Consider the following 141,581-nt stretch of genomic DNA (forward strand, 5'->3'; position numbering starts at 1 on the left):
GGCTCTACGTCGGGACGTGCGTTGGGCTCTACGTCGGGATTTAGCTTACTTTCATCTCTACGTCGGGACGTGCGTTGGCCTCTACGTCGGGACGTGCGTTGGCCTCTACGTCGGGACGTGCGTTGGCCTCTACGTCGGGACGTGCGTTGGCCTCTACGTCGGGACGTGCGTTGGCCTCTACGTCGGGACGTGCGTTGGCCTCTACGTCGGGATTTAGCTTACTTTCAGCTCTACGTCGGGACGTGCGTTGGCCTCTACGTCGGGACGTGCGTTGGCCTCTACGTCGGGACGTGCGTTGGCCTCTACGTCGGGACGTGCGTTGGCCTCTACGTCGGGATTTAGCTTACTTTCAGCTCTACGTCGGGACGTGCGTTGGGCTCTACGTCGGGATTTAGCTTACTTTTAGCTCTACGTCGGGACGTGCGTTGGGCTCTACGTCGGGACGTGCGTTGGGCTCTACGTCGGGACGTGCGTTGGGCTCTACGTCGGGACGTGCGTTGGGCTCTACGTCGGGACGTGCGTTGGGCTCTACGTCGGGACGTGCGTTGGGCTCTACGTCGGGACGTGCGTTGGGCTCTACGTCGGGACGTGCGTTGGGCTCTACGTCGGGACGTGCGTTGGGCTCTACGTCGGGACGTGCGTTGGGCTCTACGTCGGGACGTGCGTTGGGCTCTACGTCGGGACGTGCGTTGGGCTCTACGTCGGGACGTGCGTTGGGCTCTACGTCGGGACGTGCGTTGGGCTCTACGTCGGGACGTGCGTTGGGCTCTACGTCGGGACGTGCGTTGGGCTCTACGTCGGGACGTGCGTTGGGCTCTACGTCGGGACGTGCGTTGGGCTCTACGTCGGGACGTGCGTTGGGCTCTACGTCGGGACGTGCGTTGGGCTCTACGTCGGGACGTGCGTTGGGCTCTACGTCGGGACGTGCGTTGGGCTCTACGTCGGGACGTGCGTTGGGCTCTACGTCGGGACGTGCGTTGGGCTCTACGTCGGGACGTGCGTTGGGCTCTACGTCGGGACGTGCGTTGGGCTCTACGTCGGGACGTGCGTTGGGCTCTACGTCGGGACGTGCGTTGGGCTCTACGTCGGGACGTGCGTTGGGCTCTACGTCGGGACGTGCGTTGGGCTCTACGTCGGGACGTGCGTTGGGCTCTACGTCGGGACGTGCGTTGGGCTCTACGTCGGGACGTGCGTTGGGCTCTACGTCGGGACGTGCGTTGGGCTCTACGTCGGGACGTGCGTTGGGCTCTACGTCGGGACGTGCGTTGGGCTCTACGTCGGGACGTGCGTTGGGCTCTAAGTCGGGACGTGCGTTGGCCTCTACGTCGGGATTTAACTTACTTTCAGCTCTACGTCGGGACGTGCGTTGGGCTCTACGTCGGGACGTGCGTTGGGCTCTACGTCGGGACGTGCGTTGGGCTCTACGTCGGGACGTGCGTTGGGCTCTACGTCGGGACGTGCGTTGGGCTCTACGTCGGGACGTGCGTTGGGCTCTACGTCGGGACGTGCGTTGGGCTCTACGTCGGGACGTGCGTTGGGCTCTACGTCGGGACGTGCGTTGGGCTCTACGTCGGGACGTGCGTTGGCCTCTACGTCGGGACGTGCGTTGGCCTCTACGTCGGGATTTAGCTTACTTTCAGCTCTACGTCGGGACGTGCGTTGGCCTCTACTTCGTTATTTAGCTTACTTTCAGCTCTACGTCGGGACGTGCGTTGGCCTCTACGTCGGGACGTGCGTTGGCCTCTACGTCGGGACGTGCGTTGGCCTCTACGTCGGGACGTGCGTTGGCCTCTACGTCGGGACGTGCGTTGGCCTCTACGTCGGGACGTGCGTTGGCCTCTACGTCGGGATTTAGCTTACTTTCAGCTCTACGTCGGGACGTGCGTTGGGCTCTGCGTCGGGACGTGCGTTGGGCTCTACGTCGGGACGTGCGTTGGCCTCTACGTCGGGACGTGCGTTGGGCTCTACGTCTGTAGTTAGCTAACTTTCAGCTCTACGTCGGGACGTGCGTTGGGCTCTACGTCTGTAGTTAGCTAACTTTCAGCTCTACGTCGGGACGTGCGTTGGGCGCTACGTCGGGACGTGCGTTGGGCTCTACGTCGGGACGTGCGTTGGGCTCTACGTCGGGACGTGCGTTGGGCTCTACGTCGGGACGTGCGTTGGGCTCTACGTCGGGATTTAACTTACTTTCAGCTCTACGTCGGGACGTGCGTTGGCCTCTACGTCGGGACGTGCGTTGGCCTCTACGTCGGGACGTGCGTTGGCCTCTACGTCGGGATTTAGCTTACTTTCAGCTCTACGTCGGGACGTGCGTTGGGCTCTACGTCGGGACGTGCGTTGGGCTCTACGTCGGGACGTGCGTTGGGCTCTACGTCGGGACGTGCGTTGGGCTCTACGTCGGGATTTAGCTTACTTTCAGCTCTACGTCGGGACGTGCGTTGGCCTATAGGTCGGGACGTGCGTTGGCCTATAGGTCGGGACGTGCGTTGGCCTCTACGTCGGGACGTGCGTTGGCCTCTACGTCGGGATTTAGCTTACTTTCAGCTCTACTTCGGGACGTGCGTTGGGCGCTACGTCGGGACGTGCGTTGGGCGCTACGTCGGGACGTGCGTTGGGCGCTACGTCGGGATTTAGCTTACTTTCAGCTCTACGTCGGGACGTGCGTTGGGCTCTACGTCGGGACTTGCGTTGGGCTCTACGTCGGGACGTGCGTTGGGCTCTACGTCGGGACGTGCGTTGGGCTCTACGTCGGGATTTAGCTTACTTTCATCTCTACGTCGGGACGTGCGTTGGCCTCTACGTCGGGACGTGCGTTGGCCTCTACGTCGGGATTTAGCTTACTTTCAGCTCTACGTCGGGACGTGCGTTGGCCTCTACGTCGGGACGTGCGTTGGCCTCTACGTTGGGACGTGCGTTGGCCTCTACGTCGGGACGTGCGTTGGCCTCTACGTCGGGATTTAGCTTACTTTCAGCTCTACGTCGGGACGTGTGTTGGGCTCTACGTCGGGATTTAGCTTACTTTTAGCTCTACGTCGGGACGTGCGTTGGGCTCTACGTCGGGACGTGCGTTGGGCTCTACGTCGGGACGTGCGTTGGGCTCTACGTCGGGACGTGCGTTGGGCTCTACGTCGGGACGTGCGTTGGGCTCTACGTCGGGACGTGCGTTGGGCTCTACGTCTGTAGTTAGCTAACTTTCAGCTCTACGTCGGGACGTGCGTTGGGCTCTACGTCGGGACGTGCGTTGGGCTCTACGTCGGGACGTGCGTTGGGCTCTACGTCTGTAGTTAGCTAACTTTCAGCTCTATGTCGGGACGTGCGTTGGCCTCTAAGTCGGGACGTGCGTTGGCCTCTAAGTCGGGACGTGCGTTGGCCTCTAAGTCGGGACGTGCGTTGGCCTCTAAGTCGGGACGTGCGTTGGCCTCTAAGTCGGGACGTGCGTTGGCCTCTAAGTCGGGACGTGCGTTGGCCTCTAAGTCGGGACGTGCGTTGGCCTCTACGTCGGGACGTGCGTTGGCCTCTACGTCGGGATTTAACTTACTTTCAGCTCTACGTCGGGACGTGCGTTGGGCGCTAAGTCGGGACCTGCGTTGGGCTCTACGTCGGGACGTGCGTTGGGCTCTACGTCGGGATTTAACTTACTTTCAGCTCTACGTCGGGACGTGCGTTGGCCTCTACGTCGGGACGTGCGTTGGCCTCTACATCGGGATTTAGCTTACTTTCAGCTCTACGTCGGGACGTGCGTTGGCCTCTAAGTCGGGACGTGCGTTGGCCTCTAAGTCGGGACGTGCGTTGGCCTCTAAGTCGGGACGTGCGTTGGCCTCTAAGTCGGGACGTGCGTTGGCCTCTAAGTCGGGACGTGCGTTGGCCTCTAAGTCGGGACGTGCGTTGGCCTCTAAGTCGGGACGTGCGTTGGCCTCTAAGTCGGGACGTGCGTTGGCCTCTAAGTCGGGACGTGCGTTGGCCTCTAAGTCGGGACGTGCGTTGGCCTCTAAGTCGGGACGTGCGTTGGCCTCTAAGTCGGGACGTGCGTTGGCCTCTAAGTCGGGACGTGCGTTGGCCTCTAAGTCGGGACGTGCGTTGGCCTCTAAGTCGGGACGTGCGTTGGCCTCTAAGTCGGGACGTGCGTTGGCCTCTAAGTCGGGACGTGCGTTGGCCTCTAAGTCGGGACGTGCGTTGGCCTCTACGTCGGGACGTGCGTTGGCCTCTAAGTCGGGACGTGCGTTGGCCTCTACGTCGGGACGTGCGTTGGCCTCTACGTCGGGACGTGCGTTGGCCTCTACGTCGGGATTTAGCTTACTTTCAGCACTACGTCGGGACGTGCGTTGGGCTCTACGTCGGGACGTGCGTTGGGCTCTACGTCGGGACGTGCGTTGGGCTCTACGTCGGGATTTAGCTTACTTTCAGCTCTACGTCGGGACGTGCGTTGGCCTCTACTTCGGGATTTAGCTTACTTTCAGCTCTACGTCGGGACGTGCGTTGGCCTCTACGTCGGGACGTGCGTTGGCCTCTACGTCGGGACGTGCGTTGGCCTCTACGTCGGGACGTGCGTTGGCCTCTACGTCGGGACGTGCGTTGGCCTCTACGTCGGGACGTGCGTTGGCCTCTACGTCGGGACGTGCGTTGGCCTCTACGTCGGGACGTGCGTTGGCCTCTACGTCGGGACGTGCGTTGGCCTCTACGTCGGGACGTGCGTTGGCCTCTACGTCGGGACGTGCGTTGGCCTCTACGTCGGGACGTGCGTTGGCCTCTACGTCGGGATTTAGCTTACTTTCAGCTCTACGTCGGGACGTGCGTTGGGCTCTGCGTCGGGACGTGCGTTGGCCTCTACGTCGGGACGTGCGTTGGCCTCTACGTCGGGACGTGCGTTGGCCTCTACGTCGGGACGTGCGTTGGCCTCTACGTCGGGACGTGCGTTGGCCTCTACGTCGGGACGTGCGTTGGCCTCTACGTCGGGACGTGCGTTGGCCTCTACGTCGGGATTTAGCTTACTTTCAGCTCTACGTCGGGACGTGCGTTGGGCTCTACGTCGGGACGTGCGTTGGGCTCTACGTCGGGATTTAGCTTACTTTCAGCTCTACGTCGGGACGTGCGTTGGGCTCTACGTCGGGACGTGCGTTGGCCTCTACGTCTGGATTTAGCTTACTTTCAGCTCTACGTCGGGACGTGCGTTGGGCTCTACGTCGGGACGTGCGTTGGGCTCTACGTCGGGACGTGCGTTGGGCTCTACGTCGGGACGTGCGTTGGGCTCTATGTCTGTAGTTAGCTAACTTTCTGCTCTACGTCGGGACGTGCGTTGGGCTCTATGTCTGTAGTTAGCTAACTTTCTGCTCTACGTCGGGACGTGCGTTGGGCGCTACGTCGGGACGTGCGTTGGGCGCTACGTCGGGACGTGCGTTGGGCTCTACGTCGGGATTTAGCTTACTTTCAGCTCTAGGTCGGGACGTGCGTTGGCCTCTAGGTCGGGACGTGCGTTGGCCTCTAGGTCGGGACGTGCGTTGGCCTCTAGGTCGGGACGTGCGTTGGCCTCTAGGTCGGGACGTGCGTTGGCCTCTAGGTCGGGACGTGCGTTGGCCTCTGCGTCGGGACGTGCGTTGGCCTCTGCGTCGGGATTTAGCTTACTTTCAGCTCTACGTCGGGACGTGCGTTGGCCTCTAAGTCGGGACGTGCGTTGGCCTCTAAGTCGGGACGTGCGTTGGCCTCTAAGTCGGGACGTGCGTTGGCCTCTAAGTCGGGACGTGCGTTGGCCTCTAAGTCGGGACGTGCGTTGGCCTCTACGTCGGGACGTGCGTTGGCCTCTACGTCGGGACGTGCGTTGGCCTCTAAGTCGGGACGTGCGTTGGCCTCTACGTCGGGACGTGCGTTGGCCTCTACGTCGGGACGTGCGTTGGCCTCTACGTCGGGACGTGCGTTGGCCTCTACGTCGGGACGTGCGTTGGCCTCTACGTCGGGACGTGCGTTGGCCTCTACGTCGGGACGTGCGTTGGCCTCTACGTCGGGACGTGCGTTGGCCTCTACGTCGGGACGTGCGTTGGCCTCTACGTCGGGACGTGCGTTGGCCTCTACGTCGGGATTTAGCTTACTTTCAGCACTACGTCGGGACGTGCGTTGGGCTCTACGTCGGGACGTGCGTTGGGCTCTACGTCGGGACGTGCGTTGGGCTCTACGTCGGGATTTAGCTTACTTTCAGCTCTACGTCGGGACGTGCGTTGGCCTCTACTTCGTTATTTAGCTTACTTTCAGCTCTACTTCGGGACGTGCGTTGGCCTCTACGTCGGGACGTGCGTTGGCCTCTACGTCGGGACGTGCGTTGGCCTCTACGTCGGGACGTGCGTTGGCCTCTACGTCGGGACGTGCGTTGGCCTCTACGTCGGGACGTGCGTTGGCCTCTACGTCGGGACGTGCGTTGGCCTCTACGTCGGGACGTGCGTTGGCCTCTACGTCGGGACGTGCGTTGGCCTCTACGTCGGGACGTGCGTTGGCCTCTACGTCGGGACGTGCGTTGGCCTCTACGTCGGGACGTGCGTTGGCCTCTACGTCGGGATTTAGCTTACTTTCAGCTCTACGTCGGGACGTGCGTTGGGCTCTGCGTCGGGACGTGCGTTGGGCTCTGCGTCGGGACGTGCGTTGGCCTCTGCGTCGGGACGTGCGTTGGCCTCTGCGTCGGGACGTGCGTTGGCCTCTACGTCGGGACGTGCGTTGGCCTCTACGTCGGGACGTGCGTTGGCCTCTACGTCGGGATTTAGCTTACTTTCAGCTCTACGTCGGGAAGTGCGTTGGGCTCTACGTCGGGAAGTGCGTTGGGCTCTATGTCTGTAGTTAGCTAACTTTCTACGTCGGGACGTGCGTTGGGCTCTATGTCTGTAGTTAGCTAACTTTCTGCTCTACGTCGGGACGTGCGTTGGGCTCTATGTCTGTAGTTAGCTAACTTTCTGCTCTACGTCGGGACGTGCGTTGGGCTCTATGTCTGTAGTTAGCTAACTTTCTGCTCTACGTCGGGACGTGCGTTGGGCGCTACGTCGGGACGTGCGTTGGGCGCTACGTCGGGACGTGCGTTGGGCTCTACGTCGGGATTTAGCTTACTTTCAGCTCTACGTCGGGACGTGCGTTGGCCTCTAGGTCGGGACGTGCGTTGGCCTCTAGGTCGGGACGTGCGTTGGCCTCTAGGTCGGGACGTGCGTTGGCCTCTAGGTCGGGACGTGCGTTGGCCTCTAGGTCGGGACGTGCGTTGGCCTCTAGGTCGGGACGTGCGTTGGCCTCTGCGTCGGGACGTGCGTTGGCCTCTGCGTCGGGATTTAGCTTACTTTCAGCTCTACGTCGGGACGTGCGTTCGGCGCTACGTCGGGACGTGCGTTGGGCGCTACGTCGGGATTTAGCTTACTTTCAGCTCTACGTCGGGACGTGCATTGGGCTCTACGTCGGGACGTGCGGTGGGCTCTACGTCGGGACGTGCGGTGGGCTCTACGTCGGGACGTGCGTTGGGCTCTACGTCGGGACGTGCGGTGGGCTCTACGTCGGGACGTGCGGTGGGCTCTACGTCGGGATTTAGCTTACTTTCAGCTCTACGTCGGGACGTGCGTTGGCCTCTACGTCGGGACGTGCGTTGGCCTCTACGTCGGGACGTGCGTTGGCCTCTACGTCGGGATTTAGCTTACTTTCAGCTCTACGTCGGGACGTGCGTTGGCCTCTACGCCGGGACGTGCGTTGGCCTCTACGTCGGGATTTAGCTTACTTTCAGCTCTACGTCGGGACGTGTGTTGGGCTCTACGTCGGGATTTAGCTTACTTTAAGCTCTACGTCGGGACGTGCGTTGGGCTCTACGTCGGGACGTGCGTTGGGCTCTACGTCTGTAGTTAGCTAACTTTCAGCTCTACGTCGGGACGTGCGTTGGGCTCTACGTCGGGACGTGCGTTGGGCTCTACGTCGGGACGTGCGTTGGGCTCTACGATGGGACGTGCGTTGGGCTCTACGTCAGGATTTAGCTAACTTTCAGCTCTACGTCGGGACATGCGTTGGGCTCTACGTCGGGACGTGTGTTGGGCTCTACGTCGGGATTTAGCTTACTTTCAGCTCTACGTTGGGACGTGCGTTGGACTCTACGTCAGGATTTAGCTAACTTTCAGCTCTACGTCGGGACATGCGTTGGGCTCTACGTCGGGACGTGTGTTGGGCTCTACGTCGGGATTTAGCTTACTTTCAGCTCTACGTTGGGACGTGCGTTGGACTCTACGTCGGGATTTAGCTTACTTTCAGCTCTACGTCGGGACGTGCGTTGGGCTCTACGTCGGGACGTGCGTTGGGCTCTACGTCGGGACGTGCGTTGGGCTCTATGTCTGTAGTTAGCTAACTTTCTGCTCTACGTCGGGACGTGCGTTGGGCTCTATGTCTCTAGTTAGCTAACTTTCAGTTCTACGTCAGGCCGTGCGTTGGGCGCTACGTCGGGACGTGCGTTGGGCTCTACGTCGGGACGTGCGTTGGGCTCTACGTCGGGACGTGCGTTGGGCTCTACGTCGGGACGTGCGTTGGGCTCTACGTCGGGATTTAGCTTACTTTCAGCTCTACGTCGGGACGTGCGTTGGCCTCTACGTCGGGACGTGCGTTGGCCTCTACGTCGGGACGTGCGTTGGCCTCTGCGTCGGGATTTAGCTTACTTTCAGCTCTACTTCGGGACGTGCGTTGGGCGCTACGTCGGGACGTGCGTTGGGCGCTACGTCGGGATTTAGCTTACTTTCAGCTCTACGTCGGGACGTGCATTGGGCTCTACGTCGGGACGTGCATTGGGCTCTACGTCGGGACGTGCGGTGGGCTCTACTTCGGGACGTGCGTTGGGCTCTACGTCGGGACGTGCGTTGGGCTCTACGTCGGGATTTAGCTTACTTTCAGCTCTACGTCGGGACGTGCGTTGGGCTCTACGTCGGGACGTGCGTTGGCCTCTACGTCGGGATTTAGCTTACTTTCAGCTCTACGTCGGGACGTGCGTTGGCCTCTACGTCGGGACGTGCGTTGGCCTCTACGTCGGGACGTGCGTTGGCCTCTACGTCGGGACGTGCGTTGGCCTCTACGTCGGGACGTGCGTTGGCCTCTACGTTGGGACGTGCGTTGGCCTCTACGTCGGGATTTAGCTTACTTTCAGCTCTACGTCGGGACGTGTGTTGGGCTCTACGTCGGGATTTAGCTTACTTTTAGCTCTACGTCGGGACGTGCGTGGGGCTCTACGTCGGGACGTGCGTTGGGCTCTACGTCGGGACGTGCGTTGGGCTCTACGTCGGGACGTGCGTTGGGCTCTACGTCGGGACGTGCGTTGGGCTCTACGTCGGGACGTGCGTTGGGCTCTACGTCGGGACGTGCGTTGGGCTCTACGTCGGGACGTGCGTTGGGCTCTACGTCGGGATTTAGCTTACTTTCAGCTCTACGTCGGGACGTGCGTTGGCCTCTAAGTCGGGACGTGCGTTGGCCTCTAAGTCGGGACGTGCGTTGGCCTCTACGTTGGGATTTAACTTACTTTCAGCTCTACGTCGGGACGTGCGTTGGGCGCTACGTCGGGACGTGCGTTGGGCGCTACGTCGGGACGTGCGTTGGGCGCTACGTCGGGACGTGCGTTGGGCGCTACGTCGGGACGTGCGTTGGGCGCTACGTCGGGACGTGCGTTGGGCGCTACGTCGGGACGTGCGTTGGGCGCTACGTCGGGACGTGCGTTGGCCTCTACGTCGGGACGTGCGTTGGCCTCTACGTCGGGATTTAGCTTACTTTCAGCTCTACGTCGGGACGTGCGTTGGGCTCTACGTCGGGTTTTAGCTTACTTTCAGCTCTACGTCGGGACGTGCGTTGGGCTCTATGTCTGTAGTTAGCTAACTTTCTGCTCTACGTCGGGACGTGCGTTGGGCTCTATGTCTCTAGTTAGCTAACTTTCAGTTCTACGTCGGGCCGTGCGTTGGGCGCTACGTCGGGCCGTGCGTTGGGCGCTACGTCGGGACGTGCGTTGGGCTCTACGTCGGGACGTGCGTTGGGCTCTACGTCGGGACGTGCGTTGGGCTCTACGTCGGGACGTACGTTGGGCTCTACGTCGGGATTTAGCTTACTTTCAGCTCTACGTCGGGACGTGCGTTGGCCTCTACATCGGGACGTGCGTTGGCTTCTAGGTCGGGACGTGCGTTGGCCTCTACGTCGGGACGTGCGTTGGCCTCTGCGTCGGGATTTAGCTTACTTTCAGCTCTACTTCGGGACGTGCGTTGGGCGCTACGTCGGGACGTGCGTTGGGCGCTACGTCGGGATTTAGCTTACTTTCAGCTCTACGTCGGGACGTGCGTTGGGCTCTACGTCGGGACGTGCATTGGGCTCTACGTCGGGACGTGCGGTGGGCTCTACGTCGGGACGTGCGGTGGGCTCTACTTCGGGACGTGCGTTGGGCTGTACGTCGGGACGTGCGTTGGGCTCTACGTCGGGATTTAGCTTACTTTCAGCTCTACGTCGGGACGTGCGTTGGGCTCTACGTCGGGACGTGCGTTGGCCTCTACGTCGGGATTTAGCTTACTTTCAGCTCTACGTCGGGACGTGCGTTGGGCTCTACGTCGGGACGTGCGTTGGCCTCTACGTCGGGATTTAGCTTACTTTCAGCTCTACGTCGGGACGTGCGTTGGCCTCTACGTTGGGACGTGCGTTGGCCTCTACGTCGGGACGTGCGTTGGCCTCTACGTCGGGACGTGCGTTGGCCTCTACGTCGGGACGTGCGTTGGCCTCTACGTCGGGACGTGCGTTGGCCTCTACGTCGGGATTTAGCTTACTTTCAGCTCTACGTCGGGACGTGCGTTGGGCTCTACGTCGGGATTTAGCTTACTTTTAGCTCTACGTCGGGACGTGCGTTGGGCTCTACGTCGGGACGTGCGTTGGGCTCTACGTCGGGACGTGCGTTGGGCTCTACGTCGGGACGTGCGTTGGGCTCTACGTCGGGACGTGCGTTGGGCTCTACGTCGGGACGTGCGTTGGGCTCTACGTCGGGACGTGCGTTGGGCTCTACGTCGGGATTTAGCTTACTTTCAGCTCTAAGTCGGGACGTGCGTTGGCCTCTAAGTCGGGACGTGCGTTGGCCTCTAAGTCGGGACGTGCGTTGGCCTCTACGTTGGGATTTAACTTACTTTCAGCTCTACGTCGGGACGTGCGTTGGGCGCTACGTCGGGACGTGCGTTGGGCGCTACGTCGGGACGTGCGTTGGGCGCTACGTCGGGACGTGCGTTGGGCGCTACGTCGGGACGTGCGTTGGGCGCTACGTCGGGACGTGCGTTGGGCGCTACGTCGGGATTTAACTTACTTTCAGCTCTACGTCGGGACGTGCGTTGGCCTCTACGTCGGGACGTGCGTTGGCCTCTACGTCGGGACGTGCGTTGGCCTCTACATCGGGATTTAGCTTACTTTCAGCTCTACGGTTGGACGTGCGTTGGCCTCTAAGTCGGGACGTGCGTTGGCCTCTAAGTCGGGACGTGCGTTGGCCTCTAAGTCGGGACGTGCGTTGGCCTCTAAGTCGGGACGTGCGTTGGCCTCTAAGTCGGGACGTGCGTTGGCCTCTAAGTCGGGACGTGCGTTGGCCTCTAAGTCGGGACGTGCGTTGGCCTCTAAGTCGGGACGTGCGTTGGCCTCTACGTCGGGACGTGCGTTGGCCTCTACGTCGGGACGTGCGTTGGCCTCTACGTCGGGACGTGCGTTGGCCTCTACATTGGGATTTAGCTTACTTTCAGCTCTACGTCGGGACGTGCGTTGGCCTCTAAGTCGGGACGTGCGTTGGCCTCTACGTCGGGACGTGCGTTGGCCTCTACGTCGGGACGTGCGTTGGCCTCTACGTCGGGACGTGCGTTGGCCTCTACGTCGGGACGTGCGTTGGCCTCTACGTCGGGACGTGCGTTGGCCTCTACGTCGGGACGTGCGTTGGCCTCTACATTGGGATTTAGCTTACTTTCAGCTCTACGTCGGGACGTGCGTTGGCCTCTAAGTCGGGACGTGCGTTGGCCTCTACGTCGGGACGTGCGTTGGGCTCTACGTCGGGACGTGCGTTGGGCTCTACGTCGGGACGTGCGTTGGGCTCTACGTCGGGACGTGCGTTGGCCTCTACATTGGGATTTAGCTTACTTTCAGCTCTACGTCGGGACGTGCGTTGGCCTCTAAGTCGGGACGTGCGTTGGCCTCTAAGTCGGGACGTGCGTTGGCCTCTAAGTCGGGACGTGCGTTGGCCTCTAAGTCGGGACGTGCGTTGGCCTCTAAGTCGGGACGTGCGTTGGCCTCTAAGTCGGGACGTGCGTTGGCCTCTACGTCGGGACGTGCGTTGGCCTCTACGTCGGGATTTAGCTTACTTTCAGCTCCACGTCGGGACGTGCGTTGGGCTCTACGTCGGGACGTGCGTTGGGCTCTACGTCGGGACGTGCGTTGGGCTCTACGTCGGGACGTGCGTTGGGCTCTACGTCGGGACGTGCGTTGGGCTCTACGTCGGGATTTAGCTTACTTTCAGCTCTACGTCGGGACGTGCGTTGGGCTCTACGTTGGGACGTGCGTTGGGCTCTACGTCGGGACGTGCGTTGGGCTCTACGTCGGGATTTAGCTTACTTTCAGCTCTACGTCGGGACGTGCGTTGGCCTCTACGTCGGGACGTGCGTTGGCCTCTACTTCGGTATTTAGCTTAATTTCAGCTCTACGTCGGGACGTGCGTTGGCCTCTACGTCGGGACGTGCGTTGGCCTCTACGTCGGGACGTGCGTTGGCCTCTACGTCGGGACGTGCGTTGGCCTCTACGTCGGGACGTGCGTTGGCCTCTACGTCGGGACGTGCGTTGGTCTCTACGTCGGGATTTAGCTTAATTTCAGTTCTACGTCGGGACGTGCGTTGGGCTCTACGTCGGGTTTTAGCTTACTTTCAGCTCTACGTCGGGACGTGCGTTGGGCTCTACGTCGGGACGTGCGTTGGGCTCTACGTCGGGACGTGCGTTGGGCTCTATGTCTGTAGTTAGCTAACTTTCTGCTCTACGTCGGGACCTGCGTTGGGCGCTACGTCGGGACCTGCGTTGGGCGCTACGTCGGGACCTGCGTTGGGCTCTACGTCGGGACGTGCGTTGGGCTCTACGTCGGGATTTAGCTTACTTTCAGCTCTACGTCGGGACGTGCGTTGGCCTCTAGGTCGGGACGTGCGTTGGCCTCTAGGTCGGGACGTGCGTTGGCCTCTAGGTCGGGACGTGCGTTGGCCTCTATGTCGGGACGTGCGTTGGGCTCTACGTCGGGATTTAGCTTACTTTCAGCTCTAAGTCGGGACGTGCGTTGGCCTCTAAGTCGGGACGTGCGTTGGCCTCTAAGTCGGGACGTGCGTTGGCCTCTAAGTCGGGACGTGCGTTGGCCTCTAAGTCGGGACGTGCGTTGGCCTCTAAGTCGGGACGTGCGTTGGCCTCTAAGTCGGGACGTGCGTTGGCCTCTAAGTCGGGACGTGCGTTGGCCTCTAAGTCGGGACGTGCGTTGGCCTCTAAGTCGGGACGTGCGTTGGCCTCTACGTCGGGACGTGCGTTGGCCTCTAAGTCGGGACGTGCGTTGGCCTCTACGTCGGGACGTGCGTTGGCCTCTACGTCGGGATTTAACTTACTTTCAGCTCTACGTCGGGACGTGCGTTGGGCTCTACGTCGGGACGTGCGTTGGGCTCTACTTCGGGACGTGCGTTGGGCTCTACTTCGGGATTTAACTTACTTTCAGCTCTACGTCGGGACGTGCGTTGGCCTCTACGTCGGGACGTGCGTTGGCCTCTACGTCGGGACGTGCGTTGGCCTCTACGTCGGGACGTGCGTTGGCCTCTACATCGGGATTTAGCTTACTTTCAGCTCTACGTCGGGACGTGCGTTGGGCTCTACGTCGGGACGTGCGTTGGGCTCTACGTCGGGACGTGCGTTGGGCTCTACGTCGGGACGTGCGTTGGGCTCTACGTCGGGACGTGCGTTGGGCTCTACGTCGGGACGTGCGTTGGGCTCTACGTCGGGACGTGCGTTGGGCTCTACGTCGGGACGTGCGTTGGGCTCTACGTCGGGACGTGCGTTGGCCTCTACGTCGGGACGTGCGTTGGCCTCTACGTCGGGACGTGCGTTGGCCTCTAAGTCGGGATGTGCGTTGGCCTCTAAGTCGGGACGTGCGTTGGACTCTACGTCGGGACGTGCGTTGGACTCTATGTCGGGACGTGCGTTGGCCTCTACATCGGGATTTAGCTTACTTTCAGCTCTACGTCGGGACGTGCGTTGGGCTCTACGTCGGGACGTGCGTTGGGCTCTACGTCGGGATTTAGCTTACTTTCAGCTCTACGTCGGGACGTGCGTTGGCCTCTAAGTCGGGACGTGCGTTGGCCTCTAAGTCGGGACGTGCGTTGGCCTCTACTTCGGGATTTAGCTTACTTTCAGCTCTACGTCGGGACGTGCGTTGGCCTCTACGTCGGGACGTGCGTTGGCCTCTACGTCGGGACGTGCGTTGGCCTCTACGTCGGGACGTGCGTTGGCCTCTACGTCGGGACGTGCGTTGGCCTCTACGTCGGGACGTGCGTTGGCCTCTACGTCGGGACGTGCGTTGGCCTCTACGTCGGGATTTAACTTACTTTCAGCTCTACGTCGGGACGTGCGTTGGCCTCTACGTCGGGACGTGCGTTGGCCTCTACGTCGGGACGTGCGTTGGCCTCTACATCGGGATTTAGCTTACTTTCAGCTCTACGTCGGGACGTGCGTTGGGCTCTACGTCGGGACGTGCGTTGGGCTCTACGTCGGGACGTGCGTTGGGCTCTACGTCGGGACGTGCGTTGGGCTCTACGTCGGGACGTGCGTTGGCCTCTACGTCGGGACGTGCGTTGGCCTCTACGTCGGGACGTGCGTTGGCCTCTACGTCGGGACGTGCGTTGGCCTCTAAGTCGGGACGTGCGTTGGCCTCTAAGTCGGGACGTGCGTTGGACTCTACGTCGGGACGTGCGTTGGCCTCTACATCGGGATTTAGCTTACTTTCAGCTCTACGTCGGGACGTGCGTTGGGCTCTACGTCGGGACGTGCGTTGGGCTCTACGTCGGGATTTAGCTTACTTTCAGCTCTACGTCGGGACGTGCGTTGGCCTCTAAGTCGGGACGTGCGTTGGCCTCTACTTCGGGATTTAGCTTACTTTCAGCTCTACGTCGGGACGTGCGTTGGCCTCTACGTCGGGACGTGCGTTGGCCTCTACGTCGGGATGTGCGTTGGCCTCTACATTGGGATTTAGCTTACTTTCAGCTCTACGTCGGGACGTGCGTTGGCCTCTACGTCGGGACGTGCGTTGGCCTCTACGTCGGGACGTGCGTTGGCCTCTACGTCGGGACGTGCGTTGGCCTCTACGTCGGGACGTGCGTTGGCCTCTACGTCGGGACGTGCGTTGGCCTCTACGTCGGGACGTGCGTTGGCCTCTAAGTCGGGACGTGCGTTGGCCTCTACGTCGGGACGTGCGTTGGCCTCTAAGTCGGGACGTGCGTTGGCCTCTACGTCGGGATTTAGCTTACTTTCAGCTCTACGTCGGGACGTGCGTTGGGCTCTACGTCGGGACGTGCGTTGGGCTCTACGTCGGGATTTAGCTTACTTTCAGCTATACGTCGGGACGTGCGTTGGGCTCTACGTCGGGACGTGCGTTGGCCTCTACTTCGGGATTTAGCTTACTTTCAGCTCTACGTCGGGACGTGCGTTGGGCTCTACGTCGGGACGTGCGTTGGCCTCTACTTCGGGATTTAGCTTACTTTCAGCTCTACGTCGGGACGTGCGTTGGGCTCTACGTCGGGAAGTGCGTTGGGCTCTACGTCGGGACGTGCGTTGGGCTCTACTTCGGGATTTAGCTTACTTTCAGCTCTACGTCGGGACGTGCGTTGGGCTCTACGTCGGGACGTGCGTTGGGCTCTACGTCGGGACGTGCGTTGGGCTCTACTTCGGGACGTGCGTTGGGCTCTATGTCTGTAGTTAGCTAACTTTCTGCTCTACGTCGGGACGTGCGTTGGGCTCTATGTCTGTAGTTAGCTAACTTTCTGCTCTACGTCGGGACGTGCGTTGGGCTCTATGTCTGTAGTTAGCTAACTTTCTGCTCTACGTCGGGACGTGCGTTGGGCTCTATGTCTGTAGTTAGCTAACTTTCAGCTCTACGTCGGGACGTGCGTTGGGCGCTACGTCGGGACGTGCGTTGGGCTCTACGTCGGGACGTGCGTTGGGCTCTACGTCGGGATTTAGCTTACTTTCAGCTCTACGTCGGGACGTGCGTTGGCCTCTAGGTCGGGACGTGCGTTGGCCTCTACGTCGGGACGTGCGTTGGCCTCTGCGTCGGGATTTAGCTTACTTTCAGCTCTACGTCGGGACGTGCGTTGGGCGCTACGTCGGGTTTTAGCTTACTTTCAGCTCTACGTCGGGACGTGCATTGGGCTCTACGTCGGGACGTGCGGTGGGCTCTACGTCGGGACGTGCGTTGGGCTCTACGTCGGGACGTGCGTTGGGCTCTACGTCGGGATTTAGCTTACTTTCAGCTCTACGTCGGGACGTGCGTTGGCCTCTACGTCGGGACGTGCGTTGGCCTCTACGTCGGGACGTGCGTTGGCCTCTACGTCTGGATTTAGCTTACTTTCAGCTCTACGTCGGGACGTGCGTTGGCCTCTACGTCGGGACGTGCGTTGGCCTCTACGTCGGGATTTAGCTTACTTTCAGCTCTACGTCGGGACGTGTGTTGGGCTCTACGTCGGGATTTAGCTTACTTTTAGCTCTACGTCGGGACGTGCGTTGGGCTCTACGTCGGGACGTGCGTTGGGCTCTACGTCGGGACGTGCGTTGGGCTCTACGTCTGTAGTTAGCTAACTTTCAGCTCTACGTCGGGACGTGCGTTGGGCTCTACGTCGGGACGTGCGTTGGGCTCTACGTCGGGACGTGCGTTGGGCTCTACGTCGGGACGTGCGTTGGGCTCTACGTCGGGACGTGCGTTGGGCTCTACGTCTGTAGTTAGCTAACTTTCAGCTCTACGTCGGGACGTGCGTTGGGCTCTACGTCGGGACGTGCGTTGGGCTCTACGTCGGGACGTGCGTTGGGCTCTACGTCAGGATTTAGCTAACTTTCAGCTCTACGTTGGGACATGCGTTGGGCTCTACGTCGGGACGTGCGTTGGGCTCTACGTCGGGATTTAGCTTACTTTCAGCTCTACGTCGGGACGTGCGTTGGACTCTACGTCAGGATTTAGCTTACTTTCAGCTCTACGTCGGGACGTGCGTTGGGCTCTACGTCGGGACGTGCGTTGGGCTCTACGTCGGGACGTGCGTTGGGCTCTACGTCGGGACGTGCGTTGGGCTCTACGTCTGTATTTAGCTAACTTTCAGCTCTACGTCGGGACGTGCGTTGGGCTCTATGTCTGTTGTTAGCTAACTTTCAGCTCTACGTCGGGACGTGCGTTGGGCTCTACGTCTGTAGTTAGCTAACTTTCAGCTCTACGTCGGGACGTGCGTTGGGCGCTACGTCGGGACGTGCGTTGGGCTCTACGTCGGGACGTGCGTTGGGCTCTACGTCGGGACGTGCGTTGGGCTCTACGTCGGGACGTGCGTTGGGCTCTACGTCGGGATTTAACTTACTTTCAGCTCTACGTCGGGACGTGCGTTGGCCTCTACGTCGGGACGTGCGTTGGCCTCTACGTCGGGATTTAGCTTACTTTCAGCTCTACGTCGGGACGTGCGTTGTCCTCTACGTCGGGACGTGCGTTGGCCTCTACGTCGGGATTTAGCTTACTTTCAGCTCTACGTCGGGACGTGCGTTGGCCTCTACGTCGGGACGTGCGTTGGCCTCTACTTCGGGATTTAGCTTACTTTCAGCTCTACGTCGGGACGTGCGTTGGCCTCTACGTCGGGACGTGCGTTGGCCTCTACGTCGGGATTTAGCTTACTTTCAGCTCCACGTCGGGACGTGCGTTGGGCTCTACGTCGGGATTTAGCTTACTTTCAGCTCCACGTCGGGACGTGCGTTGGGCTCTATGTCGGGTTTTAGCTTACTTTCAGCTCTACGTCGGGACGTGCGTTGGGCTCTACGTCGGGACGTGCGTTGGGCTCTACGTCGGGATTTAGCTTACTTTCAGCTCTACGTCGGGACGTGCGTTGGCCTCTACGTCGGGATTTAGCTTACTTTCAGCTCTACGTCGGGACGTGCGTTTGGCTCTACGTTGGGACGTGCGTTTGGCTCTACGTTGGGACGTGCGTTGGGCTCTACGTCGGGACGTGCGTTGGGCTCTACGTCGGGACGTGCGTTGGGCTCTACGTCGGGACGTGCGTTGGGCTCTACGTCGGGACGTGCGTTGGGCTCTACGTCGGGATTTAACTTACTTTCAGCTCTACGTCGGGACGTGCGTTGGCCTCTACGTCGGGACGTGCGTTGGCCTCTACGTCGGGATTTAGCTTACTTTCAGCTCTACGTCGGGACGTGCGTTGGCCTCTACGTCGGGACGTGCGTTGGCCTCTACGTCGGGATTTAGCTTACTTTCAGCTCTACGTCGGGACGTGCGTTGGTCTCTACGTCGGGACGTGCGTTGGCCTCTACTTCGGGATTTAGCTTACTTTCAGCTCTACGTCGGGTCGTGCGTTGGCCTCTACGTCGGGACGTGCGTTGGCCTCTACGTCGGGATTTAGCTTACTTTCAGCTCCACGTCGGGACGTGCGTTGGGCTCTACGTCGGGATTTAGCTTACTTTCAGCTCCACGTCGGGACGTGCGTTGGGCTCTATGTCGGGTTTTAGCTTACTTTCAGCTCTACGTCGGGACGTGCGTTGGGCTCTACGTCGGGACGTGCGTTGGGCTCTACGTCGGGATTTAGCTTACTTTCAGCTCTACGTCGGGACGTGCGTTGGCCTCTACGTCGGGATTTAGCTTACTTTCAGCTCTACGTCGGGACGTGCGTTTGGCTCTACGTTGGGACGTGCGTTGGGCTCTACGTCGGGACGTGCGTTGGGCTCTACGTCGGGACGTGCGTTGGGCTCTACGTCGGGACGTGCGTTGGGCTCTACGTCGGGACGTGCGTTGGGCTCTACGTCGGGACGTGCGTTGGGCTCTACGTCGGGACGTGCGTTGGGCTCTACGTCGGGACGTGCGTTGGGCTCTACGTCGGGACGTGCGTTGGGCTCTACGTCGGGACGTGCTTTGGGCTCTACGTCGGGACGTGCTTTGGGCTCTACATCTGTAGTTAGGTAACTTTTAGCTCTACGTCGGGACGTGCGTTGGGCTCTACGTCTGTAGTTAGCTAACTTTCAGCTCTACGTCGGGACGTGCGTTGGGCGCTACGTCGGGACGTGCGTTGGGCTCTACGTCGGGACGTGCGTTGGGCTCTACGTCGGGACGTGCGTTGGGCTCTACGTCGGGACGTGCGTTGGGCTCTACGTCGGGACGTGCGTTGGGCTCTACGTCGGGATTTAACTTACTTTCAGCTCTACGTCGGGACGTGCGTTGGCCTCTACGTCGGGACGTGCGTTGGCCTCTAAGTCGGGACGTGCGTTGGCCTCTAAGTCGGGACGTGCGTTGGCCTCTAAGTCGGGACGTGCGTTGGCCTCTAAGTCGGGACGTGCGTTGGCCTCTACGTCGGGACGTGCGTTGGCCTCTACGTCGGGATTTAGCTTACTTTCAGGTCTACGTCGGGACGTGCGTTGGCCTCTACGTCGGGATTTAGCTTACTTTCAGGTCTACGTCGGGACGTGCGTTGGACTCTACGTCGGGACGTGCGTTGGGCTCTACGTCGGGATTTAGCTTACTTTCAGCTCTACGTCGGGACGTGCGTTGGCCTCTACGTCGGGACGTGCGTTGGCCTCTACTTCGGGATTTAGCTTACTTTCAGCTCTACGTCGGGACGTGCGTTGGCCTCTACTTCGGGATTTAGCTTACTTTCAGCTCTACGTCGGGACGTGCGTTGGCCTCTACTTCGGGATTTAGCTTACTTTCAGCTCTACGTCGGGACGTGCGTTGGCCTCTACTTCGGGATTTAGCTTACTTTCAGCTCTACGTCGGGACGTGCGTTGGCCTCTACTTCGGGATTTAGCTTACTTTCAGCTCTACGTCGGGACGTGCGTTGGCCTCTACGTCGGGACGTGCGTTGGGCTCTACGTCGGGTTTTAGCTTACTTTCAGCTCTACGTCGGGACGTGCGTTGGGCTCTACGTCGGGACGTGCGTTGGGCTCTATGTCTGTAGTTAGCTAACTTTCTGCTCTACGTCGGGACGTGCGTTGGGCTCTATGTCTGTAGTTAGCTAACTTCCAGCTCTACGTCGGGACGTGCGTTGGGCGCTACGTCGGGACGTGCGTTGGGCGCTACGTCGGGACGTGCGTTGGGCGCTACGTCGGGACGTGCGTTGGGCTCTATGTCGGGATTTAGCTTACTTTCAGCTCTACGTCGGGACGTGCGTTGGCCTCTAGGTCGGGATGTGCGTTGGCCTCTAGGTCGGGATGTGCGTTGGCCTCTAGGTCGGGACGTGCGTTGGCCTCTAGGTCGGGACGTGCGTTGGCCTCTAGGTCGGGACGTGCGTTGGGCTCTGCGTCGGGATTTAGCTTACTTTCAGCTCTACTTCGGGACGTGCATTGGGCTCTACGTCGGGACGTGCGGTGGGCTCTACTTCGGGACGTGCGTTGGGCGCCACGTCGGGACGTGCGTTGGGCGCTACGTCGGGATTTAGCTTACTTTCAGCTCTACGTCGGGACGTGCATTGGGCTCTACGTCGGGACGTGCGGTGGGCTCTACGTCGGGACGTGCGGTGGGCTCTACGTCGGGACGTGCGGTGGGCTCTTCGTCGGGACGTGCGTTGGGCTCTACGTCGGGATTTAGCTTACTTTCAGCTCTACGTCGGGACGTGCGTTGGCCTCTACGTCGGGACGTGCGTTGGCCTCTACGTCGGGATTTAGCTTACTTTCAGCTCTACGTCGGGACGTGCGTTGGCCTCTACGTCGGGACGTGCGTTGGCCTCTACGTCGGGATTTAGCTTACTTTCAGCTCTACGTCGGGACGTGTGTTGGGCTCTACGTCGGGATTTAGCTTACTTTTAGCTCTACGTCGGGACGTGCGTTGGGCTCTACGTCGGGACGTGCGTTGGGCTCTACGTCGGGACGTGCGTTGGGCTCTACGTCTGTAGTTAGCTAACTTTCAGCTCTACGTCGGGACGTGCGTTGGGCTCTACGTCGGGACGTGCGTTGGGCTCTACGTCGGGACGTGCGTTGGGCTCTACGTCGGGATTTAGCTTACTTTCAGCTCTACGTCGGGACGTGCGTTGGCCTCTACGTCGGGACGTGCGTTGGCCTCTACGTCGGGACGTGCGTTGGCCTCTACGTCGGGACGTGCGTTGGCCTCTACTTCGGGACGTGCGTTGGCCTCTACGTCGGGACGTGCGTTGGCCTCTACGTCGGGACGTGCGTTGGCCTCTACGTCGGGACGTGCGTTGGCCTCTACGTCGGGACGTGCGTTGGCCTCTACGTCGGGACGTGCGTTGGCCTCTACGTCGGGATTTAACTTACTTTCAGCTCTAAGTCGGGACGTGCGTTGGGCGATACGTTGGGACGTGCGTTGGGCTCTACGTCGGGATTTAACTTACTTTCAGCTCTACGTCGGGACGTGCGTTGGCCTCTACGTCGGGACGTGCGTTGGCCTCTACGTCGGGACGTGCGTTGGCCTCTATATCGGGATTTAGCTTACTTTCAGCTCTACGTCGGGACGTGCGTTGGGCTCTACGTCGGGACGTGCGTTGGCCTCTAAGTCGGGACGTGCGTTGGCCTCTAAGTCGGGACGTGCGTTGGCCTCTAAGTCGGGACGTGCGTTGGCCTCTAAGTCGGGACGTGCGTTGGCCTCTACGTCGGGACGTGCGTTGGCCTCTACGTCGGGATTTAGCTTACTTTCAGCTCTACGTCGGGACGTGCGTTGGGCTCTACGTCGGGACGTGCGTTGGGCTCTACGTCGGGACGTGCGTTGGGCTCTACGTCGGGACGTGCGTTGGGCTCTACGTCGGGACGTGCGTTGGGCTCTACGTCTGTAGTTAGCTAACTTTTAGCTCTACGTCGGGACGTGCGTTGGGCTCTACGTCTGTAGTTAGCTAACTTTTAGCTCTACGTCGGGACGTGCGTTGGGCTCTACGTCTGTAGTTAGCTAACTTTCAGCTCTACGTCGGGACGTGCGTTGGGCGCTACGTCGGGACGTGCGTTGGGCTCTACTTCGGGACGTGTGTTGGGCTCTACATCGGGACGTGCGTTGGGCTCTACGTCGGGATTTAACTTACTTTCAGCTCTACGTCGGGACGTGCGTTGGCCTCTGCGTCGGGACGTGCGTTGGCCTCTACGTCGGGACGTGCGTTGGCCTCTACGTCGGGACGTGCGTTGGCCTCTACGTCGGGACGTGCGTTGGCCTCTAAGTCGGGACGTGCGTTGGCCTCTACGTCGGGACGTGCGTTGGCCTCTACGTCGGGATTTAGCTTACTTTCAGGTCTACGTCGGGACGTGCGTTGGCCTCTACGTCGGGATTTAGCTTACTTTCAGGTCTACGTCGGGACGTGCATTGGACTCTACGTCGGGACGTGCGTTGGGCTCTACGTCGGGATTTAGCTTACTTTCAGCTCTACGTCGGGACGTGCGTTGGCCTCTACGTCGGGACGTGCGTTGGCCTCTACTTCGGGATTTAGCTTACTTTCAGCTCTACGTCGGGACGTGCGTTGGCCTCTACTTCGGGATTTAGCTTACTTTCAGCTCTACGTCGGGACGTGCGTTGGCCTCTACGTCGGGACGTGCGTTGGCCTCTACGTCGGGATTTAGCTTACTTTCAGCTCTACGTCGGGACGTGCGTTGGGCTCTACGTCGGGACGTGCGTTGGGCTCTATGTCTGTAGTTAGCTAACTTTCTGCTCTACGTCGGGACGTGCGTTGGGCTCTATGTCTGTAGTTAGCTAACTTCCAGCTCTACGTCGGGACGTGCGTTGGGCGCTACGTCGGGACGTGCGTTGGGCGCTACGTCGGGACGTGCGTTGGGCTCTACGTCGGGACGTGCGTTGGGCTCTATGTCGGGATTTAGCTTACTTTCAGCTCTACGTCGGGACGTGCTTTGGCCTCTAGGTCGGGACGTGCGTTGGCCTCTAGGTCGGGACGTGCGTTGGCCTCTAGGTCGGGACGTGCGTTGGCCTCTAGGTCGGGACGTGCGTTGTCCTCTACGTCGGGACGTGCGTTGGCCTCTGCGTCGGGATTTAGCTTACTTTCAGCTCTACTTCGGGACGTGCATTGGGCTCTACGTCGGGACGTGCGGTGGGCTCTACTTCGGGACGTGCGTTGGGCGCCACGTCGGGACGTGCGTTGGGCGCTACGTCGGGATTTAGCTTACTTTCAGCTCTACGTCGGGACGTGCATTGGGCTCTACGTCGGGACGTGCGTTGGGCTCTACGTCGGGACGTGCGTTGGGCTCTACGTCGGGACGTGCGTTGGGCTCTACGTCGGGACGTGCGTTGGGCTCTACTTCGGGATTTAGCTTACTTTCAGCTCTACGTCGGGACGTGCGTTGGCCTCTACGTCGGGACGTGCGTTGGCCTCTACGTCGGGATTTAGCTTACTTTCAGCTCTACGTCGGGACGTGCGTTGGCCTCTACGTCGGGACGTGCGTTGGGCTCTACGTCGGGATTTAGCTTACTTTCAGCTCTACGTCGGGACGTGTGTTGGGCTCTACGTCGGGATTTAGCTTACTTTTAGCTCTACGTCGGGACGTGCGTTGGGCTCTACGTCGGGACGTGCGTTGGGCTCTACGTCTGTAGTTAGCTAACTTTCAGCTCTACGTCGGGACGTGCGTTGGGCTCTACGTCGGGACGTGCGTTGGGCTCTACGTCGGGACGTGCGTTGGGCTCTACATCGGGACGTGCGTTGGGCTCTACGTCGGGACGTGCGTTGGGCTCTACGTCGGGATTTAGCTTACTTTCAGCTCTACGTCGGGACGTGCGTTGGCCTCTACGTCGGGACGTGCGTTGGCCTCTACGTCGGGACGTGCGTTGGCCTCTACGTCGGGACGTGCGTTGGCCTCTACGTCGGGACGTGCGTTGGCCTCTACGTCGGGACGTGCGTTGGCCTCTACGTCGGGACGTGCGTTGGCCTCTACGTCGGGACGTGCGTTGGCCTCTACGTCGGGATTTAACTTACTTTCAGCTCTAAGTCGGGACGTGCGTTGGGCGCTACGTTGGGACGTGCGTTGGGCTCTACGTCGGGATTTAACTTACTTTCAGCTCTACGTCGGAACGTGCGTTGGCCTCTACGTCGGGACGTGCGTTGGCCTCTACATCGGGATTTAGCTTACTTTCAGCTCTACGTCGGGACGTGCGTTGGGCTCTACGTCGGGACGTGCGTTGGGCTCTACGTCGGGACGTGCGTTGGGCTCTACGTCGGGACGTGCGTTGGGCTCTACGTCGGGACGTGCGTTGGGCTCTACGTCGGGACGTGCGTTGGGCTCTACGTCGGGACGTGCGTTGGGCTCTACCTCTGTAGTTAGGTAACTTTTAGCTCTACGTCGGGACGTGCGTTGGGCTCTACGTCTGTAGTTAGCTAACTTTCAGCTCTACGTCGGGACGTGCGTTGGGCGCTACGTCGGGACGTGCGTTGGGCTCTACGTCGGGACGTGCGTTGGGCTCTACGTCGGGACGTGCGTTGGGCTCTACGTCGGGATTTAACTTACTTTCAGCTCTACGTCGGGACGTGCGTTGGCCTCTACGTCGGGACGTGCGTTGGCCTCTACGTCGGGACGTGCGTTGGCCTCTACGTCGGGACGTGCGTTGGCCTCTACGTCGGGATTTAGCTTACTTTCAGGTCTACGTCGGGACGTGCGTTGGCCTCTACGTCGGGATTTAGCTTACTTTCAGGTCTACGTCGGGACGTGCGTTGGACTCTACGTCGGGATTTAGCTTACTTTCAGCTCTACGTCGGGACGTGCGTTGGCCTCTACGTCGGGACGTGCGTTGGCCTCTACTTCGGGATTTAGCTTACTTTCAGCTCTACGTCGGGACGTGCGTTGGCCTCTACTTCGGGATTTAGCTTACTTTCAGCTCTACGTCGGGACGTGCGTTGGCCTCTACGTCGGGTTTTAGCTTACTTTCAGCTCTAATTCGGGACGTGCGTTGGGCTCTACGTCGGGTTTTAGCTTACTTTCAGCTCTAATTCGGGACGTGCGTTGGGCTCTACGTCGGGACGTGCGTTGGGCTCTATGTCTGTAGTTAGCTAACTTTCTGCTCTACGTCGGGACGTGCGTTGGGCTCTATGTCTGTAGTTAGCTAACTTCCAGCTCTACGTCGGGACGTGCGTTGGGCGCTACGTCGGGACGTGCGTTGGGCGCTACGTCGGGACGTGCGTTGGGCTCTACGTCGGGACGTGCGTTGGGCTCTATGTCGGGATTTAGCTTACTTTCAGCTCTACGTCGGGACGTGCGTTGGCCTCTAGGTCGGGACGTGCGTTGGGCTCTACGTCTGTAGTTAGCTAACTTTCAGCTCTACGTCGGGATGTGCGTTGGGCTCTACGTCGGGACGTGCGTTGGGCTCTACGTCGGGACGTGCGTTGGGCTCTACGTCGGGACGTGCGTTGGGCTCTACGTCGGGATTTAGCTTACTTTCAGCTCTACGTCGGGACGTGCGTTGGCCTCTACGTCGGGACGTGCGTTGGCCTCTACGTCGGGACGTGCGTTGGCCTCTACGTCGGGACGTGCGTTGGCCTCTACGTCGGGACGTGCGTTGGCCTCTACGTCGGGACGTGCGTTGGCCTCTACGTCGGGATTTAACTTACTTTCAGCTCGAAGTCGGGACGTGCGTTGGGCGCTACGTTGGGACGTGCGTTGGGCTCTACGTCGGGATTTAACTTACTTTCAGCTCTACGTCGGGACGTGCGTTGGCCTCTACGTCGGGACGTGCGTTGGCCTCTACGTCGGGACGTGCGTTGGCCTCTATATCGGGATTTAGCTTACTTTCAGCTCTACGTCGGGACGTGCGTTGGGCTCTAAGTCGGGACGTGCGTTGGGCTCTAAGTCGGGACGTGCGTTGGCCTCTAAGTCGGGACGTGCGTTGGCCTCTAAGTCGGGACGTGCGTTGGCCTCTAAGTCGGGACGTGCGTTGGCCTCTAAGTCGGGACGTGCGTTGGCCTCTAAGTCGGGACGTGCGTTGGCCTCTAAGTCGGGACGTGCGTTGGCCTCTAAGTCGGGACGTGCGTTGGCCTCTACGTCGGGACGTGCGTTGGCCTCTACGTCGGGATTTAGCTTACTTTCAGCTCTACGTCGGGACGTGCGTTGGCCTCTACGTCGGGACGTGCGTTGGCCTCTACGTCGGGACGTGCGTTGGCCTCTACGTCGGGATTTAACTTACTTTCAGCTCTAAGTCGGGACGTGCGTTGGGCGCTACGTTGGGACGTGCGTTGGGCTCTACGTCGGGATTTAACTTACTTTCAGCTCTACGTCGGGACGTGCGTTGGCCTCTACGTCGGGACGTGCGTTGGCCTCTACATCGGGATTTAGCTTACTTTCAGCTCTACGTCGGGACGTGCGTTGGGCTCTACGTCGGGACGTGCGTTGGGCTCTACGTCGGGACGTGCGTTGGGCTCTACGTCGGGACGTGCGTTGGGCTCTACGTCGGGACGTGCGTTGGGCTCTACGTCGGGACGTGCGTTGGGCTCTACGTCGGGACGTGCGTTGGGCTCTACGTCGGGACGTGCGTTGGGCTCTACATCTGTAGTTAGGTAACTTTTAGCTCTACGTCGGGACGTGCGTTGGGCTCTACGTCTGTAGTTAGCTAACTTTCAGCTCTACGTCGGGACGTGCGTTGGGCGCTACGTCGGGACGTGCGTTGGGCTCTACGTCGGGACGTGCGTTGGGCTCTACGTCGGGACGTGCGTTGGGCTCTACGTCGGGACGTGCGTTGGGCTCTACGTCGGGATTTAACTTACTTTCAGCTCTACGTCGGGACGTGCGTTGGCCTCTACGTCGGGACGTGCGTTGGCCTCTACGTCGGGACGTGCGTTGGCCTCTACGTCGGGACGTGCGTTGGGCTCTACGTCGGGATTTAGCTTACTTTCAGGTCTACGTCGGGACGTGCGTTGGCCTCTACGTCGGGATTTAGCTTACTTTCAGGTCTACGTCGGGACGTGCGTTGGACTCTACGTCGGGATTTAGCTTACTTTCAGCTCTACGTCGGGACGTGCGTTGGCCTCTACGTCGGGACGTGCGTTGGCCTCTACGTCGGGACGTGCGTTGGCCTCTACTTCGGGATTTAGCTTACTTTCAGCTCTACGTCGGGACGTGCGTTGGCCTCTACTTCGGGATTTAGCTTACTTTCAGCTCTACGTCGGGACGTGCGTTGGCCTCTACTTCGGGATTTAGCTTACTTTCAGCTCTACGTCGGGACGTGCGTTGGCCTCTACGTCGGGTTTTAGCTTACTTTCAGCTCTAATTCGGGACGTGCGTTGGGCTCTACGTCGGGTTTTAGCTTACTTTCAGCTCTAATTCGGGACGTGCGTTGGGCTCTACGTCGGGACGTGCGTTGGGCTCTATGTCTGTAGTTAGCTAACTTTCTGCTCTACGTCGGGACGTGCGTTGGGCTCTATGTCTGTAGTTAGCTAACTTCCAGCTCTACGTCGGGACGTGCGTTGGGCGCTACGTCGGGACGTGCGTTGGGCTCTACGTCGGGACGTGCGTTGGGCTCTATGTCGGGATTTAGCTTACTTTCAGCTCTACGTCGGGACGTGCGTTGGCCTCTAGGTCGGGACGTGCGTTGGGCTCTACGTCTGTAGTTAGCTAACTTTCAGCTCTACGTCGGGACGTGCGTTGGGCTCTACGTCGGGACGTGCGTTGGGCTCTACGTCGGGACGTGCGTTGGGCTCTACGTCGGGACGTGCGTTGGGCTCTACGTCGGGACGTGCGTTGGGCTCTACGTCGGGACGTGCGTTGGGCTCTACGTCGGGATTTAGCTTACTTTCAGCTCTACGTCGGGACGTGCGTTGGCCTCTACGTCGGGACGTGCGTTGGCCTCTACGTCGGGACGTGCGTTGGCCTCTACGTCGGGACGTGCGTTGGCCTCTACGTCGGGACGTGCGTTGGCCTCTACGTCGGGATTTAACTTACTTTCAGCTCGAAGTCGGGACGTGCGTTGGGCGCTACGTTGGGACGTGCGTTGGGCTCTACGTCGGGATTTAACTTACTTTCAGCTCTACGTCGGGACGTGCGTTGGCCTCTACGTCGGGACGTGCGTTGGCCTCTATATCGGGATTTAGCTTACTTTCAGCTCTACGTCGGGACGTGCGTTGGGCTCTACGTCGGGACGTGCGTTGGCCTCTAAGTCGGGACGTGCGTTGGCCTCTAAGTCGGGACGTGCGTTGGCCTCTAAGTCGGGACGTGCGTTGGCCTCTAAGTCGGGACGTGCGTTGGCCTCTAAGTCGGGACGTGCGTTGGCCTCTAAGTCGGGACGTGCGTTGGCCTCTAAGTCGGGACGTGCGTTGGCCTCTACGTCGGGACGTGCGTTGGCCTCTACATCGGGATTTAGCTTACTTTCAGCTCTACGTCGGGACGTGCGTTGGGCTCTACGTCGGGACGTGCGTTGGGCTCTACGTCGGGACGTGCGTTGGGCTCTACGTCGGGACGTGCGTTGGGCTCTACGTCGGTACGTGCGTTGGGCTCTACGTCGGGACGTGCGTTGGGCTCTACGTCGGGACGTGCGTTGGGTTCTACGTCGGGACGTGCGTTGGGCTCTACGTCGGGATTTAGCTTACTTTCAGCTCTACGTCGGGACGTGCGTTGGCCTCTACGTCGGGACGTGCGTTGGCCTCTACGTCGGGACGTGCGTTGGCCTCTACGTCGGGACGTGCGTTGGCCTCTACTTCGGGATTTAGCTTACTTTCAGCTCTACGTCGGGACGTGCGTTGGCCTCTACGTCGGGACGTGCGTTGGCCTCTACGTCGGGACGTGCGTTGGCCTCTACGTCGCGACGTGCGTTGGCCTCTACGTCGGGACGTGCGTTGGCCTCTACATTGGGATTTAGCTTACTTTCAGCTCTACGTCGGGACGTGCGTTGGGCTCTACGTCGGGACGTGCGTTGGGCTCTACGTCGGGACGTGCGTTGGCCTCTACGTCGGGACGTGCGTTGGCCTCTACGTCGGGACGTGCGTTGGCCTCTACGTCGGGATTTAGCTTATTTTCAGGTCTACGTCGGGACGTGCGTTGGGCTCTACGTCGGGACGTGCGTTGGGCTCTACGTCGGGATTTAGCTTACTTTCAGCTCTACGTCGGGACGTGCGTTGGCCTCTACGTCGGGACGTGCGTTGGCCTCTACGTCGGGACGTGCGTTGGCCTCTACGTCGGGACGTGCGTTGGCCTCTACGTCGGGACGTGCGTTGGCCTCTACTTCGGGATTTAGCTTACTTTCAGCTCTACGTCGGGACGTGCGTTGGCCTCTACGTCGGGACGTGCGTTGGCCTCTACGTCGGGACGTGCGTTGGCCTCTACGTCGGGACGTGCGTTGGCCTCTACTTCGGGATTTAGCTTACTTTCAGCTCTACGTCGGGACGTGCGTTGGCCTCTACGTCGGGACGTGCGTTGGCCTCTACGTCGGGATTTAGCTTACTTTCAGCTCCACGTCGGGACGTGCGTTGGGCTCTACGTCGGGTTTTAGCTTACTTTCAGCTCTACGTCGGGACGTGCGTTGGGCTCTACGTCGGGACGTGCGTTGGGCTCTACGTCGGGATTTAGCTTACTTTCAGCTCTACGTTGGGACGTGCGTTGGCCTCTACGTCGGGATTTAGCTTACTTTCAGCTCTACGTCGGGACGTGCGTTGGGCTCTACGTCGGGACGTGCGTTGGGCTCTACGTCGGGACGTGCGTTGGGCTCTACGTCGGGACGTGCGTTGGGCTCTACGTCGGGACGTGCGTTGGGCTCTACGTCGGGACGTGCGTTGGGCTCTACATCTGTAGTTATGTAACTTTTAGCTCTACGTCGGGACGTGCGTTGGGCTCTACGTCTGTAGTTAGCTAACTTTCAGCTCTACGTCGGGACGTGCGTTGGGCGCTACGTCGGGACGTGCGTTGGGCTCTACGTCGGGACGTGCGTTGGGCTCTACGTCGGGACGTGCGTTGGGCTCTACGTCGGGACGTGCGTTGGGCTCTACGTCGGGATTTAACTTACTTTCAGCTCTACGTCGGGACGTGCGTTGGCCTCTACGTCGGGACGTGCGTTGGCCTCTACGTCGGGACGTGCGTTGGCCTCTACGTCGGGACGTGCGTTGGCCTCTACGTCGGGATTTAGCTTACTTTCAGGTCTACGTCGGGACGTGCGTTGGACTCTACGTCGGGACGTGCGTTGGGCTCTACGTCGGGATTTAGCTTACTTTCAGCTCTACGTCGGGACGTGCGTTGGCCTCTACGTCGGGACGTGCGTTGGCCTCTACTTCGGGATTTAGCTTACTTTCAGCTCTACGTCGGGACGTGCGTTGGCCTCTACGTCGGGACGTGCGTTGGGCTCTACGTCGGGATTTAGCTTACTTTCAGCTCTACGTCGGGACGTGCGTTGGGCTCTACGTCGGGTTTTAGCTTACTTTCAGCTCTACGTCGGGACGTGCGTTGGCCTCTACGTCGGGACGTGCGTTGGGCTCTATGTCTGTAGTTAGCTAACTTTCTGCTCTACGTCGGGACGTGTGTTGGGCTCTATGTCTGTAGTTAGCTAACTTCCAGCTCTACGTCGGGACGTGCGTTGGGCGCTACGTCGGGACGTGCGTTGGGCTCTACGTCGGGACGTGCGTTGGGCTCTACGTCGGGATTTAGCTTACTTTCAGCTCTACGTCGGGACGTGCGTTGGCCTCTACATCGGGACGTGCGTTGGCCTCTACGTCGGGACGTGCGTTGGCCTCTACGTCGGGACGTGCGTTGGCCTCTGTGTCGGGATTTAGCTTACTTTCAGCTCTACTTCGGGACGTGCATTGGGCTCTACGTCGGGACGTGCGGTGGGCTCTACTTCGGGACGTGCGTTGGGCGCCACGTCGGGACGTGCGTTGGGCGCTACGTCGGGATTTAGCTTACTTTCAGCTCTACGTCGGGACGTGCATTGGGCTCTACGTCGGGACGTGCGGTGGGCTCTACTTCGGGACGTGCGTTGGACTCTACGTCGGGACGTGCGTTGGGCTCTACGTCGGGATTTAGCTTACTTTCAGCTCTACGTCGGGACGTGCGTTGGCCTCTACGTCGGGACGTGCGTTGGCCTCTACGTCGGGATTTATCTTACTTTCAGCTCTACGTCGGGACGTGCGTTGGCCTCTACGTCGGGACGTGCTTTGGCCTCTACGTCGGGACGTGCGTTGGCCTCTACGTCGGGATTTAGCTTACTTTCAGCTCTACGTCGGGACGTGTGTTGGGCTCTACGTCGGGATTTAGTTTACTTTTAGCTCTACGTCGGGACGTGCGTTGGGCTCTACGTCGGGACGTGCGTTAGGCTCTACGTCTGTAGTTAGCTAACTTTCAGCTCTACGTCGGGACGTGCGTTGGGCTCTACGTCGGGACGTGCGTTGGGCTCTACGTCGGGACGCGCGTTGGGCTCTACGTCGGGATTTAGCTTACTTTCAGCTCTACGTCGGGACGTGCGTTGGCCTCTACGTCGGGACGTGCGTTGGCCTCTACGTCGGGACGTGCGTTGGCCTCTACGTCGGGACGTGCGTTGGCCTCTACGTCGGGACGTGCGTTGGCCTCTACGTCGGGATTTAACTTACTTTCAGCTCTAAGTCGGGACGTGCGTTGGGCGCTACGTCGGGATTTAACTTACTTTCAGCTCTAAGTCGGGACGTGCGTTGGGCGCTACGTCGGGATTTAACTTACTTTCAGCTCTAAGTCGGGACGTGCGTTGGGCGCTACGTCGGGATTTAACTTACTTTCAGCTCTAAGTCGGGACGTGCGTTGGGCGCTACGTTGGGACGTGCGTTGGGCTCTACGTCGGGACGTGCGTTGGGCTCTACGTCGGGATTTAACTTACTTTCAGCTCTACGTCGGGACGTGCGTTGGGCTCTACGTCGGGACGTGCGTTGGGCTCTACGTCTGTAGTTAGCTAACTTTCAGCTCTACGTCGGGACGCGCGTTGGGCTCTACGTCGGGACGCGCGTTGGGCTCTACGTCGGGACGCGCGTTGGGCTCTACGTCGGGACGCGCGTTGGGCTCTACGTCGGGATTTAGCTTACTTTCAGCTCTACGTCGGGACGCGCGTTGGCCTCTACGTCGGGACGTCCGTTGGCCTCTACGTCGGGACGTGCGTTGGCCTCTACTTCGGGATTTAGCTTACTTTCAGCTCTACGTCGGGACGTGCGTTGGCCTCTACGTCGGGACGTGCGTTGGCCTCTACGTCGGGACGTGCGTTGGCCTCTACGTCGGGATTTAGCTTACTTTCAGCTCTACGTCGGGACGTGCGTTGGGCTCTACGTCGGGTTTTAGCTTACTTTCAGCTCTACGTCGGGACGTGCGTTGGGCTCTACGTCGGGACGTGCGTTGGGCTCTATGTCTGTAGTTAGCTAACTTTCTTCTCTACGTCGGGACGTGCGTTGGGCTCTATGTCTGTAGTTAGCTAACTTCCAGCTCTACGTCGGGACGTGCGTTGGGCGCTACGTCGGGACGTGCGTTGGGCTCTACGTCGGGACGTGCGTTGGGCTCTACGTCGGGACGTGCGTTGGGTTCTACGTCGGGATTTAGCTTACTTTCAGCTCTAGGTCGGGACGTGCGTTGGCCTCTAGGTCGGGACGTGCGTTGGCCTCTAGGTCGGGACGTGCGTTGGCCTCTACGTCGGGACGTGCGTTGGCCTCTGCGTCGGGATTTAGCTTACTTTCAGCTCTACTTCGGGACGTGCGTTGGGCGCTACGTCGGGACGTGCGTTGGGCGCTACGTCGGGACGTGCGTTGGGCGCTACGTCGGGACGTGCGTTGGGCGCTACGTCGGGATTTAGCTTACTTTCAGCTCTACGTCGGGACGTGCGTTGGCCTCTACGTCGGGACGTGCGTTGGCCTCTATATCGGGATTTAGCTTACTTTCAGCTCTACGTCGGGACGTGCGTTGGGCTCTACGTCGGGACGTGCGTTGGGCTCTACGTCGGGACGTGCGTTGGCCTCTACGTCGGGACGTGCGTTGGCCTCTACGTCGGGACGTGCGTTGGCCTCTACGTCGGGACGTGCGTTGGCCTCTACATCGGGATTTAGCTTACTTTCAGCTCTACGTCGGGACGTGCGTTGGGCTCTACGTCGGGACGTGCGTTGGGCTCTACGTCGGGACGTGCGTTGGGCTCTACGTCGGGACGTGCGTTGGGCTCTACGTCGGGACGTGCGTTGGGCTCCACGTCGGGATTTAGCTTACTTTCAGCTCTACGTTGGGACGTGCGTTGGCCTCTACGTCGGGATTTAGCTTACTTTCAGCTCTACGTCGGGACGTGCGTTGGGCTCTACGTCGGGACGTGCGTTGGGCTCTACGTCGGGACGTGCGTTGGGCTCTACGTCGGGATTTAGCTTACTTTCAGCTCTACGTCGGGACGTGCGTTGGCCTCTACGTCGGGATTTAGCTTACTTTCAGCTCTACGTCGGGACGTGCGTTGGGCTCTACGTCGGGACGTGCTTTGGGCTCTACATCTGTAGTTAGGTAACTTTTAGCTCTACGTCGGGACGTGCGTTGGGCTCTACGTCTGTAGTTAGCTAACTTTCAGCTCTACGTCGGGACGTGCGTTGGGCTCTACGTCGGGACGTGCGTTGGGCTCTACGTCGGGACGTGCGTTGGGCTCTACGTCGGGACGTGCGTTGGGCTCTACGTCGGGATTTAACTTACTTTCAGCTCTACGTCGGGACGTGCGTTGGCCTCTACGTCGGGACGTGCGTTGGCCTCTACGTCGGGACGTGCGTTGGCCTCTACGTCGGGACGTGCGTTGGCCTCTACGTCGGGACGTGCGTTGGCCTCTACGTCGGGATTTAGCTTACTTTCAGGTCTACGTCGGGACGTGCGTTGGACTCTACGTCGGGACGTGCGTTGGGCTCTACGTCGGGATTTAGCTTACTTTCAGCTCTACGTCGGGACGTGCGTTGGCCTCTACGTCGGGACGTGCGTTGGCCTCTACTTCGGGATTTAGCTTACTTTCAGCTCTACGTCGGGACGTGCGTTGGCCTCTACGTCGGGACGTGCGTTGGCCTCTACGTCGGGATTTAGCTTACTTTCAGCTCTACGTCGGGACGTGCGTTGGGCTCTACGTCGGGTTTTAGCTTACTTTCAGCTCTACGTCGGGACGTGCGTTGGCCTCTACGTCGGGACGTGCGTTGGGCTCTATGTCTGTAGTTAGCTAACTTTCTGCTCTACGTCGGGACGTGCGTTGGGCTCTATGTCTGTAGTTAGCTAACTTCCAGCTCTACGTCGGGACGTGCGTTGGGCGCTACGTCGGGACGTGCGTTGGGCTCTACGTCGGGACGTGCGTTGGGCTCTACGTCGGGATTTAGCTTACTTTCAGCTCTACGTCGGGACGTGCGTTGGCCTCTACGTCGGGACGTGCGTTGGCCTCTACGTCGGGACGTGCGTTGGCCTCTGCGTCGGGATTTAGCTTACTTTCAGCTCTACTTCGGGACGTGCATTGGGCTCTACGTCGGGACGTGCGGTGGGCTCTACTTCGGGACGTGCGTTGGGCGCCACGTCGGGACGTGCGTTGGGCGCTACGTCGGGATTTAGCTTACTTTCAGCTCTACGTCGGGACGTGCATTGGGCTCTACGTCGGGACGTGCGGTGGGCTCTACTTCGGGACGTGCGTTGGGCTCTACGTCGGGACGTGCGTTGGGCTCTACGTCGGGATTTAGCTTACTTTCAGCTCTACGTCGGGACGTGCGTTGGGCTCTACGTCGGGACGTGCGTTGGCCTCTACGTCGGGATTTAGCTTACTTTCAGCTCTACGTCGGGACGTGCGTTGGCCTCTACGTCGGGACGTGCGTTGGCCTCTACGTCGGGATTTAGCTTACTTTCAGGTCTACGTCGGGACGTGTGTTGGGCTCTACGTCGGGATTTAGTTTACTTTTAGCTATACGTCGGGACGTGCGTTGGGCTCTACGTCGGGACGTGCGTTGGGCTCTACGTCTGTAGTTAGCTAACTTTCAGCTCTACGTCGGGACGTGCGTTGGGCTCTACGTCGGGACGTGCGTTGGGCTCTACGTCGGGACGCGCGTTGGGCTCTACGTCGGGATTTAGCTTACTTTCAGCTCTACGTCGGGACGTGCGTTGGCCTCTACGTCGGGACGTGCGTTGGCCTCTACGTCGGGACGTGCGTTGGCCTCTACGTCGGGACGTGCGTTGGCCTCTACGTCGGGATTTAACTTACTTTCAGCTCTAAGTCGGGACGTGCGTTGGGCGCTACGTCGGGATTTAACTTACTTTCAGCTCTAAGTCGGGACGTGCGTTGGGCGCTACGTCGGGATTTAACTTACTTTCAGCTCTAAGTCGGGACGTGCGTTGGGCGCTACGTTGGGACGTGCGTTGGGCTCTACGTCGGGACGTGCGTTGGGCTCTACGTCGGGATTTAACTTACTTTCAGCTCTACGTCGGGACGTGCGTTGGGCTCTACGTCGGGACGTGCGTTGGGCTCTACGTCTGTAGTTAGCTAACTTTCAGCTCTACGTCGGGACGCGCGTTGGGCTCTACGTCGGGACGCGCGTTGGGCTCTACGTCGGGACGCGCGTTGGGCTCTACGTCGGGACGCGCGTTGGGCTCTACGTCGGGACGCGCGTTGGGCTCTACGTCGGGACGCGCGTTGGGCTCTACGTCGGGATTTAGCTTACTTTCAGCTCTACGTCGGGACGCGCGTTGGCCTCTACGTCGGGACGTGCGTTGGCCTCTACGTCGGGACGTGCGTTGGCCTCTACTTCGGGATTTAGCTTACTTTCAGCTCTACGTCGGGACGTGCGTTGGCCTCTATGTCGGGACGTGCGTTGGCCTCTACGTCGGGATTTAGCTTACTTTCAGCTCTACGTCGGGACGTGCGTTGGGCTCTACGTCGGGTTTTAGCTTACTTTCAGCTCTACGTCGGGACGTGCGTTGGGCTCTACGTCGGGACGTGCGTTGGGCTCTATGTCTGTAGTTAGCTAACTTTCTTCTCTACGTCGGGACGTGCGTTGGGCTCTATGTCTGTAGTTAGCTAACTTCCAGCTCTACGTCGGGACGTGCGTTGGGCGCTACGTCGGGACGTGCGTTGGGCTCTACGTCGGGACGTGCGTTGGGCTCTACGTCGGGACGTGCGTTGGGCTCTACGTCGGGATTTAGCTTACTTTCAGCTCTACGTCGGGACGTGCGTTGGCCTCTACATCGGGACGTGCGTTGGCCTCTAGGTCGGGACGTGCGTTGGCCTCTAGGTCGGGACGTGCGTTGGCCTCTACGTCGGGACGTGCGTTGGCCTCTGCGTCGGGATTTAGCTTACTTTCAGCTCTACTTCGGGACGTGCGTTGGGCGCTACGTCGGGACGTGCGTTGGGCGCTACGTCGGGACGTGCGTTGGGCGCTACGTCGGGATTTAGCTTACTTTCAGCTCTACGTCGGGACGTGCGTTGGCCTCTACGTCGGGACGTGCGTTGGCCTCTACGTCGGGACGTGCGTTGGCCTCTATATCGGGATTTAGCTTACTTTCAGCTCTACGTCGGGACGTGCGTTGGGCTCTACGTCGGGACGTGCGTTGGCCTCTAAGTCGGGACGTGCGTTGGCCTCTACGTCGGGACGTGCGTTGGCCTCTACGTCGGGACGTGCGTTGGCCTCTACATCGGGATTTAGCTTACTTTCAGCTCTACGTCGGGACGTGCGTTGGGCTCTACGTCGGGACGTGCGTTGGGCTCTACGTCGGGACGTGCGTTGGGCTCTACGTCGGGACGTGCGTTGGGCTCTACGTCGGGACGTGCGTTGGGCTCTACGTCGGGACGTGCGTTGGGCTCTACGTCGGGATTTAGCTTACTTTCAGCTCTACGTCGGGACGTGCGTTGGGCTCTACGTCGGGACGTGCGTTGGGCTCTACGTCGGGACGTGCGTTGGGCTCTACGTCGGGACGTGCGTTGGGCTCTACGTCGGGATTTAGCTTACTTTCAGCTCTACGTTGGGACGTGCGTTGGCCTCTACGTCGGGATTTAGCTTACTTTCAGCTCTACGTCGGGACGTGCGTTGGGGTCTATGTCGGGACGTGCTTTGGGCTCTACATCTGTAGTTAGGTAACTTTTAGCTCTACGTCGGGACGTGCGTTGGGCTCTACGTCTGTAGTTAGCTAACTTTCAGCTCTACGTCGGGACGTGCGTTGGGCTCTACGTCGGGACGTGCGTTGGGCTCTACGTCGGGACGTGCGTTGGGCTCTACGTCGGGACGTGCGTTGGGCTCTACGTCGGGATTTAACTTACTTTCAGCTCTACGTCGGGACGTGTGTTGGCCTGTACGTCGGGACGTGCGTTGGCCTCTAAGTCGGGACGTGCGTTGGCCTCTACGTCGGGACGTGCGTTGGCCTCTACGTCGGGATTTAGCTTACTTTCAGGTCTACGTCGGGACGTGCGTTGGACTCTACGTCGGGACGCGCGTTGGGCTCTACGTCGGGATTTAGCTTACTTTCAGCTCTACGTCGGGACGTGCGTTGGCCTCTACGTCGGGACGTGCGTTGGCCTCTACTTCGGGATTTAGCTTACTTTCAGCTCTACGTCGGGACGTGCGTTGGCCTCTACTTCGGGATTTAGCTTACTTTCAGCTCTACGTCGGGACGTGCGTTGGCCTCTACTTCGGGATTTAGCTTACTTTCAGCTCTACGTCGGGACGTGCGGTGGGCTCTACGTCGGGACGTGCGTTGGCCTCTACGTCGGGATTTAGCTTACTTTCAGCTCTACGTCGGGACGTGCGTTGGGCTCTACATCGGGTTTTAGCTTACTTTCAGCTCTACGTCGGGACGTGCGTTGGGCTCTACGTCGGGACGTGCGTTGGGCTCTATGTCTGTAGTTAGCTAACTTTCTGCTCTACGTCGGGACGTGCGTTGGGCTCTATGTCTGTAGTTAGCTAACTTCCAGCTCTACGTCGGGACGTGCGTTGGGCGCTACGTCGGGACGTGCGTTGGGCGCTACGTCGGGACGTGCGTTGGCCTCTACGTCGGGACGTGCGTTGGGCTCTACGTCGGGATTTAGCTTACTTTCAGCTCTACGTCGGGACGTGCGTTGGCCTCTAGGTCGGGACGTGCGTTGGCCTCTAGGTCGGGACGTGCGTTGGCCTCTAGGTCGGGACGTGCGTTGGCCTCTAGGTCGGGACGTGCGTTGGCCTCTAGGTCGGGACGTGCGTTGGCCTCTACGTCGGGACGTGCGTTGGCCTCTACGTCGGGACGTGCGTTGGCCTCTACGTCGGGATTTAACTTACTTTCAGCTCTAAGTCGGGACGTGCGTTGGGCGCTACGTCGGGACGTGCGTTGGGCTCTACGTCGGGACGTGCGTTGGGCTCTACGTCGGGATTTAACTTACTTTCAGCTCTACGTCGGGACGTGCGTTGGCCTCTACGTCGGGACGTGCGTTGGCCTCTATATCGGGATTTAGCTTACTTTCAGCTCTACGTCGGGACGTGCGTTGGGCTCTACGTCGGGACGTGCGTTGGGCTCTACGTCGGGACGTGCGTTGGCCTCTAAGTCGGGACGTGCTTTGGCCTCTACGTCGGGACGTGCGTTGGCCTCTACGTCGGGACGTGCGTTGGCCTCTACGTCGGGACGTGCGTTGGGCTCTACGTCGGGACGTGCGTTGGGCTCTACGTCGGGACGTGCGTTGGGCTCTACGTCGGGATTTAGCTTACTTTCAGCTCTACGTCGGGACGTGCGTTGGCCTCTACGTCGGGACGTGCGTTGGCCTCTACTTCGGGATTTAGCTTACTTTCAGCTCTACGTCGGGACGTGCGTTGGCCTCTACGTCGGGACGTGCGTTGGCCTCTACGTCGGGACGTGCGTTGGCCTCTACGTCGGGACGTGTGTTGGCCTCTACTTCGGGATGTGCGTTGGCCTCTACTTCGGGACGTGCGTTGGCCTCTACGTCGGGACGTGCGTTGGCCTCTACATTGGGATTTAGCTTACTTTCAGCTCTACGTCGGGACGTGCGTTGGCCTCTACGTCGGGACGTGCGTTGGCCTCTACGTCGGGACGTGCGTTGGCCTCTAAGTCGGGACGTGCGTTGGCCTCTACGTCGGGACGTGCGTTGGCCTCTACGTCGGGACGTGCGTTGGCCTCTACGTCGGGACGTGCGTTGGCCTCTACGTCGGGACGTGCGTTGGCCTCTAAGTCGGGACGTGCGTTGGCCTCTAAGTCGGGACGTGCGTTGGCCTCTACGTCGGGACGTGCGTTGGCCTCTATGTCGGGACGTGCGTTGGCCTCTAAGTCGGGACGTGCGTTGGCCTCTACGTCGGGACGTGCGTTGGCCTCTACGTCGGGACGTGCGTTGGCCTCTAAGTCGGGACGTGCGTTGGCCTCTACGTCGGGACGTGCGTTGGCCTCTACGTCGGGACGTGCGTTGGCCTCTACATCGGGATTTAGCTTATTTTCAGCTCTACGTCGGGACGTGCGTTGGGCTCTACGTCGGGACGTGCGTTGGGCTCTACGTCGGGATTTAGCTTACTTTCAGCTCTACGTCGGGACGTGCGTTGGCCTCTACGTCGGGACGTGCGTTGGCCTCTACTTCGGGATTTAGCTTACTTTCAGCTCTACGTCGGGACGTGCGTTGGCCTCTACGTCGGGACGTGCGTTGGCCTCTACGTCGGGACGTGCGTTGGCCTCTACTTCGGGATTTAGCTTACTTTCAGCTCTACGTCGGGACGTGCGTTGGCCTCTACGTCGGGACGTGCGTTGGCCTCTACGTCGGGACGTGCGTTGGCCTCTACGTCGGGATTTAGCTTACTTTCAGCTCCACGTCGGGACGTGCGTTGGGCTCTATGTCGGGTTTTAGCTTACTTTCAGCTCTACGTCGGGACGTGCGTTGGGCTCTACGTCGGGACGTGCGTTGGGCTCTACGTCGGGATTTAGCTTACTTTCAGCTCTACGTCGGGACGTGCGTTGGCCTCTACGTCGGGATTTAGCTTACTTTCAGCTCTACGTCGGGACGTGCGTTGGGCTCTACGTCGGGACGTGCGTTGGGCTCTACGTCGGGACGTGCGTTGGGCCGTACGTCGGGACGTGCGTTGGGCTCTACGTCGGGACGTGCTTTGGGCTCTACATCTGTAGTTAGGTAACTTTTAGCTCTACGTCGGGACGTGCGTTGGGCTCTACGTCTGTAGTTAGCTAACTTTCAGCTCTACGTCGGGACGTGCGTTGGGCGCTACGTCGGGACGTGCGTTGGGCTCTACGTCGGGACGTGCGTTGGGCTCTACGTCGGGACGTGCGTTGGGCTCTACGTCGGGACGTGCGTTGGGCTCTACTTCGGGATTTAACTTACTTTCAGCTCTACGTCGGGACGTGCGTTGGCCTCTACGTCGGGACGTGCGTTGGCCTCTACGTCGGGACGTGCGTTGGCCTCTACGTCGGGACGTGCGTTGGCCTCTACGTCGGGACGTGCGTTGGCCTCTACGTCGGGACGTGCGTTGGCCTCTAAGTCGGGACGTGCGTTGGCCTCTACGTCGGGACGTGCGTTGGCCTCTACGTCGGGATTTAGCTTACTTTCAGGTCTACGTCGGGACGTGCGTTGGACTCTACGTCGGGACGTGCGTTGGGCTCTACGTCGGGATTTAGCTTACTTTCAGCTCTACGTCGGGACGTGCGTTGGCCTCTACGTCGGGACGTGCGTTGGCCTCTACTTCGGGATTTAGCTTAGTTTCAGCTCTACGTCGGGACGTGCGTTGGCCTCTACGTCGGGATTTAGCTTACTTTCAGCTCTACGTCGGGACGTGCGTTGGGCTCTACGTCGGGTTTTAGCTTACTTTCAGCTCTACGTCGGGACGTGCGTTGGGCTCTACGTCGGGACGTGCGTTAGGCTCTATGTCTGTAGTTAGCTAACTTTCTGCTCTACGTCGGGACGTGCGTTGGGCTCTATGTCTGTAGTTAGCTAACTTCCAGCTCTACGTCGGGACGTGCGTTGGGCGCTACGTCGGGACGTGCGTTGGGCGCTACGTCGGGACGTGCGTTGGGCTCTACGTCGGGATTTAGCTTACTTTCAGCTCTACGTCGGGACGTGCGTTGGCCTCTACGTCGGGACGTGCGTTGGCCTCTACGTCGGGACGTGCGTTGGCCTCTACGTCGGGACGTGCGTTGGCCTCTACGTCGGGACGTGCGTTGGCCTCTGCGTCGGGATTTAGCTTACTTTCAGCTCTACTTCGGGACGTGCATTGGGCTCTACGTCGGGACGTGCGGTGGGCTCTACTTCGGGACGTGCGTTGGGCGCCACGTCGGGACGTGCGTTGGGCGCTACGTCGGGATTTAGCTTACTTTCAGCTCTACGTCGGGACGTGCATTGGGCTCTACGTCGGGACGTGCGGTGGGCTCTACTTCGGGACGTGCGTTGGGCTCTACGTCGGGACGTGCGTTGGGCTCTACGTCGGGATTTAGCTTACTTTCAGCTCTACGTCGGGACGTGCGTTGGCCTCTACGTCGGGACGTGCGTTGGCCTCTACGTCGGGACGTGCGTTGGCCTCTACGTCGGGATTTAGCTTACTTTCAGCTCTACGTCGGGACGTGCGTTGGCCTCTACGTCGGGACGTGCGTTGGCCTCTACGTCGGGATTTAGCTTACTTTCAGCTCTACGTCGGGACGTGTGTTGGGCTCTACGTCGGGATTTAGCTTACTTTTAGCTCTACGTCGGGACGTGCGTTGGGCTCTACGTCGGGACGTGCGTTGGGCTCTACGTCGGGACGTGCGTTGGGCTCTACGTCTGTAGTTAGCTAACTTTCAGCTCTACGTCGGGACGCGCGTTGGGCTCTACGTCGGGACGCGCGTTGGGCTCTACGTCGGGACGCGCGTTGGGCTCTACGTCGGGACGCGCGTTGGCCTCTACGTCGGGACGTGCGTTGGCCTCTACGTCGGGACGTGCGTTGGCCTCTACGTCGGGACGTGCGTTGGCCTCTACGTCGGGACGTGCGTTGGCCTCTACGTCGGGATTTAACTTACTTTCAGCTCTAAGTCGGGACGTGCGTTGGGCGCTACGTTGGGACGTGCGTTGGGCTCTACGTCGGGACGTGCGTTGGGCTCTACGTCGGGATTTAACTTACTTTCAGCTCTACGTCGGGACGTGCGTTGGCCTCTACGTCGGGACGTGCGTTGGCCTCTATATCGGGATTTAGCTTACTTTCAGCTCTACGTCGGGACGTGCGTTGCCTCTACGTCGGGACGTGCGTTGGCCTCTAAGTCGGGACGTGCGTTGGCCTCTAAGTCGGGACGTGCGTTGGCCTCTACGTCGGGACGTGCGTTGGCCTCTACGTCGGGACGTGCGTTGGCCTCTACGTCGGGACGTGCGTTGGCCTCTACGTCGGGACGTGCGTTGGCCTCTACATCGGGATTTAGCTTACTTTCAGCTCTACGTCGGGACGTGCGTTGGGCTCTACGTCGGGACGTGCGTTGGGCTCTACGTCGGGACGTGCGTTGGGCTCTACGTCGGGACGTGCGTTGGGCTCTACGTCGGGATTTAGCTTACTTTCAGCTCTACGTCGGGACGTGCGTTGGCCTCTACGTCGGGACGTGCGTTGGCCTCTACTTCGGGATTTAGCTTACTTTCAGCTCTACGTCGGGACGTGCGTTGGCCTCTACGTCGGGACGTGCGTTGGCCTCTACGTCGGGACGTGCGTTGGCCTCTACGTCGGGACGTGCGTTGGCCTCTACGTCGGGACGTGCGTTGGCCTCTACGTCGGGACGTGCGTTGGCCTCTACATTGGGATTTAGCTTACTTTCAGCTCTACGTCGGGACGTGCGTTGGCCTCTACGTCGGGACGTGCGTTGGCCTCTACTTCGGGATTTAGCTTACTTTCAGCTCTACGTCGGGACGTGCGTTGGCCTCTACGTCGGGACGTGCGTTGGCCTCTACGTCGGGATTTAGCTTACTTTCAGTTCTACGTCGGGACGTGCGTTGGGCTCTACGTCGGGTTTTAGCTTACTTTGAGTTCTACGTCGGGACGTGCGTTGGGCTCTACGTCGGGTTTTAGCTTACTTTCAGCTCTACGTCGGGACGTGCGTTGGGCTCTACGTCGGGACGTGCGTTGGGCTCTACGTCGGGATTTAGCTTACTTTCAGCTCTACGTCGGGACGTGCGTTGGCCTCTACGTCGGGACGTGCGTTGGCCTCTACTTCGGGATTTAGCTTAGTTTCAGCTCTACGTCGGGACGTGCGTTGGCCTCTACGTCGGGATTTAGCTTACTTTCAGCTCTACGTCGGGACGTGCGTTGGGCTCTACGTCGGGTTTTAGCTTACTTTCAGCTCTACGTCGGGACGTGCGTTGGGCTCTACGTCGGGACGTGCGTTAGGCTCTATGTCTGTAGTTAGCTAACTTTCTGCTCTACGTCGGGACGTGCGTTGGGCTCTATGTCTGTAGTTAGCTAACTTCCAGCTCTACGTCGGGACGTGCGTTGGGCGCTACGTCGGGACGTGCGTTGGGCGCTACGTCGGGACGTGCGTTGGGCTCTACGTCGGGATTTAGCTTACTTTCAGCTCTACGTCGGGACGTGCGTTGGCCTCTACGTCGGGACGTGCGTTGGCCTCTACGTCGGGACGTGCGTTGGCCTCTACGTCGGGACGTGCGTTGGCCTCTACGTCGGGACGTGCGTTGGCCTCTGCGTCGGGATTTAGCTTACTTTCAGCTCTACTTCGGGACGTGCATTGGGCTCTACGTCGGGACGTGCGGTGGGCTCTACTTCGGGACGTGCGTTGGGCGCCACGTCGGGACGTGCGTTGGGCGCTACGTCGGGATTTAGCTTACTTTCAGCTCTACGTCGGGACGTGCATTGGGCTCTACGTCGGGACGTGCGGTGGGCTCTACTTCGGGACGTGCGTTGGGCTCTACGTCGGGACGTGCGTTGGGCTCTACGTCGGGATTTAGCTTACTTTCAGCTCTACGTCGGGACGTGCGTTGGCCTCTACGTCGGGACGTGCGTTGGCCTCTACGTCGGGACGTGCGTTGGCCTCTACGTCGGGATTTAGCTTACTTTCAGCTCTACGTCGGGACGTGCGTTGGCCTCTACGTCGGGACGTGCGTTGGCCTCTACGTCGGGATTTAGCTTACTTTCAGCTCTACGTCGGGACGTGTGTTGGGCTCTACGTCGGGATTTAGCTTACTTTTAGCTCTACGTCGGGACGTGCGTTGGGCTCTACGTCGGGACGTGCGTTGGGCTCTACGTCGGGACGTGCGTTGGGCTCTACGTCTGTAGTTAGCTAACTTTCAGCTCTACGTCGGGACGCGCGTTGGGCTCTACGTCGGGACGCGCGTTGGGCTCTACGTCGGGACGCGCGTTGGGCTCTACGTCGGGACGCGCGTTGGCCTCTACGTCGGGACGTGCGTTGGCCTCTACGTCGGGACGTGCGTTGGCCTCTACGTCGGGACGTGCGTTGGCCTCTACGTCGGGATTTAACTTACTTTCAGCTCTAAGTCGGGACGTGCGTTGGGCGCTACGTTGGGACGTGCGTTGGGCTCTACGTCGGGACGTGCGTTGGGCTCTACGTCGGGATTTAACTTACTTTCAGCTCTACGTCGGGACGTGCGTTGGCCTCTACGTCGGGACGTGCGTTGGCCTCTATATCGGGATTTAGCTTACTTTCAGCTCTACGTCGGGACGTGCGTTGCCTCTACGTCGGGACGTGCGTTGGCCTCTAAGTCGGGACGTGCGTTGGCCTCTAAGTCGGGACGTGCGTTGGCCTCTACGTCGGGACGTGCGTTGGCCTCTACGTCGGGACGTGCGTTGGCCTCTACGTCGGGACGTGCGTTGGCCTCTACGTCGGGACGTGCGTTGGCCTCTACATCGGGATTTAGCTTACTTTCAGCTCTACGTCGGGACGTGCGTTGGGCTCTACGTCGGGACGTGCGTTGGGCTCTACGTCGGGACGTGCGTTGGGCTCTACGTCGGGACGTGCGTTGGGCTCTACGTCGGGATTTAGCTTACTTTCAGCTCTACGTCGGGACGTGCGTTGGCCTCTACGTCGGGACGTGCGTTGGCCTCTACTTCGGGATTTAGCTTACTTTCAGCTCTACGTCGGGACGTGCGTTGGCCTCTACGTCGGGACGTGCGTTGGCCTCTACGTCGGGACGTGCGTTGGCCTCTACGTCGGGACGTGCGTTGGCCTCTACGTCGGGACGTGCGTTGGCCTCTACGTCGGGACGTGCGTTGGCCTCTACATTGGGATTTAGCTTACTTTCAGCTCTACGTCGGGACGTGCGTTGGCCTCTACGTCGGGACGTGCGTTGGCCTCTACTTCGGGATTTAGCTTACTTTCAGCTCTACGTCGGGACGTGCGTTGGCCTCTACGTCGGGACGTGCGTTGGCCTCTACGTCGGGATTTAGCTTACTTTCAGTTCTACGTCGGGACGTGCGTTGGGCTCTACGTCGGGTTTTAGCTTACTTTGAGTTCTACGTCGGGACGTGCGTTGGGCTCTACGTCGGGTTTTAGCTTACTTTCAGCTCTACGTCGGGACGTGCGTTGGGCTCTACGTCGGGACGTGCGTTGGGCTCTACGTCGGGACGTGCGTTGGGCTCTATGTCTGTAGTTAGCTAACCTTCTGCTCTACGTCGGGACGTGCGTTGGGCTCTATGTCTGTAGTTAGCTAACTTTCAGCTCTACGTCGGGACGTGCGTTGGGCGCTACGTCGGGACGTGCGTTGGGCTCTACGTCGGGACGTGCGTTGGGCTCTACGTCGGGATTTAGCTTACTTTCAGCTCTACGTCGGGACGTGCGTTGGCCTCTACGTCGTTACGTGCGTTGGCCTCTAGGTCGGGACATGCGTTGGCCTCTACGTCGGGACGTGCGTTGGCGTCTGCGTCGGGATTTAGCTTACTTTCAGCTCTACGTCGGGACGTGCGTTCGGCGCTACGTCGGGACGTGCGTTGGGCGCTACGTCGGGATTTAGCTTACTTTCAGCTCTACGTCGGGACGTGCATTGGGCTCTACGTCGGGACGTGCATTGGGCTCTACGTCGGGACGTGCGTTGGCCTCTACGTCGGGACGTGCGTTGGGCTCTACGTCGGGACGTGCGTTGGGCTCTACGTCGGGATTTAACTTACTTTCAGCTCTACGTCGGGACGTGCGTTGGCCTCTACGTCGGGACGTGCGTTGGCCTCTACGTCGGGACGTGCGTTGGCCTCTACGTCGGGACGTGCGTTGGCCTCTACGTCGGGATTTAGCTTACTTTCAGCTCTACGTCGGGACGTGCGTTGGCCTCTACGTCGGGACGTGCGTTGGGCTCTACGTCGGGACGTGCGTTGGGCTCTACGTCTGTAGTTAGCTAACTTTCAGCTCTACGTCGGGACGTGCGTTGGGCTCTACGTCGGGATTTAGCTTACTTTCAGCTCTACGTCGGGACGTGCGTTGGCCTCTAGGTCGGGACGTGCGTTGGCCTCTAGGTCGGGACGTGCGTTGGCCTCTAGGTCGGGACGTGCGTTGGCCTCTACGTCGGGACGTGCGTTGGCCTCTACGTCGGGATTTAGCTTACTTTCAGCTCTACGTCGGGACGTGTGTTGGGCTCTACTTCGGGATTTAGCTTACTTTCAGCTCTACGTCGGGACGTGCGTTGGGCTCTATGTCGGGACGTGCGTTGGGCTCTACGTCTGTAGTTAGCTAACTTTCAGCTCTACGTCGGGACGTGCGTTGGGCGCTACGTCGGGACGTGCGTTGGGCGCTACGTCGGGACATGCGTTGGGCGCTACGTCGGGATTTAGCTTAATTTCAGCTCTACGTCGGGACGTGCGTTGGCCTCTACGTCGGGACGTGCGTTGTCCTCTACGTCGGGACGTGCGTTGGCCTCTACGTCGGGACGTGCGTTGGCCTCTACGTCGGGATTTAACTTACTTTCAGCTCTACGTCGGGACGTGCGTTGGGCTCTACGTCGGGACGTGCGTTGGGCTCTACGTCGGGACGTGCGTTGGGCTCTATGTCGGGACGTGCGTTGGGCTCTACGTCTGTAGTTAGCTAACTTTCTGCTCTACGTCGGGATGTGCGTTGGGCTCTACGTCTGTAGTTAGCTAACTTTCAGCTCTACGTCGGGACGTGCGTTGGGCGCTACGTCGGGACGTGCGTTGGGCGCTACGTCGGGACGTGCGTTGGGCTCTACGTCGGGACGTGCGTTGGGCTCTACGTCGGGATTTAGCTTACTTTCAGCTTTACGTCGGGACGTGCGTTGGCCTCTACTTCGTGACGTGCGTTGGCCTGTACGTCGGGACGTGCGTTGGCCTCTACGTCGGGATTTAGCTTACTTTCAGCTCTACGTCGGGACGTGCGTTGGGCTCTACGTCGGGATTTAGCTTACTTTCAGCTCTACGTCGGGACGTGCGTTGGCCTCTACGTCGGGACGTGCGTTGGTCTCTACGTCGGGACGTGCGTTGGGCTCTACGTCGGGACGTGCTTTGGGCTCTACGTCGGGACGTGCGTTGGGCTCTACGTCTGTAGTTAGCTAACTTTCAGCTCTACGTCGGGACGCGCGTTGGGCTCTACGTCGGGACGCGCGTTGGGCTCTACGTCGGGACGCGCGTTGGGCTCTACGTCGGGACGCGCGTTGGGCTCTACGTCGGGACGTGCGTTGGGCTCTACGTCGCGACGCGCGTTGGGCTCTACGTCGGGACGTGCGTTGGGCTCTACGTCGGGACGTGCGTTGGGCTCTACGTCGGGACGTGCGTTGGGCTCTACGTCGGGATGTGCGTTGGGCTCTACGTCAGGATTTAGCTAACTTTCAGCTATACGTCGGGACATGCGTTGGGCTCTACGTCGGGACGTGCGTTGGGCTCTACGTCGGGATTTAGCTTACTTTCAGCTCTACGTTGGGACGTGCGTTGGCCTCTACGTCGGGATTTAGCTAACTTTCAGCTCGACGTCGGGACGTGCGTTGGGCTCTACGTCGGGACGTGCGTTGGGCTCTACGTCTGTAGTTAGGTAACTTTCAGCTCTACGTCGGGAAGTGCGTTGGGCTCTACGTCTGTTGTTAGCTAACTTTCAGCTCTACGTCGGGACGTGCGTTGGGCTCTACGTCTGTAGTTAGCTAACTTTCAGCTCTACGTCGGGACGTGCGTTGGGCTCTACGTCTGTAGTTAGCTAACTTTCAGCTCTACGTCGGGACGTGCGTTGGGCGCTACGTCGGGACGTGCGTTGGGCTCTACGTCGGGACGTGCGTTGGGCTCTACGTCGGGACGTGCGTTGGGCTCTACGTCGGGATTTAACTTACTTTCAGCTCTACGTCGGGACGTGCGTTGTCCTCTACGTCGGGACGTGCGTTGGCCTCTGCGTCGGGACGTGCGTTGGCCTCTAAGTCGGGACGTGCGTTGGCCTCTAAGTCGGGACGTGTGTTGGCCTCTACGTCGGGACGTGCGTTGGCCTCTAAGTCGGGACGTGCGTTGGCCTCTACGTCGGGACGTGCCTTGGCCTCTTCATCGGGATTTAGCTTACTTTCAGCTCTACGTCGGGACGTGCGTTGGCCTCTACGTCGGGACGTGCGTTGGCCTCTACTTCGGGATTTAGCTTACTTTCAGCTCTACGTCGGGACGTGCGTTGGCCTGTACGTCTGGACGTGCGTTGGCCTCTACGTCGGGATTTAGCTTACTTTCAGCTCTACGTCGGGACGTGCGTTGGGCTCTACGTCGGGTTTTAGCTTACTTTCAGCTCTACGTCGGGACTTGCGTTGGGCTCTAGGTCGGCACGTGCGTTGGGCTCTACGTCGGGACGTGCGTTGGGCTCTATGTCTGTAGTTAGCTAACTTTCTGCTCTACGTCGGGACGTGCGTTGGGCTCTATGTCTGTAGTTAGCTAACTTTCAGCTCTACGTCGGGACGTGCGTTGGGCGCTACGTCGGGACGTGCGTTGGGCTCTACGTCGGGACGTGCGTTGGGCTCTACGTCGGGATTTAGCTTACTTTCAGCTCTACGTCGGGACGTGCCTTGGCCTCTACGTCGGGACGTGCCTTGGCCTCTACGTCGGGACGTGCGTTGGCCTCTACATCGGGACGTGCTTTGGGCTCTACGTCGCCACGTGCGTTGGCCTGTACGTCGGGATTTAGCTTACTTTCAGCTCTACGTCGGGACGCGCGTGGGGCTCTAGGTCGGGACGCGCGTGGGGCTCTAGGTCGGGACGCGCGTGGGGCTCTAGGTCGGGACGCGCGTGGGGCTCTAGGTCGGGACGCGCGTGGGGCTCTAGGTCGGGACGCGCGTGGGGCTCTAGGTCGGGACGCGCGTGGGGCTCTAGGTCGGGACGCGCGTGGGGCTCTAGGTCGGGACGCGCGTGGGGCTCTAGGTCGGGACGCGCGTGGGGCTCTAGGTCGGGACGCGCGTGGGGCTCTAGGTCGGGACGCGCGTGGGGCTCTAGGTCGGGACGCGCGTGGGGCTCTAGGTCGGGACGCGCGTGGGGCTCTAGGTCGGGACGCGCGTGGGGCTCTAGGTCGGGACGCGCGTGGGGCTCTAGGTCGGGACGCGCGTGGGGCTCTAGGTCGGGACGCGCGTGGGGCTCTACGTCGGGGCCCGCGTTGGGCTCTACGTCTGTAGTTAGCTAACTTTCAGCTCTACGTCGGGACGCGCGTTGGGCTCTTCGTCTGTAGTTAGCTAACTTTCAGCTCTACGTCGGGACGTGCGTTGGGCTCTACGTCGGGACGTGCGTTGGGCTCTACGTCGGGATTTAGCTTACTTTCAGGTCTACGTTGGGACGCGCGTGGGGCTCTAGGTCGGGACGCGCGTGGGGCTCTACGTCGGGGCCCGCGTTGGGCTCTACGTCTGTAGTTAGCTAACTTTCTGCTCTACGTCGGGACGTGCGTTGGGCTCTACGTCTGTAGTTAGCTAACTTTCAGCTCTACGTCGGGACGTGCGTTGGGCTCTACATCTGTAGTTAGCTAACTTTCAGCTCTACGTTGGGACGTGCGTTGGGCTCTACGTCGGGACGTGCGTTGGGCTCTACGACGGGACGTGCGTTGGGCTCTACGTCGGGACGTGCTTTGGGCTCTACGTCGGGATTTAGCTTACTTTCAGCTCTACGTCGGGACGTGCATTGGGCTCTACGTCGGGACGTGCGTTGGGCTCTACGTCGGGACGTGCGTTGGGCTCTACATCGGGACGTGCGTTGGCCTCTACGTCGGGACGTGTGTTGGCCTCTACGTCGGGATTTAGCTTACTTTCAGCTCTACGTCGGGACGTGCGTTGGGCGCTACGTCGGGACGTGTGTTGGGCGCTACTTCGGGACGTGCGTTGGGCGCTACGTCGGGATTTAGCTTACTTTCAGCTCTACGTCGGGACGTGCGTTGGGCTCTATGTCGGGACGTGTGTTGGGCTCTACGTCGGGACGTGCGTTGGGCTCTACGTCGGGATTTAGCTTACTTTCAGCTCTACGTCGGGACGTGCGTTGGCCTCTATGTCGGGACGTGCGTTGGCCTCTACGTCGGGACGTGCGTTGGCCTCTGCGTCGGGATTTAGCTTACTTTCAGCTCTACGTCGGGACGTGCGTTGGGCGCTACGTCGGGACGTGCGTTGGGCGCTACGTCGGGATTTAGCTTACTTTGAGCTCTACGTCGGGACGTGCGGTGGGCTGTACGTCGGGACGTGCGGTGGGCTCTACGTCGGGACGTGCGTTGGGCTCTACGTCGGGATTTAGCTTACTTTCAGCTCTACGTCGGGACGTGCGTTGGCCTCTACGTCGGGACGTGCGTTGGCCTCTACGTCGGGATTTAGCTTACTTTCAGCTCTACGTCGGGACGTGCGTTGGCCTCTACGTCGGGATTTAGCTTACTTTCAGCTCTACGTCGGGACGTGTGTTGGGCTCTACGTCGGGATTTAGCTTACTTTTAGCTCTACGTCGGGACGTGCGTTGGGCTCTACGTCTGTAGTTAGCTTACTTTCAGCTCTACGTCGGGACGTGCGTTGGGCTCTACGTCGGGACGTGCGTTGGGCTCTACGTCGGGACGTGCGTTGGGCTCTACGTCGGGATTTAGCTTACTTTCAGCTCTACGTCGGGACGTGCGTTGGCCTCTAAGTCGGGACGTGCGTTGGCCTCTAAGTCGGGACGTGCGTTGGCCTCTACGTCGGGACGTGCGTTGGCCTCTGCGTCGGGATTTAGCTTACTTTCAGCTCTACGTCGGGACGTGCGTTGGGCGCTACGTCGGGACGTGCGTTGGGCGCTACGTCGGGACGTGCGTTGGGCGCTACGTCGGGATTTAGCTTACTTTGAGCTCTACGTCGGGACGTGCATTGGGCTCTACGTCGGGACGTGCGGTGGGCTCTACGTCGGGACGTGCGGTGGGCTCTACGTCGGGACGTGCGTTGGGCTCTACGTCGGGATTTAGCTTACTTTCAGCTCTACGTCGGGACGTGCGTTGGCCTCTACGTCGGGACGTGCGTTGGCCTCTACGTCGGGATTTAGCTTACTTTCAGCTCTACGTCGGGACGTGCGTTGGCCTCTACGTCGGGACGTGCGTTGGCCTCTACGTCGGGATTTAGCTTACTTTCAGCTCTACGTCGGGACGTGTGTTGGGCTCTACGTCGGGATTTAGCTTACTTTTAGCTCTACGTCGGGACGTGCGTTGGGCTCTACGTCGGGACGTGCGTTGGGCTCTACGTCTGTAGTTAGCTTACTTTCAGCTCTACGTCGGGACGTGCGTTGGGCTCTACGTCGGGACGTGCGTTGGGCGCTACGTCGGGATTTAGCTTACTTTCAGCTCTACGTCGGGACGTGCCTTGGCCTCTACGTCGGGACGTGCGTTGGCCTCTACGTCGGGACGTGCTTTGGGCTCTACGTCGCCACGTGCGTTGGCCTCTACGTCGGGACGTCCGTTGGCGTCTACGTCGGGATTTAGCTTACTTTCAGCTCTACGTCGGGACGTGCGTTGGCCTCTACATCGGGACGTGCGTTGGGCTCTACGTCGGGATTTAGCTTACTTTCAGCTCTACGTCGGGACGTGCGTTGGGCTCTACGTCGGGACGTGCGTTGGGCTCTACGTCGGGATTTAGCTTACTTTCAGGTCTACGTTGGGACGTGCGTTGGGCTCTACGTCGGGACGTGCGTTGGGCTCTACGTCGGGACGTGCGTTGGGCTCTACGTCGGGACGTGCGTTGGGCTCTACGTCTGTAGTTAGGTAACTTTCAGCTCTACGTCGGGACGTGCGTTGGGCTCTACATCTGTAGTTAGCTAACTTTCAGCTCTACGTTGGGACGTGCGTTGGGCTCTACGTCGGGACGTGCGTTGGGCTCTACGTCGGGACGTGCGTTGGGCTCTACGTCGGGACGTGCGTTGGGCTCTACGTCGGGACGTGCGTTGGGCTCTACGTCGGGACGTGCTTTGGGCTCTACGTCGGGATTTAGCTTACTTTCAGCTCTACGTCGGGACGTGCGTTGGGCTCTACGTCGGGACGTGCGTTGGGCTCTACGTCGGGACGTGCGTTGGGCTCTACGTCGGGACGTGCGTTGGCCTCTACGTCGGGATTTAGCTTACTTTCAGCTCTACGTCGGGACGTGCGTTGGGCGCTACGTCGGGACGTGCGTTGGGCGCTACGTCGGGACGTGCGTTGGGCGCTACGTCGGGATTTAGCTTACTTTCAGCTCTACGTCGGGACGTGCGTTGGGCTCTACGTCGGGACGTGCGTTGGGCTCTACGTCGGGACGTGCGTTGGGCTCTACGTCGGGATTTAGCTTACTTTCAGCTCTACGTCGGGACGTGCGTTGGCCTCTATGTCGGGACGTGCGTTGGCCTCTACGTCGGGACGTGCGTTGGCCTCTGCGTCGGGATTTAGCTTACTTTCAGCTCTACGTCGGGACGTGCGTTGGGCGCTACGTCGGGACGTGCGTTGGGCGCTACGTCGGGATTTAGCTTACTTTGAGCTCTACGTCGGGACGTGCGGTGGGCTGTACGTCGGGACGTGCGGTGGGCTCTACGTCGGGACGTGCGTTGGGCTCTACGTCGGGATTTAGCTTACTTTCAGCTCTACGTCGGGACGTGCGTTGGCCTCTACGTCGGGACGTGCGTTGGCCTCTACGTCGGGATTTAGCTTACTTTCAGCTCTACGTCGGGACGTGCGTTGGCCTCTACGTCGGGATTTAGCTTACTTTCAGCTCTACGTCGGGACGTGTGTTGGGCTCTACGTCGGGATTTAGCTTACTTTTAGCTCTACGTCGGGACGTGCGTTGGGCTCTACGTCTGTAGTTAGCTTACTTTCAGCTCTACGTCGGGACGTGCGTTGGGCTCTACGTCGGGACGTGCGTTGGGCTCTACGTCGGGACGTGCGTTGGGCTCTACGTCGGGATTTAGCTTACTTTCAGCTCTACGTCGGGACGTGCGTTGGCCTCTAAGTCGGGACGTGCGTTGGCCTCTAAGTCGGGACGTGCGTTGGCCTCTACGTCGGGACGTGCGTTGGCCTCTGCGTCGGGATTTAGCTTACTTTCAGCTCTACGTCGGGACGTGCGTTGGGCGCTACGTCGGGACGTGCGTTGGGCGCTACGTCGGGACGTGCGTTGGGCGCTACGTCGGGATTTAGCTTACTTTGAGCTCTACGTCGGGACGTGCATTGGGCTCTACGTCGGGACGTGCGGTGGGCTCTACGTCGGGACGTGCGGTGGGCTCTACGTCGGGACGTGCGTTGGGCTCTACGTCGGGATTTAGCTTACTTTCAGCTCTACGTCGGGACGTGCGTTGGCCTCTACGTCGGGACGTGCGTTGGCCTCTACGTCGGGATTTAGCTTACTTTCAGCTCTACGTCGGGACGTGCGTTGGCCTCTACGTCGGGACGTGCGTTGGCCTCTACGTCGGGATTTAGCTTACTTTCAGCTCTACGTCGGGACGTGTGTTGGGCTCTACGTCGGGATTTAGCTTACTTTTAGCTCTACGTCGGGACGTGCGTTGGGCTCTACGTCGGGACGTGCGTTGGGCTCTACGTCTGTAGTTAGCTTACTTTCAGCTCTACGTCGGGACGTGCGTTGGGCTCTACGTCGGGACGTGCGTTGGGCGCTACGTCGGGATTTAGCTTACTTTCAGCTCTACGTCGGGACGTGCATTGGCCTCTACGTCGGGACGTGCGTTGGCCTCTACGTCGGGACGTGCTTTGGGCTCTACGTCGCCACGTGCGTTGGCCTCTACGTCGGGACGTGCGTTGGCGTCTACGTCGGGATTTAGCTTACTTTCAGCTCTACGTCGGGACGTGCGTTGGCCTCTACATCGGGACGTGCGTTGGGCTCTACGTCGGGATTTAGCTTACTTTCAGCTCTACGTCGGGACGTGCGTTGGGCTCTACGTCGGGACGTGCGTTGGGCTCTACGTCGGGATTTAGCTTACTTTCAGGTCTACGTTGGGACGTGCGTTGGGCTCTACGTCGGGACGTGCGTTGGGCTCTACGTCGGGACGTGCGTTGGGCTCTACGTCGGGACGTGCGTTGGGCTCTACGTCTGTAGTTAGGTAACTTTCAGCTCTACGTCGGGACGTGCGTTGGGCTCTACATCTGTAGTTAGCTAACTTTCAGCTCTACGTCGGGACGTGCGTTGGGCTCTACGTCGGGACGTGCGTTGGGCTCTACGTCGGGACGTGCGTTGGGCTCTACGTCGGGACGTGCGTTGGGCTCTACGTCGGGACGTGCGTTGGGCTCTACGTCGGGACGTGCTTTGGGCTCTACGTCGGGATTTAGCTTACTTTCAGCTCTACGTCGGGACGTGCGTTGGGCTCTACGTCGGGACGTGCGTTGGGCTCTACGTCGGGACGTGCGTTGGGCTCTACGTCGGGACGTGCGTTGGCCTCTACGTCGGGATTTAGCTTACTTTCAGCTCTACGTCGGGACGTGCGTTGGGCGCTACGTCGGGACGTGCGTTGGGCGCTACGTCGGGACGTGCGTTGGGCGCTACGTCGGGATTTAGCTTACTTTCAGCTCTACGTCGGGACGTGCGTTGGGCTCTACGTCGGGACGTGCGTTGGGCTCTACGTCGGGACGTGCGTTGGGCTCTACGTCGGGATTTAGCTTACTTTCAGCTCTACGTCGGGACGTGCGTTGGCCTCTATGTCGGGACGTGCGTTGGCCTCTACGTCGGGACGTGCGTTGGCCTCTGCGTCGGGATTTAGCTTACTTTCAGCTCTACGTCGGGACGTGCGTTGGGCGCTACGTCGGGATTTAGCTTACTTTGAGCTCTACGTCGGGACGTGCGGTGGGCTCTACGTCGGGACGTGCGGTGGGCTCTACGTCGGGACGTGCGGTGGGCTGTACGTCGGGACGTGCGTTGGGCTCTACGTCGGGATTTAGCTTACTTTCAGCTCTACGTCGGGACGTGCGTTGGCCTCTACGTCGGGACGTGCGTTGGCCTCTACGTCGGGATTTAGCTTACTTTCAGCTCTACGTCGGGACGTGCGTTGGCCTCTACGTCGGGACGTGCGTTGGCCTCTGCTTCGGGATTTAGCTTACTTTCAGCTCTACGTCGGGACGTGTGTTGGGCTCTACGTCGGGATTTAGCTTACTTTTAGCTCTACGTCGGGACGTGCGTTGGGCTCTACGTCTGTAGTTAGCTTACTTTCAGCTCTACGTCGGGACGTGCGTTGGGCTCTACGTCGGGACGTGCGTTGGGCTCTACGTCGGGACGTGCGTTGGGCTCTACGTCGGGACGTGCGTTGGGCTCTACGTCGGGACGTGCGTTGGGCTCTACGTCGGGATTTAGCTTACTTTCAGCTCTACGTCGGGACGTGCGTTGGCCTCTAGGTCGGGACGTGCGTTGGCCTCTAGGTCGGGACGTGCGTTGGCCTCTAGGTCGGGACGTGCGTTGGCCTCTAGGTCGGGACGTGCGTTGGCCTCTAGGTCGGGACGTGCGTTGGCCTCTACGTCGGGATTTAGCTTACTTTCAGCTCTACGTCGGGACGTGTGTTGGGCTCTACTTCGGGATTTAGCTAACTTTCAGCTCTACGTCGGGACGTGCGTTGGGCGCTACGTCGGGACGTGCGTTGGGCGCTACGTCGGGATGTGCGTTGGGCGCTACGTCGGGATTTAGCTTACTTTCAGGTCTACGTCGGGACGTGCGTTGGCCTCTACGTCGGGACGTGCGTTGGCCTCTACGTCGGGACGTGCGTTGGCCTCTACGTCGGGATTTAACTTACTTTCAGCTCTACGTCGGGACGTGCGTTGGGCGCTACGTCGGGACGTGCGTTGGGCGCTACGTCGGGACGTGCGTTGGGCTCTACGTCTCTAGTTAGCTAACTTTCAGCTCTACGTCGGGACGTGCGTTGGGCGCTACGTCGGGACGTGCGTTGGGCTGTACGTCGGGACGTGCGTTGGGCTCTACGTCGGGATTTAGCTTACTTTCAGCTCTACGTCGGGACGTGCGTTGGCCTCTACTTCGGGACGTGCGTTGGCCTCTACATCGGGACATGCGTTGGCCTCTACGTCGGGATTTAGCTTACTTTCAGCTCTACGTCGGGTCGTGCGTTGGGCTCTACGTCGGGACGTGCGTTGGGCTCTACGTCGGGACGTGCGTTGAGCTCTTCGTTGGGACACGCGTTGGGCTCTACGTCGGGACGCGCGTTGGGCTCTACGTCTGTAGTTAGCTAACTTTCAGCTCTACGTCGGGACGCGCGTTGGGCTCTTCGTCTGTAGTTAGCTAACTTTCAGCTCTACGTCGAGACGTGCGTTGGGCTCTACGTCTGTGGTTAGCTAACTTTCAGCTCTACGTCGGGACGTGCGTTGGGCGCTACGTCGGGACGTGCGTTGGGCTCTACGTCGGGATTTAGCTTACATTCAGCTCTACGTCGGGACGTGCGTTGGGCTCTACGTCGGGACGTGCGTTGGGCTCTACGTCGGGACGTGCGTTGGGCTCTACGTCGGGACGTGCGTTGGGCTCTACGTTGGGATTTAGCTTACATTAAGCTCTACGTCGGGACGTGCGTTGGGCTCTACGTCGGGACGTGCGCTGGCTTCTACGTCGGGACGTGCGCTGGCCTCTACGTCGGGACGTGCGCTGGCCTCTACGTCGGGACGTGCGTTGGCCTCTACGTCGGGATTTATCTTACTTTCAGCTCTACGTCGGGACGTGCTTTGGCCTGTACGTCGGGACGTGCGTTGGCCTCTACGTCGGGATTTAGCTTACTTTCAGCTCTACGTCGGGACGTGCGTTGGTCTCTACGTCGGGATTTAGCTTACTTTCAGCTCTACGTCGGGACGTGCGTTGGGCTCTACGTCGGGACGTGCGTTGGGCTCTACGTCGGGACGTGCGTTGGGCTCTACGTCGGGACGTGCGTTGGGCTCTACGTCTGTAGTTAGCTAACTTTCAGCTCTACGTCGGGACGTGCGTTGGGCTCTACGTCGGGACGTGCGTTGGGCTCTACGTCGGGACGTGCGTTGGGCTCTACGTCGGGATTTAGCTTACTTTCAGCTCTACGTCGGGACATGCGTTGGCCTCTACGTCGGGACGTGCGTTGGCCTCTACGTCGGGACGTGCTTTGGGCTCTACGTCGCCACGTGCGTTGGCCTCTAAAGTCGGGACGTGCGTTGGCCTCTACGTCGGGATTTAGCTTACTTTCAGCTCTACGTCGGGACGTGCGTTGGGCTCTACGTTGGGACGTGCGTTGGGCTCTACGTCGGGACGTGCGTTGGGCTCTACGTCTGTAGTTAGCTAACTTTCAGCTCTACGTCGGGACGTGCGTTGGGCTCTACGTCTGTAGTTAGCTAACTTTCAGCTCTACGTCGGGACGTGCGTTGGGCTCTACGTCTGTAGTTAGCTAACTTTCAGCTCTACGTCGGGACGTGTGTTGGGCGCTACGTCGGGACGTGCGTTGGGCTCTACGTCGGGACGTGCGTTGGGCTCTACGTCGGGACGTGCGTTGGGCTCTACGTCGGGATTTAGCTTACTTTCAGCTCTACGTCGGGACGTGCGTTGGGCTCTACGTCGGGACGTGCGTTGGCCTCTACGTCGGGACGTGCGTTGGCCTCTACGTCGGGATTTAGCTTACTTTCAGCTCTACGTCGGGACGTGCGTTGGGCGCTACGTTCGGACGTGTGTTGGGCGCTACTTCGGGACGTGCGTTGGGCGCTACGTCGGGATTTAGCTTACTTTCAGCTCTACGTCGGGACGTGCGTTGGGCTCTATGTCGGGACGTGCGTTGGGCTCTACGTCGGGACGTGCGTTGGGCTCTACGTCGGGATTTAGCTTACTTTCAGCTCTACGTCGGGACGTGCGTTGGCCTCTATGTCGGGACGTGCGTTGGCCTCTACGTCGGGACGTGCGTTGGCCTCTGCGTCGGGATTTAGCTTACTTTCAGCTCTACGTCGGGACGTGCGTTGGCCTCCACGTCGGGACGTGCGGTGGGCTCTACGTCGGGACGTGCGGTGGGCTCTACGTCGGGACGTGCGTTGGGCTCTACGTCGGGATTTAGCTTACTTTCAGCTCTACGTCGGGACGTGCGTTGGGCTGTACGTCGGGACGTGCGTTGGCCTCTATGTCGGGACGTGCGTTGGCCTCTACGTCGGGATTTAGCTTACTTTCAGCTCTACGTCGGGACGTGCGTTGGCCTCTACGTCGGGACGTGCGTTGGCCTCTACGTCGGGATTTAGCTTACTTTCAGCTCTACGTCGGGACGTGTGTTGGGCTCTACGTCGGGATTTAGCTTACTTTTAGCTCTACGTCGGGACGTGCGTTGGGCTCTACGTCGGGACGTGCGTTGGGCTCTACGTCTGTAGTTAGCTAACTTTCTGCTCTACGTCGGGACGTGCGTTGGGCTCTACGTCGGGACGTGCGTTGGCCTCTACATCGGGACATGCGTTGGCCTCTACGTCGGGATTTAGCTTACTTTCAGCTCTACGTCGGGTCGTGCGTTGGGCTCTACGTCGGGACGTGCGTTGGGCTCTACGTCGGGACGTGCGTTGAGCTCTTCGTTGGGACACGCGTTGGGCTCTACGTCGGGACGCGCGTTGGGCTCTACGTCTGTAGTTAGCTAACTTTCAGCTCTACGTCGGGACGCGCGTTGGGCTCTTTGTCTGTAGTTAGCTAACTTTCAGCTCTACGTCGAGACGTGCGTTGGGCTCTACGTCTGTGGTTAGCTAACTTTCAGCTCTACGTCGGGACGTGCGTTGGGCGCTACGTCGGGACGTGCGTTGGGCTCTACGTCGGGATTTAGCTTACATTCAGCTCTACGTCGGGACGTGCGTTGGGCTCTACGTCGGGACGTGCGTTGGGCTCTACGTCGGGACGTGCGTTGGGCTCTACGTTGGGATTTAGCTTACATTAAGCTCTACGTCGGGACGTGCGCTGGGCTCTACGTCGGGACGTGCGCTGGCTTCTACGTCGGGACGTGCGCTGGCCTCTACGTCGGGACGTGCGCTGGCCTCTACGTCGGGACGTGCGTTGGCCTCTACGTCGGGATTTATCTTACTTTCAGCTCTACGTCGGGACGTGCTTTGGCCTGTACGTCGGGACGTGCGTTGGCCTCTACGTCGGGATTTAGCTTACTTTCAGCTCTACGTCGGGACGTGCGTTGGGCTCTACGTCGGGATTTAGCTTACTTTCAGCTCTACGTCGGGACGTGCGTTGGGCTCTACGTCGGGACGTGCGTTGGGCTCTACGTCGGGACGTGCGTTGGGCTCTACGTCGGGACGTGCGTTGGGCTCTACGTCTGTAGTTAGCTAACTTTCAGCTCTACGTCGGGACGTGCGTTGGGCTCTACGTCGGGACGTGCGTTGGGCTCTACGTCGGGACGTGCGTTGGGCTCTACGTCGGGATTTAGCTTACTTTCAGCTCTACGTCGGGACATGCGTTGGCCTCTACGTCGGGACGTGCGTTGGCCTCTACGTCGGGACGTGCTTTGGGCTCTACGTCGCCACGTGCGTTGGCCTCTAAAGTCGGGACGTGCGTTGGCCTCTACGTCGGGATTTAGCTTACTTTCAGCTCTACGTCGGGACGTGCGTTGGGCTCTACGTCGGGACGTGCGTTGGGCTCTACGTCGGGACGTGCGTTGGGCTCTACGTCTGTAGTTAGCTAACTTTCAGCTCTACGTCGGGACGTGCGTTGGGCTCTACGTCTGTCGTTAGCTAACTTTCAGCTCTACGTCGGGACGTGCGTTGGGCTCTACATCTGTAGTTAGCTAACTTTCAGCTCTACGTCGGGACGTGCGTTGGGCGCTACGTCGGGACGTGCGTTGGGCTCTACGTCGGGACGTGCGTTGGGCTCTACGTCGGGACGTGCGTTGGGCTCTACGTCGGGACGTGCGTTGGGCTCTACGTCGGGATTTAGCTTACTTTCAGCTCTACGTCGGGACGTGCGTTGGCCTCTACGTCGGGACGTGCGTTGGCCTCTACGTCGGGATTTAGCTTACTTTCAGCTCTACGTCGGGACGTGTGTTGGGCTCTACGTCGGGATTTAGCTTACTTTTAGCTCTACGTCGGGACGTGCGTTGGGCTCTACGTCGGGACGTGCGTTGGGCTCTACGTCTGTAGTTAGCTTACTTTCAGCTCTACGTTGGGACGTGCGTTGGGCTCTACGTCGGGACGTGCGTTGGGCTCTACGTCGGGATTTAGCTTACTTTCAGCTCTACGTCGGGACATGCGTTGGCCTCTACGTCGGGACGTGCGTTGGCCTCTACGTCGGGACGTGCTTTGGGCTCTACGTCGCCACGTGCGTTGGCCTCTAAAGTCGGGACGTGCGTTGGCCTCTACGTCGGGATTTAGCTTACTTTCAGCTCTACGTCGGGACGTGCGTTGGGCTCTACGTCGGGACGTGCGTTGGGCTCTACGTCGGGACGTGCGTTGGGCTCTACGTCTGTAGTTAGCTAACTTTCAGCTCTACGTCGGGACGTGCGTTGGGCTCTACGTCTGTAGTTAGCTAACTTTCAGCTCTACGTCGGGACGTGCGTTGGGCTCTACGTCTGTAGTTAGCTAACTTTCAGCTCTACGTCGGGACGTGTGTTGGGCGCTACGTCGGGACGTGCGTTGGGCTCTACGTCGGGACGTGCGTTGGGCTCTACGTCGGGACGTGCGTTGGGCTCTACGTCGGGACGTGCGTTGGGCTCTACGTCGGGATTTAGCTTACTTTCAGCTCTACGTCGGGACGTGCGTTGGGCTCTACGTCGGGACGTGCGTTGGCCTCTACGTCGGGACGTGCGTTGGCCTCTACGTCGGGATTTAGCTTACTTTCAGCTCTACGTCGGGACGTGCGTTGGGCGCTACGTTCGGCCGTGTGTTGGGCGCTACTTCGGGACGTGCGTTGGGCGCTACGTCGGGATTTAGCTTACTTTCAGCTCTACGTCGGGACGTGCGTTGGGCTCTATGTCGGGACGTGCGTTGGGCTCTACGTCGGGACGTGCGTTGGGCTCTACGTCGGGATTTAGCTTACTTTCAGCTCTACGTCGGGACGTGCGTTGGCCTCTATGTCGGGACGTGCTTTGGCCTCTACGTCGGGACGTGCGTTGGCCTCTAAGTCAGGACGTGCGTTGGCCTCTACGTCGGGACGTGCGTTGGCCTCTACGTCGGGATTTAACTTACTTTCAGCTCTACGTCGGGACGTGCGTTGGGCGCTACGTCGGGACGTGCGTTGGCCTCTACGTCGGGACGTGCGTTGGCCTCTACGTCGGGTCGTGCGTTGGGCTCTACGTCGGGACGTGCGTTGGGCTCTACGTCTGTAGTTAGCTAACTTACTGCTCTACGTCGGGACGTGCGTTGGGCTCTACGTCTGTAGTTAGCTAACTTTCAGCTCTACGTCGGGACGTGCGTTGGGCGCTACGTCGGGACGTGCGTTGGGCTCTACGTCGGGACGTGCGTTGGGCTCTACGTCGGGACGTGCGTTGGGCTCTACGTCGGGATTTAGCTTACTTTAAGCTCTACGTCGGGACGTGCGTTGGCCTTTACTTCGGGACGTGCGTTGGCCTCTACGTCGGGACGTGCGTTGGCATCTACGTCGGGATTTAGCTTACTTTCAGCTCTACGTCGGGACGTGCGTTGGGCTCTACGTCGGGACGTGCGTTGAGCTCTACGTCGGGACACGCGTTGGGCTCTACGTCGGGACGCGCGTTGGGCTCTACGTCTGTAGTTAGCTAACTTTCAGCTCTACGTCGGGACGCGCGTTGGGCTCTACGTCTGTAGTTAGCTAACTTTCAGCTCTACTTCGGGACGTGCGTTGGGCGCTACGTCGGGACGTGCGTTGGGCGCTACGTCGGGATTTAGCTTACTTTCAGCTCTACGTCGGGACGTGCGTTGGGCTCTACGTCGGGACGTGCGTTGGGCTCTACGTCGGGACGTGCGTTGGGCTCTACGTCGGATTTAGCTTAATTTCAGCTCTACGTCGGGACGTGCGTTGGCCTCTACGTTCGGAAGTGCGTTGGCCTCTACGTCGGGACGTGCGTTGGGCGCTACGTCGGGATTTAGCTTACTTTCAGCTCTACGTCGGGACGTGCGTTGGGCTCTACCTCGGGACGTGCGTTGGCCTCTACGTCTGTAGTTAGCTAACTTTCAGCTCTACGTCGGGACGTGCGTTGGGCTCTACGTCGGGATTTAGCTTACTTTCAGCTCTACGTCGGGACGTGCGTTGGGCTCTACGTCGGGACGTGTGTTGGGCTCTACGTCTGTAGTTAGCTAACTTCAAGCTCTACGTCGGGACGTGCGTTGGGCTCTACGTCGGGACGTGCGTTGGGCTCTACGTCGGGACGTGCGTTGGGCTCTACGTCAGGATTTAGCTAACTTTTAGCTCTACGTTGGGACATGCGTTGGGCTCTACGTCGGGACGTGCGTTGGGCTCTACGTCGGGATTTAGCTTACTTTCAGCTCTACGTTGGGACGTGCGTTGGCCTCTACGTCGGGATTTAGCTTACTTTCAGCTCTACGTCTGGACGTGCGTTGGGCTCTACGTCGGGACGTGCGTTGGGATCTACGTCGGGACGTGCGTTGGGCTCTACGTCGGGACGTGCGTTGGGCTCTACGTCTGTTGTTAGCTAACTTTCAGCTCTACGTCGGGACGTGCGTTGGGCTCTACGTCTGTAGTTAGCTAACTTTCAGCTCTACGTCGGGACGTTCGTTGGGCTCTACGTCGGGACGTGCGTTGGGCTCTACGTCGGGACGTGCGTTGGGCTCTACGTCCGGATTTAACTTACTTTCAGCTCTACGTCGGGACGTGCGTTGGCCTCTATGTCGGGACGTGCGTTGTCCTCTATGTCGGGACGTGCGTTGGCCTCTAAGTCGGGACGTGCGTTGGCCTCTGCATCGGGACGTGCGTTGGCCTCTACATCGGGATTTAGCTTACTTTCAGCTCTACGTCGGGACGTGCGTTGGGCTCTACGTCGGGACGTGCGTTGGGCTCTACGTCGGGATTTAGCTTACTTTCAGCTCTACGTCGGGACGTGCGTTGGGCTCTACGTCGGGACGTGCGTTGGGCTCTACGTCGGGATTTAGCTTACTTTCAGCTCTACGTCGGGACGTGCGTTGGCCTCTACGTCGGGATGTGCGTTGGCCTCTACGTCGGGATTTAGCTTACTTTCAGCTCTACGTCGGGACGTGCGTTGGGCTCTACGTCGGGTTTTAGCTTACTTTCAGCTCTACGTCGGGACGTGCGTTGGGCTCTACGTCGGGACGTGCGTTGGGCTCTATGTCTGTAGTTAGCTAACTTTCTGCTCTACGTCGGGACGTGCGTTGGGCTCTATGTCTGTAGTTAGCTAACTTTCAGCTCTACGTCGGGACGTGCGTTGGGCGCTACGTCGGGACGTGCGTTGGGCTCTACGTCGGGACGTGCATTGGGCTCTACGTCGGGATTTAGCTTACTTTCAGCTCTACGTTGGGACGTGCGTTGGGCTCTACGTCGGGACGTGCTTTGGGCTCTACGTCGGGACGTGCGTTGGCCTCTACGTCGGGACGTGCGTTGGCCTCTACGTCGGGATTTAGCTTACTTTCATCTCTACGTCGGGACGTGCGGTGGGCTCTACGTCGGGACGTGCGTTGGGCTCTACGTCTGTAGTTAGCTAACTTTCAGCTCTACGTCGGGACGTGCGTTGGGCTCTACGTTGGGACTTTCGTTGGGCGCTACGTTGGGACTTTCGTTGGGCTCTACGTCGGGACTTGCGTTGGGCTCTACGTCGGGACGTGCGTTGGGCTCTACATCTGTAGTTAGCTAACTTTCAGCTCTACGTCGGGACGTGCGTTGGGCTCTACGTCGGGACGTGCGTTGGGCTCTACGTCTGTAGTTAGCTAAGTTTCAGATCTACGTCGGGACGTGCGTTGGGCTCTACGTCGGGACGTGCGTTGGGCTCTACGTCGGGACGTGCGTTGGCCTCTACGTCGGGACGTGCGTTGGCCTCTACGTCGGGAAGTGCGTTGGCCTCTACGTCGGGATTTAGCTTACTTTCAGCTCTACGTCGGGACGTGCGTTGGGCGCTACGTCGGGACGTGCGTTGGGCGCTACGTCGGGACGTGTGTTGGGCGCTGCTTCGGGACGTGCGTTGGGCGCTACGTCGGGATTTAGCTTACTTTCAGCTCTACGTCGGGACGTGCGTTGGGCTCTACGTCGGGACGTGCGTTGGGCTCTACGTCGGGACGTGCGTTGGGCTCTACGTCGGGACGTGCGTTGGGTCTACGTCGGGATTTAGCTTACTTTCAGCTCTACGTCGGGACGTGCGTTGGCCTCTACGTCGGGACGTGCGTTGGCCTCTACGTCGGGATTTAGCTTACTTTCAGCTCTACGTCGGGACGTGCGTTGGCCTCTACGTCGGGACGTGCGTTGGCCTCTACGTCGGGACGTGCGTTGGCCTCTACGTTGGGATTTAGCTTACTTTCAGCTCTACGTCGGGACGTCCGTTTTTCCTCTACGTCGGGATTTAGCTTACTTTCAGCTCTACATCGGGACGTGCGTTGGGCTCTACGTCGGGACATGCGTTGGGCTCTACGTCGGGACGTGCGTTGGTCTCTACGTCTGTAGTTAGCTAACTTTCAGCTCTACGTCGGGACGTGCGTTGGGCTCTACGTCGGGGCGTGCGTTGGGCTCTACGTCGGGATTTAGCTTACTTTCAGCTCTACGTCGGGACGTGCGTTGGGCTCTACGTCGGGACGTGCGTTGGACTCTACGTCGGGACACGCGTTGGGCTCTACGTCGGGACGCGCGTTGGGCTCTACGTCTGTAGTTAGCTAACTTTCAGCTCTACGTCGGGATGTGCGTTGGTCTCTACGTCTGTAGTTAGTTAACTTTCAGCTCTACGTCGGGACGTGCGTTGGGCGCTACGTCGGGACGTGCGTTGGGCGCTACGTCGGGATTTAGCTTACTTTCAGCTCTACGTCGGGACGTGCGTTGGGGTCTACGTCGGGACGTGCGTTGGGCTCTACGTAGGGATTTAACTTACTTTAAGCTCTACGTCGGGACGTGCGTTGGGCTCTACGTCGGGACGTGCGCTGGCCTCTACGTCGGGACGTGCGCTGGCCTCTACGTCGGGACGTGCGCTGGCCTCTACGTCGGGACGTGCGCTGGCTTCTACGTCGGGACGTGCGTTGGCCTCTACGTCGGGATTTAGCTTACTTTTAGCTCTACGTCGGGACGTGCCTTGGCCTGTACGTCGGGACGTGCGTTGGGCTCTACGTCGGGATTTAGCTTACTTTCAGCTCTACGTCGGGACGTGCGTTGGGCTCTACGTTGGGTCGTGCGTTGGGCTCTACGTCGGGACGTGCGTTGGGCTCTACGTCGGGACGTGCGTTGGGCTCTACGTCGGGACGTGCGTTGGGCTCTACGTCTGTAGTTAGCTAACTTTCAGCTCTACGTCGGGACGTGCGTTGGGCTCTACGTCGGGACGTGCGTTGGGCTCTACGTCGGGACGTGCGTTGGGCTCTACGTCGGGACGTGCGTTGGGCTCTACGTCGGGACGTGCGTTGGGCTCTACGTCGGGACGTGCGTTGGGCTCTACGTCGGGATTTAGCTAACTTTCAGCTCTACATCGGGACGTGCGTTGGGCTCCACGTCGGGACGTGCGTTCGCCTCTACGTCGCGATTTAGCTTACTTTCAGCTCTATGTTGGGACGTGCGTTCGCCTCTACGTCGGGATTTAACTTACTTTCAGCTCTACGTCGGGACGTGCGTTGGGCTCTACGTCGGGACGTGCGTTGGGCTCTATGTCTGTAGTTAGCTAACTTTCAGCTCTACGTCGGGACGTGCGTTGGGCTCTATGTCTGTAGTTAGCTAACTTTCAGCTCTACGTCGGGACGTGCGTTGGGCGCAACGTCGGGATTTAGCTTACTTTCAGCTCTACGTCGGGACGTGCGGTGGGCTCTACGTCGGGACGTGCGGTGGGCTCTACATCGGGACGTTCGTTGGGCTCTACGTCGGGATGTGCGTTGGGCTCTACGTCGGGATTTAGCTTACTTTCAGCTCTACGTCGGGACGTGCGTTGGCCTCTACGTCGGGACGTGCGTTGGGTTCTACGTCGGGATTTAGCTTACTTTCAGCTCTACGTCGGGACGTGCGTTGGCCTCTACGTCGGGACGTGCGTTGGCCTCTACGTCGGGATTTAGCTTACTTTCAGCTCTACGTCGGGATGTGTGTTGGGCTCTACTTCGGGATTTAGCTTACTTTCAGCTCTACGTCGGGACGTGCGTTGGCCTGTACGTCGGGACGTGCGTTGTCCTCTACGTCGGGACGTGCGTTGGCCTCTAAGTCAGGACGTGCGTTGGCCTCTACGTCGGGACGTGCGTTGGCCTCTACGTCGGGATTTAACTTACTTTCAGCTCTACGTCGGGACGTGCGTTGGGCGCTACGTCGGGACGTGCGTTGGCCTCTACGTCGGGACGTGCGTTGGCCTCTACGTCGGGTCGTGCGTTGGGCTCTACGTCGGGACGTGCGTTGGGCTCTACGTCTGTAGTTAGCTAACTTACTGCTCTACGTCGGGACGTGCGTTGGGCTCTACGTCTGTAGTTAGCTAACTTTCAGCTCTACGTCGGGACGTGCGTTGGGCGCTACGTCGGGATGTGCGTTGGGCTCTACGTCGGGACGTGCGTTGGGCTCTACGTCGGGACGTGCGTTGGGCTCTACGTCGGGATTTAGCTTACTTTAAGCTCTACGTCGGGACGTGCGTTGGCCTTTACTTCGGGACGTGCGTTGGCCTCTACGTCGGGACGTGCGTTGGCATCTACGTCGGGATTTAGCTTACTTTCAGCTCTACGTCGGGACGTGCGTTGGGCTCTACGTCGGGACGTGCGTTGAGCTCTACGTCGGGACACGCGTTGGGCTCTACGTCGGGACGCGCGTTGGGCTCTACGTCTGTAGTTAGCTAACTTTCAGCTCTACGTCGGGACGCGCGTTGGGCTCTTCGTCTGTAGTTAGCTAACTTTCACCTCTACGTTGGGACGTGCGTTGGGCTCTACGTCTGTAGTTAGCTAACTTTCAGCTCTATGTCGGGACGTGCGTTGGGCGCTACGTCGGGACGTGCGTTGGGCGCTACGTCGGGATTTAGCTTACTTTCAGCTCTACGTCGGGACGTGCGTTGGGCTCTACGTCGGGACGTGCGTTGGGCTCTACGTCGGGACGTGCCTTGGGCTCTACGTCGGGATTTAGCTTAATTTCAGCTCTACGTCGGGACGTGCGTTGGGCTCTACGTCGGGACGTGCGTTGGCCTCTACGTCGGGACGTGCCTTGGGCGCTACGTCGGGATTTAGCTTACTTTCAGCTCTACGTCGGGACGTGCGTTGGGCTCTACGTCGGGACGTGTGTTGGGCTCTACGTCTGTAGTTAGCTAACTTCAAGCTCTACGTCGGGACGTGCGTTGGGCTCTACGTCGGGACGTGCGTTGGGCTCTACGTCGGGACGTGCGTTGGGCTCTACGTCGGGACGTGCGTTGGGCTCTACGTCAGGATTTAGCTAACTTTTAGCTCTACGTCGGGACATGCGTTGGGCTCTACGTCGGGACGTGCGTTGGGCTCTACGTCGGGATTTAGCTTACTTTCAGCTCTACGTTGGGACGTGCGTTGGCCTCTACGTCGGGATTTAGCTTACTTTCAGCTCTACGTCGGGACGTGCGTTGGGCTCTACGTCGGGACGTGCGTTGGGCTCTACGTCGGGACGTGCGTTGGGCTCTACGTCGGGACGTGCGTTGGGCTCTACGTCTGTTGTTAGCTAACTTTCAGCTCTACGTCGGGACGTGCGTTGGGCTCTACGTCTGTAGTTAGCTAACTTTCAGCTCTACGTCGGGACGTGCGTTGGGCTCTACGTCGGGACGTGCGTTGGGCTCTACGTCGGGACGTGCGTTGGGCTCTACGTCGGGACGTGCGTTGGGCTCTACGTCGGGACGTGCGTTGGGCTCTACGTCGGGATTTAACTTACTTTCAGCTCTACGTCGGGACGTGCGTTGGCCTCTATGTCGGGACGTGCGTTGTCCTCTATGTCGGGACGTGCGTTGGCCTCTAAGTCGGGACGTGCGTTGGCCTCTGCATCGGGACGTGCGTTGGCCTCTACATCGGGATTTAGCTTACTTTCAGCTCTACGTCGGGACGTGCGTTGGGCTCTACGTCGGGACGTGCGTTGGGCTCTACGTCGGGATTTAGCTTACTTTCAGCTCTACGTCGGGACGTGCGTTGGCCTCTACGTCGGGACGTTCGTTGGCCTCTACGTCGGGATTTAGCTTACTTTCAGCTCTACGTCGGGACGTGCGTTGGCCTCTACGTCGGGACGTGCGTTGGCCTCTACGTCCGGATTTAGCTTGCTTTCAGCTCTACGTCGGGACGTGCGTTGGGCTCTACGTCGGGTTTTAGCTTACTTTCAGCTCTACGTCGGGACGTGCTTTGGGCTCTACGTCGGGACGTGCGTTGGGCTCTATGTCTGTAGTTAGCTAACTTTCTGCTCTACGTCGGGACGTGCGTTGGGCTCTATGTCTGTAGTTAGCTAACTTTCAGCTCTACGTCGGGACGTGCGTTGGGCGCTACGTCAGGACGTGCGTTGGGCTCTACGTCGGGACGTGCATTGGGCTCTACGTCGGGATTTAGCTTACTTTCAGCTCTACGTTGGGACGTGCGTTGGGCTCTACGTCGGGACGTGCGTTGGCCTCTACGTCGGGACGTGCGTTGGCCTCTACGTCGGGACGTGCGTTGGCCTCTACGTCGGGATTTAGCTTACTTTCATCTCTACGTCGGGACGTGCGGTGGGCTCTACGTCGGGACGTGCGTTGGGCTTTACGTCTGTAGTTAGCTAACTTTCAGCTCTACGTCTGGACGTGCGTTGGGCTCTACGTTGGGACTTTCGTTGGGCTCTACGTTGGGACTTTCGTTGGGCTCTACGTCGGGACTTGCGTTGGGCTCTACGTCGGGACGTGCGTTGGGCTCTACATCTGTAGTTAGCTAACTTTCAGCTCTACGTCGGGACGTGCGTTGGGCTCTACGTCGGGACGTGCGTTGGGCTCTACGTCTGTAGTTAGCTAAGTTTCAGATCTACGTCGGGACGTGCGTTGGGCTCTACGTCGGGACGTGCGTTGGGCTCTACGTCGGGACGTACGTTGGCCTCTATTTCGGGACGTGCGTTGGCCTCTACGTCGGGAAGTGCGTTGGCCTCTACGTCGGGATTTAGCTTACTTTCAGCTCTACGTCGGGACGTGCTTTGGCCTCTACGTCGGGACGTGCGTTGGCCTCTACGTTGGGATTTAGCTTACTTTCAGCTCTACGTCGGGACGTCCGTTTTTCCTCTACGTCGGGATTTAGCTTACTTTCAGCTCTACATCGGGACGTGCGTTGGGCTCTACGTCGGGACATGCGTTGGGCTCTACGTCGGGACGTGCGTTGGTCTCTACGTCTGTAGTTAGCTAACTTTCAGCTCTACGTCGGGACGTGCGTTGGGCTCTACGTCGGGACGTGCGTTGGGCTCTACGTCGGGATTTAGCTTACTTTCAGCTCTACGTCGGGACGTGCGTTGGGCTCTACGTCGGGACGTGCGTTGGACTATACGTCGGGACACGCGTTGGGCTCTACGTCGGGACGCGCGTTGGGCTCTACGTCTGTAGTTAGCTAACTTTCAGCTCTACGCCGGGATGTGCGTTGGTCTCTACGTCTGTAGTTAGTTAACTTTCAGCTCTACGTCGGGACGTGCGTTGGGCGCTACGTCGGGACGTGCGTTGGGCGCTACGTCGGGATTTAGCTTACTTTCAGCTCTACGTCGGGACGTGCGTTGGGCTCTACGTCGGGACGTGCGCTGGCCTCTACGTCGGGACGTGCGCTGGCCTCTACGTCGGGACGTGCGCTGGCCTCTACGTCGGGACGTGCGCTGGCTTCTACGTCGGAACGTGCCTTGGCCTGTACGTCGGGACGTGCGTTGGCCTCTACGTCGGGATTTAGCTTACTTTCAGCTCTACGTCGGGACGTGCGTTGGCCTCTACGTCGGGATTTAGCTTACTTTCAGCTCTACGTCGGGACGTGCGTTGGGCTCTACGTCGGGATTTAGCTTACTTTCAGCTCTACGTCGGGACGTGCGTTGGGCTCTACGTCGGGTCGTGCGTTGGGCTCTACGTCGGGACGTGCGTTGGGCTCTACGTCGGGACGTGCGTTGGGCTCTACGTCGGGACGTGCGTTGGGCTCTACGTCTGTAGTTAGCTAACTTTCAGCTCTACGTCGGGACGTGCGTTGGGCTCTACGTCGGGACGTGCGTTGGGCTCTACGTCGGGACGTGCGTTGGGCTCTACGTCGGGACGTGCGTTGGGCTCTACGTCGGGATTTAGCTAACTTTCAGCTCTACATCGGGACGTGCGTTGGGCTCCACGTCGGGACGTGCGTTCGCCTCTACGTCGCGATTTAGCTTACTTTCAGCTCTATGTTGGGACGTGCGTTCGCCTCTACGTCGGGATTTAACTTACTTTCAGCTCTACGTCGGGACGTGCGTTGGGCTCTACGTCGGGACGTGCGTTGGGCTCTATGTCTGTAGTTAGCTAACTTTCAGCTCTACGTCGGGACGTGCGTTGGGCTCTATGTCTGTAGTTAGCTAATTTCAGCTCTACGTCGGGACGTGCGTTGGGCTCTATGTCTGTAGTTAGCTAACTTTCAGCTCTACGTCGGGACGTGCGTTGGGCGCTACGTCGGGACGTGCGTTGGGCTCTACGTCGGGACGTGCGTTGGGCTCTACGTCGGGACGTGCGTTGGGCTCTACGTCGGGATTTAGCTTACTTTCAGCTCTACGTCGGGACGTGCGTTGGCCTCTACGTCGGGACGTGCGTTGGCCTCTACGTCGGGACGTGCGTTGGCCTCTACGTCGGGACGTGCGTTGGCCTCTACGTCGGGACGTGCGTTGGCCTCTACGTCGGGATTTAGCTTACTTTCAGCTCTACGTCGGGACGTGCGTTGGGCGCTACGTCGGGACGTGCGTTGGGCGCTAGTTCGGGACGTGCGTTGGGCGCTACATCGGGATTTAGCTTACTTTCAGCTCTACGTCGGGACGTGCGTTGGGCTCTACGTCGGGACGTGCGTTGGGCTCTACGTCGGGACGTGCGTTGGCCTCTACGTCGGGATTTAGCTTACTTTCAGCTCTACGTCGGGACGTGCGTTGGCCTCTACGTCGGGACGTGCGTTGGCCTCTACTTCGGGACGTGCGTTGGCCTCTACGTCGGGACGTGCGTTGGCCTCTACGTCGGGATTTAGCTTACTTTCAGCTCTACGTCGGGACGTGCGTTGGGCTCTACGTCGGGACGTGCGTTGAGCTCTACGTCGGGACGTGCGTTGGGCGCTACGTCGGGACGTGCGTTGGGCGCTACGTTGGATTTAGCTTACTTTGAGCTCTACGTCGGGACGTGCGTTGGGCTCTACGTCGGGACTTGCGTTGGGCTCTACGTCGGGACGTGCGTTGGGCTCTACGTCGGGACGTGCGTTGGGCTCTACGTCGGGTTTTAGCTTACTTTCAGCTCTACGTCGGGACTTGCGTTGGCCTCTACGTCGGGACGTGCGTTGGCCTCTACGTCGGGATTTAGCTTACTTTCAGCTCTACGTCGGGACGTGCGTTGGGCTCTACGTCGGGACGTGCGTTGGGCGCTACGTCGGGTTTTAACTTACTTTCAGCTCTACGTCGGGACGTGCGTTGGGCTCTACGTCGGGACATGCATTGGGCTCTACGTCGGGACGTGCGTTGGTCTCTACGTCTGTAGTTAGCTAACTTTCAGCTCTACGTCGGGACGTGCGTTGGGCTCTACGTCGGGACGTGCGTTGGGCTCTACGTCGGGACGTGCGTTGGGCTCTACGTCGGGATTTAGCTTGCTTTCAGCTCTACGTCGGGACGAACGTTGGGCTCTACGTCGGGACGTGCGTTGGGCTCTACGTCGGGACGTGCGTTGGGCTGTATGTCGGGACGTGCGTTGGGCTCTACGTCGGGATTTAGCTTACTTTCAGCTCTACGTCGGGACGTGCGTTGGCCTCTAGGTCGGGACGTGCGTTGGCCTCTAGGTCGGGACGTGCGTTGGCCTCTAGGTCGGGACGTGCGTTGGCCTCTACGTCGCGATTTAGCTTACTTTCAGCTCTATGTTGGGACGTGCGTTCGCCTCTACGTCGGGATTTAACTTACTTTCAGCTCTACGTCGGGACGTGCGTTGGGCTCTACGTCGGGACGTGCGTTGGGCTCTATGTCTGTAGTTAGCTAACTTTCAGCTCTACGTCGGGACGTGCGTTGGGCTCTATGTCTGTAGTTAGCTAATTTCAGCTCTACGTCGGGACGTGCGTTGGGCTCTATGTCTGTAGTTAGCTAACTTTCAGCTCTACGTCGGGACGTGCGTTGGGCGCTACGTCGGGACGTGCGTTGGGCTCTACGTCGGGACGTGCGTTGGGCTCTACGTCGGGACGTGCGTTGGGCTCTACGTCGGGATTTAGCTTACTTTCAGCTCTACGTCGGGACGTGCGTTGGCCTCTACGTCGGGACGTGCGTTGGCCTCTACGTCGGGACGTGCGTTGGCCTCTACGTCGGGACGTGCGTTGGCCTCTACGTCGGGATTTAGCTTACTTTCAGCTCTACGTCGGGATGTGCGTTGGGCGCTACGTCGGGACGTGCGTTGGGCGCTAGTTCGGGACGTGCGTTGGGCGCTACATCGGGATTTAGCTTACTTTCAGCTCTACGTCGGGACGTGCGTTGGGCTCTACGTCGGGACGTGCGTTGGGCTCTACGTCGGGACGTGCGTTGGCCTCTACGTCGGGATTTAGCTTACTTTCAGCTCTACGTCGGGACGTGCGTTGGCCTCTACGTCGGGACGTGCGTTGGCCTCTACTTCGGGACGTGCGTTGGCCTCTACGTCGGGACGTGCGTTGGCCTCTACGTCGGGATTTAGCTTACTTTCAGCTCTACGTCGGGACGTGCGTTGGGCTCTACGTCGGGACGTGCGTTGAGCTCTACGTCGGGACGTGCGTTGGGCGCTACGTCGGGACGTGCGTTGGGCGCTACGTTGGATTTAGCTTACTTTGAGCTCTACGTCGGGACGTGCGTTGGGCTCTACGTCGGGACTTGCGTTGGGCTCTACGTCGGGACGTGCGTTGGGCTCTACGTCGGGACGTGCGTTGGGCTCTACGTCGGGTTTTAGCTTACTTTCAGCTCTACGTCGGGACTTGCGTTGGCCTCTACGTCGGGACGTGCGTTGGCCTCTACGTCGGGATTTAGCTTACTTTCAGCTCTACGTCGGGACGTGCGTTGGGCTCTACGTCGGGACGTGCGTTGGGCGCTACGTCGGGTTTTAACTTACTTTCAGCTCTACGTCGGGACGTGCGTTGGGCTCTACGTCGGGACATGCATTGGGCTCTACGTCGGGACGTGCGTTGGTCTCTACGTCTGTAGTTAGCTAACTTTCAGCTCTACGTCGGGACGTGCGTTGGGCTCTACGTCGGGACGTGCGTTGGGCTCTACGTCGGGACGTGCGTTGGGCTCTACGTCGGGATTTAGCTTGCTTTCAGCTCTACGTCGGGACGAACGTTGGGCTCTACGTCGGGACGTGCGTTGGGCTCTACGTCGGGACGTGCGTTGGGCTGTATGTCGGGACGTGCGTTGGGCTCTACGTCGGGATTTAGCTTACTTTCAGCTCTACGTCGGGACGTGCGTTGGCCTCTAGGTCGGGACGTGCGTTGGCCTCTAGGTCGGGACGTGCGTTGGCCTCTAGGTCGGGACGTGCGTTGGCCTCTACGTCGGGACGTGCGTTGGCCTCTACGTCGGGATTTAGCTTACTTTCAGCTCTACGTCGGGACGTGTGTTGGGCTCTACTTCGGGATTTAGCTTACTTTCAGCTCTACGTCGGGACGTGCGTTGGGCTCTATGTCGGGACGTGCGTTGGGCTCTACGTCTGTAGTTAGCTAACTTTCAGCTCTACGTCGGGACGTGCGTTGGGCGCTACGTCGGGACGTGCGTTGGGCGCTACGTCGGGACGTGCGTTGGCCTCTAAGTCGGGACGTGCGTTGGCCTCTACGTCGGGACGTGCGTTGGCCTCTACGTCGGGATTTAACTTACTTTCAGCTCTACGTCGGGACGTGCGTTGGGCGCTACGTCGGGACGTGCGTTGGGCTCTACGTCTGTAGTTAGCTAACTTTCAGCTCTACGTCGGGACATGCGTTGGCCTCTACGTCGGGACGTGCGTTGTCCTCTAAGTCGGGACGTGCGTTGGCCTCTAAGTCGGGACGTGCGTTGGCCTCTACGTCGGGACGTGCGTTGGCCTCTACGTCGGGATTTAACTTACTTTCAGCTCTACGTCGGGACGTGCGTTGGGCGCTACGTCGGGACGTGCGTTGGGCTCTACGTCGGGACGTGCGTTGGGCTCTACGTCGGGACGTGCGTTGGGCTCTACGTCTGTAGTTAGCTAACTTTCTGCTCTACGTCGGGACGTGCGTTGGGCTCTACGTCGGGACGTGCGTTGGGCTCTACGTCGGGACGTGCGTTGGGCTCTACGTCGGGACGTGCGTTGGGCTCTACGTCGGGACGTGCGTTGGGCTCTACGTCGGGATTTAGCTAACTTTCAGCTCTACATCGGGACGTGCGTTGGGCTCCACGTCGGGACGTGCGTTCGCCTCTACGTCGCGATTTAGCTTACTTTCAGCTCTATGTTGGGACGTGCGTTCGCCTCTACGTCGGGATTTAACTTACTTTCAGCTCTACGTCGGGACGTGCGTTGGGCTCTACGTCGGGACGTGCGTTGGGCTCTATGTCTGTAGTTAGCTAACTTTCAGCTCTACGTCGGGACGTGCGTTGGGCTCTACGTTGGGACTTTCGTTGGGCGCTACGTTGGGACTTTCGTTGGGCTCTACGTCGGGACTTGCGTTGGGCTCTACGTCGGGACGTGCGTTGGGCTCTACATCTGTAGTTAGCTAACTTTCAGCTCTACGTCGGGACGTGCGTTGGGCTCTACGTCGGGACGTGCGTTGGGCTCTACGTCTGTAGTTAGCTAAGTTTCAGATCTACGTCGGGACGTGCGTTGGGCTCTACGTCGGGACGTGCGTTGGGCTCTACGTCGGGACGTGCGTTGGCCTCTACGTCGGGACGTGCGTTGGCCTCTACGTCGGGAAGTGCGTTGGCCTCTACGTCGGGATTTAGCTTACTTTCAGCTCTACGTCGGGACGTGCGTTGGGCGCTACGTCGGGACGTGCGTTGGGCGCTACGTCGGGACGTGTGTTGGGCGCTGCTTCGGGACGTGCGTTGGGCGCTACGTCGGGATTTAGCTTACTTTCAGCTCTACGTCGGGACGTGCGTTGGGCTCTACGTCGGGACGTGCGTTGGGCTCTACGTCGCGACGTGCGTTGGGCTCTACGTCGGGACGTGCGTTGGGTCTACGTCGGGATTTAGCTTACTTTCAGCTCTACGTCGGGACGTGCGTTGGCCTCTACGTCGGGACGTGCGTTGGCCTCTACGTCGGGATTTAGCTTACTTTCAGCTCTACGTCGGGACGTGCGTTGGCCTCTACGTCGGGACGTGCGTTGGCCTCTACGTCGGGACGTGCGTTGGCCTCTACGTTGGGATTTAGCTTACTTTCAGCTCTACGTCGGGACGTCCGTTTTTCCTCTACGTCGGGATTTAGCTTACTTTCAGCTCTACATCGGGACGTGCGTTGGGCTCTACGTCGGGACATGCGTTGGGCTCTACGTCGGGACGTGCGTTGGTCTCTACGTCTGTAGTTAGCTAACTTTCAGCTCTACGTCGGGACGTGCGTTGGGCTCTACGTCGGGGCGTGCGTTGGGCTCTACGTCGGGATTTAGCTTACTTTCAGCTCTACGTCGGGACGTGCGTTGGGCTCTACGTCGGGACGTGCGTTGGACTCTACGTCGGGACACGCGTTGGGCTCTACGTCGGGACGCGCGTTGGGCTCTACGTCTGTAGTTAGCTAACTTTCAGCTCTACGTCGGGATGTGCGTTGGTCTCTACGTCTGTAGTTAGTTAACTTTCAGCTCTACGTCGGGACGTGCGTTGGGCGCTACGTCGGGACGTGCGTTGGGCGCTACGTCGGGATTTAGCTTACTTTCAGCTCTACGTCGGGACGTGCGTTGGGGTCTACGTCGGGACGTGCGTTGGGCTCTACGTAGGGATTTAACTTACTTTAAGCTCTACGTCGGGACGTGCGTTGGGCTCTACGTCGGGACGTGCGCTGGCCTCTACGTCGGGACGTGCGCTGGCCTCCACGTCGGGACGTGCGCTGGCCTCTACGTCGGGACGTGCGCTGGCTTCTACGTCGGGACGTGCCTTGGCCTGTACGTCGGGACGTGCGTTGGCCTCTACGTCGGGATTTAGCTTACTTTCAGCTCTACGTCGGGACGTGCGTTGGCCTCTACGTCGGGATTTAGCTTACTTTCAGCTCTACGTCGGGACGTGCGTTGGGCTCTACGTCGGGATTTAGCTTACTTTCAGCTCTACGTCGGGACGTGCGTTGGGCTCTACGTCGGGTCGTGCGTTGGGCTCTACGTCGGGACGTGCGTTGGGCTCTACGTCGGGACGTGCGTTGGGCTCTACGTCGGGACGTGCGTTGGGCTCTACGTCTGTAGTTAGCTAACTTTCAGCTCTACGTCGGGACGTGCGTTGGGCTCTACGTCGGGACGTGCGTTGGGCTCTACGTCGGGACGTGCGTTGGGCTCTACGTCGGGATTTAGCTAACTTTCAGCTCTACATCGGGACGTGCGTTGGGCTCCACGTCGGGACGTGCGTTCGCCTCTACGTCGCGATTTAGCTTACTTTCAGCTCTATGTTGGGACGTGCGTTCGCCTCTACGTCGGGATTTAACTTACTTTCAGCTCTACGTCGGGACGTGCGTTGGGCTCTACGTCGGGACGTGCGTTGGGCTCTATGTCTGTAGTTAGCTAACTTTCAGCTCTACGTCGGGACGTGCGTTGGGCTCTATGTCTGTAGTTAGCTAATTTCAGCTCTACGTCGGGACGTGCGTTGGGCTCTATGTCTGTAGTTAGCTAACTTTCAGCTCTACGTCGGGACGTGCGTTGGGCGCTACGTCGGGACGTGCGTTGGGCTCTACGTCGGGACGTGCGTTGGGCTCTACGTCGGGACGTGCGTTGGGCTCTACGTCGGGATTTAGCTTACTTTCAGCTCTACGTCGGGACGTGCGTTGGCCTCTACGTCGGGACGTGCGTTGGCCTCTACGTCGGGACGTGCGTTGGCCTCTACGTCGGGACGTGCGTTGGCCTCTACGTCGGGATTTAGCTTACTTTCAGCTCTACGTCGGGATGTGCGTTGGGCGCTACGTCGGGACGTGCGTTGGGCGCTAGTTCGGGACGTGCGTTGGGCGCTACATCGGGATTTAGCTTACTTTCAGCTCTACGTCGGGACGTGCGTTGGGCTCTACGTCGGGACGTGCGTTGGCCTCTACGTCGGGATTTAGCTTACTTTCAGCTCTACGTCGGGACGTGCGTTGGCCTCTACGTCGGGACGTGCGTTGGCCTCTACTTCGGGACGTGCGTTGGCCTCTACGTCGGGACGTGCGTTGGCCTCTACGTCGGGATTTAGCTTACTTTCAGCTCTACGTCGGGACGTGCGTTGGGCTCTACGTCGGGACGTGCGTTGAGCTCTACGTCGGGACGTGCGTTGGGCGCTACGTCGGGACGTGCGTTGGGCGCTACGTTGGATTTAGCTTACTTTGAGCTCTACGTCGGGACGTGCGTTGGGCTCTACGTCGGGACGTGCGTTGGGCTCTACGTCGGGACGTGCGTTGGGCTCTACGTCGGGACGTGCGTTGGGCTCTACGTCGGGTTTTAGCTTACTTTCAGCTCTACGTCGGGACTTGCGTTGGCCTCTACGTCGGGACGTGCGTTGGCCTCTACGTCGGGATTTAGCTTACTTTCAGCTCTACGTCGGGACGTGCGTTGGGCTCTACGTCGGGACGTGCGTTGGGCGCTACGTCGGGATTTAACTTACTTTCAGCTCTACGTCGGGACGTGCGTTGGGCTCTACGTCGGGACGTGCGTTGAGCTCTACGTCGGGACGTGCGTTGGGCGCTACGTCGGGACGTGCGTTGGCCTCTACTTCGGGACGTGCGTTGGCCTCTACGTCGGGACGTGCGTTGGCCTCTACGTCGGGATTTAGCTTACTTTCAGCTCTACGTCGGGACGTGCGTTGGGCTCTACGTCGGGACGTGCGTTGAGCTCTACGTCGGGACGTGCGTTGGGCGCTACGTCGGGACGTGCGTTGGGCGCTACGTTGGATTTAGCTTACTTTGAGCTCTACGTCGGGACGTGCGTTGGGCTCTACGTCGGGACTTGCGTTGGGCTCTACGTCGGGACGTGCGTTGGGCTCTACGTCGGGACGTGCGTTGGGCTCTACGTCGGGTTTTAGCTTACTTTCAGCTCTACGTCGGGACTTGCGTTGGCCTCTACGTCGGGACGTGCGTTGGCCTCTACGTCGGGATTTAGCTTACTTTCAGCTCTACGTCGGGACGTGCGTTGGGCTCTACGTCGGGACGTGCGTTGGGCGCTACGTCGGGTTTTAACTTACTTTCAGCTCTACGTCGGGACGTGCGTTGGGCTCTACGTCGGGACATGCATTGGGCTCTACGTCGGGACGTGCGTTGGTCTCTACGTCTGTAGTTAGCTAACTTTCAGCTCTACGTCGGGACGTGCGTTGGGCTCTACGTCGGGACGTGCGTTGGGCTCTACGTCGGGACGTGCGTTGGGCTCTACGTCGGGATTTAGCTTGCTTTCAGCTCTACGTCGGGACGAACGTTGGGCTCTACGTCGGGACGTGCGTTGGGCTCTACGTCGGGACGTGCGTTGGGCTGTATGTCGGGACGTGCGTTGGGCTCTACGTCGGGATTTAGCTTACTTTCAGCTCTACGTCGGGACGTGCGTTGGCCTCTAGGTCGGGACGTGCGTTGGCCTCTAGGTCGGGACGTGCGTTGGCCTCTAGGTCGGGACGTGCGTTGGCCTCTACGTCGGGACGTGCGTTGGCCTCTACGTCGGGATTTAGCTTACTTTCAGCTCTACGTCGGGACGTGTGTTGGGCTCTACTTCGGGATTTAGCTTACTTTCAGCTCTACGTCGGGACGTGCGTTGGGCTCTATGTCGGGACGTGCGTTGGGCTCTACGTCTGTAGTTAGCTAACTTTCAGCTCTACGTCGGGACGTGCGTTGGGCGCTACGTCGGGACGTGCGTTGGGCGCTACGTCGGGACGTGCGTTGGCCTCTAAGTCGGGACGTGCGTTGGCCTCTACGTCGGGACGTGCGTTGGCCTCTACGTCGGGATTTAACTTACTTTCAGCTCTACGTCGGGACGTGCGTTGGGCGCTACGTCGGGACGTGCGTTGGGCTCTACGTCTGTAGTTAGCTAACTTTCAGCTCTACGTCGGGACATGCGTTGGCCTCTACGTCGGGACGTGCGTTGTCCTCTAAGTCGGGACGTGCGTTGGCCTCTAAGTCGGGACGTGCGTTGGCCTCTACGTCGGGACGTGCGTTGGCCTCTACGTCGGGATTTAACTTACTTTCAGCTCTACGTCGGGACGTGCGTTGGGCGCTACGTCGGGACGTGCGTTGGGCTCTACGTCGGGACGTGCGTTGGGCTCTACGTCGGGACGTGCGTTGGGCTCTACGTCTGTAGTTAGCTAACTTTCTGCTCTACGTCGGGACGTGCGTTGGGCTCTACGTCGGGACGTGCGTTGGGCTCTACGTCGGGACGTGCGTTGGGCTCTACGTCGGGACGTGCGTTGGGCTCTACGTCGGGACGTGCGTTGGGCTCTACGTCGGGATTTAGCTAACTTTCAGCTCTACATCGGGACGTGCGTTGGGCTCCACGTCGGGACGTGCGTTCGCCTCTACGTCGCGATTTAGCTTACTTTCAGCTCTATGTTGGGACGTGCGTTCGCCTCTACGTAAGGATTTAACTTACTTTCAGCTCTACGTCGGGACGTGCGTTGGGCTCTACGTCGGGACGTGCGTTGGGCTCTATGTCTGTAGTTAGCTAACTTTCAGCTCTACGTCGGGACGTGCGTTGGGCTCTACGTTGGGACTTTCGTTGGGCGCTACGTTGGGACTTTCGTTGGGCTCTACGTCGGGACTTGCGTTGGGCTCTACGTCGGGACGTGCGTTGGGCTCTACATCTGTAGTTAGCTAACTTTCAGCTCTACGTCGGGACGTGCGTTGGGCTCTACGTCGGGACGTGCGTTGGGCTCTACGTCTGTAGTTAGCTAAGTTTCAGATCTACGTCGGGACGTGCGTTGGGCTCTACGTCGGGACGTGCGTTGGGCTCTACGTCGGGACGTGCGTTGGCCTCTACGTCGGGACGTGCGTTGGCCTCTACGTCGGGAAGTGCGTTGGCCTCTACGTCGGGATTTAGCTTACTTTCAGCTCTACGTCGGGACGTGCGTTGGGCGCTACGTCGGGACGTGCGTTGGGCGCTACGTCGGGACGTGTGTTGGGCGCTGCTTCGGGACGTGCGTTGGGCGCTACGTCGGGATTTAGCTTACTTTCAGCTCTACGTCGGGACGTGCGTTGGGCTCTACGTCGGGACGTGCGTTGGGCTCTACGTCGCGACGTGCGTTGGGCTCTACGTCGGGACGTGCGTTGGGTCTACGTCGGGATTTAGCTTACTTTCAGCTCTACGTCGGGACGTGCGTTGGCCTCTACGTCGGGACGTGCGTTGGCCTCTACGTCGGGATTTAGCTTACTTTCAGCTCTACGTCGGGACGTGCGTTGGCCTCTACGTCGGGACGTGCGTTGGCCTCTACGTCGGGACGTGCGTTGGCCTCTACGTTGGGATTTAGCTTACTTTCAGCTCTACGTCGGGACGTCCGTTTTTCCTCTACGTCGGGATTTAGCTTACTTTCAGCTCTACATCGGGACGTGCGTTGGGCTCTACGTCGGGACATGCGTTGGGCTCTACGTCGGGACGTGCGTTGGTCTCTACGTCTGTAGTTAGCTAACTTTCAGCTCTACGTCGGGACGTGCGTTGGGCTCTACGTCGGGGCGTGCGTTGGGCTCTACGTCGGGATTTAGCTTACTTTCAGCTCTACGTCGGGACGTGCGTTGGGCTCTACGTCGGGACGTGCGTTGGACTCTACGTCGGGACACGCGTTGGGCTCTACGTCGGGACGCGCGTTGGGCTCTACGTCTGTAGTTAGCTAACTTTCAGCTCTACGTCGGGATGTGCGTTGGTCTCTACGTCTGTAGTTAGTTAACTTTCAGCTCTACGTCGGGACGTGCGTTGGGCGCTACGTCGGGACGTGCGTTGGGCGCTACGTCGGGATTTAGCTTACTTTCAGCTCTACGTCGGGACGTGCGTTGGGGTCTACGTCGGGACGTGCGTTGGGCTCTACGTAGGGATTTAACTTACTTTAAGCTCTACGTCGGGACGTGCGTTGGGCTCTACGTCGGGACGTGCGCTGGCCTCTACGTCGGGACGTGCGCTGGCCTCCACGTCGGGACGTGCGCTGGCCTCTACGTCGGGACGTGCGCTGGCTTCTACGTCGGGACGTGCCTTGGCCTGTACGTCGGGACGTGCGTTGGCCTCTACGTCGGGATTTAGCTTACTTTCAGCTCTACGTCGGGACGTGCGTTGGCCTCTACGTCGGGATTTAGCTTACTTTCAGCTCTACGTCGGGACGTGCGTTGGGCTCTACGTCGGGATTTAGCTTACTTTCAGCTCTACGTCGGGACGTGCGTTGGGCTCTACGTCGGGTCGTGCGTTGGGCTCTACGTCGGGACGTGCGTTGGGCTCTACGTCGGGACGTGCGTTGGGCTCTACGTCGGGACGTGCGTTGGGCTCTACGTCTGTAGTTAGCTAACTTTCAGCTCTACGTCGGGACGTGCGTTGGGCTCTACGTCGGGACGTGCGTTGGGCTCTACGTCGGGACGTGCGTTGGGCTCTACGTCGGGATTTAGCTAACTTTCAGCTCTACATCGGGACGTGCGTTGGGCTCCACGTCGGGACGTGCGTTCGCCTCTACGTCGCGATTTAGCTTACTTTCAGCTCTATGTTGGGACGTGCGTTCGCCTCTACGTCGGGATTTAACTTACTTTCAGCTCTACGTCGGGACGTGCGTTGGGCTCTACGTCGGGACGTGCGTTGGGCTCTATGTCTGTAGTTAGCTAACTTTCAGCTCTACGTCGGGACGTGCGTTGGGCTCTATGTCTGTAGTTAGCTAATTTCAGCTCTACGTCGGGACGTGCGTTGGGCTCTATGTCTGTAGTTAGCTAACTTTCAGCTCTACGTCGGGACGTGCGTTGGGCGCTACGTCGGGACGTGCGTTGGGCTCTACGTCGGGACGTGCGTTGGGCTCTACGTCGGGACGTGCGTTGGGCTCTACGTCGGGATTTAGCTTACTTTCAGCTCTACGTCGGGACGTGCGTTGGCCTCTACGTCGGGACGTGCGTTGGCCTCTACGTCGGGACGTGCGTTGGCCTCTACGTCGGGACGTGCGTTGGCCTCTACGTCGGGATTTAGCTTACTTTCAGCTCTACGTCGGGATGTGCGTTGGGCGCTACGTCGGGACGTGCGTTGGGCGCTAGTTCGGGACGTGCGTTGGGCGCTACATCGGGATTTAGCTTACTTTCAGCTCTACGTCGGGACGTGCGTTGGGCTCTACGTCGGGACGTGCGTTGGCCTCTACGTCGGGATTTAGCTTACTTTCAGCTCTACGTCGGGACGTGCGTTGGCCTCTACGTCGGGACGTGCGTTGGCCTCTACTTCGGGACGTGCGTTGGCCTCTACGTCGGGACGTGCGTTGGCCTCTACGTCGGGATTTAGCTTACTTTCAGCTCTACGTCGGGACGTGCGTTGGGCTCTACGTCGGGACGTGCGTTGAGCTCTACGTCGGGACGTGCGTTGGGCGCTACGTCGGGACGTGCGTTGGGCGCTACGTTGGATTTAGCTTACTTTGAGCTCTACGTCGGGACGTGCGTTGGGCTCTACGTCGGGACGTGCGTTGGGCTCTACGTCGGGACGTGCGTTGGGCTCTACGTCGGGACGTGCGTTGGGCTCTACGTCGGGTTTTAGCTTACTTTCAGCTCTACGTCGGGACTTGCGTTGGCCTCTACGTCGGGACGTGCGTTGGCCTCTACGTCGGGATTTAGCTTACTTTCAGCTCTACGTCGGGACGTGCGTTGGGCTCTACGTCGGGACGTGCGTTGGGCGCTACGTCGGGATTTAACTTACTTTCAGCTCTACGTCGGGACGTGCGTTGGGCTCTACGTCGGGACATGCGTTGGGCTCGACGTCGGGACGTGCGTTGGTCTCTACGTCTGTAGTTAGCTAACTTTCAGCTCTACGTCGGGACGTGCGTTGGGCTCTACGTCGGGACGTGCGTTGGGCTCTACGTCGGGACGTGCGTTGGGCTCTACGTCGGGATTTAGCTTGCTTTCAGCTCTACGTCGGGACGAACGTTGGGCTCTACGTCGGGACGTGCGTTGGGCTCTACGTCGGGACGTGCGTTGGGCTGTATGTCGGGACGTGCGTTGGGCTCTACGTCGGGATTTAGCTTACTTTCAGCTCTACGTCGGGACGTGCGTTGGCCTCTAGGTCGGGACGTGCGTTGGCCTCTAGGTCGGGACGTGCGTTGGCCTCTAGGTCGGGACGTGCGTTGGCCTCTACGTCGGGATTTAGCTTACTTTCAGCTCTACGTCGGGACGTGTGTTGGGCTCTACTTCGGGATTTAGCTTACTTTCAGCTCTACGTCGGGACGTGCGTTGGGCTCTATGTCGGGACGTGCGTTGGGCTCTACGTCTGTAGTTAGCTAACTTTCAGCTCTACGTCGGGACGTGCGTTGGGCGCTACGTCGGGACGTGCGTTGGGCGCTACGTCGGGATTTAGCTTACTTTCAGCTCTACGTCGGGACGTGCGTTGGCCTCTACGTCGGGACGTGCGTTGTCCTCTAAGTCGGGACGTGCGTTGGCCTCTAAGTCGGGACGTGCGTTGGCCTCTACGTCGGGACGTGCGTTGGCCTCTACGTCGGGATTTAACTTACTTTCAGCTCTACGTCGGGACGTGCGTTGGGCGCTACGTCGGGACGTGCGTTGGGCTCTACGTCGGGACGTGCGTTGGGCTCTACGTCGGGACGTGCGTTGGGCTCTACGTCTGTAGTTAGCTAACTTTCTGCTCTACGTCGGGACGTGCGTTGGGCTCTACGTCGGGACGTGCGTTGGGCTCTACGTCGGGACGTGCGTTGGGCTCTACGTCTGTAGTTAGCTAACTTTCTGCTCTACGTCGGGACGTGCGTTGAGCTCTACGTCGGGACACGCGTTGGGCTCTACGTCTGTAGTTAGCTAACTTTCAGCTCTACGTCGGGACGTGCGTTGGGCTCTACGTCTGTAGTTAGCTAATTTTCAGCTCTACGTCGGGACGTGCGTTGGGCGCTACGTCGGGACGTGCGTTGGGCTCTACGTCGGGATTTAGCTTACTTTCAGCTCTACGTCGGGACGTGCGTTGGGCTCTACGTCGGGACGTGCGTTGGGCTCTACGTCGGGACGTGCGTTGGCCTCTACGTCGGGATTTAGCTTACTTTCAGCTCTACGTCGGGACGTGCGTTGGGCTGTACGTCGGGACGTGCGTTGGGCTCTACGTCGGGACGTGCGTTGGCCTCTACGTCGGGATTTAGCTTACTTTCAGCTCTACGTCGGGACGTGCGTTGGCCTCTACGTCGGGACGTGCGTTGGCCTCTACTTCGGGACGTGCGTTGGCCTCTACGTCGGGACGTGCGTTGGCCTCTACGTCGGGATTTAGCTTACTTTCAGCTCTACGTCGGGACGTGCGTTGGGCTCTACGTCGGGACGTGCGTTGAGCTCTACGTCGGGACGTGCGTTGGGCGCTACGTCGGGACGTGCGTTGGGCGCTACGTCGGGACGTGCGTTGGGCGCTACGTTGGATTTAGCTTACTTTGAGCTCTACGTCGGGACGTGCGTTGGGCTCTACGTCGGGACTTGCGTTGGGCTCTACGTCGGGACGTGCGTTGGGCTCTACGTCGGGACGTGCGTTGGGCTCTACGTCGGGTTTTAGCTTACTTTCAGCTCTACGTCGGGACGTGCGTTGGCCTCTACGTCGGGACGTGCGTTGGCCTCTACGTCGGGATTTAGCTTACTTTCAGCTCTACGTCGGGACGTGCGTTGGGCTCTACGTCGGGACGTGCGTTGGGCGCTACGTCGGGATTTAACTTACTTTCAGCTCTACGTCGTGACGTGCGTTGGGCGCTACGTCGGGACGTGCGTTGGGCTCTACGTCGGGACGTGCGTTGGGCTCTACGTCTGTAGTTAGCTAACTTTCTGCTCTACGTCGGGACGTGCGTTGGGCTCTACGTCTGTAGTTAGCTAACTTTCAGCTCTACGTCGGGACGTGCGTTGGGCGCTACGTCGGGACATGCGTTGGGCTCTACGTCGGGACGTGCGTTGGGCTCTACGTCGGGATTTAGCTTACTTTCAGCTCTACGTCGGGACGTGCGTTGGCCTCTACGTCGGGACGTGCGTTGGCCTCTACGTCGGGACGTGCGTTGGCCTCTACGTCGGGATTTAGCTTACTTTCAGCTCTGCGTCGGGATGTGCGTTGGGCTCTACGTCGGGACGTGCGTTGAGCTCTACGTCGGGACACGCGTTGGGCTCTACGTCTGTAGTTAGCTAACTTTCAGCTCTACGTCGGGACGTGCGTTGGGCGCTACGTCGGGACGTGCGTTGGGCTCTACGTCGGGATTTAGCTTACTTTCAGCTCTACGTCGGGACGTGCGTTGGGCTCTACGTCGGGACGTGCGTTGGGCTCTACGTCGGGACGTGCGTTGGGCTCTACGTCGGGATTTAGCTTTCATTAAGCTCTACGTCGGGACGTGCGTTGGGCTCTACGTCGGGACGTGTGCTGGCCTCTACGTCGGGACGTGTGCTGGCCTCTACGTCGGGACGTACGCTGGCCTCTACGTCGGGACGTGCGTTGGCCTCTACGTCGGGATTTAGCTTACTTTCAGCTCTACGTCGGGACGTGCGTTGGGCTCTACGTCGGGACGTGCGTTTTGCTCTACGTCGGGACGTGCGTTGGGCTCTACGTCTGTAGTTAGCTAACTTTCAGCTCTACGTCGGGACGTGCGTTGGGCTCTACGTCGGGACGTGCGTTGGGCTCTACGTCAGGATTTAGCTAACTTTCAGCTCTACGTCGGGACATGCGTTGGGCTCTACGTCGGGACGTGCGTTGGGCTCTACGTCGGGATTTAGCTTACTTTCAGCTCTACGTTGGGACGTGCGTTGGCCTCTACGTCGGGATTTAGCTTACTTTCAGCTCTACGTCGGGACGTGCGTTGGGCTCTACGTCGGGACGTGCGTTGGGCTCTACGTCGGGACGTGCGTTGGGCTCTACGTCTGTAGTTAGGTAACTTTCAGCTCCACGTCGGGACGTGCGTTGGGCGCTACGTCGGGACGTGCGTTGGGCTCTACGTCGGGACGTGCGTTGGGCTCTACGTCGGGACGTGCGTTGGGCTCTACGTCGGGACGTGCGTTGGGCTCTATGTCTGTAGTTAGCTAACTTTCAGCTCTACGTCGGGACGTGCGTTGGGCGCTATGTCGGGACGTGCGTTGGGCTCTACGTCGGGACGTGCGTTGGGCTCTACGTCGGGACGTGCGTTGGGCTCTACGTCGGGATTTAGCTTACTTTCAGCTCTACGTCGGGATGTGCGTTGGGCGCTACGTCGGGACGTGCGTTGGGCGCTAGTTCGGGACGTGCGTTGGGCGCTACGTCGGGATTTAGCTTACTTTCAGCTCTACGTCGGGACGTGCGTTGGGCTCTACGTCGGGACGTGCGTTGGACTCTACGTCGGGACGTGCGTTGGCCTCTACGTCGGGATTTAGCTTACTTTCAGCTCTACGTCGGGACGTGCGTTGGGCTCTACGTCGGGACGTGCGTTGGCCTCTACGTTGGGATTTAGCTTACTTTCAGCTCTACGTCGGGACGTGCGTTGGCCTCTACGTCGGGACGTGCGTTGGCCTCTACATCGGGATTTAGCTTACTTTCAGCTCTACGTCGGGACGTGCGTTGGCCTGTACGTCGGGACGTGCGTTGGCCTCTACGTCGGGATTTAGCTTACTTTCAGCTCTACGTCGGGACGTGCGTTGGGCTCTACGTCTGGAAGTGTGTTGGGCTCTACGTCGGGATTTAGCTTACTTTAAGCTCTACGTCGGGACGTGCGTTGGGCTCTACGTCGGGACGTGCGTTGGGCTCTACGTCGGGACGTGCGCTGGCCTCTACGTCGGGACGTGCGCTGGCCTTAACGTCGGGACATGCGTTGGGCTCTACGTCGGGACGTGCGTTGGGCTCTACGTCGGGATTTAGCTTACTTTCAGCTCTACGTCGGGACGTGCGTTGGGCTCTACGTCGGGATGTGCGTTGGGCTCTACGTCGGGACGTGCGTTGGGCTCTACGTCGGGACGTGCGTTGGCCTCTACGTCGGGATTTAGCTTACTTTCAGCTCTACGTCGGGACGTGCGTTGGGCGCTACGTCGGGACGTGCGTTGGGCGCTACGTCGGGACGTGCGTTGGGCGCTAAGTCGGGACGTGTGTTGGGCGCTACTTCGGGACGTGCGTTGGGCGCTACGTCGGGATTTAGCTTACTTTCAGCTCTACGTCGGGACGTGCGTTGGGCTCTATGTCGGGACGTGCGTTGGGCTCTACGTCGGGACGTGCGTTGGGCTCTACGTCGGGACGTGCGTTGGGCTCTACGTCGGGATTTAGCTTACTTTCAGCTCTACGTCGGGACGTGCGTTGGCCTCTACGTCGGGACGTGCGTTGGCCTCTACGTCGGGATTTAGCTTACTTTCAGCTCTATGTCGGGACGTGCGTTGGGCTCTACGTCGGGACGTGCGTTGGGCGCTACGTCGGGATTTAACTTACTTTCAGCTCTACGTCGGGACGTGCGTTGGGCTCTACGTGGGGACGTGCGTTGGGCTCTACGTCGGGATGTGCGTTGGTCTCTACGTCTATAGTTAGCTAACTTTCAGCTCTACGTCGGGACGTGCGTTGGGCTCTACGTCGGGACGTGCGTTTGGCTCTACGTCGGGACGTGCGTTGGGCTCTACGTCGGGACGTGCGTTGGGCTCTACGTCGGGATTTAGCTTGCTTTCAGCTCTACGTCGGGACGTGCGTTGGGCTCTACGTCGGGACGTGCGTTGGGCTCTACGTCGGGACGTGCGTTGGGCTCTATGTCGGGACGTGCGTTGGGCTCTACGTCGGGACGTGCGTTGGGCTCTACGTCGGGACGTGCGTTGGGCTCTACGTCGGGACGTGCGTTGGGCTCTACGTCGGGATTTAGCTTACTTTCAGCTCTACGTCGGGACGTGCGTTGGCCTCTACGTCGGGACGTGCGTTGGCCTCTACGTCGGGATTTAGCTTACTTTCAGCTCTACGTCGGGACGTGCGTTGGGCTCTACGTCGGGACGTGCGTTGGGCGCTACGTCGGGATTTAACTTACTTTCAGCTCTACGTCGGGACGTGCGTTGGGCTCTACGTCGGGACGTGCGTTGGGCTCTACGTCGGGACGTGCGTTAGTCTCTACGTCTGTAGTTAGCTAACTTTCAGCTCTACGTCGGGACGTGCGTTGGGCTCTACGTCGGGACGTGCGTTGGGCTCTACGTCGGGACGTGCGTTGGGCTCTACGTCGGGACGTGCGTTGGGCTCTACGTCGGGATTTAGCTTGCTTTCAGCTCTACGTCGGGACGTGCGTTGGGCTCTACGTCGGGACGTGCGTTGGGCTCTACGTCGGGACGTGCGTTGGGCTCTACGTCGGGACGTGCGTTGGGCTCTACGTCGGGATTTAGCTTACTTTCAGCTCTACGTCGGGACGTGCGTTGGCCTCTACGTCGGGACGTGCGTTGGCCTCTACGTCGGGATTTAGCTTACTTTCAGCTCTACGTCGGGACGTGCGTTGGGCTCTACGTCGGGACGTGCGTTGGGCGCTACGTCGGGATTTAACTTACTTTCAGCTCTACGTCGGGACATGTGTTGGGCTCTACGTCGGGACATGCGTTGGGCTCTACGTCGGGACGTGCGTTGGTCTCTACGTCTGTAGTTAGCTAACTTTCTGCTCTACGTCGGGACGTGCGTTGGGCTCTACGTCGGGACGTGCATTGGGCTCTACGTCGGGACGTGCATTGGGCTCTACGTCGGGACGTGCGTTGGGCTCTACGTCGGGATTTAGCTTGCTTTCAGCTCTACGTCGGGACGTGTGTTGGGCTCTACGTCGTGACGTGCGTTGGGCTCTACGTCGGGATTTAGCTTACTTTCAGGTCTACGTCGGGACGTGCGTTGGGCTCTACGTCTGGACATGCTTTGGGATATACGTCGGGACGTGCGCTGGGCTCTACGTCGGGACGTGCTTTGGGCTCTACGTCGGGACGTGCGTTGGGCTCTACGTCTGTAGTTAGCTAACTTTCAGCTCTACGTCGGGACGTGCGTTGGGCTCTACGTTGGGACTTTCGTTGGGCTCTACGTCGGGACGTGCGTTGGGCTCTACGTCGGGACGTGCGTTGGGCTCTACGTCGGGACGTGCGTTGGGCTCTACGTCGGGACGTGCGTTGGGCTCTACGTCTGTAGTTAGCTAACTTTCAGCTCTACGTCGGGATGTGCGTTTGGCGCTACGTCGGGACGTGCGTTGGGCTCTACGTCGGGACGTGCGTTGGGCGCTACGTTGGGATTTAGCTTACTTTCAGCTCTATGTCGGGACGTGCGTTGGGCTCTATGTCGGGACGTGCGTTTGGCTCTATGTCGGGACGTGCGTTGGGCTCTACGTCGGGACGTGCGTTGGGCTCTACGTCGGGATTTAGCTTACTTTCAGCTCTACGTCGGGACGTGCGTTGGCCTCTACGTCGGGACGTGCGTTGGCCTCTACGTCGGGATTTAGCTTACTTTCAGCTCTACGTCGGGACGTGCGTTGGGCTCTACGTCGGGACGTGCGTTGGGCGCTACGTCGGGATTTAACTTACTTTCAGCTCTACGTCGGGACGTGCGTTGGGCTCTACGTCGGGATTTAACTTACTTTCAGCTCTACGTCGGGACGTGCGTTGGGCTCTACGTCGGGACATGCGTTGGGCTCTACGTCGGGATTTAGCTTACTTTCAGCTCTACGTCGGGACGTGCGTTGGGCTCTACGTCGGGACGTGCGTTGAGCTCTACGTCGGGACGTGCGTTGGGCGCTACGTCGGGACTTGCGTTGGGCGCTACGTCGGGACATGCGTTGGGCGCTACGTCTGGACGTGCGTTGGGCGCTACGTCGGGACGTGCGTTGGGCTCTAGTTCGGGACGTGCGTTGGGCGCTACGTCGGGATTTAGCTTACTTTCAGCTCTACGTCGGGACGTGCGTTGGGCTCTACGTCGGGACGTGCGTTGGACTCTACGTCGGGACGTGCGTTGGCCTCTACGTCGGGATTTAGCTTACTTTCAGCTCTACGTCGGGACGTGCGTTGGGCTCTACGTCGGGACGTGCGTTGGCCTCTACGTTGGGATTTAGCTTACTTTCAGCTCTACGTCGGGACGTGCGTTGGCCTCTACGTCGGGACGTGCGTTGGCCTCTACATCGGGATTTAGCTTACTTTCAGCTCTACGTCGGGACGTGCGTTGGCCTGTACGTCGGGACGTGCGTTGGCCTCTACGTCGGGATTTAGCTTACTTTCAGCTCTACGTCGGGACGTGCGTTGGGCTCTACGTCTGGAAGTGTGTTGGGCTCTACGTCGGGATTTAGCTTACTTTAAGCTCTACGTCGGGACGTGCGTTGGGCTCTACGTCGGGACGTGCGTTGGGCTCTACGTCGGGACGTGCGCTGGCCTCTACGTCGGGACGTGCGCTGGCCTTAACGTCGGGACATGCGTTGGGCTCTACGTCGGGACGTGCGTTGGGCTCTACGTCGGGATTTAGCTTACTTTCAGCTCTACGTCGGGACGTGCGTTGGGCTCTACGTCGGGATGTGCGTTGGGCTCTACGTCGGGACGTGCGTTGGGCTCTACGTCGGGACGTGCGTTGGCCTCTACGTCGGGATTTAGCTTACTTTCAGCTCTACGTCGGGACGTGCGTTGGGCGCTACGTCGGGACGTGCGTTGGGCGCTACGTCGGGACGTGCGTTGGGCGCTAAGTCGGGACGTGTGTTGGGCGCCACTTCGGGACGTGCGTTGGGCGCTACGTCGGGATTTAGCTTACTTTCAGCTCTACGTCGGGACGTGCGTTGGGCTCTATGTCGGGACGTGCGTTGGGCTCTACGTCGGGACGTGCGTTGGGCTCTACGTCGGGACGTGCGTTGGGCTCTACGTCGGGATTTAGCTTACTTTCAGCTCTACGTCGGGACGTGCGTTGGCCTCTACGTCGGGACGTGCGTTGGCCTCTACGTCGGGATTTAGCTTACTTTCAGCTCTATGTCGGGACGTGCGTTGGGCTCTACGTCGGGACGTGCGTTGGGCGCTACGTCGGGATTTAACTTACTTTCAGCTCTACGTCGGGACGTGCGTTGGGCTCTACGTCGGGACGTGCGTTGGGCTCTACGTCGGGATGTGCGTTGGTCTCTACGTCTATAGTTAGCTAACTTTCAGCTCTACGTCGGGACGTGCGTTGGGCTCTACGTCGGGACGTGCGTTTGGCTCTACGTCGGGACGTGCGTTGGGCTCTACGTCGGGACGTGCGTTGGGCTCTACGTCGGGATTTAGCTTGCTTTCAGCTCTACGTCGGGACGTGCGTTGGGCTCTACGTCGGGACGTGCGTTGGGCTCTACGTCGGGACGTGCGTTGGGCTCTATGTCGGGACGTGCGTTGGGCTCTACGTCGGGACGTGCGTTGGGCTCTACGTCGGGACGTGCGTTGGGCTCTACGTCGGGACGTGCGTTGGGCTCTACGTCGGGATTTAGCTTACTTTCAGCTCTACGTCGGGACGTGCGTTGGCCTCTACGTCGGGACGTGCGTTGGCCTCTACGTCGGGATTTAGCTTACTTTCAGCTCTACGTCGGGACGTGCGTTGGGCTCTACGTCGGGACGTGCGTTGGGCGCTACGTCGGGATTTAACTTACTTTCAGCTCTACGTCGGGACGTGCGTTGGGCTCTACGTCGGGACGTGCGTTGGGCTCTACGTCGGGACGTGCGTTAGTCTCTACGTCTGTAGTTAGCTAACTTTCAGCTCTACGTCGGGACGTGCGTTGGGCTCTACGTCGGGACGTGCGTTGGGCTCTACGTCGGGACGTGCGTTGGGCTCTACGTCGGGACGTGCGTTGGGCTCTACGTCGGGATTTAGCTTGCTTTCAGCTCTACGTCGGGACGTGCGTTGGGCTCTATGTCGGGACGTGCGTTGGGCTCTACGTCGGGACGTGCGTTGGGCTCTACGTCGGGACGTGCGTTGGGCTCTACGTCGGGATTTAGCTTACTTTCAGCTCTACGTCGGGACGTGCGTTGGCCTCTACGTCGGGACGTGCGTTGGCCTCTACGTCGGGATTTAGCTTACTTTCAGCTCTACGTCGGGACGTGCGTTGGGCTCTACGTCGGGACGTGCGTTGGGCGCTACGTCGGGATTTAACTTACTTTCAGCTCTACGTCGGGACATGTGTTGGGCTCTACGTCGGGACATGCGTTGGGCTCTACGTCGGGACGTGCGTTGGTCTCTACGTCTGTAGTTAGCTAACTTTCAGCTCTACGTCGGGACGTGCGTTGGGCTCTACGTCGGGACGTGCATTGGGCTCTACGTCGGGACGTGCATTGGGCTCTACGTCGGGACGTGCGTTGGGCTCTACGTCGGGATTTAGCTTGCTTTCAGCTCTACGTCGGGACGTGTGTTGGGCTCTACGTCGTGACGTGCGTTGGGCTCTACGTCGGGATTTAGCTTACTTTCAGGTCTACGTCGGGACGTGCGTTGGGCTCTACGTCGGGATTTAGCTTACTTTCAGCTCTACGTCGGGACGTGCGTTGGCCTCTACGTCGGGACGTGCGTTGGCCTCTACGTCGGGATTTAGCTTACTTTCAGCTCTATGTCGGGACGTGCGTTGGGCTCTACGTCGGGACGTGCGTTGGGCGCTACGTCGGGATTTAACTTACTTTCAGCTCTACGTCGGGACGTGCGTTGGGCTCTACGTCGGGACGTGCGTTGGGCTCTACGTCGGGATGTGCGTTGGTCTCTACGTCTATAGTTAGCTAACTTTCAGCTCTACGTCGGGACGTGCGTTGGGCTCTACGTCGGGACGTGCGTTTGGCTCTACGTCGGGACGTGCGTTGGGCTCTACGTCGGGACGTGCGTTGGGCTCTACGTCGGGATTTAGCTTGCTTTCAGCTCTACGTCGGGACGTGCGTTGGGCTCTACGTCGGGACGTGCGTTGGGCTCTACGTCGGGACGTGCGTTGGGCTCTACGTCGGGACGTGCGTTGGGCTCTACGTCGGGACGTGCGTTGGGCTCTACGTCGGGACGTGCGTTGGGCTCTACGTCGGGACGTGCGTTGGGCTCTACGTCGGGACGTGCGTTGGGCTCTACGTCGGGATTTAGCTTACTTTCAGCTCTACGTCGGGACGTGCGTTGGCCTCTACGTCGGGACGTGCGTTGGCCTCTACGTCGGGATTTAGCTTACTTTCAGCTCTACGTCGGGACGTGCGTTGGGCTCTACGTCGGGACGTGCGTTGGGCGCTACGTCGGGATTTAACTTACTTTCAGCTCTACGTCGGGACGTGCGTTGGGCTCTACGTCGGGACGTGCGTTGGGCTCTACGTCGGGACGTGCGTTAGTCTCTACGTCTGTAGTTAGCTAACTTTCAGCTCTACGTCGGGACGTGCGTTGGGCTCTACGTCGGGACGTGCGTTGGGCTCTACGTCGGGACGTGCGTTGGGCTCTACGTCGGGACGTGCGTTGGGCTCTACGTCGGGATTTAGCTTGCTTTCAGCTCTACGTCGGGACGTGCGTTGGGCTCTACGTCGGGACGTGCGTTGGGCTCTACGTCGGGACGTGCGTTGGGCTCTACGTCGGGACGTGCGTTGGGCTCTACGTCGGGATTTAGCTTACTTTCAGCTCTACGTCGGGACGTGCGTTGGCCTCTACGTCGGGACGTGCGTTGGCCTCTACGTCGGGATTTAGCTTACTTTCAGCTCTACGTCGGGACGTGCGTTGGGCTCTACGTCGGGACGTGCGTTGGGCGCTACGTCGGGATTTAACTTACTTTCAGCTCTACGTCGGGACATGTGTTGGGCTCTACGTCGGGACATGCGTTGGGCTCTACGTCGGGACGTGCGTTGGTCTCTACGTCTGTAGTTAGCTAACTTTCAGCTCTACGTCGGGACGTGCGTTGGGCTCTACGTCGGGACGTGCATTGGGCTCTACGTCGGGACGTGCATTGGGCTCTACGTCGGGACGTGCGTTGGGCTCTACGTCGGGATTTAGCTTGCTTTCAGCTCTACGTCGGGACGTGTGTTGGGCTCTACGTCGTGACGTGCGTTGGGCTCTACGTCGGGATTTAGCTTACTTTCAGGTCTACGTCGGGACGTGCGTTGGGCTCTACGTCTGGACATGCTTTGGGATATACGTCGGGACGTGCGCTGGGCTCTACGTCGGGACGTGCTTTGGGCTCTACGTCGGGACGTGCGTTGGGCTCTACGTCTGTAGTTAGCTAACTTTCAGCTCTACGTCGGGACGTGCGTTGGGCTCTACGTTGGGACTTTCGTTGGGCTCTACGTCGGGACGTGCGTTGGGCGCTACGTCGGGACGTGCGTTGGGCTCTACGTCGGGACGTGCGTTGGGCTCTACGTCGGGACGTGCGTTGGGCTCTACGTCGGGACGTGCGTTGGGCTCTACGTCTGTAGTTAGCTAACTTTCAGCTCTACGTCGGGATGTGCGTTTGGCGCTACGTCGGGACGTGCGTTGGGCTCTACGTCGGGACGTGCGTTGGGCGCTACGTTGGGATTTAGCTTACTTTCAGCTCTATGTCGGGACGTGCGTTGGGATCTATGTCGGGACGTGCGTTTGGCTCTATGTCGGGACGTGCGTTGGGCTCTACGTCGGGACGTGCGTTGGGCTCTACGTCGGGATTTAGCTTACTTTCAGCTCTACGTCGGGACGTGCGTTGGCCTCTACGTCGGGACGTGCGTTGGCCTCTACGTCGGGATTTAGCTTACTTTCAGCTCTACGTCGGGACGTGCGTTGGGCTCTACGTCGGGACGTGCGTTGGGCGCTACGTCGGGATTTAACTTACTTTCAGCTCTACGTCGGGACGTGCGTTGGGCTCTACGTCGGGATTTAACTTACTTTCAGCTCTACGTCGGGACGTGCGTTGGGCTCTACGTCGGGACATGCGTTGGGCTCTACGTCGGGATTTAGCTTACTTTCAGCTCTACGTCGGGACGTGCGTTGGGCTCTACGTCGGGACGTGCGTTGAGCTCTACGTCGGGACGTGCGTTGGGCGCTACGTCGGGACTTGCGTTGGGCGCTACGTCGGGACATGCGTTGGGCGCTACGTCTGGACGTGCGTTGGGCGCTACGTCGGGACGTGCGTTGGGCTCTACGTCGGGACGTGCGTTGGGCTCTACGTCGGGACGTGCGTTGGGCTCTACGTCGGGATTTAGCTTACATTAAGCTCTACGTCGGGACGTGCGTTGGGCTCTACGTCGGGACGTGCGCTGGCCTCTACGTCGGGACGTGCGCTGGCCTCTACGTCGGGACGTGCGCTGGCCTCTACGTCGGGACGTGCGTTGGCCTCTACGTCGGGATTTATCTTACTTTCAGCTCTACGTCGGGACGTGCTTTGGCCTGTACGTCGGGACGTGCGTTGGCCTCTACGTCGGTATTTAGCTTACTTTCAGCTCTACGTCGGGACGTGCGTTGGGCTCTACGTCGGGATTTAGCTTACTTTCAGCTCTACGTCGGGACGTGCGTTGGGCTCTACGTCAGGACGTGCGTTGGGCTCTACGTCGGGACTTGCGTTGGGCTCTACGTCTGTAGTTAGCTAACTTTCAGCTCTACGTCGGGACGTGCGTTGGGCTCTACGTCGGGACGTGCGTTGGGCTCTACTTCGGGACGTGCGTTGGGCTCTACGTCAGGATTTAGCTAACTTTCAGCTCTACGTCGGGACATGCGTTGGGCTCTACGTCGGGACGTGCGTTGGGCTCTACGTCGGGATTTAGCTTACTTTCAGCTCTACGTTGGGACGTGCGTTGGCCTCTACGTCGGGATTTAGCTTACTTTCAGCTCTACGTCGGGACGTGCGTTGGGCTCTACGTCGGGACGTGCGTTGGGCTCTACGTCGGGACGTGCGTTGGGCTCTACGTCGGGACGTGCGTTGGGCTCTACGTCGGGACGTGCGTTGGGCTCTACGTCTGTAGTTAGGTAACTTTCAGCTCTACGTCGGGACGTGCGTTGGGCTCTACGTCTGTTGTTCACTAACTTTCAGCTCTAGGTCGGGACGTGCGTTGGGCTCTACGTCTTTAGTTAGCTAACTTTCAGTTCTACGTCGGGACGTGCGTTGGGCGCTACGTCGAGACGTGCGTTGGGCTCTACGTCGGTACGTGCGTTGGGCTCTACGTCGGGACGTGCGTTGGGCTCTACGTCGGGACGTGCGTTGGGCTCTACGTCGGGACGTGCGTTGGGCTCTACGTCGGGATTTAACTTACTTTCAGCTCTACGTCGGGACGTGCGTTGGCCTCTACGTCGGGACGTGCGTTGTCTTCTACGTCGGGACGTGCGTTGGCCTCTAAGTCGGGACGTGCGTTGGCCTCTACGTCGGGACGTGCGTTGCCCTCTACATCGGGATTTAGCTTACTTTCAGCTCTACGTCGGGACGTGCGTTGGGCTCTACGTCGGGACGTGCGTTGGGGTCTACGTCGGGATTTATCTTACTTTCAGCTCTACGTCGGGACGTGCGTTGGCCTCTACGTCGGGACGTGCGTTGGCCTCTATTTCGGGATTTAGCTTACTTTCAGCTCTACGTCGGGACGTGCGTTGGCCTCTACGTCTGGACGTGCGTTGGGCTCTACGTCGGGTTTTAGCTTACTTTCAGCTCTACGTCGGGACGTGCGTTGGGCTCTAGGTCGGGACGTGCGTTGGGCTCTACGTCGGGACGTGCGTTGGGCTCTATGTCTGTAGTTAGCTAACTTTCTGCTCTACGTCGGGACGTGCGTTGGGCTCTATGTCTGTAGTTAGCTAACTTTCAGCTCTACGTCGGGACGTGCGTTGGGCGCTACGTCGGGACGTGCGTTGGGCTCTACGTCGGGACGTGCGTTGGGCTCTACGTCGGGATTTAGCTTACTTTCAGCTCTACGTCGGGACGTGCGTTGGCCTCTACGTCGGGACGTGCGTTGGGCTCTACATCGGGACGTGCGTTGGCCTCTACGTCGGGATTTAGCTTACTTTCAGCTCTACGTCGGGACGTGCGTTGGGCGCTACGTCGGGACGTGCGTTGGGCGCTACGTCGGGACGTGCGTTGGGCGCTAAGTCGGGACGTGTGTTGGGCGCTACTTCGGGACGTGCGTTGGGCGCTACGTCGGGATTTAGCTTACTTTCAGCTCTACGTCGGGACGTGCGTTGGGCTCTATGTCGGGACGTGCGTTGGGCTCTACGTCGGGACGTGCGTTGGGCTCTACGTCGGGACGTGCGTTGGGCTCTACGTCGGGATTTAGCTTACTTTCAGCTCTACGTCGGGACGTGCGTTGGCCTCTACGTCGGGACGTGCGTTGGCCTCTACGTCGGGATTTAGCTTACTTTCAGCTCTATGTCGGGACGTGCGTTGGGCTCTACGTCGGGACGTGCGTTGGGCGCTACGTCGGGATTTAACTTACTTTCAGCTCTACGTCGGGACGTGCGTTGGGCTCTACGTCGGGACGTGCGTTGGGCTCTACGTCGGGATGTGCGTTGGTCTCTACGTCTATAGTTAGCTAACTTTCAGCTCTACGTCGGGACGTGCGTTGGGCTCTACGTCGGGACGTGCGTTTGGCTCTACGTCGGGACGTGCGTTGGGCTCTACGTCGGGACGTGCGTTGGGCTCTACGTCGGGATTTAGCTTGCTTTCAGCTCTACGTCGGGACGTGCGTTGGGCTCTACGTCGGGACGTGCGTTGGGCTCTACGTCGGGACGTGCGTTGGGCTCTATGTCGGGACGTGCGTTGGGCTCTACGTCGGGACGTGCGTTGGGCTCTACGTCGGGACGTGCGTTGGGCTCTACGTCGGGACGTGCGTTGGGCTCTACGTCGGGATTTAGCTTACTTTCAGCTCTACGTCGGGACGTGCGTTGGCCTCTACGTCGGGACGTGCGTTGGCCTCTACGTCGGGATTTAGCTTACTTTCAGCTCTACGTCGGGACGTGCGTTGGGCTCTACGTCGGGACGTGCGTTGGGCGCTACGTCGGGATTTAACTTGCTTTCAGCTCTACGTCGGGACGTGCGTTGGGCTCTACGTCGGGACGTGCGTTGGGCTCTACGTCGGGACGTGCGTTAGTCTCTACGTCTGTAGTTAGCTAACTTTCAGCTCTACGTCGGGACGTGCGTTGGGCTCTACGTCGGGACGTGCGTTGGGCTCTACGTCGGGACGTGCGTTGGGCTCTACGTCGGGACGTGCGTTGGGCTCTACGTCGGGATTTAGCTTGCTTTCAGCTCTACGTCGGGACGTGCGTTGGGCTCTACGTCGGGACGTGCGTTGGGCTCTACGTCGGGACGTGCGTTGGGCTCTACGTCGGGACGTGCGTTGGGCTCTACGTCGGGATTTAGCTTACTTTCAGCTCTACGTCGGGACGTGCGTTGGCCTCTACGTCGGGACGTGCGTTGGCCTCTACGTCGGGATTTAGCTTACTTTCAGCTCTACGTCGGGACTTGCGTTGGGCTCTACGTCTGTAGTTAGCTAACTTTCAGCTCTACGTCGGGACGTGCGTTGGGCTCTACGTCGGGACGTGCGTTGGGCTCTACTTCGGGACGTGCGTTGGGCTCTACGTCAGGATTTAGCTAACTTTCAGCTCTACGTCGGGACATGCGTTGGGCTCTACGTCGGGACGTGCGTTGGGCTCTACGTCGGGATTTAGCTTACTTTCAGCTCTACGTTGGGACGTGCGTTGGCCTCTACGTCGGGATTTAGCTTACTTTCAGCTCTACGTCGGGACGTGCGTTGGGCTCTACGTCGGGACGTGCGTTGGGCTCTACGTCGGGACGTGCGTTGGGCTCTACGTCGGGACGTGCGTTGGGCTCTACGTCGGGACGTGCGTTGGGCTCTACGTCTGTAGTTAGGTAACTTTCAGCTCTACGTCGGGACGTGCGTTGGGCTCTACGTCTGTTGTTCACTAACTTTCAGCTCTAGGTCGGGACGTGCGTTGGGCTCTACGTCTTTAGTTAGCTAACTTTCAGTTCTACGTCGGGACGTGCGTTGGGCGCTACGTCGAGACGTGCGTTGGGCTCTACGTCGGTACGTGCGTTGGGCTCTACGTCGGGACGTGCGTTGGGCTCTACGTCGGGACGTGCGTTGGGCTCTACGTCGGGACGTGCGTTGGGCTCTACGTCGGGATTTAACTTACTTTCAGCTCTACGTCGGGACGTGCGTTGGCCTCTACGTCGGGACGTGCGTTGTCTTCTACGTCGGGACGTGCGTTGGCCTCTAAGTCGGGACGTGCGTTGGCCTCTACGTCGGGACGTGCGTTGCCCTCTACATCGGGATTTAGCTTACTTTCAGCTCTACGTCGGGACGTGCGTTGGGCTCTACGTCGGGACGTGCGTTGGGGTCTACGTCGGGATTTATCTTACTTTCAGCTCTACGTCGGGACGTGCGTTGGCCTCTATGTCGGGACGTGCGTTGGCCTCTATTTCGGGATTTAGCTTACTTTCAGCTCTACGTCGGGACGTGCGTTGGCCTCTACGTCTGGACGTGCGTTGGGCTCTACGTCGGGTTTTAGCTTACTTTCAGCTCTACGTCGGGACGTGCGTTGGGCTCTAGGTCGGGACGTGCGTTGGGCTCTACGTCGGGACGTGCGTTGGGCTCTATGTCTGTAGTTAGCTAACTTTCTGCTCTACGTCGGGACGTGCGTTGGGCTCTATGTCTGTAGTTAGCTAACTTTCAGCTCTACGTCGGGACGTGCGTTGGGCGCTACGTCGGGACGTGCGTTGGGCTCTACGTCGGGACGTGCGTTGGGCTCTACGTCGGGATTTAGCTTACTTTCAGCTCTACGTCGGGACGTGCGTTGGCCTCTACGTCGGGACGTGCGTTGGCCTCTACGTCGGGACGTGCGTTGGCCTCTACGTCGGGACGTGCTTTGGGCTCTACGTCGCCACGTGCGTTGGCCTCTACGTCGGGACCTGCGTTGGCCTCTACGTCGGGATTTAGCTTACTTTCAGCTCTACGTCGGGACGTGCGTTGGGCTCTACGTCGGGACGTGTGTTGGGCTCTACGTCGGGACACGCGTGGGGCTCTACGTCGGGGCGCGCGTTGGGCTCTACGTCTGTAGTTATCTAACTTTCAGCTCTACGTCGGGACGTGCGTTGGGCTCTACGTCAGGACGTGCGTTGGGCTCTACGTCGGGATTTAGCTTACTTTCAGCTCTACGTCGGGACGTGCGTTGGGCTCTACGTCGGGACGTGCGTTGGGCTCTACGTTGGGATTTAGCTTACTTTCAGGTCTACGTTGGGACGTGCGTTGGGCTCTACGTCGGGACGTGCGTTGGGCTCTACGTCGGGACGTGCGTTGGGCTCTACGTCGGGACGTGCGTTGGGCTCTACGTCTGTAGTTAGCTAACTTTCAGCTCTACGTCGGGACGTGCGTTGGGCTCTACGTCTGTAGTTAGCTAACTTTCAGCTCTACGTCGGGACGTGCGTTGGGCTCTACATCTGTAGTTAGCTAACTTTCAGCTCTACGTCGGGACGTGTGTTGGGCGCTACGTCGGGACGTGCGTTGGGCTCTACGTCGGGACGTGCGTTGGGCTCTACGTCGGGACGTGCTTTGGGCTCTACGTCGGGATTTAGCTTAATTTCAGCTCTACGTCGGGACGTGCGTTGGGCTCTACGTCGGGACGTGCGTTGGGCTCTACGTCGGGACGTGCGTTGGGCTCTACGTCGGGATTTAGCTTACTTTCAGCTCTACGTCGGGACGTGTGTTGGGCGCTACGTTGGGACGTGTGTTGGGCGCTACTTCGGGACGTGCGTTGGGCGCTACGTCGGGATTTAGCTTACTTTCAGCTCTACGTCGGGACGTGCGTTGGGCTCTATGTCGGGACGTGCGTTGGGCTCTACGTCGGGACATGCGTTGGGCTCTACGTCGGGATTTAGCTTAATTTCAGCTCTACATCGGGACGTGCGTTGGCCTCTATGTCGGGACGTGCGTTGGCCTCTACGTCGGGACGTGCGTTGGCCTCTGCGTCGGGATTTAGCTTACTTTCAGCTCTACGTCGGGACGTGCGTTGGGCGCTACGTCGGGACGTGCGTTGGGCGCTACGTCGGGACGTGCGTTGGGCGCTACGTCGGGATTTAGCTTACTTTCAGCTCTACGTCGGGACGTGCGTTGGCCTCTACGTCGGGACGTGCGTTGGCCTCTACTTCGGGATTTAGCTTACTTTCAGCTCTACGTCGGGACGTGCGTTGGCCTCTACGTCTGGACGTGCGTTGGCCTCTACGTCGGGATTTAGCTTACTTTCAGCTCTTTGTCGGGACGTGCGTTGGGCTCTACGTCGGGTTTTAGCTTACTTTCAGCTCTACGTCGGGACGTGCGTTGGGCTCTAGGTCGGGACGTGCGTTGGGCTCTACGTCGGGACGTGCGTTGGGCTCTATGTCTGTAGTTAGCTAAATTTCATCTCTACGTCGGGACGTGCGTTGGTCGCTACGTCGGGACGTGCGATGGGCTCTACGTCGGGACGTGCGTTGGGCTCTACGTCGGGATTTAGCTTACTTTCAGCTCTACGTTGGGACGTGCGTTTGCCTCTACGTCGGGACGTGCGTTGGCCTCTACGTCGGGACGTGCGTTGGCCTCTACGTCGGGACGTGCTTTGGGCTCTACGTCGCCACGTGCGTTGGGCTCTCTACGTCGGGACGTGCGTTGGCCTCTACGTCGGGATTTAGCTTACTTTCAGCTCTACGTCGGGACGTGCGTTGGGCTCTACGTCGGGACGTGCGTTGGGCTCTACGTCGGGACGTGCGTTGGGCTCTATGTCGGGACACGCGTGGGGCTCTACGTCGGGGCGCGCGTTGGGCTCTACGTCTGTAGTTAGCTAACTTTCAGCTCTACGTCGGGACGCGCGTTGGGCTCTTCGTCTGTAGTTAGCTGACTTTCAGCTCTACGTCGGGACGTGCGTTGGGCTCTACGTCGGGACGTGCGTTGGGCTCTACGTCGGGATTTAGCTTACTTTCAGCTCTACGTCGGGACGTGCGTTGGGCTCTACGTCGGGACGTGCGTTGGGCTCTACGTCGGGATTTAGCTTACTTTCAGGTCTACGTTGGGACGTGCGTTGGGCTCTACGTCGGGACGTGCGTTGGGCTCTACGTCGGGACGTGCGTTGGGCTCTACGTCTGTAGTTAGCTAACTTTCAGCTCTACGTCGGGACGTGCGTTGGGCTCTACGTCTGTAGTTAGCTAACATTCAGCTCTACGTCGGGACGTGCGTTGGGCGCTACGTCGGGACGTGCGTTGGGCGCTACGTCGGGACGTGCGTTGGGCTCTACGTCGGGATTTAGCTTACTTTCAGCTCTACTTCGGGACGTGCGTTGGGCTCTACGTCGGGACGTGCGTTGGGCTCTACGTCGGGACGTGCGTTGGGCTCTACGTCGGGACGTGCGTTGGGCTCTACGTCGGGATTTAGCTTACATTAAGCTCTACGTCGGGACGTGCGTTGGGCTCTACGTCGGGACGTGCGCTGGCCTCTACGTCGGGACGTGCGCTGGCCTCTACGTCGGGACGTGCGCTGGCCTCTACGTCGGGACGTGCGTTGGCCTCTACGTCGGGATTTATCTTACTTTCAGCTCTACGTCGGGACGTGCTTTGGCCTGTACGTCGGGACGTGCGTTGGCCTCTACGTCGGTATTTAGCTTACTTTCAGCTCTACGTCGGGACGTGCGTTGGGCTCTACGTCGGGATTTAGCTTACTTTCAGCTCTACGTCGGGACGTGCGTTGGGCTCTACGTCAGGACGTGCGTTGGGCTCTACGTCGGGACTTGCGTTGGGCTCTACGTCTGTAGTTAGCTAACTTTCAGCTCTACGTCGGGACGTGCGTTGGGCTCTACGTCGGGACGTGCGTTGGGCTCTACTTCGGGACGTGTGTTGGGCTCTACGTCAGGATTTAGCTAACTTTCAGCTCTACGTCGGGACATGCGTTGGGCTCTACGTCGGGACGTGCGTTGGGCTCTACGTCGGGATTTAGCTTACTTTCAGCTCTACGTTGGGACGTGCGTTGGCCTCTACGTCGGGATTTAGCTTACTTTCAGCTCTACGTCGGGACGTGCGTTGGGCTCTACGTCGGGACGTGCGTTGGGCTCTACGTCGGGACGTGCGTTGGGCTCTACGTCGGGACGTGCGTTGGGCTCTACGTCTGTAGTTAGGTAACTTTCAGCTCTACGTCGGGACGTGCGTTGGGCTCTACGTCTGTTGTTCACTAACTTTCAGCTCTACGTCGGGACGTGCGTTGGGCTCTACGTCTTTAGTTAGCTAACTTTCAGTTCTACGTCGGGACGTGCGTTGGGCGCTACGTCGAGACGTGCGTTGGGCTCTACGTCGGTACGTGCGTTGGGCTCTACGTCGGGACGTGCGTTGGGCTCTACGTCGGGACGTGCGTTGGGCTCTACGTCGGGACGTGCGTTGGGCTCTACGTCGGGATTTAACTTACTTTCAGCTCTACGTCGGGACGTGCGTTGGCCTCTACGTCGGGACGTGCGTTGTCTTCTACGTCGGGACGTGCGTTGGCCTCTAAGTCGGGACGTGCGTTGGCCTCTACGTCGGGACGTGCGTTGCCCTCTACATCGGGATTTAGCTTACTTTCAGCTCTACGTCGGGACGTGCGTTGGGCTCTACGTCGGGACGTGCGTTGGGGTCTACGTCGGGATTTATCTTACTTTCAGCTCTACGTCGGGACGTGCGTTGGCCTCTATGTCGGGACGTGCGTTGGCCTCTATTTCGGGATTTAGCTTACTTTCAGCTCTACGTCGGGACGTGCGTTGGCCTCTACGTCTGGACGTGCGTTGGGCTCTACGTCGGGTTTTAGCTTACTTTCAGCTCTACGTCGGAACGTGCGTTGGGCTCTAGGTCGGGACGTGCGTTGGGCTCTACGTCGGGACGTGCGTTGGGCTCTATGTCTGTAGTTAGCTAACTTTCTGCTCTACGTCGGGACGTGCGTTGGGCTCTATGTCTGTAGTTAGCTAACTTTCAGCTCTACGTCGGGACGTGCGTTGGGCGCTACGTCGGGACGTGCGTTGGGCTCTACGTCGGGACGTGCGTTGGGCTCTACGTCGGGATTTAGCTTACTTTCAGCTCTACGTCGGGACGTGCGTTGGCCTCTACGTCGGGACGTGCGTTGGCCTCTACGTCGGGACGTGCGTTGGCCTCTACGTCGGGACGTGCTTTGGGCTCTACGTCGCCACGTGCGTTGGCCTCTACGTCGGGACGTGCGTTGGCCTCTACGTCGGGATTTAGCTTACTTTCAGCTCTACGTCGGGACGTGCGTTGGGCTCTAAGTCGGGACGTGTGTTGGGCTCTACGTCGGGACACGCGTAGGGCTCTACGTCGGGGCGCGCGTTGGGCTCTACGTCTGTAGTTATCTAACTTTCAGCTCTACGTCGGGACGTGCGTTGGGCTCTACGTCAGGACGTGCGTTGGGCTCTACGTCGGGATTTAGCTTACTTTCAGCTCTACGTCGGGACGTGCGTTGGGCTCTACGTCGGGACGTGCGTTGGGCTCTACGTTGGGATTTAGCTTACTTTCAGCTCTACGTCGGGACGTGCGTTGGGCTCTACGTCGGGACGTGCGTTGGGCTCTACGTCGGGACGTGCGTTGGGCTCTACGTCTGTAGTTAGCTAACTTTCAGCTCTACGTCGGGACGTGCGTTGGGCTCTACGTCTGTAGTTAGCTAACTTTCAGCTCTACGTCGGGACGTGCGTTGGGCTCTACATCTGTAGTTAGCTAACTTTCAGCTCTACGTCGGGACGTGTGTTGGGCGCTACGTCGGGACGTGCGTTGGGCTCTACGTCGGGACGTGCGTTGGGCTCTACGTCGGGACGTGCTTTGGGGTCTACGTCGGGATTTAGCTTACTTTCAGCTCTACGTCGGGACGTGCGTTGGGCTCTACGTCGGGACGTGCGTTGGGCTCTACGTCGGGACGTGCGTTGGGCTCTACGTCGGGATTTAGCTTACTTTCAGCTCTACGTCGGGACGTGCGTTGGGCGCTACGTTGGGACGTGTGTTGGGCGCTACTTCGGGACGTGCGTTGGGCGCTACGTCGGGATTTAGCTTACTTTCAGCTCTACGTCGGGACGTGCGTTGGGCTCTATGTCGGGACGTGCGTTGGGCTCTACGTCGGGACATGCGTTGGGCTCTACGTCGGGATTTAGCTTAATTTCAGCTCTACATCGGGACGTGCGTTGGCCTCTATGTCGGGACGTGCGTTGGCCTCTACGTCGGGACGTGCGTTGGCCTCTGCGTCGGGATTTAGCTTACTTTCAGCTCTACGTCGGGACGTGCGTTGGGCGCTACGTCGGGACGTGCGTTGGGCGCTACGTCGGGACGTGCGTTGGGCGCTACGTCGGGATTTAGCTTACTTTCAGCTCTATGTCGGGACGTGCGGTGGGCTCTACGTCGGGACGTGCGGTGGGCTCTACGTCGGGACGTGCGTTAGGCTCTACGTCGGGACGTGCGTTGGGCTCTACGTCGGGATTTAGCTTACTTTCAGCTCTACGTCGGGACGTGCGTTGGCCTCTACGTCGGGACGTGCGTTGGCCTCTAAGTCGGGACGTGCGTTGGCCTCTACGTCGGGACGTGCGTTGGCCTCTACGTCGGGATTTAACTTACTTTCAGCTCTACGTCGGGACGTGCGTTGGGCGCTACGTCGGGACGTGCGTTGGGCTCTACGTCGGGACGTGCGTTGGGCTCTACGTCTGTAGTTAGCTAACTTTCAGCTCTACGTCGGGACGTGCGTTGGGCTCTACGTCGGGACGTGCGTTGGGCTCTACGTCGGGACGTGCGTTGGGCTCTACTTCGGGACGTGCGTTGGGCTCTACGTCGGGATTTAGCTTACTTTCACCTCTACGTCGGGACGTGCGTTGGCCTCTACGTCGGGACGTGCGTTGGCCTCTAGGTCGGGACGTGCGTTGGCCTCTAGGTCGGGACGTGCGTTGGCCTCTACGTCGGGATTTAGCTTACTTTCAGCTCTACGTCGGGACGTACGTTGGCCTCTACGTCGGGACGTGCGTTGGGCTCTACGTCGGGATTTAGCTTACTTTCAGCTCTACGTCGGGACGTGCGTTGGCCTCTACGTCGGGACGTGCGTTGGCCTTTACGTCGGGATTTAGCTTACTTTCAGCACTACGTCGGGACGTGTGTTGGGCTCTACGTCGGGATTTAGCTTACTTTCAGCTCTACGTCGGGACGTGCGTTGGGCTCTACGTCGGGACGTGCGTTGGGCTCTACGTCTGTAGTTAGCTAACTTTCAGCTCTACGTCGGGACGTGCGTTGGGCTCTACGTCGGGACGTGCGTTGGGCTCTACGTCGGGACGTGCGTTGGGCTCTACGTCGGGATTTAGCTTACTTTCAGCTCTACGTCGGGACGTGCGTTGGCCTCTAAGTCAGGACGTGCGTTGGCCTCTACGTCGGGACGTGCGTTGGCCTCTACGTCGGGATTTAACTTACTTTCAGCTCTACGTCGGGACGTGCGTTGGGCGCTACGTCGGGACGTGCGTTGGCCTCTACGTCGGGTCGTGCGTTGGGCTCTACGTCGGGACGTGCGTTGGGCTCTACGTCTGTAGTTAGCTAACTTTCTGCTCTACGTCGGGACGTGCGTTGGGCTCTACGTCTGTAGTTAGCTAACTTTCAGCTCTACGTCGGGACGTGCGTTGGGCGCTACGTCTAGATGTGCGTTGGGCTCTACGTCGGGACGTGCGTTGGGCTCTACGTCGGGACGTGCGTTGGGCTCTACGTCGGGATTTAGCTTACTTTCAGCTCTACGTCGGGACGTACGTTGGGCTCTACGTCGGGACGTGCGTTGAGCTCTACGTCGGGACACGCGTTGGGCTCTACGTCGGGACGCGCGTTGGACTCTACGTCTGTAGTTTGCTAACTTTCAGCTCTACGTCGGGACGCGCGTTGAGCTCTTCGTCTGTAGTTAGCTAACTTTCACCTCTACGTCGGGACGTGCGTTGGGCTCTACGTCTGTAGTTAGCTAACTTTCAGCTCTACGTCGGGACGTGCGTTGGGCGCTACGTCGGGACGTGCGTTGGGCGCTACGTCGGGATTTAGCTTACTTTCAGCTCTACGTCGGGACGTGCGTTGGGCTCTACGTCGGGACGTGCGTTGGGCTCTACGTCGGGATTTAGCTTACTTTCAGCTCTACGTCGGGACGTGCGTTGGGCTCTACGTCGGGACGTGCGCTGGCCTCTACGTCGGGACGTGCGTTGGCCTCTACGTCGGGATTTAGCTTACTTTCAGCTATACGTCGGGACGTGCGTTGGCCTGTACGTCGGGACGTGCGTTGGCCTCTACGTATGTAGTTAGCTAACTTTCAGCTCTACGTCGGGACGTGCGTTGGGCTCTACGTCGGGACGTGCGTTGGGCTCTACGTCGGGACGTGCGTTGGGCTCTACGTCAGGATTTAGCGAACTTTCAGCTCTACGTCGGGACATGCGTTGGGCTCTACGTCGGGACGTGCGTTGGGCTCTACGTCGGGATTTAGCTTACTTTCAGCTCTACGTTGGGACGTGCGTTGGCCTCTACGTCGGGATTTAGCTTACTTTCAGCTCTACGTCGGGACGTTTGTTGGGCGCTACGTCGGGACGTGTGTTGGGCGCTACTTCGGGACGTGCGTTGGGCGCTACGTCGGGATTTAGCTTACTTTCAGCTCTATGTCGGGCCGTGCGTTGGGCTCTATGTCGGGCCGTGCGTTGCGCTCTACGTCGGGACGTGCGTTGGGCTCTACGTCGGGACGTGCATTGGGCTCTACGTCGGGATTTAGCTTACTTTCAGCTCTACGTCGGGACCTGCGTTGGCCTCTACGTTGGGACGTGCGTTGGGCTCTACGTCGGGATTTAGCTTACTTTCAGCTCTACGTCGGGACGTGCGTTGGCCTCTACGTCGGGACGTGCGTTGGCCTCTACGTTGGGATTTAGCTTACTTTCAGCTCTACGTCGGGACGTCCGTTGGCCTCTACGTCGGGATTTAGCTTACTTTCAGCTCTACGTCGGGACGTGCATTGGGCTCTACGTCGGGACGTGCGTTGGGCTCTACGTCGGGACGTGCGTTGGGCTCTACGTCGGGATTTAGCTTACTTTCAGCTCTACGTCGGGACGTGCGTTGGGGTCTACGTCGGGACGTACGTTGGGCTCTACGTCGGGACGTGCGTTGGGCTCTACGTCGGGATTTAGCTTACTTTCAGGTCTACGTCGGGACGTGCGTTGGGCTCTACGTCGGGACATGCTTTGGGATATACGTCGGGACGTGCGTTGGGCTCTACGTCGGGACGTGCGTTGGGCTCTACGTCTGTAGTTAGCTAACTTTCAGCTCTACGTCAGGACGTGCGTTGGGCTCTACGTTGGGACTTTCGTTGGGCTCTACGTCGGGACTTGCGTTGGGCTCTACGTCGGGACGTGCGTTGGGCTCTACATCTGTAGTTAGCTAACTTTCAGCTCTACGTCGGGACGTGCGTTGGGCTCTACGTCTGTAGTTAGCTAAGTTTCAGCTCTACGTCGGGACGTGCGTTTGGCGCTACGTCGGGACGTGCGTTGGACTCTACGTCGGGACGTGCGTTGGGCTCTACGTCGGGACGTGCGTTGGCCTCTACGTCGGGACGTGCGTTGGCCTCTACGTCGGGATTTAGCTTACTTTCAGCCCTACGTCGGGACGTGCGTTGGGCGCTACGTCGGGACGTGCGTTGGGCGCTACGTCGGGACGTGTGTTGGGTGCTGCTTCGGGAAGTGCGTTGGGCGCTACGTCGGGATTTAGCTTACTTTCAGCTCTACATCGGGACGTGCGTTGGGCTCTACGTCGGGACGTGCGTTGGGCTCTACGTCGGGACGTGCGTTGGGCTCTACGTCGGGACATGCGTTGGGCTCTACGTCGGGACATGCGTTGGGCTCTACGTCGGGATTTAGCTTACTTTCAGCTCTACGTCGGGACGTGCGTTGGCCTCTACGTCAGGACGTGCGTTGGCCTCTACGTCGGGATTTAGCTTACTTTCAGCTCTACGTCGGGACGTGCGTTGGCCTCTACGTCGGGACGTGCGTTGGCCTCTACGTTGGGATTTAGCTTACTTTCAGCTCTACGTCGGGACGTGCGTTGGGCTCTACGTCGGGACGTGCGTTGGACTCTACGTCGGGACACGCGTTGGGCTCTACGTCGGGACGCGCGTTGGGCTCTACGTCTGTAGTTAGCTAACTTTCAGCTCTACGTCGGGATGTGCGTTGGGCTCTACGTCTGTAGTTAGTTAACTTTCAGCTCTACATCGGGACGTGCGTTGGGCGCTACGTCGGGACGTGCGTTGGGCGCTACGTCGGGATTTAGCTTACTTTCAGCTCTACGTCGGGACGTGCGTTGGCCTCTACGTCGGGACGTGCGTTGGCCTCTAGGTCGGGACGTGCGTTGGCCTCTACGTCGGGACGTGCGTTGGCCTCTACGTCGGGATTTAGCTTACTTTCAGCTCTACGTCGGGACGTGCGTTGGGCGCTATGTCGGGACGTGCGTTGGGCACTACGTTGGGATTTAGCTTACTTACAGCTCTACGTCGGGACGTGCGGTGGGCTCTACGTCGGGACGTGCGTTGGGCTCTACGTCGGGATTTAGCTTACTTTCAGCTCTACGTCGGGACGTACGTTGGCCTCTACGTCGGGACGTGCGTTGGGCTCTACGTCGGGACGTGCGTTGGCCTCTACGTCGGGATTTAACTTACTTTCAGCTCTACGTCGGGACGTGCGTTGGGCGCTACGTCGGGACATGCGTTGGCCTCTACGTCGGGTCGTGCGTTGGGCTCTACGTCGGGACGTGCGTTGGGCTCTACGTCTGTAGTTAGCTAACTTTCTGCTCTACGTCGGGACGTGCGTTGGGCTCTACGTCTGTAGTTAGCTAACTTTCAGCTCTAAGTCGGGACGTGCGTTGGGCGCTACGTCTAGATGTGCGTTGGGCTCTACGTCGGGACGTGCGTTGGGCTCTACGTCGGGACGTGCGTTGGGCTCTACGTCGGGATTTAGCTTACTTTCAGCTCTACGTCGGGACGTACGTTGGGCTCTACGTCAGGACGTGCGTTGAGCTCTACGTCGGGACACGCGTTGGGCTCTACGTCGGGACGCGCGTTGGACTCTACGTCTGTAGTTTGCTAACTTTCAGCTCTACGTCGGGACGCGCGTTGAGCTCTTCGTCTGTAGTTAGCTAACTTTCACCTCTACGTCGGGACGTGCGTTGGGCTCTACGTCTGTAGTTAGCTAACTTTCAGCTCTACGTCGGGACGTGCGTTGGGCGCTACGTCGGGACGTGCGTTGGGCGCTACGTCGGGATTTAGCTTACTTTCAGCTCTACGTCGGGACGTGCGTTGGGCTCTACGTCGGGACGTGCGTTGGGCTCTACGTCGGGACGTGCGTTGGGCTCTACGTCGGGATTTAGCTTACTTTCAGCTCTACGTCGGGACGTGCGTTGGCCTGTACGTCGGGACGTGCGTTGGCCTCTACGTCTGTAGTTAGCTAACTTTCAGCTCTACGTCGGGACGTGCGTTGGGCTCTATGTCGGGATTTAGCTTACTTTCAGCTCTACGTCGGGACGTGCGTTGGGCTCTACGTCGGGACGTGCGTTGGGCTCTACGTCTGTAGTTAGCTAACTTCAAGCTCTACGTCGGGACGTGCGTTGGGCTCTACGTCGGGACGTGCGTTGGGCTCTACGTCGGGACGTGCGTTGGGCTCTACCTCAGGATTTAGCGAACTTTCAGCTCTACGTCGGGACATGCGTTGGGCTCTACGTCGGGACGTGCGTTGGGCTCTACGTCGGGATTTAGCTTACTTTCAGCTCTACGTTGGGACGTGCGTTGGCCTCTACGTCGGGATTTAGCTTACTTTCAGCTCTACGTCGGGACGTGCGTTGGGCGCTACGTCGGGACGTGTGTTGTGCGCTACTTCGGGACGTGCGTTGGGCGCTACGTCGGGATTTAGCTTACTTTCAGCTCTATGTCGGGCCGTGCGTTGGGCTCTATGTCGGGCCGTGCGTTGCGCTCTACGTCGGGACGTGCGTTGGGCTCTACGTCGGGACGTGCATTGGGCTCTACGTCGGGATTTAGCTTACTTTCAGCTCTACGTCGGGACCTGCGTTGGCCTCTACGTTGGGCCGTGCGTTGGGCTCTACGTCGGGATTTAGCTTACTTTCAGCTCTACGTCGGGACGTGCGTTGGCCTCTACGTCGGGACGTGCGTTGGCCTCTACGTTGGGATTTAGCTTACTTTCAGCTCTACGTCGGGACGTCCGTTGGCCTCTACGTCGGGATTTAGCTTACTTTCAGCTCTACGTCGGGACGTGCGTTGGGCTCTACGTCGGGACATGCGTTGTGCTCTACGTCGGGACGTGCGTTGGGCTCTACGTCGGGATTTAGCTAACTTTCAGCTGTACGTCGGGACGTGCGTTGGGCTCTACGTCGGGACGTGCGTTGGGCTCTACGTCGGGACGTGCGTTGGGCTCTACGTCGGGATTTAGCTTACTTTCAGCTCTACGTCGGGACGTGCGTTGGGCTCTACGTCGGGACGTACGTTGGGCTCTACGTCGGGACGTGCGTTGGGCTCTACGTCGGGATTTAGCTTACTTTCAGGTCTACGTCGGGACGTGCGTTGGGCTCTACGTCGGGACATGCTTTGGGCTCTACGTCGGGACGTGCGTTGGGCTCTACGTCAGGACGTGCGTTGGGCTCTACGTCTGTAGTTAGCTAACTTTCAGCTCTACGTCGGGACGTGCGTTGGGCTCTACGTTGGGACTTTCGTTGGGCTCTACGTCGGGACTTGCGTTGGGCTCTACGTCGGGACGTGCGTTGGGCTCTACATCTGTAGTTAGCTAACTTTCAGCTCTACGTCGGGACGTGCGTTGGGCTCTACGTCTGTAGTTAGCTAAGTTTCAGCTCTACGTCGGGACGTGCGTTTGGCGCTACGTCGGGACGTGCGTTGGGCTCTACGTCGGGACGTGCGTTGGCCTCTACGTCGGGACGTGCGTTGGCCTCTACGTCGGGATTTAGCTTACTTTCAGCCCTACGTCGGGACGTGCGTTGGGCGCTACGTCGGGACGTGCGTTGGGCGCTACGTCGGGACGTGTGTTGGGTGCTGCTTCGGGAAGTGCGTTGGGCGCTACGTCGGGATTTAGCTTACTTTCAGCTCTACATCGGGACGTGCGTTGGGCTCTACGTCGGGACGTGCGTTGGGCTCTACGTCGGGACGTGCGTTGGGCTCTACGTCGGGACATGCGTTGGGCTCTACGTCGGGATTTAGCTTACTTTCAGCTCTACGTCGGGACGTGCGTTGGCCTCTACGTCGGGACGTGCGTTGGCCTCTACGTCGGGATTTAGCTTACTTTCAGCTCTACGTCGGGACGTGCGTTGGCCCCTACGTCGGGACGTGCGTTGGCCTCTACGTTGGGATTTAGCTTACTTTCAGCTCTACGTCGGGACGTGCGTTGGGCTCTACGTCGGGACGTGCGTTGGACTCTACGTCGGGACACGCGTTGGGCTCTACGTCGGGACGCGCGTTGGGCTCTACGTCTGTAGTTAGCTAACTTTCAGCTCTACGTCGGGATGTGCGTTGGGCTCTACGTCTGTAGTTAGTTAACTTTCAGCTCTACATCGGGACGTGTGTTGGGCGCTACGTCGGGACGTGCGTTGGGCGCTACGTCGGGATTTAGCTTACTTTCAGCTCTACGTCGGGACGTGCGTTGGCCTCTACGTCGGGACGTGCGTTGGCCTCTAGGTCGGGACGTGCGTTGGCCTCTACGTCGGGACGTGCGTTGGGCACTACGTTGGGATTTAGCTTACTTTCAGCTCTACGTCGGGACGTGCGTTGGCCTCTACGTCGGGACGTGCGTTGGCCTCTAGGTCGGGACGTGCGTTGGCCTCTACGTCGGGATTTAGCTTACTTTCAGCTCTACGTCGGGACGTGCGTTGGGCGCTATGTCGGGACGTGCGTTGGGCACTACGTTGGGATTTAGCTTACTTACAGCTCTACGTCGGGACGTGCGGTGGGCTCTACGTCGGGACGTGCGGTGGGCTCTACGTCGGGACGTGCGTTGGGCTCTACGTCGGGACGTGCGTTGGGCTCTACGTCGGGATTTAGCTTACTTTCAGCTCTACGTCGGGACGTACGTTGGCCTCTACGTCGGGACGTGCGTTGGGCTCTACGTCGGGATTTAGCTTACTTTCAGCTCTACGTCGGGACGTGCGTTGGCCTCTACGTCGGGACGTGCGTTGGCCTTTACATCGGGATTTAGCTTACTTTCAGCACTACGTCGGGACGTGTGTTGGGCTCTACTTCGGGATTTAGCTTACTTTCAGCTCTACGTCGGGACGTGCGTTGGGCTCTACGTCGGGACGTGCGTTGGGCTCTACGTCTGTAGTTAGCTAACTTTCAGCTCTACGTCGGGACGTGCGTTGGGCTCTACGTCGGGACGTGCGTTGGGCTCTACGTCGGGACGTGCGTTGGGCTCTACGTCGGGACGTGCGTTGGGCTCTACGTCGGGATTTAGCTTACTTTCAGCTCTACGTCGGGACGTGCGTTGGGCTCTACGTCGGGACGTGCGTTGTCCTCTACGTCGGGACGTGCATTGGCCTCTAAGTCAGGACGTGCGTTGGCCTCTACGTCGGGACGTGCGTTGGCCTCTACGTCGGGATTTAACTTACTTTCAGCTCTACGTCGGGACGTGCGTTGGGCGCTACGTCGGGACGTGCGTTGGCCTCTACGTCGGGTCGTGCGTTGGGCTCTACGTCGGGACGTGCGTTGGGCTCTACGTCTGTAGTTAGCTAACTTTCTGCTCTACGTCGGGACGTGCGTTGGGCTCTACGTCTGTAGTTAGCTAACTTTCAGCTCTACGTCGGGACGTGCGTTGGGCGCTACGTCTAGATGTGCGTTGGGCTCTACGTCGGGACGTGCGTTGGGCTCTACGTCGGGACGTGCGTTGGGCTCTACGTCGGGATTTAGCTTACTTTCAGCTCTACGTCGGGACGTACGTTGGGCTCTACGTCGGGACATGCGTTGAGCTCTACGTCGGGACACACGTTGGGCTCTACGTCGGGACGCGCGTTGGACTCTACGTCTGTAGTTTGCTAACTTTCAGCTCTACGTCGGGACGCGCGTTGAGCTCTTCGTCTGTAGTTAGCTAACTTTCACCTCTACGTCGGGACGTGCGTTGGGCTCTACGTCTGTAGTTAGCTAACTTTCAGCTCTACGTCGGGACGTGCGTTGGGCGCTACGTCGGGACGTGCGTTGGGCGCTACGTCGGGATTTAGCTTACTTTCAGCTCTACGTCGGGACGTGCGTTGGGCTCTACGTCGGGACGTGCGTTGGGCTCTATGTCGGGACGTGCGTTGGGCTCTACGTCGGGACGTGCGTTGGGCTCTACGTCGGGATTTAGCTTACTTTCAGCTCTACGTCGCGACGTGCGTTGGGCTCTACGTCGGGACGTGCGCTGGCCTCTACGTCGGGACGTGCGTTGGCCTCTACGTCGGGACGTGCGTTGGCCTGTACGTCGGGACGTGCGTTGGCCTCTACGTCTGTAGTTAGCTAACTTTCAGCTCTACGTCGGGACGTGCGTTGGGCTCTACGTCGGGATTTAGCTTACTTTCAGCTCTACGTCGGGACGTGCGTTGGGCTCTACGTCGGGACGTGCGTTGGGCTCTACGTCTGTAGTTAGCTAACTTCAAGCTCTACGTCGGGACGTGCGTTGGGCTCTACGTCGGGACGTGCGTTGGGCTCTACGTCGGGACGTGCGTTGGGCTCTACGTCAGGATTTAGCGAACTTTCAGCTCTACGTCGGGACATGCGTTGGGCTCTACGTCGGGACATGCGTTGGGCTCTACGTCGGGATTTAGCTTACTTTCAGCTCTACGTTGGGACGTGCGTTGGCCTCTACGTCGGGATTTAGCTTACTTTCAGCTCTACGTCGGGACGTGTGTTGGGCGCTACTTCGGGACGTGCGTTGGGCGCTACGTCGGGATTTAGCTTACTTTCAGCTCTATGTCGGGCCGTGCGTTGGGCTCTATGTCGGGCCGTGCGTTGCGCTCTACGTCGGGACGTGCGTTGGGCTCTACGTCGGGACGTGCATTGGGCTCTACGTCGGGATTTAGCTTACTTTCAGCTCTACGTCGGGACCTGCGTTGGCCTCTACGTTGGGCCGTGCGTTGGGCTCTACGTCGGGATTTAGCTTACTTTCAGCTCTACGTCGGGACGTGCGTTGGCCTCTACGTCGGGACGTGCGTTGGCCTCTACGTTGGGATTTAGCTTACTTTCAGCTCTACGTCGGGACGTCCGTTGGCCTCTACGTCGGGATTTAGCTTACTTTCAGCTCTACGTCGGGACGTGCGTTGGGCTCTACGTCGGGACATGCGTTGTGCTCTACGTCGGGATGTGCGTTGGGCTCTACGTCGGGATTTAGCTAACTTTCAGCTCTACGTCGGGACGTGCGTTGGGCTCTACGTCGGGACGTGCGTTGGGCTCTACGTCGGGATTTAGCTTACTTTCAGCTCTACGTTGGGACGTGCGTTGGCCTCTACGTCGGGATTTAGCTTACTTTCAGCTCTACGTCGGGACGTGCGTTGGGCGCTACGTCGGGACGTGTGTTGGGCGCTACTTCGGGACGTGCGTTGGGCGCTACGTCGGGATTTAGCTTACTTTCAGCTCTATGTCGGGCCGTGCGTTGGGCTCTATGTCGGGCCGTGCGTTGCGCTCTACGTCGGGACGTGCGTTGGGCTCTACGTCGGGACGTGCATTGGGCTCTACGTCGGGATTTAGCTTACTTTCAGCTCTACGTCGGGACCTGCGTTGGCCTCTACGTTGGGACGTGCGTTGGGCTCTACGTCGGGATTTAGCTTACTTTCAGCTCTACGTCGGGACGTGCGTTGGCCTCTACGTCGGGACGTGCGTTGGCCTCTACGTTGGGATTTAGCTTACTTTCAGCTCTACGTCGGGACGTCCGTTGGCCTCTACGTCGGGATTTAGCTTACTTTCAGCTCTACGTCGGGACGTGCGTTGGGCTCTACGTCGGGACATGCGTTGGGCTCTACGTCGGGACGTGCGTTGGGCTCTACGTCGGGATTTAGCTAACTTTCAGCTCTACGTCGGGACGTGCGTTGGGCTCTACGTCGGGACGTGCGTTGGGCTCTACGTCGGGACGTGCGTTGGGCTCTACGTCGGGATTTAGCTTACTTTCAGCTCTACGTCGGGACGTGCGTTGGGCTCTACGTCGGGACGTACGTTGGGCTCTACGTCGGGACGTGCGTTGGGCTCTACGTCGGGATTTAGCTTACTTTCAGGTCTACGTCGGGACGTGCGTTGGGCTCTACGTCGGGACATGCTTTGGGATATACGTCGGGACGTGCGTTGGGCTCTACGTCGGGACGTGCGTTGGGCTCTACGTCTGTAGTTAGCTAACTTTCAGCTCTACGTCGGGACGTGCGTTGGGCTCTACGTTGGGACTTTCGTTGGGCTCTACGTCGGGACTTGCGTTGGGCTCTACGTCGGGACGTGCGTTGGGCTCTACATCTGTAGTTAGCTAACTTTCAGCTCTACGTCGGGACGTGCGTTGGGCTCTACGTCTGTAGTTAGCTAAGTTTCAGCTCTACGTCGGGACGTGCGTTTGGCGCTACGTCGGGACGTGCGTTGGGCTCTACGTCGGGACGTGCGTTGGGCTCTACGTCGGGACGTGCGTTGGCCTCTACGTCGGGACGTGCGTTGGCCTCTACGTCGGGATTTAGCTTACTTTCAGCCCTACGTCGGGACGTGCGTTGGGCGCTACGTCGGGACGTGCGTTGGGCGCTACGTCGGGACGTGTGTTGGGTGCTGCTTCGGGAAGTGCGTTGGGCGCTACGTCGGGATTTAGCTTACTTTCAGCTCTACATCGGGACGTGCGTTGGGCTCTACGTCGGGACGTGCGTTGGGCTCTACGTCGGGACGTGCGTTGGGCTCTACGTCGGGACATGCGTTGGGCTCTACGTCGGGACATGCGTTGGGCTCTACGTCGGGATTTAGCTTACTTTCAGCTCTACGTCGGGACGTGCGTTGGCCTCTACGTCGGGACGTGCGTTGGCCTCTACGTTGGGATTTAGCTTACTTTCAGCTCTACGTCGGGATGTGCGTTGGGCTCTACGTCGGGACGTGCGTTGGACTCTACGTCGGGACGCGCGTTGGGCTCTACGTCTGTAGTTAGCTAACTTTCAGCTCTACGTCGGGATGTGCGTTGGGCTCTACGTCTGTAGTTAGTTAACTTTCAGCTCTACATCGGGACGTGTGTTGGGCGCTACGTCGGGACGTGCGTTGGGCGCTACGTCGGGATTTAGCTTACTTTCAGCTCTACGTCGGGACGTGCGTTGGCCTCTACGTCGGGACGTGCGTTGGCCTCTAGGTCGGGACGTGCGTTGGCCTCTACGTCGGGACGTGCGTTGGGCACTACGTTGGGATTTAGCTTACTTTCAGCTCTTCGTCGGGACGTGCGTTGGCCTCTACGTCGGGACTTGCGTTGGCCTCTAGGTCGGGACGTGCGTTGGCCTCTACGTCGGGATTTAGCTTACTTTCAGCTCTACGTCGGGACGTGCGTTGGGCGCTATGTCGGGACGTGCGTTGGGCACTACGTTGGGATTTAGCTTACTTACAGCTCTACGTCGGGACGTGCGGTGGGCTCTACGTCGGGACGTGCGGTGGGCTCTACGTCGGGACGTGCGTTGGGCTCTACGTCGGGACGTGCGTTGGGCTCTACGTCGGGATTTAGCTTACTTTCAGCTCTACGTCGGGACGTACGTTGGCCTCTACGTCGGGAAGTGCGTTGGGCTCTACGTCGGGATTTAGCTTACTTTCAGCTCTACGTCGGGACGTGCGTTGGCCTCTACGTCGGGACGTGCGTTGGCCTTTACATCGGGATTTAGCTTACTTACAGCACTACGTCGGGACGTGTGTTGGGCTCTACTTCGGGATTTAGCTTACTTTCAGCTCTACGTCGGGACGTGCGTTGGGCTCTACGTCGGGACGTGCGTTGGGCTCTACGTCTGTAGTTAGCTAACTTTCAGCTCTACGTCGGGACGTGCGTTGGGCTCTACGTCGGGACGTGCGTTGGGCTCTACGTCGGGACGTGCGTTGGGCTCTACGTCGGGATTTAGCTTACTTTCAGCTCTACGTCGGGACGTGCGTTGGGCTCTACGTCGGGACGTGCGTTGTCCTCTACGTCGGGACGTGCGTTGGCCTCTAAGTCAGGACGTGCGTTGGCCTCTACGTCGGGACGTGCGTTGGCCTCTACGTCGGGATTTAACTTACTTTCAGCTCTACGTCGGGACGTGCGTTGGGCGCTACGTCGGGACGTGCGTTGGCCTCTACGTCGGGTCGTGCGTTGGGCTCTACGTCGGGACGTGCGTTGGGCTCTACATCTGTAGTTAGCTAACTTTCTGCTCTACGTCGGGACGTGCGTTGGGCTCTACGTCTGTAGTTAGCTAACTTTCAGCTCTACGTCGGGACGTGCGTTGGGCGCTACGTCTAGATGTGCGTTGGGCTCTACGTCGGGACGTGCGTTGGGCTCTACGTCGGGACGTGCGTTGGGCTCTACGTCGGGATTTAGCTTACTTTCAGCTCTACGTCGGGACGTACGTTGGGCTCTACGTCGGGACGTGCGTTGAGCTCTACGTCGGGACACACGTTGGGCTCTACGTCGGGACGCGCGTTGGACTCTACGTCTGTAGTTTGCTAACTTTCAGCTCTACGTCGGGACGCGCGTTGAGCTCTTCGTCTGTAGTTAGCTAACTTTCACCTCTACGTCGGGACGTGCGTTGGGCTCTACGTCTGTAGTTAGCTAACTTTCAGCTCTACGTCGGGACGTGCGTTGGGCGCTACGTCGGGACGTGCGTTGGGCGCTACGTCGGGATTTAGCTTACTTTCAGCTCTACGTCGGGACGTGCGTTGGGCTCTACGTCGGGACGTGCGTTGGGCTCTACGTCGGGACGTGCGTTGGGCTCTACGTCGGGACGTGCGTTGGGCTCTACGTCGGGACGTGCGTTGAGCTCTACGTCGGGACACACGTTGGGCTCTACGTCGGGACGCGCGTTGGACTCTACGTCTGTAGTTTGCTAACTTTCAGCTCTACGTCGGGACGCGCGTTGAGCTCTTCGTCTGTAGTTAGCTAACTTTCACCTCTACGTCGGGACGTGCGTTGGGCTCTACGTCTGTAGTTAGCTAACTTTCAGCTCTACGTCGGGACGTGCGTTGGGCGCTACGTCGGGACGTGCGTTGGGCGCTACGTCGGGATTTAGCTTACTTTCAGCTCTACGTCGGGACGTGCGTTGGGCTCTACGTCGGGACGTGCGTTGGGCTCTACGTCGGGACGTGCGTTGGGCTCTACGTCGGGACGTGCGTTGGGCTCTACGTCGGGATTTAGCTTACTTTCAGCTCTACGTCGCGACGTGCGTTGGGCTCTACGTCGGGACGTGCGCTGGCCTCTACGTCGGGACGTGCGCTGGCCTCTACGTCGGGACGTGCGTTGGCCTGTACGTCGGGACGTGCGTTGGCCTCTACGTCTGTAGTTAGCTAACTTTCAGCTCTACGTCGGGACGTGCGTTGGGCTCTACGTCGGGATTTAGCTTACTTTCAGCTCTACGTCGGGACGTGCGTTGGGCTCTACGTCGGGACGTGCGTTGGGCTCTACGTCTGTAGTTAGCTAACTTCAAGCTCTACGTCGGGACGTGCGTTGGGCTCTACGTCGGGACGTGCGTTGGGCTCTACGTCGGGACGTGCGTTGGGCTCTACGTCGGGACGTGCGTTGGCCTCTACGTCAGGATTTAGCGAACTTTCAGCTCTACGTCGGGACATGCGTTGGGCTCTACGTCGGGACATGCGTTGGGCTCTACGTCGGGATTTAGCTTACTTTCAGCTCTACGTCGGGACGTGTGTTGGGCGCTACTTCGGGACGTGCGTTGGGCGCTACGTCGGGATTTAGCTTACTTTCAGCTCTATGTCGGGCCGTGCGTTGGGCTCTATGTCGGGCCGTGCGTTGCGCTCTACGTCGGGACGTGCGTTGGGCTCTACGTCGGGACGTGCATTGGGCTCTACGTCGGGATTTAGCTTACTTTCAGCTCTACGTCGGGACCTGCGTTGGCCTCTACGTTGGGCCGTGCGTTGGGCTCTACGTCGGGATTTAGCTTACTTTCAGCTCTACGTCGGGACGTGCGTTGGCCTCTACGTCGGGACGTGCGTTGGCCTCTACGTTGGGATTTAGCTTACTTTCAGCTCTACGTCGGGACGTGCGTTGGCCTCTACGTCGGGATTTAGCTTACTTTCAGCTCTACGTCGGGACGTGCGTTGGGCTCTACGTCGGGACGTGCGTTGGGCTCTACGTCTGTAGTTAGCTAACTTCAAGCTCTACGTCGGGACGTGCGTTGGGCTCTACGTCGGGACGTGCGTTGGGCTCTACGTCGGGACGTGCGTTGGGCTCTACGTCGGGACGTGCGTTGGCCTCTACGTCAGGATTTAGCGAACTTTCAGCTCTACGTCGGGACATGCGTTGGGCTCTACGTCGGGACATGCGTTGGGCTCTACGTCGGGATTTAGCTTACTTTCAGCTCTACGTTGGGACGTGCGTTGGCCTCTACGTCGGGATTTAGCTTACTTTCAGCTCTACGTCGGGACGTGTGTTGGGCGCTACTTCGGGACGTGCGTTGGGCGCTACGTCGGGATTTAGCTTACTTTCAGCTCTATGTCGGGCCGTGCGTTGGGCTCTATGTCGGGCCGTGCGTTGCGCTCTACGTCGGGACGTGCGTTGGGCTCTACGTCGGGACGTGCATTGGGCTCTACGTCGGGATTTAGCTTACTTTCAGCTCTACGTCGGGACCTGCGTTGGCCTCTACGTTGGGCCGTGCGTTGGGCTCTACGTCGGGATTTAGCTTACTTTCAGCTCTACGTCGGGACGTGCGTTGGCCTCTACGTCGGGACGTGCGTTGGCCTCTACGTTGGGATTTAGCTTACTTTCAGCTCTACGTCGGGACGTGCGTTGGCCTCTACGTCGGGATTTAGCTTACTTTCAGCTCTACGTCGGGACGTGCGTTGTGCTCTACGTCGGGATGTGCGTTGGGCTCTACGTCGGGATTTAGCTAACTTTCAGCTCTACGTCGGGACGTGCGTTGGGCTCTACGTCGGGACATGCGTTGGGCTCTACGTCGGGACGTGCGTTGGGCTCTACGTCGGGATTTAGCTTACTTTGAGCTCTATGTCGGGACGTGCGTTGGGCTCTACGTCGGGACGTACGTTGGGCTCTACGTCGGGACGTGCGTTGGGCTCTACGTCGGGATTTAGCTTACTTTCAGGTCTACGTCGGGACGTGCGTTGGGCTCTACGTCGGGACATGCTTTGGGATATACGTCGGGACGTGCGTTGGGCTCTACGTCGGGACGTGCGTTGGGCTCTACGTCTGTAGTTAGCTAACTTTCAGCTCTACGTCGGGACGTGCGTTGGGCTCTACGTTGGGACTTTCGTTGGGCTCTACGTCGGGACTTGCGTTGGGCTCTACGTCGGGACGTGCGTTGGGCTCTACATCTGTAGTTAGCTAACTTTCAGCTCTACGTCGGGACGTGCGTTGGGCTCTACGTCTGTAGTTAGCTAAGTTTCAGCTCTACGTCGGGACGTGCGTTTGGCGCTACGTCTGGACGTGCGTTGGGCTCTACGTCGGGACGTGCGTTGGGCTCTACGTCGGGACGTGCGTTGGCCTCTACGTCGGGACGTGCGTTGGCCTCTACGTCGGGATTTAGCTTACTTTCAGCCCTACGTCGGGACGTGCGTTGGGCGCTACGTCGGGACGTGCGTTGGGCGCTACGTCGGGACGTGTGTTGGGCGCTGCTTCGGGAAGTGCGTTGGGCGCTACGTCGGGATTTAGCTTACTTTCAGCTCTACATCGGGACGTGCGTTGGGCTCTACGTCGGGACGTGCGTTGGGCTCTACGTCGGGACGTGCGTTGGGCTCTACGTCGGGACATGCGTTGGGCTCTACGTCGGGACATGCGTTGGGCTCTACGTCGGGATTTAGCTTACTTTCAGCTCTACGTCGGGACGTGCGTTGGCCTCTACGTCGGGACGTGCGTTGGCCTCTACGTCGGGATTTAGCTTACTTTCAGCTCTACGTCGGGACGTGCGTTGGCCTCTACGTCGGGACGTGCGTTGGCCTCTACGTTGGGATTTAGCTTACTTTCAGCTCTACGTCGGGACGTGCGTTGGGCTCTACGTCGGGACGTGCGTTGGACTCTACGTCGGGACACGCGTTGGGCTCTACGTCGGGACGCGCATTGGGCTCTACGTCTGTAGTTAGCTAACTTTCAGCTCTACGTCGGGATGTGCGTTGGGCTCTACGTCTGTAGTTAGTTAACTTTCAGCTCTACATCGGGACGTGCGTTGGGCGCTACGTCGGGACGTGCGTTGGGCGCTACGTCGGGATTTAGCTTACTTTCAGCTCTACGTCGGGACGTGCGTTGGGCTCTACGTCGGGACGTGCGTTGGGCTCTACGTAGGGATTTAGCTTACTTTAAGCTCTACGTCGGGACGTGCGTTGGGTTCTACGTCGGGACGTGCGCTGGCCTCTACGTCGGGACGTGCGCTGGCCTCTACGTCGGGACGTGCGCTGGCGTCTACGTCGGGACGTGCGATGGCCTCTACGTCGGGATTTAGCTTACTTTCAGCTCTACGTCGGGACGTGCCTTGGCCTGTACGTCTGGACGTGCGTTGGGCTCTACGTCGGGATTTAGCTTACTTTCAGCTCTACGTCGGGACGTGCGTTGGCCTCTACGTTGGGATTTAGCTTACTTTCAGCTCTACGTCGGGACGTCCGTTGGCCTCTACGTCGGGATTTAGCTTACTTTCAGCTCTACGTCGGGACGTGCGTTGGGCTCTACGTCGGGACATGCGTTGTGCTCTACGTCGGGACGTGCGTTGGGCTCTACGTCGGGATTTAGCTAACTTTCAGCTCTACGTCGGGACGTGCGTTGGGCTCTACGTCGGGACGTGCGTTGGGCTCTACGTCGGGACGTGCGTTGGGCTCTACGTCGGGATTTAGCTTACTTTCAGCTCTACGTCGGGACGTGCGTTGGGCTCTACGTCGGGACGTACGTTGGGCTCTACGTCGGGATTTAGCTTACTTTCAGCTCTACGTCGGGACGTGCGTTGGGCTCTACGTCGGGATTTAGCTTACTTTCAGGTCTACGTCGGGATGTGCGTTGGGCTCTACGTCGGGACATGCTTTGGGATATACGTCGGGACGTGCGCTGGGCTCTAAGTCGGGACGTGCGTTGGGCTCTACGTCGGGACGTGCGTTGGGCTCTACGTCTGTAGTTAGCTAACTTTCAGCTCTACGTCGGGACGTGCGTTGGGCTCTACGTTGGGACTTTCGTTGGGCTCTACGTCGGGACTTGCGTTGGGCTCTACGTCGGGACGTGCGTTGGGCTCTACATCTGTAGTTAGCTAACTTTCAGCTCTACGTCGGGACGTGCGTTGGGCTCTACGTCTGTAGTTAGCTAAGTTTCAGCTCTACGTCGGGACGTGCGTTTGGCGCTACGTCGGGACGTGCGTTGGTCTCTACGTCGGGACGTGCGTTGGCCTCTACGTCTGGATTTAGCTTACTTTCAGCTCTACGTCGGGACGTGCTGTGGGCGCCACGTCGGGACGTGCGTTGGGCGCTACGTCGGGACGTGTGTTGGGCGCTGCTTCGGGAAGTGCGTTGGGCGCTACGTCGGGATTTAGCTTACTTTCAGCTCTACATCGGGACGTGCGTTGGGCTCTACGTCGGGACGTGCGTTGGGCTCTACGTCGGGACGTGCGTTGGGCTCTACGTCGGGACATGCGTTGGCCTCTACGTCAGGATTTAGCTTACTTTCAGCTCTACGTCGGGACGTGCGTTGGCCTCTACGTCGGGACGTGCGTTGGCCTCTACTTCGGGACGTGCGTTGGGCTCTACGTCGGGACGTGCGTTGGCCTCTACGTCAGGATTTAGCGAACTTTCAGCTCTACGTCGGGACATGCGTTGGGCTCTACGTCGGGACATGCGTTGGGCTCTACGTCGGGATTTAGCTTACTTTCAGCTCTACGTCGGGACGTGTGTTGGGCGCTACTTCGGGACGTGCGTTGGGCGCTACGTCGGGATTTAGCTTACTTTCAGCTCTATGTCGGGCCGTGCGTTGGGCTCTATGTCGGGCCGTGCGTTGCGCTCTACGTCGGGACGTGCGTTGGGCTCTACGTCGGGACGTGCATTGGGCTCTACGTCGGGATTTAGCTTACTTTCAGCTCTACGTCGGGACCTGCGTTGGCCTCTACGTTGGGCCGTGCGTTGGGCTCTACGTCGGGATTTAGCTTACTTTCAGCTCTACGTCGGGACGTGCGTTGGCCTCTACGTCGGGACGTGCGTTGGCCTCTACGTTGGGATTTAGCTTACTTTCAGCTCTACGTCGGGACGTGCGTTGGCCTCTACGTCGGGATTTAGCTTACTTTCAGCTCTACGTCGGGACGTGCGTTGGGCTCTACGTCGGGACGTGCGTTGGGCTCTACGTCTGTAGTTAGCTAACTTCAAGCTCTACGTCGGGACGTGCGTTGGGCTCTACGTCGGGACGTGCGTTGGGCTCTACGTCGGGACGTGCGTTGGGCTCTACGTCGGGACGTGCGTTGGCCTCTACGTCAGGATTTAGCGAACTTTCAGCTCTACGTCGGGACATGCGTTGGGCTCTACGTCGGGACATGCGTTGGGCTCTACGTCGGGATTTAGCTTACTTTCAGCTCTACGTTGGGACGTGCGTTGGCCTCTACGTCGGGATTTAGCTTACTTTCAGCTCTACGTCGGGACGTGTGTTGGGCGCTACTTCGGGACGTGCGTTGGGCGCTACGTCGGGATTTAGCTTACTTTCAGCTCTATGTCGGGCCGTGCGTTGGGCTCTATGTCGGGCCGTGCGTTGCGCTCTACGTCGGGACGTGCGTTGGGCTCTACGTCGGGACGTGCATTGGGCTCTACGTCGGGATTTAGCTTACTTTCAGCTCTACGTCGGGACCTGCGTTGGCCTCTACGTTGGGCCGTGCGTTGGGCTCTACGTCGGGATTTAGCTTACTTTCAGCTCTACGTCGGGACGTGCGTTGGCCTCTACGTCGGGACGTGCGTTGGCCTCTACGTTGGGATTTAGCTTACTTTCAGCTCTACGTCGGGACGTGCGTTGGCCTCTACGTCGGGATTTAGCTTACTTTCAGCTCTACGTCGGGACGTGCGTTGTGCTCTACGTCGGGATGTGCGTTGGGCTCTACGTCGGGATTTAGCTAACTTTCAGCTCTACGTCGGGACGTGCGTTGGGCTCTACGTCGGGACATGCGTTGGGCTCTACGTCGGGACGTGCGTTGGGCTCTACGTCGGGATTTAGCTTACTTTGAGCTCTATGTCGGGACGTGCGTTGGGCTCTACGTCGGGACGTACGTTGGGCTCTACGTCGGGACGTGCGTTGGGCTCTACGTCGGGATTTAGCTTACTTTCAGGTCTACGTCGGGACGTGCGTTGGGCTCTACGTCGGGACATGCTTTGGGATATACGTCGGGACGTGCGTTGGGCTCTACGTCGGGACGTGCGTTGGGATCTACGTCTGTAGTTAGCTAACTTTCAGCTCTACGTCGGGACGTGCGTTGGGCTCTACGTTGGGACTTTCGTTGGGCTCTACGTCGGGACTTGCGTTGGGCTCTACGTCGGGACGTGCGTTGGGCTCTACATCTGTAGTTAGCTAACTTTCAGCTCTACGTCGGGACGTGCGTTGGGCTCTACGTCTGTAGTTAGCTAAGTTTCAGCTCTACGTCGGGACGTGCGTTTGGCGCTACGTCGGGACGTGCGTTGGGCTCTACGTCGGGACGTGCGTTGGGCTCTACGTCGGGACGTGCGTTGGCCTCTACGTCGGGACGTGCGTTGGCCTCTACGTCGGGATTTAGCTTACTTTCAGCCCTACGTCGGGACGTGCGTTGGGCGCTACGTCGGGACGTGCGTTGGGCGCTACGTCGGGACGTGTGTTGGGCGCTGCTTCGGGAAGTGCGTTGGGCGCTACGTCGGGATTTAGCTTACTTTCAGCTCTACATCGGGACGTGCGTTGGGCTCTACGTCGGGACGTGCGTTGGGCTCTACGTCGGGACGTGCGTTGGGCTCTACGTCGGGACATGCGTTGGGCTCTACGTCGGGACATGCGTTGGGCTCTACGTCGGGATTTAGCTTACTTTCAGCTCTACGTCGGGACGTGCGTTGGCCTCTACGTCGGGACGTGCGTTGGCCTCTACGTCGGGATTTAGCTTACTTTCAGCTCTACGTCGGGACGTGCGTTGGCCTCTACGTCGGGACGTGCGTTGGCCTCTACGTTGGGATTTAGCTTACTTTCAGCTCTACGTCGGGACGTGCGTTGGGCTCTACGTCGGGACGTGCGTTGGACTCTACGTCGGGACACGCGTTGGGCTCTACGTCGGGACGCGCATTGGGCTCTACGTCTGTAGTTAGCTAACTTTCAGCTCTACGTCGGGATGTGCGTTGGGCTCTACGTCTGTAGTTAGTTAACTTTCAGCTCTACATCGGGACGTGCGTTGGGCGCTACGTCGGGACGTGCGTTGGGCGCTACGTCGGGATTTAGCTTACTTTCAGCTCTACGTCGGGACGTGCGTTGGGCTCTACGTAGGGATTTAGCTTACTTTAAGCTCTACGTCGGGACGTGCGTTGGGCTCTACGTCGGGACGTGCGCTGGCCTCTACGTCGGGACGTGCGCTGGCCTCTACGTCGGGACGTGCGCTGGCGTCTACGTCGGGACGTGCGATGGCCTCTACGTCGGGATTTAGCTTACTTTCAGCTCTACGTCGGGACGTGCCTTGGCCTGTACGTCTGGACGTGCGTTGGGCTCTACGTCGGGATTTAGCTTACTTTCAGCTCTACGTCGGGACGTGCGTTGGCCTCTACGTTGGGATTTAGCTTACTTTCAGCTCTACGTCGGGACGTCCGTTGGCCTCTACGTCGGGATTTAGCTTACTTTCAGCTCTACGTCGGGACGTGCGTTGGGCTCTACGTCGGGACATGCGTTGTGCTCTACGTCGGGACGTGCGTTGGGCTCTACGTCGGGATTTAGCTAACTTTCAGCTCTACGTCGGGACGTGCGTTGGGCTCTACGTCGGGACGTGCGTTGGGCTCTACGTCGGGACGTGCGTTGGGCTCTACGTCGGGATTTAGCTTACTTTCAGCTCTACGTCGGGACGTGCGTTGGGCTCTACGTCGGGACGTACGTTGGGCTCTACGTCGGGATTTAGCTTACTTTCAGCTCTACGTCGGGACGTGCGTTGGGCTCTACGTCGGGATTTAGCTTACTTTCAGGTCTACGTCGGGATGTGCGTTGGGCTCTACGTCGGGACATGCTTTGGGATATACGTCGGGACGTGCGCTGGGCTCTAAGTCGGGACGTGCGTTGGGCTCTACGTCGGGACGTGCGTTGGGCTCTACGTCTGTAGTTAGCTAACTTTCAGCTCTACGTCGGGACGTGCGTTGGGCTCTACGTTGGGACTTTCGTTGGGCTCTACGTCGGGACTTGCGTTGGGCTCTACGTCGGGACGTGCGTTGGGCTCTACATCTGTAGTTAGCTAACTTTCAGCTCTACGTCGGGACGTGCGTTGGGCTCTACGTCTGTAGTTAGCTAAGTTTCAGCTCTACGTCGGGACGTGCGTTTGGCGCTACGTCGGGACGTGCGTTGGTCTCTACGTCGGGACGTGCGTTGGCCTCTACGTCTGGATTTAGCTTACTTTCAGCTCTACGTCGGGACGTGCTGTGGGCGCCACGTCGGGACGTGCGTTGGGCGCTACGTCGGGACGTGTGTTGGGCGCTGCTTCGGGAAGTGCGTTGGGCGCTACGTCGGGATTTAGCTTACTTTCAGCTCTACATCGGGACGTGCGTTGGGCTCTACGTCGGGACGTGCGTTGGGCTCTACGTCGGGACGTGCGTTGGGCTCTACGTCGGGACATGCGTTGGCCTCTACGTCGGGACATGCGTTGGCCTCTACGTCGGGATTTAGCTTACTTTCAGCTCTACGTCGGGACGTGCGTTGGCCTCTACGTCGGGACGTGCGTTGGCCTCTACGTCGGGATTTAGCTTACTTTCAACTCTACGTCGGGACGTGCTTTGGCCTCTACGTCGGGACGTGCGTTGGCCTCTACGTTGGGATTTAGCTTACTTTCAGCTCTACGTCGGGACGTGCGTTTGGCTCTACGTCGGGACGTGCGTTGGACTCTACGTCGGGACACGCGTTGGGCTCTACGTCGGGACGCGCGTTGGGCTCTACGTCTGTAGTTAGCTAACTTTCAGCTCTACGTCGGGATGTGCGTTGGGCTCTACGTCTGTAGTTAGTTAACTTTCAGCTCTACATCGGGACGTGCGTTGGGCGCTACGTCGGGACGTGCGTTGGGCGCTACGTCGGGATTTAGCTTACTTTCAGCTCTACGTCGGGACGTGCATTGGGCTCTACGTCGGGACGTGCGTTGGGCTCTACGTAGGGATTTAGCTTACTTTAAGCTCTACGTCGGGACGTGCGTTGGGCTCTACGTCGGGACGTGCGCTGGCCTCTACGTCGGGACGTGCGCTGGCCTCTACGTCGGGACGTGCGCTGGCCTCTACATCGGGACGTGCTTTGGCCTCTACGTCGGGACGTGCGTTGGCCTCTACGTCGGGACGTGCGTTGGCCTCTACGTCGGGATTTAGCTTACTTTCAGCTCTACGTCGGGACGTGCGTTGGGCGCTACGTCGGGACGTGCGTTGGGCGCTAGTTCGGGACGTGCGTTGGGCGCTACGTCGGGATTTAGCTTACTTTCAGCTCTACGTCGGGACGTGCGTTGGGCTCTACGTCGGGACGTGCGTTGGACTCTACGTCGGGACGTGCGTTGGCCTCTACGTCGGGATTTAGCTTACTTTCAGCTCTACGTCGGGACGTGCGTTGGGCTCTACGTCGGGACGTGCGTTGGCCTCTACGTCGGGATTTAGCTTACTTTCAGCTCTACGTCGGGACGTGCGTTGGCCTCTACGTCGGGACGTGCGTTGGCCTCTACGTCGGGATTTAGCTTACTTTCAGCTCTACGTCGGGACGTGCGTTGGCCTCTACGTCGGGACGTGCGTTGGCCTCTACGTCGGGATTTAGCTTACTTTCAGCTCTACGTCGGGACGTGCGTTGGGCTCTACGTAGGGACGTGCGTTGGGCTCTACGTCGGGAAGTGTGTTGGGCTCTACGTCGGGATTTAGCTTACTTTAAGCTCTACGTCGGGACGTGCGCTGGCCTCTACGTCGGGACGTGCGCTGGCCTCTACGTCGGGACGTCCGCTGGCCTCTACGTCGGGACGTGCGCTGGCCTCTACGTCGGGACGTGCGTTGGCCTTAACGTCGAGACATGCTTTGGGCTCTACGTCGGGACGTGCGTTGGGCTCTACGTCGGGATTTAGCTTACTTTCAGCTCTACGTCGGGACGTGCGTTGGGCTCTACGTCGGGACGTGCGTTGGGCTCTACGTCGGGACGTGCGTTGGCCTCTACGTCGGGATTTAGCTTACTTTCAGCTCTACGTCGGGACGTGCGTTGGGCGCTACGTCGGGACGTGCGTTGGGCGCTACGTCGGGACGTATGTTGGGCGATACTTCGGGACGTGCGTTGGGCGCTACGTCGGGATTTAGCTTACTTTCAGCTCTACGTCGGGACGTGCGTTGGGCTCTATGTCGGGACGTGCGTTGGGCTCTACGTCGGGAAGTGTGTTGGGCTCTACGTCGGGATTTAGCTTACTTTAAGCTCTACGTCGGGACGTGCGCTGGCCTCTACGTCGGGACGTGCGCTGGCCTCTACGTCGGGACGTGCGCTGGCCTCTACGTCGGGACGTGCGCTGGCCTCTACGTCGGGACGTGCGTTGGCCTTAACGTCGAGACATGCTTTGGGCTCTACGTCGGGACGTGCGTTGGGCTCTACGTCGGGATTTAGCTTACTTTCAGCTCTACGTCGGGACGTGCGTTGGGCTCTACGTCGGGACGTGCGTTGGGCTCTACGTCGGGACGTGCGTTGGCCTCTACGTCGGGATTTAGCTTACTTTCAGCTCTACGTCGGGACGTGCGTTGGGCGCTACGTCGGGACGTGCGTTGGGCGCTACGTCGGGACGTATGTTGGGCGATACTTCGGGACGTGCGTTGGGCGCTACGTCGGGATTTAGCTTACTTTCAGCTCTACGTCGGGACGTGCGTTGGGCTCTATGTCGGGACGTGCGTTGGGCTCTACGTCGGGACGTGCGTTGGGCTCTACGTCGGGACGTGCGTTGGGCTCTACGTCGGGATTTAGCTTACTTTCAGCTCTACGTCGGGACGTGCGTTGGCCTCTACGTCGGGACGTGCGTTGGCCTCTACGTCAGGATTTAGCTTACTTTCAGCTCTACGTCGGGACGTGCGTTTGGCTCTACGTCGGGACGTGCGTTGGGCGCTACGTCGGGATTTAACTTACTTTCAGCTCTAAGTCGGGACGTGCGTTGGGCTCTACGTCGGGACATGCGTTGGGCTCTACGTCGGGATGTGCGTTGGTCTCTAGGTCTGTAGTTAGCTAACTTTCAGCTCTACGTCGGGACGTGCTTTGGGCTCTACGTCGGGACGTGCGTTGGGCTCTACGTCGGGACGTGCGTTGGGCTCTACGTCGGGATTTAGCTTGCTTTCAGCTCTACGTCGGGACGTGCGTTGGGCTCTACGTCGGGACGTGCGTTGGGCTCTACGTCGGGACGTGCGTTGGGCTCTACGTCGGGACGTGCGTTGGGCTCTACGTCGGGATTTAGCTTACTTTCAGCTCTACGTCGGGACGTGCGTTGGCCTCTACGTCGGGACGTGCGTTGGGCTCTACGTCGGGATTTAGCTTACTTTCAGCTCTACGTCGGGACGTGCGTTGGTCTCTACGTCGGGACGTGCGTTGGGCGCTACGTCGGGATTTAACTTACTTTCAGCTCTACGTCGGGACGTGCGTTGGGCTCTACGTCGGGACATGCGTTGGGCTCTACGTCGGGACGTGCGTTGGTCTCTACGTCTGTAGTTAGCTAACTTTCAGCTCTACGTCGGGACGTGCGTTGGGCTCTACGTCGGGACGTGCGTTGGGCTCTACGTCGGGACGTGCGTTGGGCTCTACGTCGGGATTTAGCTTGCTTTCAGCTCTACGTCGGGACGTGTGTTGGGCTCTACGTCGGGACGTGCGTTGGGCTCTACGTCGGGATTTAGCTTACTTTCAGGTCTACGTCGGGATGTGCGTTGGGCTCTACGTCGGGACATGCTTTTGGATATACGTCGGGACGTGCGCTGGGCTCTACGTCGGGACGTGCTTTGGGCTCTACGTCGGGACGTGCGTTGGGCTCTACGTCTGTAGTTAGCTAACTTTCAGCTCTACGTCGGGACGTGCGTTGGGCTCTACGTTGGGACTTTCGTTGGGCTCTACGTTGGGACGTGCGTTGGGCTCTACGTCGGGACGTGCGTTGGGCTCTACATCTGTAGTTAGCTAACTTTCAGCTCTACGTCGGGACGGGCGTTGGGCTCTACGTCGGGACGTGCGTTGGGCTCTACGTCGGGATTTAGCTTACTTTCAGCTCTACGTCGGGACGTGCGTTGTGCTCTACGTCGGGACGTGCGTTGAGCTCTACGTCGGGACGTGCGTTGGGCTCTACGTCGGGATTTAGCTTACTTTCAGCTCTACGTCGGGACGTGCGTTGGGCGCTACGTCGGGACGTGCGTTGGGCGCTACGTCGGGATTTAGCTTACTTTCAGCTCTATGTCGGGACGTGCGTTGGGCTCTCTATGTCGGGACGTGCGGTGGGCTCTACGTTGGGACGTGCGTTGGGCTCTACGTCGGGACGTGCGTTGGGCTCTACGTCGGGACCTGCGTTGGGCTCTACGTCGGGACCTGCGTTGGGCTCTACGTCGGGATTTAGCTTACTTTCAGGTCTACGTCGGGACATGCGTTGGCCTCTACGTCGGGACGTGCGTTGGCCTCTACGTCGGGATTTAGCTTACTTTCAGCTCTACGTCGGGAAGTGCGTTGGCCTCTACGTCGGGACGTGCATTGGGCTCTACGTCGGGATTTAGCTTACTTTCAGCTCTACGTCGGGACGTGTGTTGGGCTCTACGTCGGGATTTAGCTTACTTTCAGCTCTACGTCGGGACGTGCGTTGGCCTCTACGTCGGGACGTGCGTTGGCCTCTACGTCGGTATTTAGCTTACTTTCAGCTCTACGTCGGGACGTGCGTTGGCCTCTACGTCGGGACGTGCGTTGGCCTCTACGTCGGGATTTAGCCTACTTTCAGCTCTACGTCGGGACGTGTGTTGGGCTCTACGTCGGGATTTAGCTTACTTTTAGCTCTACGTCGGGACGTGCGTTGGGCTCTACGTCGGGACGTGCGTTGGGCTCTACGTCGGGACGTGCGTTGGGCTCTACGTCTGTAGTTAGCTAACTTTCAGCTCTACGTCGGGACGTGCGTTGGGCTCTACGTCGGGATTTAGCTTACTTTAAGCTCTACGTCGGGACGTGCGTTGGGCTCTACGTCGGGACGTGCGCTGGCCTCTACGTCGGGACGTGCGCTGGCCTCTACGTCGGCACGTGCGCTGGCCTCTACGTCGGGACGTGCGTTGGCCTTAACGTCGGGATTTAGCTTACTTTCAGCTCTACGTCGGGACATGCCTTGGCCTGTACGTCGGGACGTGCGTTGGCCTCTACGTCGGGATTTAGCTTACTTACAGCTCTACGTCGGGACGTGCGTTGGGCTCTACGTGGGGATTTAGCTTACTTTCAGCTCTACGTTGGGACGTGCGTTGGGTTCTACGTCGGGACGTGCGTTGGCCTCTACGTCGGGACGTGCGTTGGGCTCTACGTCTGTAGTTAGCTAACTTTCAGCTCTACGTCGGGACGTGCGTTGGGCTCTACGTCGGGACGTGCGTTGGGCTCTACGTCGGGATTTAGCTTACTTTCAGCTCTATGTTGGGACGTGCGTTGGGCTCTACGTCGGGATTTAGCTTACTTTCAGCTCTACGTCGGGACGTGCGTTGGGCTCTACGTCTGTAGTTAGCTAATTTCAGCTCTACGTCGGGACGTGCGTTGGGCTCTACGTCTGTAATTAGCTAACTTTCAGCTCTACGTCGGGACGTGCGTTGGGCGCTACGTCGGGACGTGCGTTGGGCTCTACGTCGGGACGTGCGTTGGGCTCTACGTCGGGATTTAGCTTACTTTCAGCTCTACGTCGGAACGTGCGTTGGCCTCTACGTCGGGACGTGCGTTGGCCTCTACGTCGGGATTTAGCTTACTTTCAGCTCTAAGTCGGGACGTGCGTTGGGTGCTACGTCGGGACGTGCGTTGGGCGCTACTTCGGGACGTGCGTTGGCCTCTACGTCGGGATTTAGCTTACTTTCAGCTCTACGTCGGGACGTGCGTTGGGCTCTACGTCGGGACGTGCGTTGGGCTCTACGTCGGGACGTGCGTTGGGCTCTACATCTGTAGTTAGCTAACTTTCAGCTCTACGTCGGGACGTGCGTTGGGCTCTACGTCTGTAGTTAGCTAATTTCAGCTCTACGTCGGGACGTGCGTTGGGCTCTACGTCTGTAGTTAGCTAACTTTCAGCTCTATGTCGGGACGTGCGTTGGGCGCTACGTCGGGACGTGCGTTGGGCTCTACGTCGCGACGTGCGTTGGGCTCTACGTCGGGATTTAGCTTACTTTCAGCTCTACGTCGGGACGTGCGTTGGGCGCTACGTCGGGACGTGCGTTGTCCTCTACGTCGGGACGTGCGTTGGCCTCTAAGTCTGGACGTGCGTTGGCCTCTACTTCGGGACGTGCATTGGCCTCTACGTCGGGATTTAGCTTACTTTCAGCTCTACGTCGGGACGTGCGTTGGGCGCTACATCGGGACGTGCGTTGGGCGCTACTTCGGGACGTGCGTTGGGCGCTACGTCGGGATTTAGCTTACTTTCAGCTCTACGTCGGGACGTGCGTTGGGCTCTACGTCGGGACGTGCGTTGGGCTCTACGTCGGGACGTGCGTTGGGCTCTACGTCGGGACGTGCGTTGGGCTCTACGTCGGGATTTAGCTTACTTTCAGCTCTACGTCGGGACGTGCGTTGGCCTCTACGTCGGGATTTAGCTTACTTTCAGCTCTACGTCGGGACGTGCGTTGGCCTCTACGTCGGGACGTGCGTTGGGCTCTACGTCGGGATTTATCTTACTTTCAGCTCTACGTCGGGACGTGTGTTGGGCTCTACGTCGGGATTTAGCTTACTTTCAGCTCTACGTCAGGACGTGCGTTGGGCTCTACGTCGGGACGTGCGTTGGGCTCTACGTCGGGACGTGCGTTGGGCTCTACGTCTGTAGTTAGCTAACTTTCAGCTCTACGTCGGAACGTGTGTTGGGCTCTACGTCGGGACGTGCGTTGGGCTCTACGTCGGGATTTAGCTTACTTTCAGCTCTACGTCGGGACGTGCGTTGGGCTCTACGTCGGGACGTGTGTTGGGCTCTACGTCGGGACGTGCGTTGGGCTCTACGTCTGTAGTTAGCTAACTTTCTGCTCTACGTCGGGACGTGCGTTGGGCTCTACGTTTGTAGTTAGCTAACTTTCAGCTCTATGTCGGGACGTGCGTTGGGCGCTACGTCGGGACTTGCGTTGGGCTCTACGTCGGGACGTGCGTTGGGCTCTACGTCGGGATTTAGTTTACTTTCAGCTCTACGTCGGGACGTGCGTTGGCCTCTACGTCGGGACGTGCGTTGGCCTCTACGTCGGGATTTAGTTTCTTTCAGCTCTACGTCGGGACGTGCGTTGGCCTCTACGTCGGGACGTGCGTTGGGCTCTATGTCGGGATTTAGCTTACTTTCAGCTCTACGTCGGGACGTGCGTTGGGCTCTACGTCGGGACATGCGTTGGGCTCTACGTCGGGACGTGCGTTGGTCTCTACGTCTGTAGTTAGCTAACTTTCAGCTCTACGCCGGGACGTGCGTTGGGCTCTACGTCGGGACGTGCGTTGGGCTCTACGTCGGGACGTGCGTTGGGCTCTACGTCGGGACGTGCGTTGGGCTCTACGTCGGGACGTGCGTTGGGCTCTACGTCGGGATTTAGCTTACTTTCAGGTCTACGTCGGGACGTGCGTTGGGCTCTACGTCGGGACATGTTTTGGGATATACGTCGGGACGTGCGCTCGGCTCTACGTCGGGACGTGCGCTCGGCTCTACGTCGGGACGTGCGTTGGGCTCTACGTCGGGACGTGCGTTGGGCTTTACGTCTGTAGTTAGCTAACTTTCAGCTCTATGTCGATACGTGCGTTGGGCTCTATGTTGGGACTTTCGTTGGGCTCTACGTTGGGACGTGCGTTGGGCTCTACGTCGGGACGTGCGTTGGGCTCTACATCTGTAGTTAGCTAACTTTCAGCTCTACGTCGGGACGTGCGTTGGGCTCTACGTCTGTAGTTAGCTAACTTTCAGCTCTACGTCGGGATGTGCGTTGGGCTCTAGGTCGGGACGTGCGTTGGGCTCTACGTCGAGACGTGCGTTGGGCTCTACGTCGGGATTTAGCTTACTTACAGCTCTACGTCGGGACGTGCGTTGGGCTCTACGTTGGGACGTGCGTTGGCCTCTACGTCGGGACGTGCGTTGGCCTCTACGTCGGGATTTAGCTTACTTTCAGCTCTACGTCGGGACGTGCGTTGGCCGCTACGTCGGGACGTGCGTTGGGCGCTACTTCGGGACGTGCCTTGGGCGCTACGTCGGGATTTAGCTTACTTTCAGCTCTACGTCGGGACGTACGTTGGGCTCTCTATGTCGGGACGTGCGGTGGGCTCTACGTTGGGACATGCGTTGGGTTCTACGTCGGGACGTGCGTTGGGTTCTACGTCGGGACGTGCGTTGGGCTCTACGTCGGGACGTGCGTTGGGCTCTACGTCGGGATGTGCGTTGGGCTCTACGTCGGGATTTAGCTTACTTTCAGCTCTACGTCGGGACGTGCGTTGGCCTCTACGTCGGGACGTGCGTTGGCCTCTAAGACGGGATTTAGCTTACTTTCAGCTCTACGTCGGGACGTGTGTTGGGCTCTACGTCGGGATTTAGCTTACTTTCAACTCTACGTCGGGACGTGCGTTGGGCTCTACGTCGGGACGTGCGTTGGCCTCTACGTCGGGATTTAGCTTACTTTCAGCTGTACGTCGGGACGTGTGTTAAGCTCTACGTCGGGATTTACCTTACTTTCAGCTCTACGTCGGGACGTGTGTTGGGCTCTACGTCGGGACGTGCGTTGGGCTCTACGTCGGGATTTAGCTTACTTTCAGCTCTACGTCGGGACGTGCGTTGGCCTCTACGTCGGGACGTGCGTTGGCCTCTTCGTCGGGATTTAGCTTACTTTCAGGTCTACGTCGGGACGTGTGTTGGGCTCTACGTCGGGATTTAGCTTACTTTAAGCTCTACGTCGGGACGTGCGTTGGGCTCTACGTCGGGACGTGCGCTGGCCTCTACGTCGGGACGTGCGCTGGCCTCTACGTCGGGACGTGCGTTCGCCTTAACGTCGGGATTTAGCTTACTTTCAGCTCTACGTCGGGACGTGCCTTGGCCTGTACGTCGGGACGTGCGTTGGCCTCTACGTCGGGGTTTAGCTTACTTACAGCTCTACGTCGGGACGTGCATTGGGCTCTAAGTCGGGATTTAGCTTACTTTCAGCTCTACGTCGGGACGTGCGTTGGGCTCTACGTCGGGACGTGCGTTGGGCTCTACGTCGGGATTTAGCTAACTTTCAGCTCTACGTCGGGACGTGCGTTGGGCTCTACGTCGGGACGTGCGTTGGGCTCTACGTCGGGACGTGCGTTGGGCTCTACGTCGGGATTTAGCTTACTTTCAGCTCTATGTTGGGACGTGCGTTGGCCTCTACGTCGGGATTTAGCTTACTTTCAGCTCTACGTCGGGACGTGCGTTGGGCTCTACGTCTGTAGTTAGCTAATTTCAGCTCTACGTCGGGACGTGCGTTGGGCTCTACGTCTGTAGTTAGCTAACTTTCAGCTCTACGTCGGGACGTGCGTTGGGCGCTACGTCGGGACGTGCGTTGGGCTCTACGTCGGGACGTGCGTTGGGGTCTACGTCGGGATGTAGCTTACTTTCAGCTCTACGTCAGGACGTGCGTTGGCCTCTACGTCGGGACGTGCGTTGTCCTCTACGTCGGGACGTGCGTTGGCCTCTACGTCGGGACGTGCGTTGGCCTCTACTTTGGGACGTGCGTTGGCCTCTACGTCGGGATTTAGCTTACTTTCAGCTCTACGTCGGGACGTGCGTTGGCCTCTACGTCGGGACGTGCGTTGGCCTCTACGTCGGGATTTAGCTTACTTTCAGCTCTACGTCGGGACGTGCGTTGGGCTCTACGTAGGGACGTGCGTTGGGCTCTACGTCGGGATTTAGCTTACTTTAAGCTCTACGTCGGGACGTGCGCTGGCCTCTACGTCGGGACGTGCGCTGGCCTCTACGTCGGGACGTCCGCTGGCCTCTACGTTGGGACGTGCGCTGGCCTCTACGTCGGGACGTGCGTTGGCCTTAACGTCGGGACATGCTTTGGGCTCTACGTCGGGACGTGCGTTGGGCTCTACGTCGGGATTTAGCTTACTTTCAGCTCTACGTCGGGACGTGCGAAGGGCTCTACGTCGGGACGTGCGTTGGGCTCTACGTCGGGACGTGCGTTGGCCTCTACGTCGGGATTTAGCTTACTTTCAGCTCTACGTCGGGACGTGCGTTGGGCGCTACGTCGGGACGTGCGTTGGGCGCTACGTCGGGACGTGTGTTGGGCGCTACTTCGGGACGTGCATTGGGCGCTACGTCGGGATTTAGCTTACTTTCAGCTCTACGTCGGGACGTGCGTTGGGCTCTATGTCGGGACGTGCGTTGGGCTCTACGTCGGGACGTGCGTTGGGCTCTACGTCGGGATTTATCTTACTTTCAGCTCTACGTCGGGACGTGCGTTGGCCTCTACGTCGGGACGTGCGTTGGCCTCTACGTCAGGATTTAGCTTACTTTCAGCTCTACGTCGGGACGTGCGTTTGGCTCTACGTCGGGACGTGCGTTGGGCGCTACGTCGGGATTTAACTACTTTCAGCTCTACGTCGGGACGTGCGTTGGGCTCTACGTCGGGACATGCGTTGGGCTCTACGTCGGGATGTGCGTTGGTCTCTAGGTCTGTAGTTAGCTAACTTTCAGCTCTACGTCGGGACGTGCGTTGGGCTCTACGTCGGGACGTGCGTTGGGCTCTACGTCGGGATTTAGCTTGCTTTCAGCTCTACGTCGGGACGTGCGTTGGGCTCTATGTCGGGACGTGCGTTGGGCTCTACGTCGGGACGTGCGTTGGGCTCTACGTCGGGACGTGCGTTGGGCTCTACGTCGGGATTTAGCTTACTTTCAGCTCTACGTCGGGACGTGCGTTGGCCTCTACGTCGGGACGTGCGTTGGCCTCTACGTCGGGATTTAGCTTACTTTCAGCTCTACGTCGGGACGTGCGTTGGGCGCTACGTCGGGATTTAACTTACTTTCAGCTCTACGTCGGGACGTGCGTTGGGCTCTACGTCGGGACATGCGTTGGGCTCTACGTCGGGACGTGCGTTGGTCTCTACGTCTGTAGTTAGCTAACTTTCAGCTCTACGTCGGGACGTGCGTTGGGCTCTACGTCGGGACGTGCGTTGGGCTCTACGTCGGGACGTGCGTTGGGCTCTACGTCGGGACGTGCGTTGGGCTCTACGTCGGGATTTAGCTTGCTTTCAGCTCTACGTCGGGACGTGTGTTGGGCTCTACGTCGGGACGTGCGTTGGGCTCTACGTCGGGATTTAGCTTACTTTCAGGTCTACGTCGGGACGTGCGTTGGGCTCTACGTCGGGACATGCTTTTGGATATACGTCGGGACGTGCGCTGGGCTCTACGTCGGGACGTGCTTTGGGCTCTACGTCGGGACGTGCGTTGGGCTCTACGTCTGTAGTTAGCTAACTTTCAGCTCTACGTCGGGACGTGCGTTGGGCTCTACGTTGGGACTTTCGTTGGGCTCTACGTTGGGACGTGCGTTGGGCTCTACGTCGGGACGTGCGTTGGGCTCTACGTCTGTAGTTAGCTAACTTTCAGCTCTACGTCGGGACGGGCGTTGGGCTCTACGTCGGGACGTGCGTTGGGCTCTACGTCGGGATTTAGCTTACTTTCAGCTCTACGTCATGACGTGCGTTGGGCTCTACGTCGGGACGTGCGTTGAGCTCTACGTCGGGACGTGCGTTGGCCTCTACGTCGGGATTTAGCTTACTTTCAGCTCTACGTCGGGACGTGCGTTGGGCGCTACGTCGGGATTTAGCTTACTTTCAGGTCTACGTCGGGACATGCGTTGGCCTCTACGTCGGGACGTGCGTTGGCCTCTACGTCGGGATTTAGCTTACTTTCAGCTCTACGTCGGGACGTGCGTTGGCCTCTACGTCGGGACGTGCATTGGGCTCTACGTCGGGATTTAGCTTACTTTCAGCTCGACGTCGGGACGTGTGTTGGGCTCTACGTCGGGATTTAGCTTACTTTCAGCTCTACGTCGGGACGAGCGTTGGCCTCTACGTCGGGACGTGCGTTGGCCTCTACGTCGGTATTTAGCTTAATTTCAGCTCTACGTCGGGACGTGCGTTGGCCTCTACGTCGGGACGTGCGTTGGCCTCTACGTCGGGATTTAGCCTACTTTCAGCTCTACGTCGGGACGTGTGTTGGGCTCTACGTCGGGATTTAGCTTACTTTTAGCTCTACGTCGGTACGTGCGTTGGGCTCTACGTCGGGACGTGCGTTGGGCTCTACGTCGGGACGTGCGTTGGGCTCTACGTCTGTAGTTAGCTAACTTTCAGCTCTACGTCGGGACGTGCGTTGGGCTCTACGTCGGGACGTGCGTTGGGCTCTACGTCGGGATTTAGCTTACTTTCAGCTCTATGTTGGGACGTGCGTTGGGCTCTACGTCGGGATTTAGCTTACTTTCAGCTCTACGTCGGGACGTGTGTTGGGCTCTACGTCTGTAGTTAGCTAATTTCAGCTCTACGTCGGAACGTGCGTTGGGCTCTACGTCTGTAATTAGCTAACTTTCAGCTCTACGTCGGGACGTGCGTTGGGCGCTACGTCGGGACGTGCGTTGGGCTCTACGTCGGGACGTGCGTTGGGCTCTACGTCGGGATTTAGCTTACTTTCAGCTCTACGTCGGGACGTGCGTTGGCCTCTACGTCGGGACGTGCGTTGTCCTCTACGTCGGGACGTGCGTTGGCCTCTACGTCGGGACGTGCGTTGGTCTCTACGTCGGGATTTAGCTTACTTTCAGCTCTAAGTCGGGACGTGCGTTGGGCGCTACGTCGGGACGTGCGTTGGGCGCTACTTCGGGACGTGCGTTGGGCGCTACGTCGGGATTTAGCTTACTTTCAGCTTTATGTTGGGACGTGCGTTGGCCTCTACGTCGGGATTTAGCTTAATTTCAGCTCTACGTCGGGACGTGCGTTGGGCTCTACGTCGGGACGTGCGTTGGGCTCTACGTCGGGACGTGCGTTGGGCTCTACATCTGTAGTTAGCTAACTTTCAGCTCTACGTCGGGACGTGCGTTGGGCTCTACGTCTGTAGTTAGCTAATTTCAGCTCTACGTCGGGACGTGCGTTGGGCTCTACGTCTGTAGTTAGCTAACTTTCAGCTCTATGTCGGGACGTGCGTTGGGCGCTACGTCGGGACGTGCGTTGGGCTCTACGTCGCGACGTGCGTTGGGCTCTACGTCGGGATTTAGCTTACTTTCAGCTCTACGTCGGGACGTGCGTTGGGCGCTACGTCGGGACGTGCGTTGTCCTCTACGTCGGGACGTGCG

This window comes from Leptosomus discolor, chromosome 25 (assembly GCF_034619465.1).
Source record: "Leptosomus discolor isolate bLepDis1 chromosome 25, bLepDis1.hap2, whole genome shotgun sequence".
NCBI classification, from domain to species: Eukaryota; Metazoa; Chordata; class Aves; order Leptosomiformes; family Leptosomidae; genus Leptosomus; species Leptosomus discolor.